Raw genomic sequence first — 144,179 nt, 5'->3', positions numbered from 1 at the left:
CCTTTGCCAGCCTGGTGTTTGTGTGATCGATTTCAGATCCTCCTTTGCCAGCCCGGTGTGTGTGATCGATTTCAGATTCCCCTTTGGCAGCCCGGTGTGTGTTATCGATTTATGATTCCCCTTTGCCAGCCCCGTGTGTGTGATCATTTTCAGATCCTCCTTTGCCAGCCTGGTGTGTGTTTGTTCGATTTCAGATCCTCCTTTTCCAGCCTGGTGTGTGTTATCGATTTCAGATTCCCCTTTGATAGCCTGGTGTGTGTGATCGATTTCAGATTCCCCTTTGCCAGCCCAGTGTGTGTGATCGATTTCAGATTCCCCTTTGCCAGCCCGGTGTGTGTGTGATCGATTTCAGATCCTCCTTTGACAGCCCGGTGTGTGTGATCGATTTCAGATTCCCCTTTGCCAGCCCGGTGTGTGTGATCGATTTCAGATTCCCTTTGCCAGCCCGGTGTGTGTGATCGATTTCAGATTCCCCTTTGCCAGCCCGGTGTGTGTGTGATCGATTTCAGATTCCCCTTTGCCAGCCTGGTGTGTGTGATCGCCTGATCTGTAGCATCATCCCAGAATTTCACACTGAGTGAATCAGCCAGGAACTGCTGCCTGGGGACACAGCGACGGGTATCACTGTCAAAGTAACCTGTTTGTATTCCGTTGACCATCGCAACAACAGTGACTTCAGGGAAATCTTGTTCTCCTGAGACAATTGTATATTTAATAGTTCGTGTGTTAGTCTCTGTAATATAAACAGTTCGAGGAGCTGGTTATCAAACTGCAGAACAAGCACTGGAAGGGAAACTGGGAGGGAGAGGAACTAGCAAACAAGACAGAATGTGGCTGGGGTAGGGGGAGGAAGAGAGACTTGGGGGATGAAGAGAGCCAGACTGAGAGGGACAGAGATTCGGGAGGGACAGCGATTGGGGAGGAAAAGGGCTTGGGGAGGGACAGAGATTGGGGAGGGGCAGAGACTGGAGAGGGACAGAGACTTTGGAGGGACAGAGACAGGGGAGGACAGAGATTGGGGAGGGACAGAGACTGGGGATGGACAGAGACTGGGGGAGGACAGAGAATGGGGAGGGACAGAGACTGGGGTGGGACAGAGATTGGGGTGGGACAGAGATTGGGAATGGACAGAGACTGGGTAGGGACAGAGATTGGGGAGGGACAGGGATTGGGGAGGGACAGAGACTGGGGAGGGACAGAGACTGGGGAGGGACAGAGATTGGGGAGGGACAGAGACTGGGGAGGGACAGAGACTGGGGAGGGACAGAGATTGGAGAGGGACAGTGACTGGGGAGGAACAGAGACTGGGGAGGGGCAGAGATTGGGGAGGGACAGAGATTGGGGAGGGAAAGGGACTGGGGAGGGACAGAGATTGGAGAGGAACAGAGACTGGGGAGGGACAGAGATTGGGAGGGGGCAGAGGCTGGGAAGTGACAGGGGCTTGGAATGGAAGATAAATACTGGGGATGGGGGAAGAGAGAGACATTGGGGAGGAACTGGGAAGTGAGGGAGACTGGAGAGCATGCAGGAGGGACACTGAGGTGTGGGGAGATATTGTGGAGGGTTTGGAAATGAAATAAGGAAAGTCAGAGGTGAAGAGGATGTGGACAAGAGACTGGGATCTGGAGGAATAGAATGGGAGAGGTTACACATCGGGAAGGAGGAGAGACGGGCGTAAAAGGCAAAGGTATTGCAGAGGAGGGAAAGGGATTGGGAGGAGCAAAGGGAGTGATGAGGGGGATAAAGACTGTGAAGGAGGGGGTGAGAGAGAGAGATTACACAGGACAGAAAGAAACTGGGATGGGGAGTGGGGTGGAGGGGTTGAGACCAGGGAGGGAAATGAGACTCTGGGGAAGGTTGGAGGGGATGGGAAAGAGGCTGAGGGTGAGGGGGGGATAAGAGCTAGGAGGAGATGGAGAGACTCAGGAGGAACAGAAAGGGAGAGAGAGAGGGAGAGGTAAGAGAGAGAGAGCAGTGGGAAGGAACAGAGAGAGATTATCCGGAAAAAGAGAGAGATTTGGAAGTTTGTTCAATAATTCGGTTGGTATTTCGTAGTTCTGCCATTGGATGTTAAAAATGTCCAATTTCGCTTCATTTATCCCTGTCATTTAAACAGGAGCTGTGCCACATCATTTCATTTGGTATTTGAACTGGGGTTTGCTTCATTAATCCATACATTGTTTTAATTCTACTGGCCGATCACACAGCTCTGAAACACTCACATCAATCCCTCTTCTAACACTGCAGTATGTTCTACAGGAACACTTTATTGAGGAGAAGACAAACTGCCTACAGATGTGTGTCTCTCAGGGTAGAGGACACATGATCAGAGCGAGTAGGAAGGACATTTCTACATTGTTTAATCCAAACAAATGGGATGGGGTTTGGTAAAATATGTTCATGGTTAAAGGTCTGTTATTTCAATATGAATTTGATATTCTGTTTTCATTGTATGGGTGATACACTGGAAATAAAGCACCACTGCTCCCAGAGCCATCACAACAGTTAAAGGGTTTTTTAAAACAAAATGGGCAAAAATCACCAAATGTTCAGTCCCAGATTAATTGCGATCACAGTCCAGGTTTCTGTACTTACCAAGAATGACCAGTATTACTGTTCATTATGTTCTTGCTGCAGGTAAGCAATTAAACTAAAGCCAGGAAACTCTTCAAACTGAAGCTTGAAATCTCCTTGAATGCCTCCTCGCTATCTCTCTCTCCCTCTCTCTCACTATCTCTCTCACACACACGCACACACACAGTCACAGACACACCCACACAGACACACACACGCGCACACACAGACACATGCACAGACACACACAGACACACACAAACAGATACACACACACAGACACACACACACGCACACACAGACATAGCCGCACACACACACGCGCACACACAGACACACACATGCACACACAGACACATGCACAGACACACACGCGCACACACAGACACAGACACACACGCACACACACACACAGACACACACAGACACACACACACAGACACACACGCACACACACACACAGACACACACGCACACACACACACAGACACACCCACACAGACACACACACGCGCACACACAGACACACACACACAGACACACACGCACACACACACAGACACACACACACAGACACACACGCGCGCACACACAGACACACACACACAGACACACACGCACACACACACACAGACACACACGCACACACACACACAGACACACACAGACACACACACACAGACACACAAAATGGGCAAAAATCACCAAATGTTCAGTCCCAGATTAATTGCGATCACAGTCCAGGTTTCTGTACTTACCAAGAATGACCAGTATTACTGTTCATTATGTTCTTGCTGCAGGTAAGCAATTAAACTAAAGCCAGGAAACTCTTCAAACTGAAGCTTGAAATCTCCTTGAATGCCTCCTCGCTATCTCTCTCTCCCTCTCTCTCACTATCTCTCTCACACACACGCACACACACAGTCACAGACACACCCACACAGACACACACACACACACAGACACACACACATGCACACACAGACACAGACACACACACACAGACACACATACACACACAGACACACACACAGATACACAAGCACATGTGCACACACACACAGACACACACACATAAACAGGAAAGAAGCACACAGGCAGAGTGAAAATAGTTCAGTAATATTTTGCTCACAAGATCTATTGGGTTCGTTTTTGCTGAACTGAAGCTTTCCCCTTAAACATCCCTTTCTCAAATGCAGCTACTGGTTTACATATGAGAGCTCTCGGACATATTCAATGAAAGACCACAACTTGCACATTTTGCTGAAGGAAATATAAGGTGGTTTTCTTCGGGTTTCAAGTGGCTTACTGCAGAGAACTGAGAGACAGAGGCAGCTGCAGACCTGCTGGCCTCTCTTGTTCTCTGAACTGGCTTCACTCTGGAATCCAGGTGTGACCTTCACAGAGCCATGAAGACAGCCAAGGACCAAAACTGATCCAAACTCGAGACCCAGACAGACACCCGGCAACTATGGCAAAGGCTGAATGATATCACATGTCCTAAAAAGATAAAAATCACACAACACCAGGTTATAGTCCAACAGGTTTAATTGGAAGCACACTAGCTTTCGGAGCGACGCTCCTTCATCAGGTGATCTCTGAATCAGTTCTAAAAAGAGACAGTTTAAGTTAGTAGACATTGACACATCCCTCCCAGATTGTCTCAACACCATCTATGCTCGCTTTGAGCAGAATTTCGGGGGCAAGGTAATACCTACCTGACAAGTCCTCACCAACCTATCCTAACAGTCAAGGTATCAGAGGTCAGATCAGTTTTCCTTCATGTGAATCAAATGAAAGCGATAGGACCAGACGGAGTACCAGGCTGTGCATTCAGAGCATGCGCAGATCAACTGACAGAGGTCTTCTTGGACATCTTCAACCTCTCCCTGGAGCAGGCCACTGCCCCTGCCTGTTTCAGGAGGGCCAACATCATCCCTGTGCCTAAGAACACTCATGCTGCATGTCTCAGTGATTACCGCCCAGTGGCCCTAACTTCGGTGATCATGAAGTGCTTTGAAGGTTTGGTCAATGCATTAATCAACTCCAGCCTCCCCACAATTCTTGACCCACTCCAATTTGCCTATCGAACCAACAGATCCACATCAGATGCCATATCACTTGCCCTTCACTCGTCCCAAGAACATCTTGACACCAAGACCAGCTATGTAAGAATCCTACTCATTGACTACAGTTCAGGCTTCAACACTATTATCCCCTCGAGACTGATGACTAAACTTAGTGATCTCGGACTAAGTCTCACTCTCTGCAACTGGATCCTCAGTTTTCTGACCCACAGGCCACAAACAGTGAAGATTGGGGACAATATTTTATCTTCACCAACACTCAGCACTGGAACCAATACCCCACACCCCCACACCTCCCCCCACAACACACACACACACCCTAACCTCAGGGGTGCGTACTCAGGCCGCTACACTACTCACTGTATACCCATGACTGTGTCGCCAAATACCAGACTAATGTCATTTACATGTTCGCTGATGACATCCACCATAGTCGGTCAACTCTCAGATGGCAATGATACATTGGAAGATGGGAGGTGGAAGGTGGAAGACCTGGAAAAACGGTGCACTGAGAACAACCTAACTCTCAATGCCGGCAAAACCAAGGAACTCATTATTGACTTTCGGTGGGATGTTACTCATGCCCCCCCTACACATTAACAGCACAGAGCTGGAACGAGTGGAGAGTGTCAAGCTCCTGGGAGTGGTCATCCACAACAAGCTTTCTTGGACTCTTCATGTGGACACACTGGTGACAAAGGCCCAGCAATGCCTCTTCTTCCTCAGGCAGCTGAGGGAATTTGGCATGACGCTCTGCCAACATTTATAGGTGCGCCATCGAGAGCATTCCGTCTGGATGTATCACTACCTGGTATGGCAACTGTACCATTCAAGATCGGGGACGGTTACAGAGAGTGGTGAACTCAGCCCGGACAATCACAAAGGTCAACTTCCCATCTATAGAATCCATCTACCAGGCCCACTGTCAAGGAAAGGCCGCCAGCATTCTCAAAGATCCATCCCACCCTGGCAATGTTTTTGTATACCCTCTACCATCAGGGAGAAGGTACAGAAGCCTGAACTCATTCACCAGCTGGTTTTGAAACCATTTCGACCCGACTGTTGCTAGAATGCTGAATGGACTCACAAACTCATAGCATTCGCCTGTACCTGTGTTTTTGCTTTTGCTGCTGTTTACCTATTATTTACTTACCTGTGCTACTTAACTCTGTGATCTGCCTGTATTGCTCACAAGACAAAGCTTTTCACTGTGCCTCGGTACACGTAACAATAAATTCAATACAATTTTGCTGTCAGCCCTGAGCTGTTCAGTTCCCTGACAACCAATCACCTTGCTGTTAGCGGGCAGAGGAGCCCTGTCATTACAACCGGCTATGAGGCCACAAACCAATCAGCTTCACCTTAAACCACCCCTCAGCCCCAGTTTACTGGTGTACTGATCCGTATGATATCACTCAGGTTTACCTCATCGAATATGAGTTCCCTGATTGTGGCTTTTAACCTCATCCAATCAGGAAGCCCCAGCTGACAGATATAAACAGGAGGGTCAGGGGTTCTGTCCACTCGAGGAGCTGGCTCCGTGCTAGCTGAGTCACTGTCATGTGCTATGTACCTGTAAATAAAGGGTGACTCCTGTTTGGGGGGAGAAAGTGGAGTCCCACACCAATGTTCTAGAATTAAACATAGGAATTTACATAGGCACGAGGACAGGTTTGGCCCATGTATAGATTGGGGGGGGAAGGCTAAAAGGTAAGACAACGGATGAGCAGTGGCAGTTGGTTTATGAGCCACTCAATTCCTCACAACTAAAATATATCCCAGTGAATAAGAAAGGTGGTAAGGGAGGTGTGGGGGAGGGGGGGTGGGGGAGTCAAAAACATCCATGGCTAAAAAAGGTCAAGGACAATATAAAGTCAAAAATGAAGGTCTACCATATTGCAAAGGCCAGTGGCAGGCTGGAAGCTTGGGAAACTATCAAACATAAGTAAAGGGATACTAAATAATTCATAAAATGAGCTAAGGTAAATGATGAAAGAAAATTGGCACAAAAAAACAAAAAGGATAGCAAAAGCTTCTATAAGTATACAAAAGGGAAGAGAGTCGCTGATGTGAATGTCGGTCCCTTGGAAGGTGAAACTGGAGAGTTAATTGTGGGGACAACTGAAATGGCAGAGATGCCAAAGCAATGCTTTGCCCCAGTTTTCACAGTGAAGGACCATTCTTATTGGTTCGAGTCAGAGGCAATAGAAAGGGGAGAACGTAAAACAATCAGCATTGATCAGGAAAAGGTACTCAGCAAACTATTAGGATTGAGGGCAGACAATTCTCCTGAGCCAGATGGCCGAGAGCCGAGGGTATTAAAGGAAGTGACGGTGGAGATAATGGATCCATTCATTACAATATTCCCTCGACACGGGAAAAAGCTCCCATGGATTGGAAAAATACTAATCTTGTTCAAACATTACAGACCAGTTAGTTTAATATCTGTTGTTGGGAAAGTGTTAGAATCAATTATTAAGGAAGCAATATCAGGACAGGTGGCAAGTCAGAATGTGGTCCATCAGAGTCAGCATGGGTTTATGAAGGGCAAATCATGTTTGACTAATTTGCTGGGTGGCTTTGAAGATGTGAGGAGCAAAGTAGATACTGGGGATCCTTTAGGTGTAATGTATCTGGACTTTTGGCAGGTATTTGATGAGGTGCCGCACAAAAGGATAATTCATAAAGTTGGATCGTATGGGATTATGGGTAATTTATTATCTTGGGCAGATGACTGGCTGATGGACAGAAGACAGAGAGTCGGGATAAATAGGGTTTTTTTCCGGATGGCAAAAGGTTACGAGTGGAGTGCCACAGGGTTTGGTCCTTGGGCCCCAGTTTTTGACAATCTACATTCATGACTTGGATATAGGGAAGGTTGCCAAAAATAGGCAGGACGGTAAATTGCAATGAGGAAACAGGAACCTTACAACAGATAGGGTAGGGGAGTCAGCCAAAATGTGGCAGATGGAGTTTAACCCGGATACGTGTGAGGTCATGCATTGGGGTCGAGCAATGGGAAGGTGACCTTTTATGTACATGGGCAGAAACTTGTGATGCTGAGGTACAGAGGGAGGTGGGTGTCCTCATTCATGAGGTACAGAAAGCTGCATGCAGGTCCAGCAGATAGTAAAGCAAGTGAATAAAATATCAAGGGAAGGCCATAATTTTGCAGCTATACAAGGCATTGGTGAGACCGCACCTGGAGTATTGTGCACAGCTTTGATCCCCTTATTTGAGGAAAGATGTAATGGCATTGGAGGCAGTTCCCAAGAGGGTTCGTGAGATTGATCCCAGCGATGAGGGGTTTGTCACATGAAGAGAGATTGACCAGTGTAGGCCGATACTGTCTGGAGTTTCAAAGAATGTGGGGAGATCAAATTGAGGTTGTCAGGATGATAAAAGGCATGGATAAAATAGATGGGGAATGGATGCTTCCCCTTGTGGGGCATCCTCGGACGGGAGGTTGTAGGATGAGAGGGAGCAAATTTCAAACAGAGTTGGGGAGAAGCGACTTCTCCCAAAGGGTTGTGAATCGGTGGGATTCATTCCCCCAAAGTGCGGTGGATGCTGGGACAGTGAGTAAATTTAAGGAGGAGTTAGACAGATGTTTAATTGGTAATGGGATGAGGGGATATGGGGAGAAGGCAGGAAAATGGGGGTGAGGAGCAGAACAGCCATGATGGAATGGCAGAGCAGACTTGATGGGCCGAATGGCCTAATTCTACTCCTAGATCTTATGAATATGTGACTTGGTGACAGGATACCAGCCTTGGTGGAGATATTTCAGCTGAAACAAACAGGGTTCACAAAAGATATCGAATTCCTTACTTCCAAAACATGCAGCCATCCTTGTAAATCCCTGCTGGAAATCAGGGCTTTCCCATTTCAGTCCACAATATTAAAAATCACAATAAAAATACGCTGTTTTTACACATTTCAAACTGAGTGCCATCCACACCACAGCTCACATTTTATTATTGACAGAGACAAAGAAACTGCAGGTGCTGGGAATCCAAACCAGAGAGGCAGGAGGCTGGGAGAACACAGCAAGCCAGGCAGCATCAGGAGGTGGAGAACTTGTCGTTTTGGGGATAACCCTTCTTCAGGACTGGGGTTGGTTTTGGGGGGAGCTGCAGATAAAGGGAGTGGCCCCTCTTGTCCTCACCTACCATCCCACCAGTCTCCACATCCAGCTCATCACCCTTAAACACTTCTGCCAACTCCAACTTGACCCCGCCACCAAGAACATCTCCCCCTCCCCAAAGAACATCTTCCCCTCCCCACCCCTCACTGTTTTCCACAAGGACCATTCCCTCTGCCAGACCTTGCTTTGCACCACTCACCCCACCGAACCCCCCCCCCCCCCCCCGCCCCCCGAATCCTCAGGTACCTACCCCTGCAACCGGACAGGATGCAAAACCTGCTCAACACACCCCTCACCTCCATCCAGGGCCACAAACCCTCCTTACAGATGAGATAGAGATTCACCTGTCTCGCTTCTAACCCAGTTTACTGCATCAGGTGCTCCTGGTGTAGTCTTCTCTACATCAGGGAGGCCAAATGTAAACTGAGAGAACAGTTCACCGAGTATCACAGCCAGGTCTGTAGAGGCCGATCGAACCTCCCAGTCACTGCCCATTTCAATTTCCCCAACCACTCCCTTTCCAACATGACCATCCTCCCAGTCACCGCCCATTTCAATTCCCCCAACCAGTCCCTTTCCAACATGACCATCCTCCCAGTCACCGCCCATTTCAATTCCCCCAACCACACCCTCTCCAACATGACCATCCTCCCAGTCACCGTCCATTTCAATTCCCCCAACCAGTCCCTTTCCAACATGACCATCCTCCCAGTCACCGCCCATTTCAATTCCCCCAACCAGTCCCTTTCCAACATGACCATCCTCCCAGTCACCGCCCATTTCAATTCCCCCAACCAGTCCCTTTCCAACATGACCATCCTCCCAGTCACCGCCCATTTCAATTCTCCCAACCACACCCTCTCCAACATGACCATCCTCCCAGTCACCGCCCATTTCAATTCCTCCAACCACTCCCTCTCCAACATGACCATCCTTGGCCTCCTTCATTGCCAAAACAAACAACAGCTCCTATTGGAGGAACAACACCTCATCTTCCGCCTGGCACCCTACAGCCCAGAGGACTCAACATTGTATTCTCCAATTTCAAATAACCTCCCTCCCCATCCCCCGACCCCCTTCCCAACCCCTCCCCCTCCCTTCCACTGCTCCCTGCCACCAACCGGATAGATTTCTCCCATTGACCAACCAGGTCTTTACCTATCCCCACTGCATCACCCTGCCCCCGCCACCCCTTTTATTTACAGGTCCACCCACACCCACCCCAAGTCCTGAAGAAGGGTTATACTTGAAACATCAACTTCTGCACTTCCTGAAGCTGCCTGGCTTGCTGTGTTCTTGCAGCCTCCTGCCATCTACTTTGGATTCCAGCATCTGCAGTCTTTTTTGTCTCTAACCAATGTTTTAGCCAGACATGGCTCATCCACTACTCAGCTGCAGTTGCAATAAAGGTTAATGTGCCGTAAGTCTTTGTATGTAACTACTGCACCTGCATGTTATCCTTCAGGAATTTATTTGTTAGGTTCCCAAAATATCTTTGCGCATTAGCACTTCCAAAATTCTAATCATTAAAGAAATATGTTGTACCCCTGGTCTTCCTACCAAAGTGCAGTATCTCTCATTGTTCAGTGTCTAGTTTTGTTCAATCTGTAGAATACCACAATGGTATGGGAGCAAACTAAACCTAACCTGAACCCAATCTGTAACCCTCATCAAAACACTGACCTTAGCCTTAACCCTAACCCGAACTAATTCTCAGCCATTTACAATTTGAGTATTTATGTCATCTGCCTTGTTGTGAACGTTTCGTGCATTCAGGCAGGGTGCCCTTAACTTTGCCATTTTGATGTCATTCTGCTATTTAGATTAGTGAATGACTGGGTTATGTTCCCTGCCTTCTAATTTGCCTTCCAAACTTTCTCCTTCCCTTTCACATCTTCTGTCCTTCCAGTGTGAGCTACTTTTCAGTTCACAATCTATTGATAAATTACTATAAAACCAGCACAACACCAGTAGAAAATCCCCCTGAGGATGTCAGTCAGGGTTTTGGAAGGTGTAATCTGGCCAACCTTTGTAACTGTTACCCCATCCCATAATATGTCCCAATGTTTTAGAAATCTGATGTCATATCACATGCACCTTTCCTTCAGCTATGTTCAATCGATCACCTCCTTCACCTATGTTTATGAACATAGAGAATTGGGATTAATCCTGATTTTGCTTCTCTTGAGGTCCTATCTTTTAATGTCCTCCCTTATGATGTTCCATGAAATCCTGAGAAAATCTGTACACAGTACACCATTTGCAGACTTAGCTAAGTGCTTATCGTCCATTGTTATGCGCCACACCTTGCAAGGACAGGACTGCATTTGATGCTCCTTCCAAATTACTTGCTATAACAGGAGTTAACATTTTTGTTTCATCTTCAGGGAGACCAAAATAAAAGCTGCTTTACATAGTTTAACCTTAAAAATGGCCAAGTGTATTCAAAGAATGATTGTGGATAAAAACAATACTCATGAAAAAATATTAGTTTAATTAAATACACCGGCTTGTAATTATTAAATCAAAATTATATTTCACAAATTTCATAAATTTCTTGAAGAGCTGATGCATTTGAAGCTACTCAATTTAACCATGGAGCGGAAATGAAGAACAACTATCCTTGGCTGAGGGAACTGCACAGGCTAACACTTCATTCTCAATGAATCCCAGTCGGTATTTATGGGGTCATATATCTTTTTAACCTGATTTTTTATCATGTTAAAATTAGCTGTATATAAAAGGCGAGGTATGAGATTCTGGACAAACATATCAGTTTAACTCAGGATACTCCAAACACTGAGAGTACACATTCTGGATTAATGGTGCTGGAAGAGCACAGCAGTTCAGGCAGCATCCGAGGGGCAGTAAAATTGACGTTTCGGGCAAAAGCCTTTCATCAGGAATCTGGTTTCCAGCATCTGCAGTCATTGTTTTTACCCACTGAGAGTACACAGTATATTTTTACAGCGTGTTTTGTGTGTGGAATGAACTTCCTGAGGAAGCGATGGGTTGTGCGTACTATTACAGTATTTAAAAGAGGCTTGAATAAGGCCATGAATAGGAAAGGCAGGGATATGGGCCAGGGCCAGGCAGGTGGGACTAGTTTAGATTTCGATTATGGTCAAAATGGCCTGGTTGAACCGAAGAGTCTGTTTCGATGCTGCATGACTCAATGACTCTGTGACTTCCAGAGGTTTTTCTCATCCCAGGACAAAGCTTGAAGTGGAATTCCCAAGAATTCAATGTTCTAAATGTTTTTTACTTCTGATGACTGAAACTTTGGGTACATGGATCAACTTAAATGTTTGAAGATGTTATAAAAATCTAAAACACAAGGAACTGTGAGGAGAATTGTGTATGAATCTTTAACATGATTAAAATAATTTGAGGACCGGCGAGAAGACTTATTGCTCGAGAGGACAGAAAAGGACAGTTTAACATAAAGGATAGATCAATAAGCAATGCTAGGCAGCATTCCCATGATGCTGATGGGAGGGTATGCTGAAATTAAAGCCCCATTATTCTGCAAGTGGTCAGAAATATGCACATAACCACATAATCTCTCATAGTTTAATGTGCTAGCAGTTGGTTATCATCTCAGTATGAGAAACTCACAAACATTTCACCAGCAAAAATAATCAATATTATTTATATTCACAAATTTATCAATTAACAAGTGGCAAAATGGTGTTTACTGATTAATATGTAAATTCACAGTGTATTAGGAATCCAAAACCCAAGTATAAGACAAAGTGCATGTCTCTTAGTTCTCAGGGGAAGAAATCTCCTTTGTTTTGATTATAGCAGTTCTTCAATTCTCTGTTTGGTCAAACAGGTGTCGATCTTTGCTTGACTTTGAAGAACTTTCCCCCTTCCCTTCAATGTCTTTTAGTGCTGGTTTAGAGGGAGGGAGAAAAACAGAGACCGATTTTGGTTTGGGGTTTCTTGTGCTGCAGAGGGAATGTCCCGAACTGAACTGAAGTTCAACTTGCTCTGGTAGGTCTGTAGTAATACCTTTGAACAAGTTGATGAAAAATAGCTATTGTTTTTTTCTAAAAAGTAAAATAAAAAGTTTGCATTGTCAGAGACAATATACGAGTTTGTTTCAATTGAAGCATTCAAATGGGAATGACATCAGGTATTTGATAAAATGGAAAAATGCAACATCATGGGGAGTAGGCCCAGGAATGTCACTAAGTGAAATGGCAATTTGCACAGATGGTGCAGTAACGAGGGGACAAATCTCCTGTTTCTCCATTGCAACAGGCTTGTGATTCTGTCGGAATGAGCAGAGATGTGCTGAATGAAAGTTCATGCAGGGAGGATGAAGCTTTTTTTGTGGGTAGAACACAGACAGATGTAACTTTACACACCAAAAGAGGGGGGCAAAGAAGGGATCTGGTTGACTACTCTGTATAAATAGTTAAAGATGCCAACGTGGGCTGAGAAAGCAGTCAATACCATGTGCAAAATCTATCCTAAGAGTTTGAAGAAGACAGGAAACCAAGTTGTTTAAACATTGGATACAGCTCTGACTCAGACTTAATTGCATATTTTATGTAGTTCTGCTGCTCCAGTCCAAGCAGAATTTCAAGGCTGGCATTAAGAATTGTTTCAGGGACGAGGAGCTTCAGGAACAGTTTGGCTTGTTTATGCTGGAGAAGGGAATGTTAACAAAATATTAGTGAGTCACATTTGACATCATGAGGAAATATGAACAGAGTCAAAAGGGAGCAAATCTTCCCATTGCTGGAGCGATGAAGAACCGATGGCACTCTGATGGAATGGAATTGGCAAAACTAGCTGTGGGGAAATTCGAGAAAAAAACAATTTATGCAGCAATTGGGAATATTGAATCAAACATGCAAGATAAATTTAGATTAATATTTGCAAGCTTATAACAGGTAGAATTAATTGGAGAAGGTGGGGGAATTTCCCTAGTGAGACCCAGCCCAAACATGACTGAGAGAATGGGCACTTCCTGTGCCATAGCCATTCTGTAGTTATTTGATTTCACAGATCTGAAGCAATTTAGCTCAGTGGGAACAGCTTGGTTTCATTTCTGAGTTGATGGGAGGTGAACAAGTCGAGCGATAGGAGTTGGAGGAGTGAGCAAGTCTCTTCATTCAATGTGGTGGGGGCTGAGATATAGGAGAAAGTGAGGACTGCAGATTCTGGAGATCAGAATCCACAGAGTGCTGCTGGAAAAGCACAGCAGGTCAGGCAGCATCCGAGGAGCAGGAGAATTGACATTTTGGACATAAGCCCTTCATCAGGATTCCGCCCATTCCTGATGAAGGACTTTTGCCTGAAACGTCGATTCTCCTGCTCGTCGAATGCTGCCCAACCTACTGTGCTTTTCCAGCACCAGACTCTCGGGCTGAGATATAGGTCCTGCATCTGTTGTTTCTGGACTTGCAAATGTTGCCTTTTGCCCTACAGCACAGAAGTTTGGTTTGTTGGATTCTTCTTGCTTGTGTAACTCGTGCTCCAGATACATTTCTGTCATTCACAGCTCTTTTGGGTTTTGTACACATGTACACAATTTCCTTCTTCTTCCTCAGCGGCCACCTCTTGTCTCATAGGCAAAAGTGTGGACTGCAGATGCTGGAGATCAGAGTCTAGATTAGAGTGGTGTTGTAAAAGCACAGCCAGTCAGGCAGTATCCGAGGAGCAGAAAAATTGATGTTTCGGGCAAAAGCCATTCATCAGGAATGAATCTTGCCTCTTACTTAGTTATCATATTCTCCAATCTCAGCTCATCAATTCTTTCTGGTCTTTAACTTGTGAGATCTTGCTCCTCATACATTGGATCATAGGATGCTCTAAGATTTCTGATAATTAATTAAACGAGTGATATATTTAATTGGATATTTCATTGCAGTCTTGAATTGATGTCTGAACTTGGACTGAGTCACCACATAAATAAACGTGTTCGTGCAGCAGCTCAGGTTCCGCAGCATATATCCACATTGCTCAAAGATATAAAAAGAATTGTAATCAAAGTGATGTGTAATATTAAAGAAATACAAAACGTTTACAAACCACAGAAATATGAAGCTGCCAGATATGGTGAAGAGTAACACAATTGATTTCCTTCTACTTTCTATCTCTGGATCACCGCGATTCTGCCCATTAGTCTGACTCCTCAGTGCCACACGGGCTTGATTGGCCAATAAAATATACCTGACTGTCAAAACGTTGAGCAACAAAATTAAAGTGAATGGGATCAATGGGGTTAAAAGTTTATCGATCATCTTAAAACCAATCCATCCAGGGTCACTAAAATAGTTTCGCTTATTCGAACAGAACCATGGCACGTTGTTGATGAACATTTTAGCTTCAAATCTAAAGTAAAAGGGAACATTTTTGGAACAAAGCAGAATGCAGGTTGTCGCTAGTACTGTAAATGAAGTTTTCTGGTTGCAATACTTGATTGTAAACTTTCTACAACAAATAGCTACAAATCGGTCAAAGGAGAATGTGACAGTGAACCAGACAGAACAATCAATGGCTGCACAATGCAGGACATAGAGAACACTGCACAGAGGAGTAATGTCAAGGAAATGCAGGATTAAACCACCGTTCCTGTAATAATAATAACGAAATCGCCTCAGTATAATCTCGGTCAGAATGACCATGAGATCCGCTGTCGCCATGGCCACCAGATAGCAAGTTGTACAGTTCGAGAGGCCACACTTTCTTCGGGACAGGATGCCTATCGCCATTAAATTAACTGTAAGACAGAAATGTCAGCATAAGCTTAAAAATACTGATCACATTTTCTCAGTGTCCATACACAGCCGTTGGAGCTGTTTATTTACTACTCAAAAATTATTGGTTGGAATGATTTCTGAGTTTGCATAATCACAACCACAATATTCATCCATGTCTATTCTGTTCCTTTCCAATGTTAACAAATGGGAGAGCAGGGAAGTTAGGTTATTAATATTGAAACAATGCTGAGAGATTTGGATGAAACACTGAATGCTAGTAAAGACCAATTGGATTCTTAGACATGGTGCAATAATATGCAAGAATAATGACCAATCTGCAACAGGATAATGGATTGTCTAGTCACAAAATTGTAATATTATACAGTACATAAATGGCTGTTCAGCCTATCGATTCTGGACCTTAAAAAATTTCTAAACCTGTACCAGTAACCAGAGCCACAAATTTTATGTGTTGCCTGTGAACCACCAAGTTTGAACTATCTGCACCGTGCTAAGTCTCAGCCATAGCTCTGCCAAGGATTGAACACTCCCACACCATCTAGATTCTGCACAATGTCCAGGGGAGGCAATGGCCTAGTGGTGTAATCGCTGGACTATTCATTCAGAGACACAGGTGGTTTGAATCCCACCATGACAGATGGTGAAATTGGAATTCAACAAAAACCTGGAATTCAGATGATCATGAATCCATTATCGATGGTTGGAAAAACCTATCTGGTTCACTAATATCCTTCAAGGAAGGGAACTGCCATCCTTGTCTGGCCTGCATATGACTTTAGACCCACTGCAATGTGGTTGACACTTAACTACCCTGTGGGAAATAAATGCTGGCCTAGCCAGTGACGTCCTCATGCCCTGAATAAAAAAAAGTCACTTTCCTTTTGCAATCTTCTTGTCCCTCACGTTGCTTTTAAATCTTTCCCTTCTCGCCTTAAACCACTGCCTTTGTGTTTTGGACTCCCCAACCACGGGGAAGAGACCTTGGCTGTTCGCCTTATCTATGCCCCTCATGATTTTATAAACTATCATAAGGTCACCTCAGCCTCCTACGCTCCAGAGATGAAAAAAACGTCCCTGCGTATCCAGCCTTCCCTATAACTCATACCTTCCAGTCCCGGTAACATCTTTGTAATTTGTTTTGCACCCTTTCCAATTTAAATACATCCTTCCCAGAAAAGGGTGCCCAGATTTGTACACAGTACCCCAAACGTGGCCTCACCAATGCCTTGTACAGCTGTCTTGTACAGCTTTAAAGTTGGACTGTACTGTCTGAGAACACAGCTGTGGATGGTAAAAGTAAAACGCTGTACTGATCCGCAAGGGAATCCAATTTAAAAAAAAATGAACATACAGAGAATTAACAAATCACTCAACAGCTTGGGTAAATTTTTACAACAGAAAAAAGTATCTGATAATAATGACAGGAAATGTTAGTAAAGGCAGTTTCAAGCTAATCATACAATCAGAGAAACAAATAGAGGGGAAGGAAAGAACGGCGGTGATTGAAAAGCCCAACCCTAACACTAACTCAATAACAAAACAAGAAGAAGGAAAACTATAATGGGAAAGTCGACATTGTCCTACCAGGCTGTACTCTCACTCGAGACAGAACCGATGGTGGTTTAACCTGAGGGTCACCACACCTCAGACATGGATAGAGGTTCCAAAGGAGAGTCCTTCATGGGAACTCAGCTGGTGTGAGAATAGAATTCAGGTCGTTGGAAGTACTCTGCTTTTCAAAAAACTGAATATGACTGTGAAATAAATAAAAAATGAAGTTGTAAATGCTGACCCAAGAGCAGGTTGGGGAATTCTGGGAAGCCATGGATGCCCTGGCCAAAAGGAGAATGCTGCTGTATGACAGAGAATGTTGGGTCGACCCCAAATGGTCTTGGTCGGCCTGTCAGTTGTGCTGCAACTGGGGCTTCACCCTTCCAAATCCAGCCTGTGCCAACCCCACTGGCAATCATCCTGTCTGACCTCACCCAGATTCACTGAAACACGCCATCGAATGAATTCGGAGCAATGGTTGTAAACTGAAGCTTTTATTCTCGTGCTGTGTCCAGCAAATATCTGATGACAAATGGATAGTTATTCTTTATTGGGTTTAAAGGTTACATAGTTTCAGAGGCTGAGGAGATGGAGGATGTATTTAAACTTACAAGGAAAATGCAACAAAAGTAAAGGCTGATAATTGCAATTAAAGGAAGGGTTCAGCAAAACAAAAATCATACTATCCTCAGAATACAACAAAGTGAATTGTGGGTATTCAATATGCTCACGAAATATGAAGAAATGAACCAAATTACTGTTTATCTGAAAGGACTGTTTCAGCCTCTGAAAGTGGACAGAAATATGGGATCAGGGGTGTCTTGTACTTCCTTTCATGTATTGGACTGAATTTGGAGAGTGAGAGAATAAACCAGGATGTTGCATCTTGATGTGGACAGAAGGCAAGGTGTGGGCTGGTGCCTTTAGCTGAAAGTGGTGTATTGCATGAGGAAGCGACTGGAGTGAGTTCAATAGAATCAATGACATCAAGTTGGCAATGGAGGAGATTGATTGAGAGGACAGGCACCTGGAAACTGGCATGCTGGGTAACCAAGCAACTATACTCCCTGGGAATAATCGGTGACAGTTAAAAAAGAAACACTCAGCTATATGTCAGAAAGTAACAAAATATGTGAATGGCAACGTGCTTCTTGATCAGAAACGTAAAACTAAATTGAATTAGGAACACGATTAGAATACTGTTTAAAATTAATCAAAACACAGCAAGCTAAGATTGACTTTCCTACAGCCACCTGACATATATGAGAAAGGATATCAAGATAATGGAGAAGGCTGTCATTTGATTTTTGTTTGCAGTAATTAAACCAGAATTGCGAGATTATAACGATCAGTTATAAAATGGAATATTGTTGCCCACGAAGAACCCAGATATCTAATGAAATGTTAAGGCGACTTTCCAAGAAAGTGAGACTGAAAACAAAATTTCCCATTGGGTGGAAATGAGAATATTTATCTAAAGTACCTGACCCTTGTTACTTGATAACTACGTAATTGATTAACATAGAAATCTCCACAGAAAAGTCGTGTAAATTGTCTTGTGAGAGGCAAAACTCGTTCAGAAATGCAATGATCTCCTCACAGTTGAAAAGGGATGACTCTGCCACACTGTTAGTTAGCTGCAGATGCCTTAAGGGAGAGACAAGGTTTCAAAATCTCCCATGCTGCCCTGGGTCTCGTTATGTCATGGGGTCATACAACATGGAATCAAACCCTTCAGTTCAACCAGTCTGCCTGCTCCTGGTCCAAACTCACGTATTTATCCAAGTGCCTTTTAAATGTTGTAATTGTACCAACATCCACCAATTTCTCAGGAAGTTTATTCTACAATAGAACCAACCATTGTGTGAAACATTGGTCCCTCATGTGTTTACGAAATCTCTCTCCTCTCACCTTAACATTTCAGTTAGTTCCAAAAACTGAGAACAGCAGTTCCTGCCAATTCTGCTTCTGTACCATTGAAAACACCCTACAGCAAACATTTGCAATAATATGCAGTCAATAGATATTTTTGAATCATACAGTCCGTAGCTGTTATTACACATCTCTGGCACATGCGAGTTTTGAATTTGGCTCTCCTGTCTCAGAGGGAGGGACATTAGCACTGCACACCAAGGCTGTTGGGTTTTCAGAATTGATTCACTAGTTCACAGCTGATCATCCGTGAGTCACTAATGGCCGAGATCTGCCTGCCATGCAGTGTGCCATTATCATAACGCCATCGTTATGGTTTAATCAGCTGTTCGGAAGAATGTACCTGCATATGTAACAAATGTATCTAAAAATCAAGTTGAAAGCTCATGCTGTTTGAGAATTGACAGTGCACTACAACAGCCCATGCTAACAATCTGTGCATTCGACTTGAGTGAATGTTTAACTGGACCAGTTTTTGAGCACAAGAATTGGTCAAGACTGGGAATTCAGCAGATATTCATTTGTCTCCGACTCCACAACACTTCCCACCATGACTACAGCACAAGTCACGATTGTAAGGACTGGACACCATTTGCCTCTATAGGTTTGTTCCAAATCACACGACGTTTCCCCAGGGCAAAGTAACCATTTGTGTGCACTGCATGAAATTCATTCGGGCCCCGAGATGTTCACGTTGTCAGTAGTTGCCACAATCTATAGCATAAATTGTAACAGCACACCAAGTATCCTTAGAAAAATATCCTGCCCCACCCACAACCTGTACAATCGCAACAGAAATATGGGACATTGGATGTTACAGGCCAAACCAATGAAACTCTTGGTCTTAATTTACATGTTGGTCATTTTACTTTCCCACTTCGGATCCAGAAAGCTCAAACTGCAGCCCAAAAAATGACCTACCTATGTTGACCGTGGACTGCAACATTCCAAAAATGTCCTTCAGCATGAACTTTGAAAGTTCAAGTAGCGAATGAGAGATGTTAATGTTTCATTAATGCCTGACAAACAGTGAGTAGATACAAACAGTAAAATTGGGTCAGTTGTGTTGGGTGGCTTGCTTCAGTTCATAAGCTCCACTCAGTAGAACTTATAATGACAGGTACAATCAGTAACAGTTGGGCACAGGGTAAATGTTTCAATGCTGGATTTTTAGCGTAAGAAATGCTCAACTTACTCCAATACTTGTATGAAGTTGTTTGAAGCTTTCTTAACATTATACGACGACCCATCAAAGATGATTGGCTCTAATCCAGGGTATTATTAAACTGAGATATGATAAAGCATCAGCGATAACGCTGGACAGTTGCTTTCAGAAAATGATATCGGCCTCTGTATAACCGTCACTGCTGTTTCATTGTGATATATCATCAGCCCCAGATCCAATCCAGATGCAGATAAAATTACACAATCCTATGGTGAAAGGCACTTACCAGGGACACCAATGGCAGCTAGAGCCGTATAGTATGTCTTCCTGATGCTGTTAAATGGTTCAAGCATTTCCACTGTGAAGTGATTTGCTTATTCATGCTGAAGAGATCTCTCGAGTACAACTCCGAGACAGTTTATTATCAGAACTCTTTAATTTATTCTCGACAGGATCTCCACTGGGACACTGATGTTACCACATTGTTCGCACTTATTTTTAAAGGAGAGCATGCAAATGACGACACCAAATTGAGTCCAAATTCTGACAGAATATATTTTAGCTTTTTGAGACTGAATTGCAATACTTTAATCGCTGATACTTTGGAAAGTACTGAATATATATATAGATGTTAAAAATACATTTTATTCCCTAAAGAAAAGATCGTTAAATATGCACAATAACCACGTAACATAAGGCCCAATTTTGTTTTGTTGATGTTCTTACCACAATTACAACCATTGAAAACATCGAATGTCACAATGCCTCTCTGATGTTTTCGGAATCAGGCTGCACATTACAGAGTAAAATGTTTCTCTTTCCCTCTTATGTCTCTCTTTCTCTTCCTCTTTCACCTCACATTTCCCTTGCTCCATGGGGATCCATTCTCTCACCTGTGTTGCCCAAAGGTTTGCACCACCCCCAAATTGTGCTTCCCGCAGTTTTACATCCCAGGTTTTTACCCCCTAATTTTGTCCCACCCCATCACAGTTGCCTGTCTGATGCTCCCTGACCGGCCTCCATTGATACACAATCCATGGGGACACCCAGTCCACAATGCACTGCCCTATCATATACTTTGGATTCTCATGCTCTCATAGTGACCTTGACAAACTCTCCCTTGTCTCCCTCTAGCCCTGAGGTACACTTCCTGTTCAAACCCTCTTTCCCCTCTCTCTCTCTTCCTGTCCGACTTACATCCACACTCTGACCAACTCTCTCCCCTTTCTCTGTCCCTTCCTAAATGAACCCAATCTCATCACAGTCAGACAAAATATGATTCCAGTCTCATCAGATTCTCACTCAGTATCATATTCCACTCCTCAGACTCACATTAACAAAGATCCCAGTCTCAACAGAAACTGAGTGATTACTATCTAGTTAGATTCACACTCGGCGATTCCCTTCTAGTCAGATTGAGATAAAGAATGATTGCAGTCGAGCCGGGCTCACAGTCAGAATCATTTTGTGCTCATCAGATAGACTTTCAGAATATTTTTGGTCCAGTCAGATTTCCACTCAGAATGATGCTGGTCTAATCGGATTCAAATTCAGAATGCTCAGCGTGTACTCACATTCACACTCACTAGGATTCACACTGTCTCGTGTACTCACATTCGGAATAATTCCTGAACTAGACAGATTCAGACACAGATTGATTCTGGTCCACTCAGATTCACATTCAGGATGACTGCAGTTTTCCAATCAGAGTCAAATTCAGAATGATTCCAGTGTAGTCAGATTCATACTCGGAATAATCCCGGTCAAGTCGTATTCTCCCTGGCACATTCCAGAAGGAGGTGTGTGACAGTCTCGTCCCCCCTGCAGCCGCTTCGAGGGCAGCGTGCGGTGCGGCTGAGAGTCCGGGTGTGCATAAAGGATCTCACAGGCAGAGCCCTTCTCACCACCAGCCAAGCCATGTCTTGGTGCTTGTTGGAAAGTTCTGGCGATGAGGCATTCTGCCAAATGGCTTTGACAGTCTGCTCAGGGAACCGCTCGATAGGATCCGCCCTCTCCTTTTCCCGAAGGGTCTCAAGGACACTACGTGCTGATCACTTCCTGATGGACTTGTGGTCAAAGGTGTTTTTCTTCATAAATTTCTCCACGAAGGACAGGTGATACGGAACGGTCCAACTGCTCAGAGCATTCCATGGCAGCGAGGCCAGGCCCATCCTTCGCAACACCGGGGACAGGGAGAACCTCAGTACGTAGTGACACTTGGTGTTTGCGTATCGGGGATCCACGCACTGCTTGATGCAGCCACACACAAAGGTGGCCATCAGGGTGAGGGTGGCATTGGGTGTGTTTTTTCCCCCGTTACCCAGATCTTTGTACTGCGAGTCCCTTCGGACCCGGTCCATCTTTGACCTCCATATAAACTGGAAGATGGCCCGGGTGACTGCAGCGGCACAGGTTCTGGGAATAGGCCAGACCTGTGCCACGTATACAGCAATGACAGTGCCTCACACCTGATGACCAGGTTTTTTCCCGCGATGGAGAGCGACCGTAGCTTCCATCTGCCCAGTTTGTGCCTCACTTTGCTGATACGCTCCTCCCAAGACTTGGCGCACGCTCCGCCCCCCCGAACCAAATACCCAGCACCTTCAGGTGGTCGGTCCTGACGGGGAAGGGGATCGAGGATTGGTCGGCCCAGTTCCCGAAGAGCATGGCCTCGCTCTTGCCTCGGTTTACCTTGGCCCCCGAGGCCCGTTCGAACTGGTCATATATGCACATGAGTCTGCGCACGGACAGCGGATCCGAGTAGAAAATGGCGACGTCATCCATGTACAGGGAGGCCTTAACTTTCAGGCCCCCGCTGCCAGGAATAGTCACCCCTCTCAGGCTCGCATCCTTCCTGATGGACTCGGCAAATGGCTCTATGCAGCACACAAACAAGGCAGGAGAGAGAGGGCAGCCCTGCCTGACTCCAGATCTGACTGGGAAGCTATCTGATTCCCACCCATTGATTGAGACTGCACTGACAATGTTGGTGTAGAGCAGTCTGATCCAATTGCAGATTCCCTCCCCAAAGCCCATTTTGGAGAGAACATCTCTCATATACCTGTGTGATATCCTGTCAAAGGCTTTCTCCTGGTCCAGGCTGATCAGGCAGGTGTCCAACCCTCTGTCCTGCACGTAGGCGATCGTATCCCTGAGGAGTGCGAGACTCTCAGCGATCTTCCTGCCCGGCACAGCACAGGTTTGGTCAGGCTGAATCACCGACCCTAGAGCAGACCTGACCCGGTTGGCGATTACCTTTGACAGGATTTTGTAATCCGCATTCAACAGTGAGATTGGTCTCCAATTTTTGAGTTCCTCCCTCTCCCCCTTCCGCTTGTAGACGAGGGTGATGATGCCTTTCCTCATGGATTCACTCATGGTACCTGCCCGAAGCTGACTGACATACACCTCCAGCAGGTCCTGGCCAATCAAGTCCCACAGAGCGGAATAGAGCTCGACCGGTAAGCCGTTGCTTCCGGGAGTTTTATTCTTTTCGAAGGACTCGAGGGCCTTGGTCACCTCGTCCAGAGATAGTGGCTGGTCCAGCCTCTCCCGTGTTCTGTCGTCTGAGACCTCCGTGATAGAGGACAGGAACGACTGGGAGGCCGCGTTGTCAATCGGCTTCATGTCATACAGACTGGCGTAGAAGGATTTACTGATCCTCATGACGTCAGCCTGAGATGACGTTACCGAGCCATCTTCTTCCTTCAGGCTGCTGAGCACAGAGCTCTCTTTGTGCACCTTCTGGAAGAAGAAACGTGAGCACGTCTCGTCCTGCTCCACCGAGCAGACCCTGGACCGGAAGATTATCTTGGAGGCCTCCGAAGCAAAGAGCAAGGCTTGCTGGTCCTTCACCTCCTTGAGGTCCTCCATGCCATCCACCCCCCTCATCTGCAACAGGAGCAGGTTCTGCATACTTTCCTGGAGCTGGGACAGTTTTCCCCGCCTCTCTCTCGCCTCCTGAACACCTTTGAGGATGAAGAACCTCTTGATGTTCCCTTTTACTGTTTCCTACCAGTCCACTGGGGACTCAAAGAGGGGCTTCACGGTTCTCCAACCTGCGTAGTCCCTCTTGAGCTCCTCAATGTTTCCTGGGGTCAACAGCTTGGTGTTCAACTTCCACATTCCCTTACCAGCCCGCTGCTCGTCCTGTAGGTGACAGTCGGCCAGCAGGAGGCCTGGTCAGAGAAAAACACCGGCTTGACGTCGGTGGATCTGACCGAGAGCGTTCAGGACACAAACAGGTAATCTATCCTTGAGCGGATAGACCCTTCTGCCCGTGACAAGGTGTTTCACACTTAGGATGATTCTAGTTTCCTAATGTTCCCATTTCAAATGCCAATCGCCTGGTCAGACTCACACTCAGAATGATCCCGGTTGAATCAGATTCAAACACGGCCTCAGACTGTCCTGGTCGGATCACGTTCAGAATTATTCCAGTGTAGACAGATTTGTACTAATCACGGCTGGTCACATTCACACTCAGAACGATTGTGCTCTGGTCTGATTCACACTCAATCATTCGGCACTAGTCAGACTCACTATCAGAGTGATTCTAGAGGAGTCACATTCACACTCAGAATGGGAACCATCTCATCAGATTCACACTCAAACTTCATCCAGTTTTATCAGACTGAGCCGAAGAGTGATTCCAATCTATCAGAGTGCCATTCAGCATCATTCTGTGATCCTCAGATCGACTCTCAGGATGCTGCAGGCCTGTCAGATTGACACACAGATTGGTTTTCTGTTCAGGTCATAGTTAATCCAGTGAATCAGATTCACATTTGGAATGATTCCCGTCTACTCCGATTCACACTCAGCTTGATTCGGACCAAGTCAGACTCACACTCGGAATTATTTTGCCCAAGTTATATTCTCACTGTGAATGTTTCTGGTGGAATCATGGTCTCACTGAGCATGATTCTGGATGAGTCAGAGTGAAACTGGGAATGTTTCCGATCCAAAAAAACCAAGTTGGAAACCTGAGACAAAACCAGAAATTGCTGGAAGATCTCAGCAAGTGCTTCAGCATCTGTGGAGAGAAATCAGAGTTAATATTTTGGGTCCAGTTACTCTTCTTCCGAACTGACAGTAGTTGGGAAACAGACCCTTCCTTTCAACTCATCATGCCAACCAGACACCCTGAACTGATCTAATCCCATTTACCAGCATTTGACCTGTATGCCTCTAAACCTTCCTGCCCATGTGCTGGTCCAGATGCCTTGTAAATGTTCTATTTTCATACATCTCCATCACTTCCTCTGGCTGTTCATTCTATCCACCGAACACACACTGAGTGAAAATGTTGCTGTTCAGGTCCCTTTTCAAGCTTCCCCCTCCTCCCTTAAACCTATGCACCTCGAGTTATGAACTGCACCAGCTTGGGGAAAAATTACTTTGGTTATTCATCCTATCCAAGTCTCTCATGATTATATGAGCCTCCATAAAGTCAATCCTCAGCCTCTGATTCTCCAGTGAAAAAAGCCTCAGCATATTCCGCCTCTCCCTGTATCTCAAAGCCGCCTCAATCCTGGCAACATTCTTGTAAATCTTTTGTGAACCCTTTGATGTTTGATAACATCCTTCCTGCAGCAGGGAGACCAGAATTGAATGTAATATTGTAAAAGTGGCCAAGCCAATGTCTTGTAGTGCCACAACATGACCTCCCAACTCCTGTACTCAATGCTCTGACCAATAAAGGAAAGCATACCAAATGCCTTCTTCACTATCCTATCTACCTGCGTCTCCACTTTCAAGGAGCTATGAACCTGCACTGACAGCATCCTTCCTATAGCAGGGAGAATTGAATGTAATATTGTAAAAGTGGCATAACCAATGTCCTGTACAGCCAGAAAATGATATCCTAACTCCGAAACTCAATGCACTGATCAATGACGGCGGGGTCTCCCAATGCCTTTTACACCACCCTGTCTCCCAGTGACTCCACTTTTAAGGAACTGAACTTCCAGCCCTCAGTCTCTTTGGTCAGCAACACACCCCAGGGCCCTAACGTTATCTGGATAAGTCCTCTGCTGATTTGCCTAAGAAAAATGCAACACCTCACATTTACCTCAAAACGACCTTGTCATTTGTGAGGACAGCGTGGAACAGGCGGATACACTTGAACAGGTTGATGTAAAGACTGAGGATATGCTGGAAAGTTTGAAAAACATGAGGCTAGATAAGTCCTCTGGGCCAGACGGAATATACCCAAGGTTACTAGGAGAAGCAAGGCAAGAGCTTGCTGTTCCTTTGGCGATGATCTTTGTACCCTCACTATCCACTGGAGTAGTGACAGATGATTGAAGGATGGCACAAATTATTCCCTTGTCCAAGGAAGGGAATAGGGATAACCCTGGGAATCAAAGAGCAGTCAGTCTTATATCAGTGATGTGGAAAGTATTGGAGAGCATCCTGAGAAACAGGATTTATCATTATTTGGAAAAGCACAGCTTGGTTAAGGATGGTTAGCTTGGTTTTGTGAGAGGCAGGTCATGCCTCACAAGAATAATTGAATTCTTTGAGGATGTGACAAGAATGAACCAGGCCAGGTGTTAGATTTGGAAGTAGGTGGCCACTTTGGTGATAGTGACAACAATTTATTTACATTTACGTTAGCAATGGAAAGGGATAGATATATAGCGCAAGCATTATAGTTGGGGGAAAAGCAATTATGAGGAGTTTAGGCAAGATTTAGGATGTATAGGATGGGGAAGGAAACTGCAGGGCATGGGCACAATTGAAATGTGGAGCTTATTCAAGGAACAGCTACTGCATATCCTTGATAAGCATGTACCTGTCAGGCAGGGAGGAAATGGTCGAGCGAGGGAACTGTGGTTTACAAAAGAAGTTGAATCTCTTGTCAAGTGGGAGAAGGAGGCTTCTGCTAAGATGAGGTGTGAAGCTCAGCTCGGGTACTTGGGGGAGAGACACGTTAGCCAGGAAGGAGCTAAAGAGGGAGTTAAGAGGAGCCAGGAGGGGACAGGAGAAGTCATTGGCAGGAAAACCCTCAAGCTTTTTATAGGTATGTCAGGAAGAAAGTAATGACTAGAGTTAGATTAGGGCCAGGTGAAAATGAGGACAGCAGATACTGGAGAATTGAGTCGAGGGTATAGTGCTGGAAAAGCACAGCAGGTCAGGCAACATCCAAGGATCAGGAAAATCGGCAAAAGCAATTAATCAGGAATGAGGCTGGGAGCCTCGGGGCTGGAGAAATAAATGGGAAGCAGGGTGGGGCTCAGGGAATGGTAGCTGACAGTGCAATTGGTGGATGGAGGTGGGGGTAATGGTGACAGGTCGGAGCAGAGGGTCGAGCAGATAGGTGCGAAAGAAGATGGACTGGTGGGACAGATCATAGGGTGGTGCTGAGCTGGAAGGTTGGAACTGGAATAATGTGGGGGCAGGGGAAAGGAGGAAATTGGTGAAATCCACCAAGGCGGAAGATGAAGCGTTCTTCCTCCAGGCATCGGGTGGTCAGGGAGTGGCAATGGAGGAGGCCCAGGAGCTGCATGTCCTTGGTGGAGTGGGAGGAGGAATTGAAGTGTTTGGCTGCGGGACAGTGGGGTTGGTTGGTGTGGGTGTCCCGGAGATGCTTTCTGAAGCGTTCTGTGACTTGGCGTCCTGTCTCCCTAATGTAGAGGAAAGCACATTGGGAGCAACAGATACAGTGAATGACATGTGTGGAGGTGCAGGTAAAACGCTGATGGATGTGAGGCCTTGGACAGGGGTGAGGGGGGAGGTGTGGGTGCAGGTTTTGTAATTCCTGTAGTGGCAGGGGAAGGTGCCAGGATGGGAAGGGTGGGTTGTTGGCGGGCGTGGAACTGGCCAGGTAGTCGCCAGGGTTTTTACAAATCCATTAAGGACAAAAGGGAAACTGGGGAGAGAATAGGGCCCCTCAAAGATCAGCAAGGTGGCCTTTGTGTGGAGCTGCAGGAGACGGGGGAGATACTAAATGAGTATTTTGCATCAGTGTTTATTGTGGAAAATGACATGGAAGACATAGAACGTAGGGAAATAATTGGTGACATCTTGAAAAATGTCCATATTACAGAGGAGGAAGTGCTGGATGTTTTACATCACATAATAATGACCCGATTAGGTGTGTCCTAGAGCTCTGTGGGAAGCTAGGGAAGTGATTGCTGGGCCTCCTGCTGAGATATTTGTATCATCGATAGTCACAGGTGAGATGCTGGAAGACTGGAGGTTGGCAAACGTGGTGCCACTGTTTAATCAGGGTGGTAAGGACAAGCCAGGGAACTACAGACCAGTGAACTTGCCGTTGGTGGTGGGAATGTTGAGGGAATGTTGAGGGACAGGATGTACATGTATTTGGAAAGGAAAGGACTGGTTGGGGATAGTCACATGGCTTTGTGCGTGGGAAATCATGTCTCACAAACTTGATTGAGTTTTTGTGAAGAAGTAACAAAGAGGATTGGTGAGGTCAGAGCAGTGAGCGTGATCTATATGGACTTCAGTGAGGCATTCAACAAGGTTCCCCATGGGAGACTGATTAGCAAGGTTAGATCTCATGGGGTACATGGAGAACCAGCCATTTGGATACAGAACTGGTTCAAAGGTAGACGGCAGAGGGTGGTGGTGGAGGGATGTTTTTCAAACTGGAGACCTGTGACCAGTGGAGTGCCACAAGGATCGGTGCTGGGTCCACTGCTTTTCATCATTTACATAGATCAGTTGCAGATAGGGGTGAAGAATGGTAGATGGAGTTCAATCGAGGTCAGTGTGAGATGATGCGTTTTGGGAGATCAGATGTTAAGCAAAAGAATACAGTTAATTGCAGGACTCTGAACAGAAGGATCATGGGGTTCAAGTCCATAGCTCCCTGAAAGTGACCACCCAAGTAGAGAGGGTGGTAAAGAAGGCGTATGGCATACTGGCCTTTACAGTCGGGGAATGGAGTAAAAGAGTCAGGATGTCATATTGCAGCTTTGTAAGATTGCTGCACTTAGGCCACACTTAGAATGTTGCATTCAATTCTGGTCGTCACATTACCAGGCCCCTCTCCCTGTTCAGGCCTTTCCTGCACCATTACATCAAACAGGGTGTCCGTTAACTGAACTTCAACTCCTTCATCTTTCTCTTTAGTTTTTCCTTCGTGCTATGAATTATGATGGTGGGACCTTGTTACTACACAGTCTGGGAAGTTTCCAGGGTATTTTTCTTGTAACTCCTCAGTTCCCTGGTCTTCCTTTGGTTTCTCCACAACAAGGGGTGTCACTCCCACCTTGGATCCTGCTGGATCGTTCCCAAGAACAATCTATATTCCTGGAACTGACACTCTGTCAATCACTCCCACTGTTACTTCCCCAGTCTTGATTTGGCTCTCCAACCTGATCTTACACTGGAGAACACGAAATGTCCATCTATTCCACAAATTACCACTGTCTCAGGTCACATGTCAGGAAGAGCGTAAATACAGTCATCTCTTTCTATTAGAGTCTGATTGAATTCCTTATCTTTCAAAATTTTTAAGTCTTTGCCTTCTCCCCCCCCCTTCTTTCTGAATAAACTTTACCCATGGAGGTGATGTCTTTATAGAGATCAGGCACTAACTCAGTCCCCAGCCCGTGCCTAGGCCGTGCACTCTCCTGCAGATCCTCGACTTCTCTTGGGGTTTCCTTCACTACTTTCACTAATGCCACTGGCTTCTCCTCCTTTACCACATTTTTTCCCACAGTGCCTTCCTTCAACAAACAGCACTGTGACTTTCCATGTCCCACCTTCCCATGTCCCGCCTTTCACCTCCTTTCCACCCTTTTGGGCTTCTTTTTTCACCTGTGGTAAACTATTCCCAGTGTGCTCTACTCTTTGTTGTGTAGTGTCGGATCTCCCCTTCTCCCAGTTTCTATCCCTCACAGGATGAAATGCTTGCTGGAAGCTGAAATTTGTGTATGTACCAACGTACATTCATCTGCCATCTCTGCTGCTCTTCTCACTTTTTGCACTCTCTGTTCATCCACATAAATTCTTATCATCTCTGGACATGAGCTTTTAAACTCCTCCAGCAAAATAATCTCTCTTACAGCCTCACAGGTCTTATCTAGTTTTAAGGCCTGCACCCATCTATCAAAATGACCATATTTAATTCTTTTGAACACAGTGTAAGTCTGACCTGGTTCCTTCTTTCTGTTTCTGAACCACTGTCTATATGTTTCTGGTACCAGTCCATGAGCTCTCAAAGTAACCTGTTTGCCATCTGCATGATCTCTTGACCCATCATCTGACAGCGTTGCCTATATCTCACTCGAACTGCCTACCAGCTCAGTCTGAACTAGCATTACCCACAAGTTCTCTGACCACTCCATCCACCACACCATTTTTTTTAAATGAAATAAAGACGGCTTCAACATCTTTCTCACCAAAATGTAGCAATGTTTAAACACTTTTTAAAAATCCATTTGCAGGATTTGGGTGTTGCTGGCTGGGTCAGCATTGATAGCCCATCCCTATTTACCCTGGAGAAGGTAGTGGGGAGCTGCCTTCTTGAATCGCTGCAGTCCACGTGCTGTGGGTTAACGCACAATGTCGGTAGGGAGGGAATTCCAGGATTTTGACCCAGTGACTGTGAAGGAACGGCGGTATTTTCCAAGTCAGGATGGTGAGTGGCTTGGAGGGGAACTTGCAGGTGGTGGTGTTCCCAAGTACCTGCTGCCCTTGTCCTTCTCGATGGAAGTGGTCGTGGGTTTGGAAGGTGCTGTCTAAGGATCTTTGGTGAATTTCTGCAGCGCATCTTGTAGATAGTACACACGCTGCTACTGAGCACTGGTGGTGGAGGGATTGAAGGTTTGTAGATGTGGTGCCAAACAAGTGGGCTACTTTGTCCTGGATGGTGTCAAGCTTCTTGAGTGTTGTGGAGCTGCCCCCATCCAGGCAAGTGGGAGGATCCCATCACACCCCTGTCTTGTGCCTGTAGATGGTGGATCGACTTTGGGGTGTCAGGAAGTGAGTTACCTGCTGCTGTGTCACTTGTCTCTGACCTGCTCTTGTAGCCACTGTGTTTATGTGGTGAGCTCAGTTGTGTTTCTGGTCAATAGTAACCCCAAGGATGTTGACAGTAGGGGATTCAGTGATGGTAATACCATTGAATGCCAAGGGGCAGTGGTTAGAGTGTCTCTTATTGGTGATGGTCATTGTCTGGTATATTTATATGATTTTGGTTACTTGTGGTTGGTTAAATTAAAAATGAGGGAAATGGCTCTTAAGAATTGCAGAAGAGGTGTGTCCTTCCACTATCTTTCTAAATGGTGCGAATGTTACTTGTCACTTGTCAGCCCAGCCTGAATATTGTCCAGGTCGTGTTGCATTTGAGCACAGACTCTTTCAGTACTTGAGGAGACGCGAATGGGGCTGAACACTGTGCAACCATCGGCGAACATCCCCCCTTCTGACCTGATGACAGAGGGAAGGTCATTGATGAAGCAGCTGAAGATGGTTGGGCCTAGGACACTACCCTGAGGGACTCCTGCAGAGATGTCCTGGAGCTGAAATGACTGACTCTCCACAACCACAACTCCATTTGTATGTATCACTACCTTTTCTCTGCATCTCCATCCCTTTAATTTGATTTTCCTGACTAATTCGCAACTTCTGAAGTTCAAATTCTCTCTCCTTTCTCTTCCTCTTTGTTCAGCTTTTTCTTTCTTTTTCCTCTCTCTCTCTCTCTCTCTCTCTCTTTCTTCTCTCATGGCTCTTCTTCTCTTCCTTTATCATCTAACTCCATTTGTCTCAATTGCAATTTAAGTTTTTCTAACTCTACTGCACTGGTCTGTTTCTCTGAGACACCAAAGTGCTTGACCAACTCCATGACAATTTCAGCTTTACTTTTGTCCCTGGTTAAACCCAATTCTAACCTACTTGCTAATTTTTAAAATATGTCCTTCCACTATCTTTCTAAATGTTTTTGCCAAATTTGGGAAACAAGTTTTCTTCAAACCCCAGAACCTCCTCTGCAATTCTTAAGAGCCATTTCCCTCACTTTTAATTGAACCAACCACAAGTGACCAAAATCATATAAATTGCCTCACCTACCATTTATTTAAAAATCCAGGAGACTAATCAGCAAGTGGTTAAATCTGCTGGGATCTTTCAAACCCCAAATCTGTTCAAATCTGTCCTAATCTCAGACTGGATCTGTCTAAACCTGTCCAAATCACAGACCCAAGCCCCCAGACTGTTAGGACATTGGGTAAACTCTTCTGCTAATTAAACCAAACACACAGTAAAGCTCATCTCACCTTGTAATTTGTTAAAATATGAGTGACAGAGAACACACAAATTTCACTATTTAAAGAAAATAACGTCAGTTTATTTTTTTAATTCTAATAGTGAATATTAACCAACAACTGTTCACAACTCTGAGCCCCCCTTTCTCATATCTGTTTATTACCTGCCTCCAACTGTATAACAATATACTGTTCCAGTAAGACACTTATTAAAATTACATCAACTTAATTTCAAAACCACACAACAGCTGTCGTCATCGGTGTCTTTCTTCTTCTGGATGAAGATCTCCCTGGGTCATCATCTTTCTTTATCCTTTGATCATGCTTCATATGAAAAGGTACCTTTGATAGATAGTGTTTCCTAATTTCTTGGATCTGTGTTGATGGCAGTTGCTCTGTCTGATTTTCAAAATGCCTGCCTGTTTTATATTCCCAACATTGGATTGTCTCATTGGGTCAACGTTCGCAAGAAAATAAATTGAAACTTGATTATGTTTTAGTATCCTGGGGCATAATTTAAACTGATTGGTTAAATTCAAATTGCTGTCAAAACAGCAATCGCACAGCTAATTGATGCATGTTTCAATTTCAGAATTGCCTATAATATGCATCTGCTTATTAACTCAGTCTCTGTGTTAAACGTTAAGCTTAGATAAGCACTTTACCTCTTAAAGGGACCATGCACTCTTTCCTCTTATCATTTTAACAAACAAATTCCATTTCACTTCAGGAGTACTCTACACAACTTCATAACAATATATTTGTAATTATGTCTGATACCGGCACTTGGAATTCAGACGATCTGCCTAATTTTGTCCAAAGGCCTGAAGGCACAGAACCAGAACTAGATCATCCAGCTCATTAGTTCCTGCTCCATGATTTGATTAAATCGTGGCTGATCTGATAATCTTACAGCTGCATTTTCCTTCCTGACCCTGACTGATTAAAATCTGTCTGTCTCAGCCTTGAAAATACTTAATAAACAAGCCTTGAAAGCCCAATGTGATACAGAATTCCAGAGATTCATCCCCCTAAAAAACACTCCTTAAATAGCTAACCCCTTACTCTGGGTTTAAGCTTCTTCTCTTCAACTCTTCTACAAAGAGAAATAATCTTTTCCCATCTCCCAGTCTAATTTCTAAAAACATTCTGGTGATCTGAATACTGACTGATGCCAGTGCCATTCCTGAAGGACATTCTTCATTTGGCCAAGCACTGTCAGTCTGGAGATTTCCTGACTGCTTTCTGAGATCTTCCCCGGCCATGGCATACAGGGGACATTTTGTGTCCCACTTTGTGGACAGGTACCTGGAGGCCCTACTGAGCAGGGTGATGCAGAGGAGGGGTGTCCTCTTTCCTCAGGACCACAGAGAATGCTATGGGAATAGATCCTGCCAGTCTGCCCTGACATTGCCAGTCAGGTCAGTGCAGTGTCGGCTGATTGGAGGAATGTCCAGCAGTGTAGGAAGGGGGTCAGTGACAATGTCCACTCAGACAGTGTGGGGGTCACCATTTCACTCCAACACCTCATGTTCACTCTATCTCTGCAACTGGACCCAGCTCCCACCAAGGCTAAATTCCACCCACCCTCACTTTTGCATGCAACATCTTCCCCCAGTCGTTCCCACCGACCCCAACATCAAAAACCCTGAATGCTCCCTCTGTGCTGCCTGCTCAGTGCTTGGGACAACTGCCCACTTGCCCCCACCTGCACCAGCACCAAGAGCTGTACAACCCCCTTCTATCTCCTTTAATAACTCCCTTTCTCCCATCCCCAGGGTAAAACACCCACTGTCGGGCAGGAAGAACCGAGACAGGCAGTGGCCTGTCTGACATTCAGTTCCTCACCCTTCATGAGGAAAGTATCTGACGGACTGAGTATACTTCACAGGGAAATCAGGAAGGCAGAAAGGGGACATGAGGAAGCTTTGGCAAACGGGGGTTAATGACAATCTAAAGGGGTTCTGGAAATACATTAAGGAGGAAAGGAGAGAACAGAGTCCCTCAAAGATCAGCAAGGACACCTATGTGTGGAACCACATGAGATGGGGGAGATACTAAATGACTTGTATCAGTGTTTATTGTGAGGAAGGATATGGAAGATAGGGGCCATGAGGAAACAAGTAGTGACAACTTGAAAAATGTTCATATTACATCCTTCCGACAGCAGGGAGACCAGAATTGCACACAGAATTTCATAAGTAGGCTCACCAATGTCCTGTCCAGCCACAATAGGTCCTCCCAGCTCATGTACTCAATACACTGACCAACACGGCGAACATACCAAATGCCTTCTTCACTATCCTATAAACTTGCAACCCCACATTTGAGGAACTATGAACCAGGACTCCAAGGTCTCTTTGTTCAGAATCACTCCTCAGATCATACCATGAAGTGTATAAGTCCTGCCCTTTCCAAAATCAGCACCTCGCATTTATGTAAATCAAGCTCCATCTGCCAGTCCTCACCCCACTGGCCCATCTGATCAAGACCCCATTGTACTCTGAGGTCACCTTCTTCACTGTCCACTCCACCAGAACTGTTGGGGTCATCTGCAAACTTACTAACCACACCCTGCGATGTTCTCTTACCATTTTGGGAATACTTGACACACCCCTTTTTCCTGACAAAGTGGGTAACCTCCCATTTTCCACATCCCATTCCTTTTCCTCCTGATTTTCCTCAGATATTCCATTCCCAGTCATGGTTGCCATCATTGTTTCCGTCATTTAGGTCATTCCAAAGCCTTCAGTTGAGCCTTCCGTTGTTTACCTCATTGTGAGTGTTACACACATCCAAGTGGGGACACCTGAACTTGCTCTTTTTGACACCATTCCATTTCCCAAGCAGACTGGATGCTCCACTTTCTTCCCTCGGCCTTCTAGACGTCCTCATGGCTTTTTAACTCACTGTCACCAACTTTACTTCCATCAGTTTGGTTCCCATCCATCGGAACTCATCTCATCAGCATCAGCAAATCTCCACATAGGCATTTCACTTCCAGTCCCAATAGGGTGTAACCAAGTGGTAGTGTCCCTACGCTAGACCGCGAGGCCTAGTTCCAGTCCTACCTGCTCCAGAGGTGTGGAACAACATTCATTAGGAAAATGGGTAAAATAAAACAAAAGTTCCCCTTGACAAGTCTCACCTGCCCCAGGATTAGATTGAATTCCTCGGAAGTCTCATGCCATCCCTCAGCATTGCTTCTCTCACCATGGATTGAAACAACTGATCCTCCTGTTCTTATACTCACTTCTTACTTTGGATTGTTTCATGTCCTATTCTTTAATCAGCCGAAACCTCATGCTACAACGATCACCGTCCTTTAAACGTTCCCAGCTAACTTGGTGCCTCCCTCATTCCTGAGAACAAAGTCTCACAGTGTCTCCTCTCTGACTGAACTGGAAGCATGTCAGAGAGTCATGGACTCACAGAGATGTAAAGCGTGGAAACAGACCCTTCGGTCCAATCCGTCCATACTGACCAGATATCCCAACCCAATCTAGGCCCACCTGCCAGCACCCGGCCCATATCCCTCCAAACCCTTCCTAAACATATACCTGTCCAAATGCCTTTTACATGTTGTAATTGTACCTGTCTCCACCACTTCCTCTGGCAGCTCATTCCATACACATACCACCCTCTGCGTGAAAAAGTTTACCCTTAGGTCTTTCCCCTTTCGCCCTAAACCTATGCCCTCTAGTTCTGGACTCCCCCACCCCAGGGAAAAGACCTTGGGTATGTACCCTATCCATGCCCCTTATGATTTTGTAAACCTCTATAAGGTCACCCCTCAGCCTCCAACACTCCCTGGAAACATCCTTTTAAATCTTTTCTGAACCCTTTCAAGTTTCACAACATCCTTCCGATAGGAAGGAGACCAGAATTGCAGACAATATTCCAAGAGTGGCCTAACCAATGTCCTGTACAGCCGCAATATGACCTCCCAACTCCTGTACTCAATACTCTGACCAATAAAGGCAAGCATTCTAAACACCTTATTCACTATCCTATCTACCTGTGACTGTACTTTCAAGGAGCTATGAACCTGCACTCCAAGGTCTCTTTGTTCAGCAACACTCCCTAGGACCTTACCATTAAGTGTATAAATCCTGCTAAGGTTTGCTTTCCCAAAATGCAGCACCTCGCATTTATCTGAATTAAACTCCATCTGCCACTGCTCAGCCCATTGGCCCGTCTGGTCAAGATCCCATTGTAATTCGGGGTAACCCTCTTCGCTGTCCACTACACCTCCAATTTTGGTGTCATCTGCAAACTTACTAACTGTACCTCTTAAGCTCACATCAAAATCATTTATGTAAATCATTTATATGAAACGTAGTGGGCCCAATCCTTGTGGCACTCCACTGGTCACAGGCCTCCAGTCTGAAAAACTACCCTCCAACACCACCCTCTGTCTTCTACCTTTGAGCCAGTTCTGTATCCAAATGGCTAGTTCTCCCTGTATTCCATGAGATCTAACCTCGCTAATCAGTCTCCCGCGGGGAACCTTGTCGAATGCCTTACTGAAGTCCACATAGATCACGTCTACATCTCTGCCCTCATCAATCCTCTTTGTTACTTCTTCAAAAAACTCAATCAAGTTTGTGAGACATGATTCCCCACGCACAAAACCATGTTGACTATCCCTAATCAGTCCTTGCCTTTCCAAATATATGTACATCCTGTCCCTCAGGATTCCCTCCAACAACTTGTCCACCACCGACGTCAGGCTCACTGGCCTACAGTTCCCTGGCTTGTCTTTACCACCCTTCTTAAACAGTGGCACCACATTTGCCAACCTCCAGTCTTCCGGCACCTCACCTGTGACTATCGATGATACAAATATCTCAGCAAGAGGCCCAGCAATCACTTCCCTAGCTTCCCACAGAGTTCTAAGGTACACCTGATCAGGTCCTGGGGAGTTATCCACTTTTATGCGTTTCAAGACATCCAGCACTTCCTCCTCTGCAATATGGACACTTTTCAAGATGTCACCATCTCTTTCCCTACATTCTGTATCTTCCATGTCCTTTACCACAGTGAATACTGATGCAAAATACTCATTTAGTGTCTCCCCCATCTCCTGCAGCTCCACACATGGGAGAAAATCTCCTTCAGCACACTCTCACACTCTTGGGCTTTACTATTCTGTATACTCCTGATATTCCCCTTTGGCTTAGTTCCTAATTTTGTTTGTTTAAATACCTTCCCCCCACCACCCCCCCCCCCCCCCCCCCCGTCCCACACTTCATATCATGGAAAACGAGAGACGCTTTATGGCTGATTTCTTTACCCAGCCGTCTATACGGTGGGGACTATCCCCTCCCAAGGTCACAGGGGAGTGGTGCACGGACACACTGACAGACAATGTTTGGAGCATGCCCAGTGCGAGCAGTCTACACACATAAGCACATCTTGTTCCCTGTCTGATCTTTCTTTGTGTGATCGGCCCAGACCAGGTCTAATATTGATCATTAAACCCATCACACACACTCTCATCCTCACTGACTGAATACTGATGGGATGGGAGAGATCTCCAGAATCTCCATAAGGTATAAGGATGGAGGGGAGTGTGGGAATGAGGATTTCTGACACAGTCTCCATCCCCTCATACTTGTTGTGTTCTCACTCTCTGAGAATGGATCATTCCCCATCCTCATGGACATTTATTTTGTTTCTGCAGTTTCCCCAAGTGGGCCCTACACAACAGCCCCCAGTGAGTGACTGAGGGGACAGAGTGTTGGGAATGGTGGGAGAGGGATTGGAATGTGGAGAATTAAACTCCCTGGGAATTACTCAGTCGTGGAATCCTCAACATCCAGATCCTCAGCCTGCAGTTGTTCCTTCTTTCGTCCTTGCTCTTCAATCTCTCTTCCTCAATCATTTTTCATCCACTTGCTCACTGTCCAGGTCTCTCAGCATCCTCCCCTCAGCCGCAGCCCTCCCCACCCTCTCCCTCACCATGTTCTGGTGTATGTGAGGTGTGACAGTGCTGTGCCTTTCAGGGATGTGTTTTGTCCTGTTTCTCTTGCAGAGGGGTGTTGTCACACTGGGACCTAAATGTCTCATTCAGACAAGCAGGTGGTGAACAGCTTTGAATCATGAGTGGGTGGGGTCGGGCTGCGTGGGGTGGGTTTGGTGAAGTCTTTGCTGGCTGCTGGAGCTGAAAACCTGAGTTCTCTGCTGCTGGAGTGAAACCTTCGACAGAGAGGCTTCCTTTCAGGAATCAACATGGGCAAATGTTTATTTGGGTGTTTCCTACAATTGAGCTGGAGAGAGATAGCATGTGAGAATAATAACTTCTGCTGAATTTCATTTGTCAAGAGTTTAAGGGATGCTTTTAAGTATATCAATAGGATTAAAGTTATGTCTTTCTTTTGTATTTTAACTGCACTGTAAAAATAAAGTGTGTTTTGTTTAAAGTCTAGCGATGGGCCAATCAAATCACATCTGGAACACAGCACCTTGACTTGCCTTTCAATAAATATAAAAGTTCGGGTCGAGGCAATTTCCATCATATACTTAGTGAGGGATCTGGTGTGATCTGTAATAAATCGGGACGTCTGGTCTGGGATCAGAACCTCCAACTCCAGGTTGGGTTCAGGAGGATTGTCCTCAAAGGCAGCAAATGGGGAGGGTTGGTATTCTCTATTGGTGTGTTGCAATCAGTTGGTTTGAATAGGGGTGTGTTGTATAATAATGGCTGTTCTCAGAGGTTAAACGTTTCTGGGCTGCGGGGTAAGTCGTCACTTGGGGTGGATTGCAGATGGTGAATAATGGAAAGCTTTTGGAGTTGGCAGATGAGCTCCAGTTACCTGCAGATGTGAGGAAAGTGGGAGATAACAGCAGTGAGAGCTCTGCATTTCTGGCAAATGTAGGTGCTCTCAGAATCGTTGGAAATGGCTAAACTTCAATTGCACATGAAGGATCTAATAATAGAGGCAACAGTAAAGGAGAGAGAGAATTGCAGTAGAACAAAGAGCAAAAGAATTAGAATAGTTTGAATATGAAAAGGAAATGAAACAGTTTGCTTTACAATTGCAAGCAGAACAAAGAGAGAAAAAGAATATTATCTTTTATAACTGATGACTGAAAATGTAAAATACTATGATCAACATATTTAAACTCTATTGTCTTTACTAATGCTGACTGGCTTATATAGTAATAGAGTCATAGAGATGTACAGCACGGAAACAGACCCTTCGGTCCAACCCGTCCATGCTGACCAGATATCCCAACCCAATCTAGTCCCACCTGCCAGCACCCAGCCCATGTCCCTCCAAACCCTTCCTATTCATGTACCCATCCAAATGTTTCTTAAATGTTGTAATTGTACCAGCCTCCACCACTTCCTCTGGCAGCTCATTCCAGGCTTGATGTGAATTTGTATTATTTTCTCTCGTTATTTGGAGATAGAATACAGTTGTGTTGTTTAATCATTGTGTATGAATGCCAAAAGGAAATCAATAGCTAACTGTTGAAATAAATAGAAACTGTACCAGTCTTCTGTGTAATACAGACAGGTAAAACAAAATTTGAACATTTGTACAGGGCTATTCAAACAGATTTATTAGCATTTTACAGGTCTTATGTTTTCTCCAAATTAGCTTGCAGATTATAAATGATGTCACGAGTGACCAATAAGTGGACAATATGTGACCTGTGACAACGTTATCTTGTTAACCTCGGAAATCATTATGCAAAACAATTTGACAGCAATTATTCAAAATTCCAATTCCAGTCAACAAATCCTAAATGGCTGCAATTAGTTAAACCTTCTATAAGATTTACAGTCAATTTTCTATGTCCTCTTACTGAAACGGAATGAATTTTATTCAGTTGACAATAAAATAGCTTATTTCATTCAGTTTATTTTGATCTTTGCAAACAATTGAATTCCTGAATAAAGCAGTGCAGAGTCAGGCTTGTGGTTTTGGGTGAGTCAAACATGATCAAGTAACAACTATAATAACTTTTTTTTATTCAGACTGTTTAATTGGCCAGTTTAATTTTTTACTAAATATAGCAATTGGTTTCCTCTGTGGGCAGTATCTACATAGACAGAAAATCTGATCGTTGAAATGATGTTTAAAAATATTTAATGAACCAACTTTGATTCTACAGGTATTGAACAAGAATCTTACCAAAGGTCCTCACTAAATATAATGTTCTCCACCAAAATGTGCTGAGGGGCTAGCGTGAGGATTGAAAACATTGGAGGGCAGAGGAGGTGGAAGCCATAGCATTTGCAAGGGAGTGAAGGAGTGCAGGCTTAGAAAATCAGCAGATACAATCAATAAAGTTGAAAGTTAGGAATATGAGGATAAGGAAAGGAGATGAAGGAGCAGCGGTCGAAAGCTGGTGCTTCCAAATATACATGTTGGACGATAACCTGGTGTTGTGCAATCTTTTCGAATGGGTTGCAGGTTTCAGAGGGTCCCAGACTATGGGCCACAAAATCTTCTTGATGGAGCAACACCACCACCTGCTGCCTAACAACGGGACTTCATGTGTTTGTTCATCTCCTGCACTACCGGCGGTGGACAGTTGGTGGTGGTATTGTCCATCTTCCACCATCCAAACCCACACAATGGAGTTAATGTACTTCTTTCAAGCCACCGCGCTGCCATCGTTGATTACGATGCATCTCTCGAAACACAATTTGTCAAATAAAAAACTTTTCTGTTCTACAGACATGATCCTGAACTTCCAGTCACATTGTTTTAATGAAGGACTGGGCCTGTCGTTCCAGGACAGTGGGAATGTGAGCGCTGGAAGTTTGACCCGGATCAGAGAGCCCGTTCCTTATCTGCTCCAGGTTGAGGGGTGAGGCAGCAGCTGGAGAAAGGGGCAGTGCTGCCTGAGTGTGGGCCCCTCTGACAGCACAGGCCCTGGGGATTAGCACCGTGTGTAACCCCCCTCTCCCTGGGCCTGATACAGGATCCCCATTCACCTTTGATCATATTGTTTCGCAGTTTCAGTTAAGAATTAATTATTGATCATTGATTTTTATTGGGTTAGTGACAGGAGTTCACATCTTTCAATGGTTTATTACTGTTGAGGTCAGTGATGGTGGCTCTGTGAAGGGATCGATGAGATTTGGAGCCAATGGAAAGGATTATATCAGTTTAGACCCAGACAGAATGAGATGGATCGTAACCAATCACTTTGCAGTGAAGACAAAAGAGGAATGGGATTCCGATGAATCCTGGAACAATTACTGGGAAACACAGCTGCATGGACAGTTTGTTGAGCATTTAAAGAGGTATCTGGAAGCTGGAAAGGATTATTTCACAATGTTTCTGTCTTGTCCAGGATTCTAGCACCAGATCTTTCACAGCCCCAGAAATGGGATCTTCAGGAATGACACTGAAGAGTGAAGTCAGGTGTGAGTCAAACCAACATTTCAACCAATTCCATCAATTCCCGGTGGGCAAGGCCAGTTAAAATTGTCCCCAAATAACACAGACCTGGGAATGGATTTGGGAACAGAGACAATCTTGATGTTATTCCAATATTTTTCAGAAATCCCAAAAAACAATGTGGGACATTTCCATCTCTTACCTGTGCTTGTATTAGACACTGCAATGGCTGCAATATTTGGAATAATCATCTGGAAAAGGCCGTGGAGAGGTAAGAAACAAGGAGTGGAAAATGTCAAACTGAGGGGTCAGGGTGGTTGTGGGGAATATCCAGGATACAAAACAAAGTGAATGAGTTGAGTTTGTAGCGCAGGTTGAAATCAGTAGGTATATGGTTCTGGGCATCACAGAGACATAGTTACAAGGAGATCGGGGTTGGAATGAAATATCCCAGAAACAAGTCCTCCCAATAAGATAGACAGGTGGGCAGAGGAGGCAGGATTGCCTTGTTAATAAGAAATGAAATTCAATTTACAGCAAAAAGCAACATATGGACAGAAGGCGTTGAATCTGTCTGTATACAGGTCAGGAACCACAACGACATAATAACCCTGATGGGAGTTGTGTACCATTCCCAGCAGGAATCAGGGTGTGGGGCAGAAAATAAATCTAGGGATAGAAAAGGTCTGTAAGAAAAGGCACTATTACAATAATCATGAGGGACTTCAATAAGAAGGTGGTCTGGGAAAATCAGCTCGGCAGTGGAGCCTCAGAAATGAGCTTGTGTGGAATGTCTATGAGATGTCTTTTGCAGCAGCTGGTGGTGGAGCCCCCAGGGAACAGGCCGTTCTGGGTTTGATGATGTGTAACGAGGCAGACCTGAGGTGAAGGGGAAGGAACCCTGAGTCGTCAGTGATGATAATATGAAAAGTTTCACCTTGCAGTTTGAGAGGGAGAAGCTTGAATCAGATGTTACAGTATTACCATTGAGTAAAAGGTAACCACAAAGACATGAGGGAGGAGCTGGCCTGAGTGAATCGGAAGGGGAGCCCAGCAGCAATAAGAGGGGTTTCTGGGGGGGGGGGGGGTGATCCAGGAGATACACCTAAAACTCATCCCAGGGAAGAAGAAACATACTAAAGGGAGGATGAGGTAACCACGGCTGACAAGTGAAGTCAGGACAGAATAAAAGTCAAATAGTAAAGGATAGAGTGTGGTGAAAATTGGGATAACTTTAAAACCCAGCAGAGGACAATTGAAGAAGCAATAAGGGGGAGAAGCTGAAATATAAGTGAGGCTAACTAGTAATATGAAAGAAGGTTGCAAGAGATTTTTTGATGACTAAGAATGTGAGAGACAAGAGTGGCCTTTGGATCACTGGACGCTGAGGCTGGAGAAACAGTAATGAGGCACAAGGAAATGGTGGGGGAACTGAATAGATACTTTGCATCAGGCTTCCCAACGAGAGGCTCGACCCTCTCCACCTCAGCTCTGTTAATGTAGATAAGGGCATGTCCTCCTCCCTGCTTCAGGAAGTCAATGATCAGCTCATTAGTTTTGCCAACATTGAGAGAGGGAATGTTATCATTGCACCATGGCACTGAGCACTCTAACTCCTTCCTGTGTTCGGACTCCCCACTGTTTGATACCCATCCTACCACGGTGGTGTCATCAGCAAATGTGCAGATGGCGTTTGTTGGGAATTTGGTAACACAGCTATGGGGGTACAGGGAGTATGGTAGAGGACTGAGTACGCATCATTGTGGGGTGTCAGTGTTAAGGATTATCATGGAGGAGGTGCTGTTATCTATCTTCACTGATTGTGGTCTGTAGGTCAGGAAGCTGAGGGTGGGGAGAGACCTAGGTCTTGGTGTTTTGAGATCGGACTGGAGCGGGTTATGGTGTTTAAGGAGGAGCTGTAGTCATAGGTGTCCTTACTGTCCAGATGTTCCAGGGATGGGTGTCGGGATACGGAAATGCATCCGCTGTGGACCTGTTTTGCTGGTAGGCAAATTGGAGGGGATCAAGGGGGAGACTAGAGTTGGTGTGAGTCATGACCAGCCTCTCGAGCACTTCATGATGATGGAGGTCAGAGCCACTGGGCAGTCCACATTAAGGCACATTGTGTGGGTTTTCCTTGGCACGAGGATGATGGTGGTCTTCTTGAAGCAGTAACATGGATTGGGAAATGGTTAACATAACACCCCTGTTCAAAAGCAAAAGAAAGAAATACTTGGCCCTTTAGCCTGCCCTTGGTCATTGGTGAGAGTTTAGAGTCTATAATGAAGGATGAGAATGTGGAGTATTGGATGTGAAGGTAAAGTAAGGCTGAGCCAGCATGTCTGACAGATCTGTTAGAATTCTTCGAGGAGGTAATGAGCAAGTTTGACAAGGAGAGGCAGTGAATCTATTTGGATTTCTAGAAGACCTTTGACAAGGTGCCACACAGACGGCTGCTCAAGACAACAAGAGCCCACCCTGTTAGGGGCAAGATACTGGCACGGTTACAGGATTGGCTGACTGGCAGAAGGCAGAGAGTAGGGATAAAGGGATCTTTTTAAGGATGGTAGAATTCTGTAGGACTCAGTGTTGGGACCACAACTGTTCACGTTGTACAATAAAAGGATCTGGATAAAGGTAAACAATCAGTGGAGATATAGCCCAAAGAGAGAGAAAACCAGTTGTACAGACAAAGGATTGGATAACAGAGCCTGGGAGAATGGGTCACTGCTAATGGGGATTATTAATGGCTGACAAGGGTTGTGGCCAATAGAGTGTGTGTGTTGTGTGTGTGTTGTGTGTGTGTGTCTGTGTGTGTGTCTGTGTGTGTGTGTGTAACATGGGGAAAGGTACACAAGCCTGAAATTGTTAAACTCTGTATTGAGTCCACACGGCTGCAGGGTTCCCAAGCAGAAAATGAAGAGCTGTCCTTCAAGCTTGTGCTGAGCTTCACTGGTGCACTGCAGCAAGCCTGAGACAGAGCTGTTGGCCAGGGAACAGGGTGATGTGTTGAAGTGATAGGAACTGAAATCTCCAGGTCGTTTCTGCGACACGAGCATGGGGTTGTGTGGAGCAGTCCCGCAGTGTACGCTTTGTTTCCCCAATGGAGAGGGGACCACAGTCTCAGCAGTGAATACAGTCGCCGGGATTGAGTGGAATGCTTCACCTGGAAGGTGTGTTTTGATTCTGGGATACGGAGGACAGTGGAAGTAAATGGGTAGGTGACACATCTTCTGCCATTGCAGGGAAAGGTGCTATGGGGCTGTGGGGGGGGGGGGAACGCGGAGGTCAGTGGGGGGATTGGGGAGGGGGTTGGGAGTGAAGAAGGAATGGACCAGTGTTTCCCAGAGGGAATGGTCCTTGTAGAAGGTCAGGAAGGGTCAGGCAGTGGAATGTGGGTTTGGTGCTGGCATCCTGCTGGAGGTGGAAATGGCAGCTGATGATCCTCCGGATGTAGATGGTGGTGGGACGGTGGGTGAAGACAAGGGAGACCCTATCACTGTTGTGGGAAGGGGGGGGGGGGGCAAAGTGTGGGAGATGGGTCAGACCCGGCCAACTGCCCTGTCAACCACGGTGTTGGGAATTCCTCGGCTGAGGAAGAAGATGGACATTTCTGAGGCCATCTTATCGAAGCTGGCATCATTCAAACAGATGCAGCGGAGACAAAGTCGCTCAGAGAATAGAACAGTCTTTACAGGAAGCAGGATGTGAGGATGTCCAGTCAAGGTACCTGTGGGACTCGGTCGGTTTGTAGTGGGTATTGTCACCAGGCTCTCCCAGAAATGGAAACAGGTGTTAAGGAAGGGAAGGGAGGAGTCAGAGATGGACCAAGTGAGGGTGTAAACTGAAAGGGAAATTGATAAACTTGATAAACCAATTCTGGATAAGGGAGGGAAGCAGCATTGGTGATATCATTGACCTACCGGAGAAACAGTTGTGAGTGGGGGCCAGAATAAGAGTGGGACAAGGAATGTTCCAAGAGGCAGGCAAGTGGATATGTCTGGTATGCATACCTTTGACCAGAAGAAAGAATTGAGAGAAGTTTTAAGGATGGGCTTGGCCAGGAGGAAGTTGGTGATGAATGGAGATGGTTCAGACCATTTTACCGGGAAGACTGAGAGAGCCCTGAGACCATCCTGACTGGGGATAGATGTGTAAAAGGGGGTGATACATCCAAGGTGTAGAGGAGGTGGCAGAGCCCATGAACTGGAAATTCTAAACTGACATAAAGCAGAGGAATGGCAGGTGTAAGGGGGAAGGGACTGGATAAGGGCAGACCACAAAACAAAGTTGAGGAAGGATAAGATGGTTCCTGTGCAGCTGGAGCAGTGAGTCTGCCCAGGCAGCCCAGTGTGGGGATTTTGGGAAGGAGGTAGAAGTGAGATGTGCGGAGTTAGGAGACTATGAGCTTGGATACACTGAGGGTGAGATTCTTGGATGAGATGAGGTTGGTGACCAAAGTGGACACAATGCACTGTTGTGCCAATGGTAGGGTCATGGGTCAGGGGGAGATAGGAGGAGGGACCAGAGAGTTGGTGCTCATCCTGTGCAATGTAGCGATCAGTACATCAGGCAACAACCACAGGTCTGAGCCAGCATGAGGCGCTGTTGTTGGACAGAGGTTGGGAATGTGCATATGACAATGTATGACACTGAGTGTGGATCTCAGGAAATGATGAGAACAGCTGTCAGGCACCCGTTGAACAGCACAGAGATCCCTGTGATACTGGATGGATTCAACACAAAGGATGGAACTGGAGTTGGAATCCACGTGGGGGGAGTCTGAGCCAGAGGCAGTCTCTGAGAAATATGATGTGATTGTGGATAGGGGTTTTCACAAATACCTTGTCAAACACCAGGAGTGACAGCAACATTAACGGTGGTGAACAAGAAATAAGAAAGATTGGAATGGAAATCCTGTCAGAGAGAGGAGCAGCACTTCTTCAAATTGGCCATAACGAGAAGAGACGTGGCAGTGAGTTAAACAGTTAACAAAAACCTGAATTAACTGTGTGCGGATGCTGGAAATCCAACAAAAACAGAAATTGCTGGGAAAACTCAGCAGGTCTGACAGCATCTTTTGGGATAAATGTTGTGGGGGATAGGGATGGGTAAACAATAGGTGGAAATAATCTAAAGAGAGAGATAAACAGTTAGACAAACAAAGGAGTGGATAATGGTTAGTCTGGGAACATTAATAGCTGCTACTAGGACTATTTGCATCTGACAAAGGATTATGTACAATAGCAGCTGATGTGATAACAAGGCCTGGTATGTGGGGGTGGGGAAAAGTGACATTTAGCTTGGATCCATTTATGTATCTGAGACATTTTCACTCTCTCAGAACCCTGTTTCACCCTCCCAGACTCTTAAACCTGTCAAAATAATTCCCCCCCACCCCGAAGTGATTGCCTCGTGTCTGTCCAGGCTGGTTGATGTATTTTTTTTTGTCTTTATTGCACATTGACAGAATGCATACTGGCTGCAAGTTATGTGATAGTCCTTTAGTGACTGTCCATTGCTTATGTAGAGTCATGCCGTTTATTGTATTTTTCAACTTCACCAAAACTAATTTTGACCTCAGGTTTTCATAATTTGCCTTATGTGAAAATTAACACCCTTGCTAGAATGCTCCCATGATTTTAAAGATTATATAACATTCTGTCGTTTTAAGATCACTCATTCTTGAAGTTTAAAAAAAATAATAACAAGGTTATTAATTAATCATTTCTTCTTACAAAATACTAGATCTCGAATAACACATCCTGTCATTGGCCCTCCAACATTGTGTTTGAGAAAACCACCCGATAAAGACTCCACAATCTCGTTCTTCACAGCTTCGGCGTTGAACTGTGTTGTGTTTTCTCATTATATATGCGGATAGAAGTCACCCTTGGCAACTTAGATGTCCATGTGACATAACACTCTCATGTCCTGATGAAAATCGTGCCACACACCCCCACCGCTATTTGGTGGCCTCTAAATGAATCTAACTAACGTCTGCTGCCCCCCTGCTATCTTTTAGCCACGTCTGAACAGATTCCACACACCACTCCTGATCCGAGCTGTTCCCTTGGTAATCCATTCATCGCATCCCGTAATACTGTTCTAACACAACCTCCCTTTACAACTTGTCATTTGTTCCAAATCTTCGAATTTCCTTGACTATTCAGTTCCCAGTTCTGCTAAACATGTGACCTTTGTTTGTGTAAGAGCAATTAGCTCATAGTGAGATCGATTCGAGCCTTTTGCTTGATTACCTTGCTGGGAATGTTCCATCCAATCAGGGGGAGTGCTGTTAACTTTACCTTTTTGACACCATTTCACTTTCAGACCATGCTCGATGTTCAGCTCTCTGTCCTGCCTTCTCGTCTTCCTTGCCTTTGTTCTGCTTCTTGTTATCAAAATTACTTCCTTCCAATTAGGTTTGTATCCTCTAATGAGCTGGTTTAAACCCACACCAACAACTCTCGGAAATCTCGCTTTCGGGATATCAGATCCGGCACTGTTAAAGGTGTAATCCGCCCAGCAGCTGCTCGCGGAACATTTACACTTCATTGTTCTTTACACTACCACTATTCAAATATAATTTGGTTCCAAATTTTATTAATTAAAAACCACCATCTCCCTGCCCACACTCCATATCCAACGAAGAGAAGTAACACAGCAATGGCTGGTCTACCTACCCAGAAATCCCCGCGGTTGAGAACTTCCCCTATACAGGCCACAACAGGGAAGGACGCAGACGCAGTAACGCCCTCACTCTGGAGCATGCGCATTGTGACAGAGGGCTGGGTGATGCTGGTGGTGAGGATGTGGGAACGAGAAGGTGAACCTTGGAGCCGGAGGGTGGATGGGGAAATGGTTCAAAACATTTATTAAAGGCTGCAAACCTCGATTAAAGTCCTGCCTCCGACCGAAGGAAGGGCAGGAAAAAGGAGTAGACCCTGAATGGTCACTGTCAGGGGAGCACGGGAGCTCAGTGGTTAGCGCTGCTGCATTACAGCTCCAGGGACGGAGGTTCGATTCCACACTCGGGACCATTGTCTGTGTAGAGTTTCTCTGTGGGTTTCCGACCACAGACCAAAGATGTGCAGATTAGCTGAATTGGCCATACTTTAAATTACCCACAGTGTTCAGGCCGTGGGGAATCGGTCTGGGTGGGATGCTCTTTGAAGGATCAGTGTGGACTAAATGGAATCCTATGAGTTTGAAAAGCCAGCAAAAGCTGACAGTCTCTGGGAATATTCAAGTTTCCAAAGAATCAAGTTGTTCCAGTTAAAACTGTAAAAGTTTATTTAGGCCATAGGCCAGCCATGTTTTATTGAGTGATGGAACAGCCTCGAGGGGCTGAATGGCCTCTCCCTGTCCTCAGTTTATATGAGCTGCAGATTTGGAAATATTGCATTTGATCCTTGCCTCCAAATCACTGATGTATATTGTGAAGAGCTGGAACTAAATACAGATCTTTGTGTTATCCCGTGAAGCACAACCTGCCAACATGAGAATGACCTGTATCTCTGATTCTGTCTGTTTGCCAATCATTAATCTGTGCCAGTCCTATCCAATATATTTAATCTTTCTAACTAGCCTGCGCAGAGGACTTCATCAAACATATTCTAAAAATTAAGTTTATTACATCATTGGCTCTCTTAAAATTCTGTTTTAAGGAAACTCCAACGATTTTGTCCAACACAATTTCTCTTTTGCAAATCCACACTGACTATGCCCAAACCGATCTTCAACACCTAGGTGTGTATTATCCCATCCTCCACAATAGATTTATATGGTGTGGAGGTGCCGGTGTTGGACTGGGGTGAACAAAGTCAGTAATTAGACAACACCAGCTGATAGTCCAACAGGTTTATTTGAAATCACAAGCTTTCAAAGTGTAGCCCCTTTGTCAGGTGAAGTGAGTGAGAAAAACAGAACACAGTTTATTGGCAGAGAAATCAAGGGCAGAGAAATCAGATCATAAAAATGGTGTGAGTCAAGTGTTACACAAAAAGCCTCTGCAGGTGACTAAGAGTAGTATACAGTGGGAGTAAAGCGTACACAGCTGAATAACAGCTGAAAGGATAACCTCTAATCAGTTTTAAATGAGGCACAGAGATAATTACAAAAACAAGAAAATAAAGTGGTGCTGGACACAGCCCAATTGACTGGAGTAACAGGGAACACAAACGGAAGCTCCTGGAAAAGCACAGCAGGCCCAGCAGTATCTGGGAAGAAATCCCAGAGGAAGGATCACCGGACCCAAAATGTTAACTCTGAATCTTTTTCTCAGATGCCGCTAGACCCACTAAGCAAACCCCCTCCTCATTTACAGTATCCGTAATTCTTTTGGTTTTGTTTGACTGGAATAATATGATCGGTGTAAGAATCGCATGTTACAGGTCTCACAAAAGTAATAAATCTAAAACTATATGATGTAATTAAGGGAGAGAGATCATAATTTATCAAGGTGATTGTGTCAAAACAGGACAGAAAGGAAGGTTTTACAGATACAGAACTGTGTGATGGACTCACATGTAAATGACATGAACCCAAGATCATGGTTGAGGTCATCTTGAGGTCATATTGAACTTGACTATCAGTTTTTGCTCATTGATTCTGTAGATTTGTAGCATTTTTTCCTGTTACTGATGTAGGCCTAACATGTTTTTAATTCCTTATTTTCTCTCTGGCTCCCTTCTTAAGTAATAGTGACATTCACTAATTTCCAATCAGCAAGAACAGATAATAAAAATCCATCAATTATCCCTATAGCCATCTCCTTCAATATGAGATTTATCCATTTCCAGCTGAATTAATATCTCCAGTATAACCATATCATCTCTCAAATTTCTGGAGATCTCTGGTATCTTGCTTATTGAAAATATATATAAAGCTTCTCTGCCATTTCTATATTCACCAATATAAATTTTCTGTCATATATTCAACTTTATTTCAGTCGTGTTTTCTGTTTACATCTCTATGTAAGCTTGTACAGACTATTTACATATTTCAGTTGCTAAATTATGTTAAAGTTCTATTAGTTTATCAGACTCTCGGGTCTCTGTCATTGTATTCTATGAACCTTGCAAACATGAGAATTGCTGCTATTTCTGGGAACTTTACAGATCATTCCTTTTAGTGCAAGGCAACTCTGAACTTTGTTTGTTAACCTCCGTTGACTGGCTTTTTTTTCCAGTTTTTGCAGCATGAACAAATGGATAGTTGCTGTAAGTCATGTGACCAAGCTTTTCAAACAAACCCATCCATTACTTTGTACAGTCATGCCTTATAAAGTCTTTTTCCAATTCACCTGAACCATTTGTTACTCTTGCCTCCTTCATTTCCTTAATTAGAATGAACTTCTTCACTTTTAAACATAACGTAACAGTGTCTGAGTGACAACTCACTCCATTTGGATCTTGAAGAATAAGATGACTTATTAGCATTTTTGCGTTACAAAATACTAGATCAAAAATGACACATGATCTAGTTGGTTAACCAAGATATTGCTGGAAAACCCCATCCCAAATACATTCCGTTGAGGTGAGGATTAGCGCACCAAGTAACTTCTAACTTCCCAAAACCTAGCCACTATCTGCAAGGCACAAGTCAGGAGGGTGATGGAATACTCTACACTTGTCAGGATGAGAAAAGCTCAAAGAACACACAAGGAGCTTGAAGCCATCTCTCATAAAGCAACCAGCTTGATTAGTACCTAATCCTCAAATATCCACACTCTCCACCACCCACTCAGGTGCATCACTGTATACTAGCGATAAGATTCACTACAGAAATTTGCCAAAGATCCTGAGACAGCACCTTCTGAACCCATTACCACTTCCTTCCAAAAGGAGAAGAGCAACAGATACATTCCAAGCAACAGATACTTAGCATCACCACCACCTACAGTTTCCCTCTAAGCCATTCACCATTCTGTGTTGGAACTATATCACCGTTACTTTATTGTTGCTGAATCAAAATCCTGTAATTCCCTCTTCAATGGCATAATGGCTGTAACTAGAGCAGATGGACTGCTGATGTTCAAGAAGGCAGCTCACAGCTATCTTTTCAAGGGTAGCTAAGGACAGGCAGTAAATTCTAGCCCAGCCAGTCTCACTCTCATCCATGAGTGAATTGAAATAAAATATTGTCCTTCCCTGCATTATGCATAATTAGTTTACCCAGTGCATATGCAGATTGAAGTCACCCAGCTGTATTGCCCATGTTAGAACATAATTTCATCTCCTGATTAATACCGCAACCCACACCATTACTACTGTTGGTGGCAAATAAACAAATCCAGCTGATATTGCTGCCCCTTCCTGTTTCTTAGCTCCACCCAGACAGCTTACAAACATTTACTCTGCTGATCTGAAATCCTCCCTCATTACTGTATGATCCCATCTATTATTATCAGCACAACACCACTTCCTTTTCCTTATATCCATCTTTAAACACTGCATTCCCAGTCCTGGTTACCATGCAGCCATTGTTTCAGCAGCAACATTAGATCATACCCATGATCTTTATTTGTGCCTTTAGATTGATTATATTACTGTGAAAGCAGTGTGCTTTTAGGTCAAGTGCCTTTAACTTTGGATTTTTGACATCATTCTATTTTGAAACCTTAATCAGTGCCTCTACTTTGTCTCCTACCTGCTATTCTCCCAAGAATCTTTTTGCTATCCTTTTACTAACTTCACTGCTTTCTAATTTGGGTTACCCCTCAAGTTTCCTTTCCCTGACAAGGTGGTTTAAACCCACCCCTATCAGCAGGAACAAATCTCTGAGAGAATATTGGGTCAGGTCCCATGAAGCTTTCACCCATCCAGCTTGACCAGGTTCCATGTGCCACAGAACCAGACTGAATTCCTCAGAAATCTGAAACAAAGACTGAAATATCAACCCTGGCTGATACTTTTGCATCATTGTTAGCCATGGGTGAGGTGCTGGAAGATTGGAGGGTCGGTATTCACTAGTGTTGACATAACCTCCAAAGCTGAAAACTTAGACTTTTGTTCACCATCAATATTCCATTCCATTTCTGTTGAAAGGTAATCAACACCATTAGTAAATGTTGTTTTTCATGCTCCACAGATCCTGTTGACTTCAGCTGAACATATCCAATATTTTCTATATTTGTTTCAGATTTCTAGTGTCGGGGTGGAATGACCAAATGATTCACTCTGCACCCAGGAGTTCACTGCCAGCACCAAAGAGTTTATTCCATTGGGGAAGAAAAACAGCTGAAAATCCAAAGAAGTCTTCACTAACAAGGACAATGTACATTTTTATACATTTGTTTCATCCGGCCTTTAACGCTTACAAACTAATCGTTAATTAATTACATATATTTTCAATTAAGGTAATTGTCTGTCTAAACAGCTACAGATGGACATGCTTGTGGTCAGCCCCCAGTCCTCCATGGTCTCATGATGTTTCCCAGACTCTCCTCACTCCCTTCTTGGGACTTTTCACAATGGGCACTGTATTCAAGTACATTCCCGCCCAAATAACTGAAATTAATTGGATATTCACCTTAAGGACTTTTTAAGTTCCTCATTAACCTCATTACATGAAATGCAAAAAACAATCTTTACTAGTTGTTATAATATCAGTTCCAATGAAGTTATATGGTTTCCACCTAATGTTAGAATTCTTTAGCTACTGAGTTACACCTAATGTTAGAATTCTTTAGCTACTGAGTTGTGAGCAGTTTCTTTCTCACCGTGTTTATGAGACACCCTGATCTTTACCCTTGGGTGTCTTACAATATGGTCATTTAACCTGCATTCTAGTTTCTGTACCTGTTCTCCCTGTAATGATATCGAGGCTGCTTTTACTCTCTGACACTGGTTTTCCCTCATGATTTTATTTGGATCTTTCCCCTTAATGTTTTCAGTGTTTTTTTTGGTATATAGATGAATATATAACTGCCTCAGAATCCATACCGATGATTATTTGATGGATCTTAATGAAAACCTACTGTTAGTATTGTAACAGATTGATTAAATAATTCAAGACAGATTCACTAATTAAATGTAGTGTTAAAATTTCTTATCTATGTCTTATGGTTAAACAACTGCAGCTGCATATTCTATCTCAGTTCTGGTACCTTGGGTCCACAGAGCGACGAGGTTGTGCAGGCTACATTCAGCAAATATTTTTCCAAGCTCTAAGACAACTGTCAGCCATGTTCTGCTGTTTCACTCAGGTGCAGTCATTGGCCGTTTTGTGCTGCTCGTCATGGTTACCCGAAGAATCCCCCTTTTGATAAGAGCCACCATCGAAAGGCTCTTAAACCCAATTTAGTGAACAATTTATCACTTGGTATTACTCGCCTCATTTGTGCTCACCGCTCATGTGATTTGAAGAATCCAGGTCACTTAAATCAAATCAAATTGCCTGGGTGTAGATGTCTTCCACGGTTTTTGTTGTTCCTTTACTAAGTTGGAAGCATTTTCTTCAGCTAAACATGCCAAGTGAATGATCTTGGCACTGGATACCATCGCAGTTTTATGCCCAGACAATATTCCAGCAACAGCAGTGAAGACTAAGCCTCCAGAATGAGCCATGCACCTAGCCAAGCTGATCCAGTGCAGCTACAACATTAGTATTTACCAAGAATGTGGAAAATCATCCAGGTAGGTCCTGTACACAAACTCCACCCTGTTTCCACCCTGTAATTCTACTCTCAATCATCAGCAAAACTATAAAACGTGTCATTGACAATGCCATCAAGTGGCACTTTCTCCACAATAACCTTCTCACTCAGTTTGGGTTGCACTTGGCCCATTCACCTCCTACTGTCATTACAGCCTTGGTACAAAATGGACAAAAGAAAATTCAAGAGGGAAAGTAAGGATGACTGCCAATGATTTCAGTGTTTTATTTGACCGAGTGTAACCTTAATGAGTCCTGTAAAACTAGTCAATCGGAATCGGGGAAAACTCCCTACTGGTTGGAGACACATCCCGCACAATAAATAATGACTGTAATTGTTAAGAATCACTCACCATATCCAGAAGACATCACTGTATGAGTTCTTCAGGGTGATGTACTTCGCCCAACCATCTCCAGCTGTTTTGTCAATGATCTCCACATCCCCCCCCCCCCCCCCCATCATAAGGACAGAGGTGGGGGTGCACAATATTCAGCACAATTCATGACCTTTCAGATACTGAGCAGTCAAAATGCAGCAAAGCCTGGACATGATCCCAACATCTACTATTAAGTAGCAAGTATCATCCAGCTGACACGTGTTAGACAATGACCATGCAGCTCGTCACCCCAGCTCCAAGCCTGCTGACTGCTGTCCCACCTCACTCTGGGCCGGTAGCCAGTGGGCCCAGAACAGGGGCAACTAGTGGGCCCACAGTGGGGAAGCCAGCAGCCCAGAGTGAAGTGGGGACAGTAGCCAGTGGGCCCAGGGCAGGGGCAACCAGCATCTCTAGAGTGGGGGGGCCAGTAGTCTGGAGCAACGATGGATACTGGTTGGTAACCAGTGGAAAGCCCTTGTGGAAAGGCTAATGTCTATCTTATTAGCTTTGTTTTGTATTTTCCTGATTTATATTATGTACATCTCTAATGTAGCATAACATTTTTTTATTTTCTCTTTTTTGTACTAAGATTTGTACCTAAGCTGGCGCAGTGTGTTGGTGACATTGTACACTTTACACTGAACCCCTGGTCTTTTGTAACTTGAACACACAGGACAATAAACCTAATTCTAGTCCGATTGAAAAGACACAATGTAAAATCCTTAAGGAACAGTAAGATTGACTTTTCAAAATCTCAGTCTAAAACCTGAAACTGTACTTTCCCTATTCAAATGCTGACTAGCCTATCATGTATTTGTACTATTTTCAATTTGTATCTGTTTTATTTTAGCTTCAGAGAAGAAATTTATTTAATAATTCCATAACAATTTTCTTATTCTTGAGTTATCTGTCCATACTGCACACAGCGATGATCAGTGCCATGGATAGGGCAAGGAGGAAGGTCATGAATGTATCTAAAGAAAATCAGGAACTAACTTCAGAAACAAATAGTAACGATCACACATTCCTAAAATATCAGTTTCGGGAGGTTAAACACTACATTAACATTTCTACTCAGTTATTCCTATCGTTACATGTTATGATTTTACTCTTTCAAAAATGTTTCTGGCAATGTTGTCCTTTTGTAGGATTTTATAATCTACGATAAATAAATTGTTTAGAATGTTAATTTCATGGTGAACAAAGGCTTGAATTCTGTTTGAAAGTGTTTGAACATAATTGGATTTCCCATAAAGTCTGAACAAATGGTCCTCACTTCCATTAGTTAAGTAAACCTTATCAAGCAATCGGGTTTGAAACTGTACAAAATGTAATCAGCAATTAATCACTTTACAAAAAAAAAAGATTTAATCCAACTTCATGTAACCTTTAATAACAACTAAATTCTTGGTTAAATCTCTGCAAAGAGTAACTGGAGGGTGGGTGTCTCACTTTACCAAGGAATGTTTCACAATACTATTTGAATATTATGTGTTTTAGTATGTTTCAAACTCATGCTTCATGCCAAACATCACTTCATTAGTGAACATCTTATTTCCCCGAAAAGACCACTCCCTCTGTGACTCCCTCGTCAAGTCCACACCCCCCACCAATCCAACCTCCACTTCCGGCACCTTCCCCTGCAACCGCAAGAAATGCAAAACTTGCGCCCACACCTCCCCCCTTACTTCCTTCCAAGGTCCAAAGGGATCCTTCCATATCCACCACAAATTCACCTGCACCTCCACACACATCATTTATTGCATCCGCTGAACCCGATGTGGCCTCCTCTATATTGGGGAGACAGGCCGCCTACTTGCGGAACATTTTAGAGAACACATCTGGGACACCTGGACCAACCAACCCAACCACCCCATGGCTCAACACTTCAACTCCCCCTCCCACTCCACCAAGGACATGCAGGTCCTTGGACTCCTCCATCGCCAGACCATAGCAACACGACAGTTGGAGGAAGAGCGCCTCATCTTCCGCCTAGGAACCCTCCTAGCACAAGGGATGAACTCCGATTTCTCCAGTTTCCTCATTTCCCCTCCCCCCACCTTGTCTCAGTCAAATCCCTCGAACTCAGCACCGCCTTCCTAACCTGCAATCTTCTTCCTGACCTCTCCGCCCCCACCCCCACTCTGGCCTATCACCCTCACCTTGACCTCCTTCCACCTATCGCATTTCCAACGCCCCTCCCCCAAGTCCCTCCTCCCTACCTTTTATCTTAGCCTGCTGGACACACTTTCCTCATTCATGAAGAAGGGCTCATGCCCGAAACGTCGATTCTCCTGCTCCTTGGATGCTGCCTGACCTGCTGCGCTTTTCTAGCAACACATTTTCAGATCTTATTTCCCCACTCCACCTTGGTGACTGGTCCATGATAGCTCCCAGTTAAACAATGCCTTGATTTTGAAAATTTTCATACATGTTTTAAAATCCCTCCATGCTCTCACTTCTCTCTGTCTCCATAACATCCTCAAGCCCACAACCCTTCAGGGTCTCTGTACTCCTCCAACTCTGGCTTCTTCAAGTTGCCTCTGTCTTAGTTCCTCCACCAACAATGTGTGTCTCTCCAACTCACTGGACCCTGAAGTAGGGAATGCCCTTCCTGAACATCTCTATCTCATTCAATCTTGTTTTAAGATGCTCTAAAACCACCTCTTTGACCAAGCGTGCAGTCACCTGACCTTTTTTTTAAAAAGCTTCATTCACAGGATGAGGGCATCAACAGCCAGGCCAGCATTTATTGGCCATTCCTAATTGGAATAATTCAGAAGCATTCATCAAAAATGGTTTCATGGACATCACCTAATAGCTGCTTAAGTGATTTGGTCTTAAATTGTGTTTGCTAATTATTCTTCTGAAGTGTCTACTTCATCAAAGATACTATATAAATGCAAGATATTGTTGTTGCTTAGATATATTTTCGAGGGTGTGATGTGCTTATCATTGCTGAGACAAACAACAGCTGGATTGTAAATCAGACGCTCTGCCCCTAAGCTAATGTGAAAGGTGATGTTTCGATGTTAGGTATGCAATTTGCGTCACCCTATTAGTCTCCAATAATACGGAGGATGTGTACTGTGTATATTGTAAAATATAACCGACAATTATAAATGTAGTGAGGCAGCTCAGAGAGCCACAGACTGCACTGAAAGGATGTGACCGACTTTGTACTTTGTGTCATGCAAATTGGATCCAATGTGGAAATTTGTTTTACAATTTTTAGACAGTAAATATGCAAATAGGAAAACAATCTTTTCCTATTTATATCATTAAGCTGACTATAAATGCTGATAATTGTGGTTAATCATCAATAAATAATTGTTCGTTGTTGATTGAATTCATTGCGAATAATTTCACGAGATTTTCACTCAGCAGCTTGTGGGTCCTCGTATCAGCAGTTGTTGAGGGTCAGTTCAATGCGACCTGGGAGAGTTAAGGCTATTCATGGGTCACAGGTCAGTATCAGTCACTGCTAACCCTCGGCTCGCTGGGAATCCCATGGACCCCAGTGTTCTTCCTGGTACTGAGTCTAATTCAGGACACAGTCACAGGGGAGACACTCAGACCCTGGGGGAGGGAGGGGAGTGCAGAGAGAGAAACAAAGAGTGTGGTGTGGGGGCTTCATGGAGTGGTTTAATGACAGAGAGTGGTGTGGGATGTTTAGTTCCAGAGGCTCCAGTATGGGAGTTGATGGTGAGAGTCTGGTACAGAGAATCCAGCATGGAGATTCAGCTGGTTCCCTGCAGTCATGGGAGAGCCCATCTCCCCAGTGATCCTCATGGAGCATTCCATGTGCTGGAGGCAGACCCACAATGTCATTAGGGAGGGAGGGAATTCCAAGATTTGGAGCCAGTGACAGTGAAGGAATGGATGGTCTGGATGGTGAGTGGCTTTGAGGGAACTTGCAGATGATGGTGTTCCTCGGTGAAGCTACAGAACAGGCCGAGGTGTGCAGAAACAACAGGAGCAGCAGAGACAGAGCTCAGTGATTCCACAACCAACAGATCAGATCTGCTGTCCTACCACATCCAGTCATGATCATTCAACAACTCAATGTAGGAGGAGGAGGCTCCACTTGGGTTGTTGGATTCCTGCTCCAGGGACAATCCCGATGTACCGTCACCTCCCCCAGTTGGAAGGACTGAGCCATATGTTTACTGTGAGAGGGGGATCCCAGGGTCCTAGTGCTGTCCTGATGCACCGAGCTGGTGGGAGAGGCCTCTTCTCAGCCCCAGCCTTACTGGCTCACAGCCTGAACCTCAGCCTGGCTGTGCTGGAGCTTCCCCGTCACTGGGACCGGGTCATCACTTAGCACTTGTTCCATTTTTCTGCTTCTGCAGCTTCACATCAAACAATGGATCAAATTTCTCAACAAATAGGGTGCAGTCTCCAAAGATTGTTGTATTACTGGTTTTTCCAGTTTGTAAACAGAAGCTGTTTCCCCTCAGTGTTTAATTCCCAGTCCCTGATTGGAATAGGGACAGTGTATTCCCAGAATGTTGCTGATCCTTTCCTTTACCTCCCTGTGTTTTCCCTGAGTCCCTCCCGATGAGTACAGAATTCAGCTTTCCATTCTGTCTCTCAGTTCTGCAGCTCAGGATGAGGACAGGAACTTTCCTGGGATTTTACGTGAGGGGGTTAACAGTGTTTCATGAGGGAACTGGTCTCTCACCAGTCTGGGCCTCTCACCAGTGTAACATTCCCTGAGAGACTGGGAGCTCAGGTTGATAATTGCCCCTGGAAGGCAGGGAGATGAGCAGATTCTTCATCATCTCCGGACTGCTATTGAAAGCAACCAGGAAGATGGTAAAAGGAAATAGGCTCCCAGTAATGGACTCCCAGTGGGAGCAGGGTGCCAGATGAAAGGGTGATGAGTGATTGTGTTGATAAGCAGTATTCCCAATCAGGGGCAGGGGCAGGGTGCATTTATATAGCAGCCAAGGACTACACTGTGCTCATTGCTGTCTGGCCTGTGTTATACAATGTTCACTGACACTGATCCTGAGAGTGAATGAAGCTCGAGTCTATAAAAAGAGAGGTTAAACAATCACAACTACAGCCAGTACGTCTGGTCAAGCAACATGGCCAGCATCACTGGCATCACAATTAGCATTGCTGGCTGCATGACTGGTATTGTTGGTACCATGTATTACTGTCACCACAGATATTGTGACTGATCATGACCAGTTACACAGATACCTTGGGCCGTATTTCCAGTGTTACATCCTTTATTACTAATATACTGGTACCCATGACCACGTCCATCTCAAAGGGCAAGGGTAATAGATCGATGGTAACACTACCATCTGCAAGTTCCCCTCCAGGCTACTCATCATCCTGACTTGGAAATGTATCCAGAATGAGGAGGAACCAGTGTGGCGCGGGGATGGACAAAGTTAAAAATCACACAACACCAAGTTATAGTCCCAAGTTATAGTTTATTTGGAAGCACTAGTTTTCAGAGCGCTGCTCCTTCATCAGGAAACATATCGCCGTACCTTCCCTGTCACTGGGTCAAAATCCTGGAATTCCCTCCCAAGAGTATTGTGGGTCTACCTATAGCACATAAAACAAAGAACATAGAACAGTACAGCACAGTACAGGCCCTTCGGCCCATGATGTTGTACTGAACATTTATCTTAATCGAAGATCAACCTTAAAAATCACACAACACCAGGTTAGAGTCCAACAGGTTTATTTGGAAGCACTAGCTTTCGGAGCGCTGCTCCTTCAAATGGTGGTTGTGGAGCAGGACCAGAAGACACAGAATTTATAGCAAAAGGGTTACGGAGTTGTACTGACATATTAAACAAACTTAGATTAAGTCTTGCATCTTTCAGATTGGGACATATTGGTTTCAACTCTTTAATATGCAAATTCGAAAACTTTGAAGGTACATTCTCAAGGTAGCTTCAGTTTATCTCACAATAGACGTTATCCCAGCTCAGACAATGTATTAAAGGTGTGAACTTAAAGTCTGTCCCAGTGTTGAGTCAGTTTTATTTTTAAAGTGGGACTCTTAGATTCTGACATGGATTTATGCAGTTTTTGAGCAAAAAAAATGTAATTCTGCAACTGCAGATCCACTCCATAAATGTATATGTGCGCATGTGCAGGAGAGAGAGTGGGTGTGTGTATGTGAATGTGTGCATGTGGGTGTGAGTGTATGTGAAAGAATGTATGTATATGTGTGTGTAGGTTTGGTCAAGTGTGTGTCTGAGTGTGAGAGGGTGTGTGCATGGGGGTTTGTTTGGAGGAAAAGGTAGATTTTCACACACACACACCCCCCACCCCCCCAGCAGTCTGGGCCAGGCATTAAGTGAAAGTGTGATATCTACGGGGTGTGGGTACATTTTATTTTGTTCCAAAACTGCAGACTTACAGACATTGTCAACCATCCAATTCTTAACACACATTGAATAAGCCTCACTTTGAGCTTCCTGGTTAGTTTGGGGAAGGCTTGTTGGGGAGTTGGATGGTCTTAACTCCCCCAGTTCACATTGAATTGAAGCTCCACATCTGTTGATTCCAAGAGCCACAAATTGCTGAGTGAATGAATTAAACCTTTCTTGTGAAATTCATTAATGAAAAAAGTGGACAAATCAACCACTGACAATTATTTATTAATGACACACTACAATTGACAATGAAGGTTCCTCTCCATCTGTCCCAGCCCAGAAGCTTGTGTGCTCAGCCCTAGGTGAAACATTCAGTTGGTGAGCCTGCCCTTTCCTCCCTCCAATAGCTGCTGGGTCACCAGTCAGTGAAGTATTCCTGATTCCCAGCAGCTGCCTGGCCCCCTCTTCACACTCATTCAGATCCTTCTGAAAGAAAAGCCCCCACCCCAGGAATGAACACTCCCAGACATTATCAACCATCCAACTCTGAAACACACATCTTAAATAAACATCATTTTGTGCTTCCTGAACAAAAACAGAGATTGCTGGAAAAGCTCAGCAGGTCTGGCAGCATCTGTCAAGAGAAATCAAAGAAATCAGAACAGTTCTGAGGAAAGGTCACCAGACCTGAAACGGTAACTCTGATTTCTCTGCACAGATGCTGCCAGACCTGCTGAGCTTTTCCAGCCATTTCCATTGTTGTTTCTGATTTACAGCATGTACAGTTCTGTCGGTGTTCACTGTGTACATCCTGCTTGGTTTGGGGAAGGCTTCCTGGGGAGTTGCATGGTCATAACCCCCTCCCAGTTCACACTGAACTGAAGCTCAAACACTGCTGATTCCAACATCCACAATCTGCAGAGTGAATGAATTAACCCTTTCCTGTGAAATCATTAATGAAGAATTCCGACAAATCAATGATCAACAATAATTTATTGATTGGCAACTGCAATGATCAGTTAATTGCTGAAGATAAAAAGTGACAGATTTGAGAAAGTGTGAGGGAGGAACCATCCGTGAAGATCCCTCTGACGGTGACACTGCTCACATTTCTGAGACGGGATGGAAACACGACTTGAGAAGGTCTCACTTGAAGAATCAGGATCCTGACCTGCTGGATCTGGGATCCACTGTTCAATCCGTGGAAGCACATTGCCAGGAGAAGTCAATCTCAATCCTGAAAGAACTGGGTGTGAGCAATGAGCTGTAATTCAGTGTATCTGCTGTGATATGGAAGGATGGACGGTGTTTCCATGTTCACACAGGAACACGAGAATCCCGCTATTCCTCAATGAGTCTCCTGGAATGTCCTGGAGTGGATCCCAGGAAACCCACGAGGTCAGGAATGGACAGAAACAAGATAATCGCTTCAGGGAGGGAAGAGGAGGGGAATTAGACTAGCAGGTATTAACAGTGTCCGGGAAGGTGAGGCAGGGCCAGGAGGAGACTGAAATCAGTCTGACAGCATTTAACAGTGTCTGGGAGGGTGGGACAAAGTCTAGAGGGGATTGAAATTGGACTGTCAATTGGACTGCTACAGCTGTAACAGTATCTGTGAGGGTGAGACAGGGCAAGGAGAGGGTTGAAATTAGTCAGGCAGGTTTTAAAGGTGTGTGGGAGGGTGGGACAGGGCCAGGAGGGGAGGGGGATTAGTCTGACAGGGTTTAACAGTGTCTGGGAGGGTGGGACAGGGTCAGGAGGGGAGGGGAATTAGTCTGACAGGGTTTGACAGTGTCTGGGAGGGTGGGACAGGGTCAGGAGGGGAGGAGAATTAATCTGACAGGGTTTAACAGTGTCTGAGAGGGTGGGACAGAGTCAGGACGGGAGGGGGATTAGTCTGACAGGGTTTGACAGTGTCTGGGAGGGTGGGACAGGGTCAGAAGGGGAGGGGAATTAGTCTGACAGGGTTTAACAGTGACTGGGAGGGTGAGACAGGGTCAGGAGGGGAGAGGAATTAGTCTGACATGGTTTAACATTGTCTGGGAGGGTGGGACAGGGTCAGGAGGGGAGGGGGATTAGTCTGACAGGGTTTGACAGTGTCTGGGAGGGTGGGACAGGGTCAGGAGGGGAGGGGAATTAGTCTGACAGGGTTTAACAGTGACTGGGAGGGTGGGACAGGGTCAGGAAGGGAGGGGAATTAGTCTGACAGGGTTTAACAGTGTCTGGGAGGGTGGGACAGGGTCAGGAGGGGAGGGGAATTAGTCTGACAGGGTTTAACAGTGACTGAGAGGGTGGGACAGGGTCAGGAGGGGAGGGGAATCAGTCTGACATGGTTTAACAGTGTCTGGAAGGGTGGGACAGGGTCAGGAGGGGAGGGGAATTAGTCTGACAGGGTTTAACAGTCTCTGGGAGGGTGGGACAGGGTCAGGAGGGGAGGGGAATTAGTCTGACAGGGTTTAACAGTCTCTGGGAGGGTGGGACAGGGTCAGGAGGGGAGTGAAGAAGTTCCAAATAAGTCTACAGAGAGAAATTGACATATCATTTACTAAATTATGAAGAAGCTGGAACAGAGATGTCCAAGGCTGAGAAAATAACAAAAGAATGTTTGAAATGGAAATAAATATAAAATGACACACTCTGAAACATTCACTCACTCATTGGACCCAGGATTCAATCACCCTCAGCATTAATGAACCACATTCACACAGCACAGTGCAGAGGGAGTCAAGGGTGAAGGAGTCATAGAGTCATAGAGTCATCGTGATGTACAGCATGGAAGCAGACCCTTCGGTCCAACCCGTCCATGCCAACCAGATATCCCAACCCAATCTATTCCCACCTGCCAGCACCCGGCCCATATCCCTCCAAACCCTTCCTATTCATATACCCATCCAAATGCCTCTTAAATGTTGTCATTGTACCAGCCTCTACCACTTCCTGAGACAGCTCATTCCATACCCGTACCACCCTCTGTGTGAAAAAGTTGCCCCTTAGGTCTCTTTTATATCTTTCCCCTCTCACTCTAAACCTATGCCCTCTAGTTCTGGACTCCCTGACCCCAGAGAAAAGACGTTGCCTATATACCCTATCCATGCCCCTCATAATTTTGTAAACCTCTGTAAACCTCTTTACTCAGAGAGTAGTAAGAGTATGGAATGCTTTGCCTGCAACTGTAGTAGATTTGCCAACTTTAAGTACATTTAAGTCGTCATTGGACAAGCATATGGAATAGTGTAGGTTAGATGGGCTTCAGATTGGTATGATAGGTCGGTGCAACATCGAGGGCTGAAGGGCCTGTACTGCGCTGTAATGTTCTACGTTCTATGTTCTATAAGGTCACCCCACAGCCTCCGACGCTCCAGCGAACACAACCCCAGCCTGTTCAGCCTCTCCCTCTAGCTAAAATCCTCCAACCCTGGCAACATCCTTGTAAATCTTTTCTAAAACCTTTCAAGTTTCACAACATCTTTCCGTTAGGAAGGAGACCAGAATTGCATGCAATATTCCAACAGTGGCCTAACCAATGTCCTGTACAACCACAACATGACTTCCCAACTCCTGTAGTCATGCTCTGACCAACAAAAGAAAGTTATCCTATTATATTTATCTGCGTGCAACTCCACTTTCAAGGAGCTATGAACCTGCACTCCAAGGTCTCTTCAGTAACACTCCCTAGGACCTTACCATTGAGTGCATAAGTCCTGCTAAGATTTGCTTTCCCAAAATGCAGCACCTTGCATTTAGCTGAATTCAACTCCATCTGCCACTTCTCAGCCCATTGGCCCATCTGGTCAAGATCCTGTTGTAATCTGAGGGAACCTTCTTCGCTGTCCACTTCACCTCCAATTTTGGTGTCATCTGCAAACTTGCTTACTGTACCTCTTATGCTCACATCTAAATCATTTATGTAAATGACAAAGTAGAGGACCCAGCACCGATCCTTGTGGCACTCCACTGGTCACAGGCCTCCAGTCTGAAAAACAACTCTCAACCACCACCCCCTGTCATCTACCTTTGGGCCAGTTCTGTATCCAAATGCTAGTTCTCCCTGTATTCGGTGAGATCTAACCCTGCTCACCAGTCTCCCATAAGGAACCTTGTTGAATGCCTTACTGATTACATCTACTGCTCTGCCCTCATCAATCCTCTTTGTTACTTCCTCAAAAAACTCAATCATGTTTGTGAGACATAATTTCCCACGCACAAAATCATGTTGACTATCCCTAATCAGTCCTTGCCTTTCCAAATGCATGTACATCCTGTCCCTCTGGATTCTCGTTATCTTATTTCTGAAGGCTTCCCATTTTCCAGCCGTCCCTTTACCTGCGAACATCTGCCCTCAGTCAGCTTTTGAAAGTTCTTGCCTAATACCATCAAAATTGGCCTTTCTCCAATTTAGAACTTCAACTTTTAGATCTGGTCTATCCTTTTCCATCACTATTTTAAAACGAATAGAATTATGGTTGCTGGCCCCAAAGTGCTCCCCCACTGACACCCCAGTCACCTGCCCAGCCTTATTTCCCAAGAGTAAGTCAAGTTTTGCACCTTCTCTGGTAGGTACATCCACATACTGAATCAGAAAATTGTCTTGTACCCACTGAATAAAATCCTCTCCATCGAAACCCTTCACACTATGGCAGTCCCAGTCTATGTTTGGAAAGTTAAATCCCCTATCATAACTACCCTATTATTCTTACAGATAGCTGAGATCTCCTCACAAGTTTGTTTCTCAATTTCTCTCTGACTCTTAGGGGGTCTGTAATACAATCCCAAAAACATTATCATCCCGTTCTTATTTCTCAATTCCACCCAAATAACTTCCCTGGATGTAATTCCAGGAATATTCTTCCTCAGCACAGCTGTAATCCTGTCCCTTGTCAAAAATGCCACTCCCCTCCTCCCTTGCCTCCCTTTCTATCCTTCCTGTAGCATTTATATTCTGGAACATTAAGCTGCCAGTCCTGCCCATCCCGGAGCCATGTTTCTGTAATTACTATGATATCCCAGTCCCATGTTCCTAACCATGCCCTGAGTTCATCTGCCTTCCCTGTTCGGCCCCTTGCATTGAAATAAATGCAGTTTAATTTATTAGTCCTACCTTGTCTTTGTCGGCCCTGACTGTTTGACTCGCTTCTGTTCTCAACAGTACCAGTCTCAGATTGATCTCTTTCCTCACTATCTCCCTGGGTCCCACCACCCCCCTCCCCCAATCGTACTTGTTTAAATCCTCTTGAGCAGCTCCAGCAAATTTCCCTGCCAGTATATTGGTCCTTTTCCAATTCAGGTGCAATCTGTCCTTCTTGTACAAGTCACTTCTACCCCAAAAGAGATTCCAATGATCCAAAAATGTGAATCCGTCCCCCATACACCAGCTGCTCAGCCATGCATTCATCTGCTGTATCCTCCTATTCTTGCCCTCACTAGCTCATAGCACTGGGAGCATTCCAGATATAACTACTCTCGAGGACCTCCTTTTTAAATTTCTGCCTAATTCTCTGTAATCTCCCTACAGAATTGCATCCATTTCCCTTCCTATCTTATTGGTTCCAATGTGGACAATGATCTCTTACTGGACCTCTGTCCCCCATGAGAACATTCTGCACCCTCTCTGAGACATCCTTAATCCTGGCACCAGGGAAGCAATACACCATTCTGATTTTTCTCTGCTGGCCACAGAAACGTCTGCCTGAACCTCAGACTACAGAATCCCCTAAAACAATTGATCTCTTGGAAGCTGACGTGCCCCTTCTTGCATTAGAGCCAGTCTCAATACCAGAAACTTGGCTGTTTGTGCTATGTTCCCCTGAGAATCCTTCACCCCCTACATTTTCCTACAGCTTACCTGTTTGAAATGGGTATATCCATAAAATACTCCTGCACTAGGTGCCTACCTCTCTTACCTTTCCTGGAGTTAGCCTATCTATGTGATTGTATCTGAGACGTTCCCTCCTTCCTATAACTGCCATCCATCACATACTGTTGCTGTTCCAAATTCCTTATTGCTTCTAATTGTCTCTCCAAATGATCCATTCGATCTGATAAGATTCGCAGCCATATTTATGGCAGATATACTCCACAGTAACCCTTAAACTCTCTTTATACTCCCACAAGAAGTACTTATCACTCTATTAAAGGCCATTTTTGCTCCTTCACAATCTACAGACACAGAAATTAACACTTATTCCTCTACAAACACTGCACGGGTTAAATTAATAGTTATGGCTTATATTTTAAGTTTAATCAAGAGACATATCTCCAAAAACATATAATCAAGAAAGAACCCACTCTACTCACTACTGCAGATTCTCTGTCGGCCACAATTAAAACAACGATTAACTTATCTGATTCTGTGCTGTAAACTTCGCTCAACAGTTCCTCCACGATTAGTTGTGAATCTCACTGTTTGATCATTTTCCCAGATGCAATTCGATGTCCAGCGATACACAAATTCAAACATCAAAGGCAGTAACTGTGCAGGTTCTCTCTCTCTCTCTCTCTCCTGCAATGTCCTCACCATGTGCTTCCTTTGTATGTTCTTCTACCTTTTAAGTTCAAGTCTTAGATAGATAGTGTTGTGATTTGCTAGGGAGTCAAAAGTTATGAGGAAATGGCAGATTAATCATCATCCTGTTGAATGGAGACAAGGCCAATGGGCCCAACAAGTCCATCCCTACCCTCTAAACAGTAGCCTACACAGTCCCATCCTATTACTGACTAACACACCTACACATCCCTGAACACAAGGGGTCAGTTTTACATGACCAATTCACCTAACCTGCACATCTTTGGACTGTGGGAGGAAACCGGAGGAAACCCACGCAGACACGGGGAGAATGTGCAGACTCCACACAGACAGTCGCCCGAGGCTGGGATTGAACTCAGGTCCCTGGCACTATGAGGCAGCTGTGCTCGCCATTGAGCCACCCACATCAACATCAGCCCACATTAGGGGCTCTACCTTCAGTTAGCTGGGCTTTCACCAACTCCCTCCCTACACCTTTCCATCTGTCTCTCATAAGCTCTTTCTGAAAAAGGGTCATTGGACACATAACCTAAACATTGTTCTCTCTCCAAAGATGCTGCCAGACCTGCCGAGTTTCTCCAGCAATTTCACCTTTTGTTGATCCCACTCTTGTAACCTGCCCAAACATGTTGTTTCTCAGCCCATCAATCTTCCCAATCCGCCTGATGGCAGTCTGTGAGAGAGGGGAATCCTTCACAGTGAGGACATCCTGCAGAAGGCAATGTCAGAGCACTGCAGCCTTTTCCCCGGGAGTAACCAGGGACGCTGTTCATCCTGTGGCTACCCCTCAGCAACACGGAGGGTGGAAAATGAGAAAATGTGGCTTGGTAGCATCCTCTGTTCGGTCAAATACTCCTTGAAGAGACAGGAGATGTTTAGCACTGCCTGAAGGGGACAGTATCGATGTGTGTAGTTGCTACTGACTGTAACCTGACTGAGAGACATCTTCCCAGAAACTGTTGACGAGTGACTGCTTATCTCTTTAATTGGATGTTCCTCTGAGACTAACCAGATCTCTGCTTCTGCAATCAGGAAATGATCGAGGAGCAACATGAAATGCTGCATCGCGAAAGTTGTCTTTGATGATTTCCGGTTTATTAACAGCTGTTGAGCTATTTCTCCTCGGAGTAATCAATTCCCTGTTTAGGAAACAGGGTCACTATATTCCCAGAATGTTGCTGATCCTTCTGTCCATCTCCCTGTGTTTTTCCCGGGTCTCTCTCGGTAAGTACAGAATTCAGCTTTCCATTCTCTCTCTCTCTCTCTCTCTCTGTGTCTGGGGTGAATGTGAATCTCTTGGTGGGAGTTTGAAATGGGAGATGTTTGATCAGCCGCCTGTTACACAGCCAGCCTGATCTTTCAGACCACCAGGAGGCTGGAAGAACACAGCAAGCCAGGCAGCATCAGGAGGGACACAAGTGGACGTTTCGGGTGTAATCTCTCTTCAGGAATGGAGATAGAGATGGGAGGAGCTGCAGTTACAGGAGGGAGGGTTATGGGTGGGGAGAGGGGCAGAATGGTGAGGTGAATACAGGTGGTGGGTATGACCTGGTTGGTCGATGGGAGGGATGAATCTGGTTCGTAACTGGAAGGAAGGCTGAGGTTGTTGAGTCCTCCTTGGCTGTGGGCTGCCCCAATGGAAGTGTCGTTCCTCCAGTTTGTGGTCTGATTCACTGTGGCAATGGAGGAGGCCAAGGGTAGACATGTTGGAGAGGGAGTGGGAGGGGGAACTGAAATGGGCAGTGACTGGGAGGTCAGTTCGGCCTTTACAGGCCTGGCTGAGATGCTCCACCACCAAGAATATCTTCCCCTCCCCACCCCTCTCTGTCTTCCGTAAGGACCATTCCCTCTGTCACTCTTTGGTTTGTGTAACTTCTCTCCCCACCAACTCCCTAACCTCACCGCCCCATACCTTCCCCTGCAATCGTACAAGATGCAAAACCTGCCAGTACACTACTTCTCTCACCTCCATCCAGTCCTTCGGGGTGAGACAGAGATTCACCTACCTCTCCTCCAACCGAGTTTACTGTAAGGAGTGCTCCTGCTGTGATCTTCTATACATTGGCAAGACCAAACGTAAACTAACAGCACAATTCACCGAGCATCTCAGCTGGGCCCATAAGGACCAGCCTGACCTCCAGGTCATTGCCCATTTCAATTCCCCTTCCCACTCCCTGTCCGACATGTGCATCCAGAGGGAAAAATGGTGGCCTGGAGTTCTGACGCTGTGAGGTACGAGGCCAAGAAAGAGAAGAGGAGGAAAGAAAGGCTAAAGGTGAGAAAAAGGAAAATGAACAGATGAAGCTCTGGCTGAGGTATCCTACTCTGCCACCATCTTGTTTAGAATGTTGTGGATGTAGTGCCAATCAAGCAGCTGCTTTGGATGGGGTTATGGACCAGACCAAATCCCCCCAAAATATTTTAAGAAGGTATCCTAGACCCCAGCCTTTTCTTATTTTAAATGGAAATATAACATGTTGTGTTCCAGATTAAACTTGATTGATCAATCTACTCAATGTTAAGCAAAAGGCTTTGGTTAAAATATGACAAAAGAAAGATGAATTTTGAGTAACAACTCTATTGGAAAACTTCACAGAATAATAGATACACTATCTATTACTAATTAACTGTTCCAATGTAGTAGCATCCCATACACACACCCCTTGGCAAAAAGGCAAATTATCTGTCTCCCAGGTAACTCAGCAGCAGAGAGAAACCCCAGCTTTCAGCTGAAACTGAGAGACAGAAAAGATATCTGCTACTTCTTCAAAACTCCAGCAGCCTCTGTCAAATCTAAAAGCTAAAAATAACTAGCAATTTTGGTCTGTGACAGCTAGCCACACCCAGCCAGGCTGCTTCTATTGTTCCAACTTTTAAAAAACCCAAGGCCCCCCAAGTTGTATAGTTTATGGATCTTCACTAGCCAGCTTGGTACCTGTGCCCTAAAGCCTCTCTTTAAAAAAAAAGCAAAATAACCTCTTAAAGCCACAATGTCATCATAATGGTGTCAAGCTTCTTGAGTGTTCTTGGAACTGGACTCATCCAAACAAGTGGGGAGTATTCCATCATACTCATGGCTTGTGTCTTGTAGATGATGGACAGGCTTAGGGGAGTCAGGTGGTGAGTTACTCACCAAAGTATACCTTGCCTCTGACCTGAACTTGTAGCCACTGTGTTTATATGGCTGTGGTCAATGGTAAGCCCCACGATGTTGATGTGGATGATTCAGGTGAGGGTAACACCATTGAATCTCAAAGGATCGTGTTTAGATTTGTATCTTATTGGAGATGGCATTTGTGTGGTGTGACTGTTACTTGCCACTTGTCAGCTCAAGCCTGGATATTGTCTAAATCTTGTGGCACTTGAACACTGACTGATGAACAAAAGCGTAATCAGCTGCGAACATCCCACTTCTGACCTTATGATGGAGGGAAGGCCATTGATGAAGCAGCTGAAGATGGTTGCCCCTGGGACACAACCCTGAGGAACTCCTGCAGAGATGTCCTGGATTTGAGATGACTGACCATCAACAACCATATCAATATTCCTGTGTGCCAGGTCTGACCCAAACCACTGATACACATTGATTCCAGTTTTGCTAGGGCTCCTTGATCCCACACTTGGTTTAGTGCAGCCTTGAGTTCAAGGGCTGTCACTCTCACCTTCCCTCTGGAATTCAGCTCTTTAGTCCATGTTTGATCCAAGGCTGTAATGAGGTCAGGAGCTGAGTGACCCTGGCAGAGCCCAAACTGGGTGTCACTGAGCAGGTTATTGCTGAGTAGGTCCTGCTTGATAGCACTGTTAATGACCCCTTCCATCACTTTACTGATGATCGAGAGGAGGCTGATGGAACGGTTATTGGCCAGGTTGGATTTTTGTTCACTCTGATTTTTGGGTGTCGGACATACCTGGGCAGTTTTTCACATTGTCGATAGGTGCCTGTATTGTTGCTGTACTGGAACAATTTGGCTAGGGGAGCACACGTCTCCAGTACTATTGCTGGCATGTTGTCATAGCCTTTGCAGTATCCAGTGCCTCCAACCATTTCTTATTATCGCATGAAGTAAATCAAACTGGTTGAAGTCTGCGATGCTGGGGACGACTGGAGGTGGCGAGATGGAACAGCCACTTGGTATTTATTGCTGAAGATTGCTGTGAGAGCTTCAGCCTTACCTTTCGCACTGATCTTCTGGGCTCTTCCATCATTGAGGATGGGGCTATTTGTGCAGCGTCCTCCTCCGGTGAGTTGTTTAATTGTCCACCATCATTCACAACTGGATGTGGTATGAATGCATTATGGCTGTTGATTGTGGGTCACTTAGCTCTGCTGATCACTTGCTGCTCATGCTATTTGGCGCAAGGAGACCTGTTTGGTAACTCCACTATAATTGGCATGCAAGGAGACCTGTTTGGTAGCTTCACCAGGTTGACACCTTTATTTTTAGAAATGTCTGGTGCTGTTCCTGGCATACCCTCCTGCACTCTCCATTGAACTAGGGTTGATGCCCTAACTTAATGGTGGTGTGACAGACCAAAGAGGCTGCAAATTCTGAGTAGGTGTGGAATACGATTCTGCTGCTGTTGATGGCTCACAGTGTCTCCAGGATGCCCAGTTTGAACTCTGTCCCATTTAGCGTGGGGATATTGCCACACAACATGATGGAGGTTATTCTCAACATGAAGTCTCCACAAAGACTGTGCAGTGGTCACTCTTACCAATACTGTCAAGGACAGATACATATATGGCTGGCAGATCAGTAAGGATGAGGTCAAGTATGTTTTTCCCTCTTGTTGGTTTCCTCATCACCTGCCTAATAGCTATCTCCTTTGGGACCTGAACCAGCTCAATCAGTGGTGCTGCTGCCAAGCCACACTTGGAGGTGGACATTGAAATCCCCCGCCCAGAGGAAATTATGTACCCTTGCCACCTTCAGTACTTCCTCCAAGTATTGTTCAACGTGGAATGGGGTTCTCAGACGAGCTGAGTTTCTGGGTTAACAGACTAGCAATATTACCACTTGCATCGCCTTCCCTTCGATGTTCACTAGGTGTGCCCCAGGTCACTATTCCAGGCTGCTGACAGGCTATGTTCCAGTTAGTAATAGACCCGGTGTGTCCCAGGTTACTGTTCCAGGTTAGTAATAGAGTCATAGAGTCATAGAGATGGGTAGCATGGAAACAGACCCTTCGGTCCAACCTGTCCATGCCGACCAGATATCCCAACCCAATCTAGTCCCACCTGCCAGCACCTGGCCCATATCCCTCCAAACCCTTTGCATTCATATATCCATCCAAATGCCTCTTAAATGTTGCAATTGTACAAGCCTCCACCACATCCTCTGGCAGCTCATTCCATACACGTACCACCCTCTGCGTGAAAAGGTTGCCCCTTAGGACTCTTTTATGTCTTTCCCCTCTCACCCCAAACCTATGCCCTCTAGTTCTGCACTCCCAAACCCCAGGGAAAAGACTTTTCCTATTTACCCTATCCATGCCCCTCATAATTTTGTAAACCTCTATAAGGTCACCCCTCAGCCTCCAACGCTCCAGGGAAAACAGCCCCAGCCTGTTCAGCCTCTCCCTGTAGCTCAGATCCTCCAACCCTGGGCAACAACCTTGTAAATCTTTTCTGAACCCTTTCAAGTTTCACAACAGTTTTCCAATAGGAAGGAAACCAGAATTGCATGCAATATTCCAACAGTGGCCTAACCAATGTCATGTACAGCCACAACATGACCACCCAACTCCTGTACTCAATACTCTGACCAATAAAGGAAAGCATACCAAACCTGTTCCAGGTCAGTGATATACCCGGTGTGTTCCAGGTTACTGTTCCAGGTCAGTGATATACCCGGTGTGTCCCAGGTTACTGTTCCAGGTCAGTGATATAATCGGTGTGTCCCAGGTTACTGTTCTAGGTCCGTGATATACCCGGTGTGTCCCAGGTTACTGTTCCAGGTCAGTGATGTACTCGGTGTGTCCCAGGTTCCTGTTCCAGGTCAGTGACATACGCGGTGTGCCCCAGGTTACTGTTCCAGGTCAGGGATACACTCGGTGTGTCCCAGGTTACTGTTCTAGGTCAGTGACATACTCAGTGTGTCCCAGGTTACTGTTCCAGGTCAGTGATATACTCGGTGTGTTCCAGGTTACTGTTCCAGGTCAGTGATATACCCGGTGTGTCCCAGGTTACTGTTCTAGGTCAGTGACATATTCGGTGTGTCCCAGGTTACTGTTCCAGGTCACGGATATACTCGGTGTGTCCCAGGTTACTGTTCCAGGTCAGTGATATACTCGGTGTGTCCCAGGTTACTGTTCCAGGTCAGTGACATACTCGGTGTGTCCCGGGTTACTGTTCCAGGTCAGTGATATACCCGGTGTGTCCCAGGTTACTGTTCCAGGTCAGTGACATACTCGGTGTGTCCCGGGTTACTGTTCCAGGTCAGTGATATACCCGGTGTGTCCCAGTTTACTGTTCTAGGTCAGTGATATAGACGGTGTGTCCCAGGTTACTGTTCCAGGTCAGTGATATACTCGGAGTGTCCCAGGCTCCTGTTCTAGGTTGGTGACATACTCGGTGTGTTCCAGGTTACTGTTCCAGGTCAGTGATATACCCGGTGTGTCCCAGGTTCTTTTTCCAGGTCAGTGATATAATCGGTGTGTCCCAGGTTACTGTTCCAGGTCAGTGATATACCCGGTGTGTCCCAGGTCAGTGATGTACTCGGTGTGTCCCAGGTTACAATTCTAGGTCAGTGACATACTCGGTGTGTCCCAGGTTCCTGTTCCAGGTCAGTGATATACTCGGTGTGTCCCAGGTTACTATTCTAGGTAAGTGATATACCCGGTGTGTCCGAGGTTCCTTTTCCAGGTCAGTGATATAATCGGTGTGTCCCAGGTTACTGTTCCAGGTCAGTGACATACTCGGTGTGTCCCAGGTTCCTGTTCCAGGTCAGTGACATACTCGGTGTGTCCCAGGTTACTGTTCCAGGTCAGTGATATACTCGGTGTGTCCCAGGTTACTGTTCCAGGTCAGTGACATACTCGGTGTGTCCCAGGTGACTGTTCCAGGTCAGTGATATACCCGGTGTGTCCCAGGTTACTGTTCCAGGTCAGTGATATACTCGGTGTGTACAGGTTACTGTTCCAGGTCAGTGATATACTCGGTGTGTCCCAGGTTACGGTTCTAGGATAGAGACATACTTGGTGTGTCCCAGGTTACTGTTCCAGGTCAGTGATATACTCGGTGTGTTCCAGGTTACCGTTCCAGGTCAGTGACATACTCGGTGTGTCCCAGGTTACTGTTCCAGGTCAGTGATAAACTCGGTGTGTCCCAGGTTACTGTTCCAGGTCAGTGACATACTCGGTGTGTTCCAGGTTACTGATCCAGGTTGGTGACATACCCGGTGTATCCCAGGTCACTGGTCCAGGTCAGTGATACACTCGGTATGTCCCAGGTTACTGTTCCAGGTCAGTGACATACTCGGTGTGTCCCAGGTTACTGTTCCAGGTCAGTGATATGCCCGGTGTGTTCCAGGTTACTGTTCCAGGTCAGTGACATACTCGGTGTGTCCCAGGTTACTGTTCCAATTCAGTGATATAGCCGGTGTGTCCCAGGTTACTGTTCCAGGTCAGTGACATACTCGTTGTGTCCCAGATTACTGTTCCAGGACAGTGATATACCCAGTGTGTCCCAGTTGACTGTTCTAGGTCAGTGATATAGACGGTGTGTCCCAGGTTACTGTTCCAGGTCAGTGATATACTCGGAGTGTCCCAGGCTCCTGTTCTAGGTGGGTGACATACCCGGTGTATCCCAGGTCACTGGTCCAGGTCATTGATACACTTGGTGTGTCCCAGGTTACTGTTCCAGGTCAGAGACATACTCGGTGTGTCCCAGGTTACTGTTCCAGGTCAGTGATATGCCCGGTGTGTTCCAGGTTACTGTTCCAGGTCAGTGACATACTCGGTGTGTCCCAGGTTACTGTTCCAGGTCAGTGATAAACTCGGTGTGTCCCAGGTTACTGTTCCAGGTCAGTGACATACTTGGAGTGTCCCGGGTTACTGTTCCAGGTCAGTGATATACTCGGTGTGTCCCAGGTTACTGTTCCAGGTCAGTGATATACTCGGTGTGTCCCAGGTTACTGTTCCAGGTCAGTGACATACTCGGTGTGTCCCAGGTTACTGTTCCAGGTCAGTGACATACTCGTTGTGTCCCAGAATACTGTTCCAGGACAGTGATATACCCAGTGTGTCCCAGTTGACTGTTCTAGTTCAGTGATATAGACGGTGTGTCCCAGGTTACTGTTCCAGGTCAGTGATATACTCGGAGTGTCCCAGGCTCCTGTTCTAGGTTGTTGACATACTCGGTGTGTCCCAGTTTACTGTTCTAGGTCAGTGATATAGACGGTGTGTCCCAGGTTACTGTTCCAGGTCAGTGATATACTCGGAGTGTCCCAGGCTCCTGTTCTAGGTTGTTGACATACTCGGTGTGTCCCAGGTTACTGTTCCAGGTCAGTGATAAACTCGGTGTGTCCCAGGTTACTGTTCCAGGTCAGTGACATACTCGGTGTGTTCCAGGTTACTGATCCAGGTTGGTAACATACCCGGTGTATCCCAGGTCACTGGTCCAGGTCAGTGATACACTCGGTGTGTCCCAGGTTACTGTTCCAGGTCAGTGACATACTCGGTGTGTCCCAGGTTACTGTTCCAGGTCAGTGATATGCCCGGTGTGTTCCAGGTTACTGTTCCAGGTCAGTGACATACTCGGTGTGTCCCAGGTTACTGTTCCAGGTCAGTGATAAACTCGGTGTGTCCCAGGTTACTGTTCCAGGTCAGTGACATACTCGGTTTGTCCCAGGTTACTGTTCCAGGTCAGTGACATACTCGGTGTGTCCCAGGTTACTGTTCCAGGTCAGTGATATACCCGGTGTGTCCCAGGTTATGTTCCAATTCAGTGATATAGCCGGTGTGTCCCAGGTTACTGTTCCAGGTCAGTGACATACTCGTTGTGTCCCAGATTACTGTTCCAGGACAGTGATATACCCAGTGTGTCCCAGTTTACTGTTCTAGGTCAGTGATATAGACGGTGTGTCCCAGGTTTCTGTTCCAGGTCAGTGATATACTCGGAGTGTCCCAGGCTCCTGTTCTAGGTTGGTGACATACTCGGTGTGTTCCAGGTTACTGTTCCAGGTCAGTGATATACCCGGTGTGTCCCAGGTTCCTTTTCCAGGTCAGTGATATAATCGGTGTGTCCCAGGTGACTGTTCCAGGTCAGTGATATACCCGGTGTGTCCCAGGTCAGTGATGTGCTCGGTGTGTCCCAGGTTACTATTCTAGGTCAGTGACATACTCGGTGTGTCCCAGGTTCCTGTTCCAGGTCAGTGATATACTCGGTGTGTCCCAGGTTACTATTCTATGTCAGTGATATACACGGTGTGTCCCAGGTTCCTTTTCCAGGTCAGTGATATAATCGGTGTGTCCCAGGTTACTGTTCCAGGTCAGTGACATACTCGGTGTGTCCCAGGTTCCTGTTCCAGGTCAGTGACATACTCGGTGTGTCCCAGGTTACTGTTCCAGGTCAGTGATATACTCGGTGTGTCCCAGGTTACTGTTCCAGGTCAGTGACATACTCGGTGTGTCCCAGGTTACTGTTCCAGGTCAGTGATATACCCGGTGTGTCCCAGGTTACTGTTCCAGGTCAGTGATATACTCGGTGTGTACAGGTTACTGTTCCAGGTCAGTGATATACTCGGTGTGTCCCAGGTTACGGTTCTAGGACAGAGACATACTTGGTGTGTCCCAGGTTACTGGTCCAGGTCAGTGACATACTCGGTGTGTCCCAGGTTACTGTTCCAGGTCAGTGATAAACTCGGTGTGTCCCAGGTTACTGTTCCAGGTCAGTGACATACTCGGTGTGTTCCAGGTTACTGATCCAGGTTGGTGACATACCCGGTGTATCCCAGGTCACTGGTCCAGGTCAGTGATACACTCGGTGTGTCCCAGGTTACAGTTCCAGGTCAATGATATAATCGGTGTGTCCCAGGTTACTGTTCCAGGTCAGTGATATACCCGGTGTGTCCCAGGTCAGTGATGTGCTCGGTGTGTCCCAGGTTACTATTCTAGGTCAGTGACATACTCGGTGTGTCCCAGGTTCCTGTTCCAGGTCAGTGATATACTCGGTGTGTCCCAGGTTACTATTCTATGTCAGTGATATACACGGTGTGTCCCAGGTTCCTTTTCCAGGTCAGTGATATAATCGGTGTGTCCCAGGTTACTGTTCCAGGTCAGTGACATACTCGGTGTGTCCCAGGTTCCTGTTCCAGGTCAGTGACATACTCGGTGTGTCCCAGGTTACTGTTCCAGGTCAGTGATATACTCGGTGTGTCCCAGGTTACTGTTCCAGGTCAGTGACATACTCGGTGTGTCCCAGGTTACTGTTCCAGGTCAGTGATATACCCGGTGTGTCCCAGGTTACTGTTCCAGGTCAGTGATATACTCGGTGTGTACAGGTTACTGTTCCAGGTCAGTGATATACTCGGTGTGTCCCAGGTTACGGTTCTAGGACAGAGACATACTTGGTGTGTCCCAGGTTACTGGTCCAGGTCAGTGACATACTCGGTGTGTCCCAGGTTACTGTTCCAGGTCAGTGATAAACTCGGTGTGTCCCAGGTTACTGTTCCAGGTCAGTGACATACTCGGTGTGTTCCAGGTTACTGATCCAGGTTGGTGACATACCCGGTGTATCCCAGGTCACTGGTCCAGGTCAGTGATACACTCGGTGTGTCCCAGGTTACAGTTCCAGGTCAGTGACATACTCGGTGTGTCGCAGGTTACTGTTCCAGGTCAGTGATAAACTCGGTGTGTCCCAGGTTACTGTTCCAGGTCAGTGATATAGCCGGTGTGTCCCAGGTTACTGTTCCAGGTCAGTGATATACTCGGTGTGTCCCTGTTTACTGTTCTAGGTCAGTGATATACTCGGTGTGTCCCAGGTTACTGTTCCAGGTCAGTGACATACTCGGTGTGTCCCGGGTTACTGTTCCAGGTCAGTAATATACTCGGTGTGTCCCAGGTTACTGTTCCAGGTCAGTGATATACTCGGTGTGTCCCGGGTTACTGTTCCAATTCAGTGATATACTCGGTGTGTCCCAGTTTACTGTTCTAGGTCAGTGATATAGACGGTGTGTCCCAGGTTACTATTCCAGGTCAGTGATATACTCGGAGTGTCCCAGGCTCCTGTTCTAGGTTGGTGACATACTCGGTGTGTTCCAGGTTACTGTTCCAGGTCAGTGATATACCCGGTGTGTCCCAGGTTCCTTTTCCAGGTCAGTGATATAATCGGTGTGTCCCAGGTTACTGTTCCAGGTCAGTGATATACCCGGTGTGTCCGAGGTCAGTGATGTACTCGGTATGTCCCAGGTTACTACTCTAGGTCAGTGACATACTCGGTGTGTCCCAGGTTCCTGTTCCAGGTCAGTGATATACTCGGTGTGTCCCAGGTTACTGTTCTAGGTCAGTGACATACTCGGTGTGTCCTAGGTTCCTGTTCCAGGTCAGTGACATACTCGGTGTGTCCAAGGCTACTGTTCCAGGTCAGTGATATACTCGGTGTGTTCCAGGTTACTGTTCCAGGTCAGTGACATACTCGGTGTGTCCCACGTTACTGTTCCAGGTCAGTGATATACCCGGTGTGTCCCAGGTTACTGTTCCAGGTCAGTGATATACTCGGTGTGTCCCAGGTTACGGTTCTAGGACAGTGACATACCCGGTGTATCCCAGGTCACTGGTCCAGGTCAGTGATATACCCGGTGTGTTCCAGGTTACCGTTCCAGGTCAGTGACATAATCGGTGTGTCCCAGGTTACTGTTCCAGGTCAGTGATAAACTCGGTGTGTCCCAGGTTACTGTTCCAGGACAGTGACATACTTGGTGTGTCCCGGGTTACTGTTCCAGGTCAGTGACATACTCGGTGTGTCCCGGGTTACTGTTCCAGGTCAGTGATATACCCGGTGTGTCCCAGGTTACAGTTCCAAGTCAGTGATAGAGCCGGTGTGTCCCAGGTTACTGTTCCAGGTCAGTGACATACTCGTTGTGTCCCAGGTTACTGTTCCAGGTCAGTGATATAGACGGTGTGTCCCAGGTTACTGTTCCAGGTCAGTGATATACTCGGAGTGTCCCAGGCTCCTGTTCTAGGTTGGTGACATACTCGGTGTGTTCCAGGTTACTGTTCCAGGTCAGTGATATACCCGGTGTGTCCCAGGTTCCTTTTCCAGGTCAGTGATATAATCGGTGTGTCCCAGGTTACTGTTCCAGGTCAGTGATATACACGGTGTGTCCCAGGTCAGTGATGTACTCGGTGTGTCCCAGGTTCCTGTTCCAGGTCAGTGATATGCTCGGTGTGTCCCAGGTTACTGTTCTAGGTCAGTGACATACTCGGTGTGTCCCAGGTTCCTGTTCCAGGTCAGTGACATACTTGGTATGTCCCAGGTTACTGTTCCAGTTCAGTGATATACTCGGTGTGTTCCAGGTTACTGTTCCAGGTCAGTGACATACTCGGTGTGTCACAGGTTACTGTTCCAGGTCAGTGATATACCCGGTGTGTCCCAGGTTACTGTTCCAGGTCAGTGATATACTCTGTGTGGACAGGTTACTGTTCCAGGTCAGTGATATACTCGGTGTGTCCCAGGTTACGGTTCTAGGACAGTGACATACTTGGTGTGTCCCAGGTTACTGTTCCAGGTTAGTGACTTATCCGGTGCATCCCAGGTCACTGGTCCAGGTCAGTGATACACTCGGTGTGTCCCAGGTGACTGTTCCAGGTCAGTGATATACCCGGTGTGTTCCAGGTTACTGTTCCTGGTCAGTGACATACTCGGTGTGTCCCAGGTTACTGTTCCAGGTCAGTGATAAACTCGGTGTGTCCCAGGTTACTGTTCCAGGTCAGTGATATACCCGGTGTGTTCCAGGTTAATGTTCCAGGTCAGTGATATACTTGGTGTGTCCCAGGTTACTGTTCCAGGTCAGTGATATACCCGGTGTGTTCCAGGTTACTGTTCCTGGTCAGTGACATACTCGGTGTGTCCCAGGTTACTGTTCCAGGTCAGTGATAAACTCGGTGTGTCCCAGGTTACTGTTCCAGGTCAGTGATATACCCGGTGTGTTCCAGGTTAATGTTCCAGGTCAGTGATATACTTGGTGTGTCCCAGGTTACTGTTCCAGGTCAGTGATATACCCGGTGTGTTCCAGGTTACTGTTCTAGGTCAGTGATATACTCGGTGTGTCCCAGGTTACTGTTCCAGGTCAGTGATACACTCGGTGTGTCCCAGGTTACTGTTGCAGGTCACTCATATACTTGGTATGTCCCAGGTTCCTGTTCCAGATCAGTGACATTCTTGGTGTGTCCCAGGTTCCTGTTCCAGGTCAGTGATATACTCGGTGTGTCCCATGTTACTGTTCCAGGTCAGTGACATACCCGGTGTATCCCACGTCACTGGTCCAGGTCAGTGACATACTCGGTGTGTCCCAGGTTACTGTTCCAGGTCAGTGATATACTTGGTGTGTCCCAGGTTACTGTTCCAGGTCAGTGATATACCCGGTGTGTTCCAGGTTACTGTTCTAGGTCAGTGATATACTTTGTGTGTCCCAGGTTCCTGTTCCAGGTCAGTGACATACTCGTTGTGTCCCAGGTTCCTGTTCTAGGTCAGTGACATACTTGGTGTGTCCCAGGTTACTGTTCCAGGTCAGTGATATACTCGGTGTGTCCCAGGTTCCTGTTCTAGGTCAGTGACATACTTGGTGTGTCCCAGGTTACTGTTCCAGGTCAGTGATATACTCGGTGTGTTCCAGGTTACTGTTCTTGGTCAGTGATATACCCGCTGTGTCCCAGGTTACTGTTCCAGGTCAGTGATATACCCAGTGTGTCCCAGGTTACTATTCCAGGTCAATGACATACCCGGTGAGTCCCAGGTTCCTGTTGTAGGTCAGAGATATACTCGGTGTGTCCCAGGTTCCTGTTCTAGGTCAGTGACATACTCGGTGTGTCCCAGGTTACTGTGCCAGGTCAGTGATATACTCGGTGTGTCCCAGGTTACTGTTCCAGGTCAGTGATATACTCGGTGTGTCCCATGTTACTGTGCCAGGTCAGTGACATACTCGGTGTGTCCCAGGTTACTGTTCCAGGTCAGAGATATACTCGGTGTGTTCCAGGTTACTGTTTCAGGTTAGTGACATACCCGGTGTTTCCCAGGTAACTGTTCCAGGTTAGTGATATACCCGGTGTGTCCCAGGTCACTGTTCCAGGTCAGTGATACACTCGGTGTGTCCCAGGTTACTGTTGCAGGTCACTCATATACTCGGTATGTCCCAGGTTCCTGTTCCAGATCAGTGACATTCTTGGTGTGTCCCAGGTTCCTGTTCCAGGTCAGTGATATACTCGGTGTGTCCCATGTTACTGTTCCAGGTCAGTGACATACCCGGTGTATCCCACGTCACTGGTCCAGGTCAGTGACATACTCGGTGTGTCCCAGGTTACTGTTCCAGGTCAGTGATATACTTGGTGTGTCCCAGGTTACTGTTCCAGGTCAGTGATATACCCGGTGTGTTCCAGGTTACTGTTCTAGGTCAGTGATATACTTTGTGTGTCCCAGGTTCCTGTTCCAGGTCAGTGACATACCCGGTGTATCCCACGTCACTGGTCCAGGTCAGTGACATCCTCGGTGTGTCCCAGGTTACTGTTCCAGGTCAGTGATATACTTGGTGTGTCCCAGGTTACTGTTCCAGGTCAGTGATATACCCGGTGTGTTCCAGGTTACTGTTCTAGGTCAGTGATATACTTTGTGTGTCCCAGGTTCCTGTTCCAGGTCAGTGACATACTCGTTGTGTCCCAGGTTACTGTTCCAGGTCAGTGATATACTCGGTGTGTCCCAGGTTCCTGTTCTAGGTCAGTGACATACTTGGTGTGTCCCAGGTTACTGTTCCAGGTCAGTGATATACTCGGTGTGCCCCAGGTTCCTGTTCTGGGTCAGTGACATACTCGGTGTGTCCCAGGTTACTGTTCCAGGTTAGTGATATACTCGGTGTGTTCCAGGTTACTGTTCTAGGTCAGTGATATACCCGCTGTGTCCCAGGTTACTGTTCCAGGTCAGTGATATACCCAGTGTGTCCCAGGTTACTATTCCAGGTCAATGACATACCCGGTGAGTCCCAGGTTCCTGTTGTAGGTCAGAGATATACTCGGTGTGTCCCAGGTTCCTGTTCTAGGTTAGTGACATACTCGGTGTGTCCCAGGTTACTGTGCCAGGTAGGTGACATACTCGGTGTGTCCCAGGTTACAGTTCAAGGTCAGTGATATACTCGGTGTGTCCCAGGTTCCTGTTCTAGGTCAGTGACATACTCGGTGTGTCCCAGGTTACTGTTCCAGGTTAGTGATATACTCGGTGTGTTCCAGGTTACTGTTCTAGGTCAGTGACATACTCGGTGTGTCCCAGGTTACTGTGCCAGGTCGGTGACATACTCGGTGTGTCCCAGGTTACAGTTCAAGGTCAGTGATATACTCGGTGTGTCCCAGGTTCCTGTTCAAGGTCAGTGACATACTCGGTGTGTCCCAGGTTACTGTTCCAGGTCAGTGATATACTCGGTGTGTTCCAGGTTACTGTTTCAGGTTAGTGACATACCCGGTGTGTCCCAGGTAACTGTTCCAGGTTAGTGACATACCCGGTGTGTCCCAGGTCACTGTTCCAGGTCAGTGATACACTCGGTGTGTCCCAGGTTACTGTTGCAGGTCACTCATATACTCGGTATGTCCCAGGTTCCTGTTCCAGGTCAGTGACATTCTCGGTGTGTCACAGGTTCCTGTTCCAGGTCAGTGATATACTCGGTGTGTCCCATGTTACTGTTCCAGGTCAGTGATATACCCGGTGTATCCCACGTCACTGGTCCAGGTCAGTGACATACTCGGTGTGTCCCAGGTTACTGTTCCAGGTCAGTGATATACTTGGTGTGTCCCAGGTTACTGTTCCAGGTCAGTGATGTACCCGGTGTGTTCCAGGTTACTGTTCTAGGTCAGTGATATACTTTGTGTGTCCCAGGTTCCTGTTCCAGGTCAGTGACATACTCGTTGTGTCCCAGGTTACTGTTCCAGGTCAGTGATATACTCGGTGTGTCCCAGGTTCCTGTTCTAGGTCAGTGACATACTTGGTGTGTCCCAGGTTACTGTTCCAGGTCATTGATATACTCGGTGTGTCCCAGGTTCCTGTTCTGGGTCAGTGACATACTCGGTGTGTCCCACGTTTCTGTTCCAGGTTAGTGACATACTTGGTGTGTCCCGGGTTACTGTTCCAGGTCAGTGACATACTCGGTGTGTCCCGGGTTACTGTTCCAGGTCAGTGATGTACCCGGTGTGTTCCAGGTTACTGTTCTAGGTCAGTGATATACTTTGTGTGTCCCAGGTTACTGTTCCAGGTCAGTGATATACTCGGTGTGTCCCAGGTTCCTGTTCTAGGTCAGTGACATACTTTGTGTGTCCCAGGTTCCTGTTCCAGGTCAGTGACATACTCGTTGTGTCCCAGGTTCCTGTTCTAGGTCAGTGACATACTTGGTGTGTCCCAGGTTACTGTTCCAGGTCAGTGATATACTCGGTGTGTCCCAGGTTCCTGTTCTAGGTCAGTGACATACTTGGTGTGTCCCAGGTTACTGTTCCAGGTCAGTGATATACTCGGTGTGTTCCAGGTTACTGTTCTTGGTCAGTGATATACCCGCTGTGTCCCAGGTTACTGTTCCAGGTCAGTGATATACCCAGTGTGTCCCAGGTTACTATTCCAGGTCAATGACATACCCGGTGAGTCCCAGGTTCCTGTTGTAGGTCAGAGATATACTCGGTGTGTCCCAGGTTCCTGTTCTAGGTCAGTGACATACTCGGTGTGTCCCAGGTTACTGTGCCAGGTCGGTGACATACTCGGTGTGTCCCAGGTTACAGTTCAAGGTCAGTGATATACTCGGTGTGTCCCAGGTTACTGTTCCAGGTCAGTGATATACTCGGTGTGTCCCAGGTTACTGTTCCAGGTCAGTGATATACCCGGTGTGTCCCAGGTTACTGTTCCAGGTCAGTGATATACTCGGTGTGTACAGGTTACTGTTCCAGGTCAGTGATATACTCGGTGTGTCCCAGGTTACGGTTCTAGGACAGAGACATACTTGGTGTGTCCCAGGTTACTGTTCCAGGTCAGTGACATACTCGGTGTGTCCCAGGTTACTGTTCCAGGTCAGTGATAAACTCGGTGTGTCCCAGGTTACTGTTCCAGGTCAGTGACATACTCGGTGTGTTCCAGGTTACTGATCCAGGTTGGTGACATACCCGGTGTATCCCAGGTCACTGGTCCAGGTCAGTGATACACTCGGTGTGTCCCAGGTTACAGTTCCAGGTCAGTGACATACTCGGTGTGTCGCAGGTTACTGTTCCAGGTCAGTGATAAACTCGGTGTGTCCCAGGTTACTGTTCCAGGTCAGTGATATAGCCGGTGTGTCCCAGGTTACTGTTCCAGGTCAGTGATATACTTTGTGTGTCCCAGGTCACTGTTCCAGGTCAGTGACATACTCGTTGTGTCCCAGGTTACTGTTCCAGGTCAGTGATATACTCGGTGTGTCCCAGGTTCCTGTTCTAGGTCAGTGACATACTTGGTGTGTCCCAGGTTACTGTTCCAGGTCATTGATATACTCGGTGTGTCCCAGGTTCCTGTTCTGGGTCAGTGACATACTCGGTGTGTCCCACGTTTCTGTTCCAGGTTAGTGACATACTCGGTGTGTTCCAGGTTACTGTTCTAGGTCAGTGATATACCCGCTGTGTCCCAGGTTACTGTTCCAGGTCAGTGATATACCCAGTGTGTCCCAGGTTACTATTCCAGGTCAATGACATACCCGGTGAGTCCCAGGTTCCTGTTGTAGGTCAGAGATATACTCGGTGTGTCCCAGGTTCCTGTTCTAGGTCAGTGACATACTCGGTGTGTCCCAGGTTACTGTGCCAGGTCGGTGACATACTCGGTGTGTCCCAGGTTACAGTTCAAGGTCAGTGATATACTCGGTGTGTCCCAGGTTCCTGTTCTAGGTCAGTGACATACTCGGTGTGTCCCAGGTTACTGTTCCAGGTCAGTGATATACCCGGTGTGTCCCAGGTTCCTTTTCCAGGTCAGTGATATAATCGGTGTGTCCCAGGTTACTGTTCCAGGTCAGTGATATACCCGGTGTGTCCCAGGTCAGTGATGTGCTCGGTGTGTCCCAGGTTACTATTCTAGGTCAGTGACATACTCGGTGTGTCCCAGGTTCCTGTTCCAGGTCAGTGATATACTCGGTGTGTCCCAGGTTACTATTCTATGTCAGTGATATACACGGTGTGTCCCAGGTTCCTTTTCCAGGTCAGTGATATAATCGGTGTGTCCCAGGTTACTGTTCCAGGTCAGTGACATACTCGGTGTGTCCCAGGTTCCTGTTCCAGGTCAGTGACATACTCGGTGTGTCCCAGGTTACTGTTCCAGGTCAGTGATATACTCGGTGTGTCCCAGGTTACTGTTCCAGGTCAGTGACATACTCGGTGTGTCCCAGGTTACTGTTCCAGGTCAGTGATTTCCCCGGTGTGTCCCAGGTTACTGTTCCAGGTCAGTGATATACTCGGTGTGTACAGGTTACTGTTCCAGGTCAGTGATATACTCGGTGTGTCCCAGGTTACGGTTCTAGGACAGAGACATACTTGGTGTGTCCCAGGTTACTGTTCCAGGTCAGTGACATACTCGGTGTGTCCCAGGTTCCTGTTCCAGGTCAGTGACATACTCGGTGTGTCCCAGGTTACTGTTCCAGGTCAGTGATAAACTCGGTGTGTCCCAGGTTACTGTTCCAGGTCAGTGACATACTCGGTGTGTCCCAGGTTACTGTTCCAGGTCAGTGACATACTCGGTGTGTCCCAGGTTACTGTTCCAGGTCAGTGATAAACTCGGTGTGTCCCAGGTTACTGTTCCAGGTCAGTGACATACTCGGTGTGTTCCAGGTTACTGATCCAGGTTGGTGACATACCCGGTGTATCCCAGGTCACTGGTCCAGGTCAGTGATACACTCGGTGTGTCCCAGGTTACAGTTCCAGGTCAGTGACATACTCGGTGTGTCGCAGGTTACTGTTCCAGGTCAGTGATAAACTCGGTGTGTCCCAGGTTACTGTTCCAGGTCAGTGATATAGCCGGTGTGTCCCAGGTTACTGTTCCAGGTCAGTGATATACTCGGTGTGTCCCAGTTTACTGTTCTAGGTCAGTGATATACTCGGTGTGTCCCAGGTTACTGTTCCAGGTCAGTGACATACTCGGTGTGTCCCGGGTTACTGTTCCAGGTCAGTAATATACCCGGTGTGTCCCAGGTTACTGTTCCAGGTCAGTGATATACTCGGTGTGTACAGGTTACTGTTCCAGGTCAGTGATATACTCGGTGTGTCCCAGGTTACGGTTCTAGGACAGAGACATACTTGGTGTGTCCCAGGTTACTGTTCCAGGTCAGTGACATACTCGGTGTGTCCCAGGTTACTGTTCCAGGTCAGTGATAAACTCGGTGTGTCCCAGGTTACTGTTCCAGGTCAGTGACATACTCGGTGTGTTCCAGGTTACTGATCCAGGTTGGTGACATACCCGGTGTATCCCAGGTCACTGGTCCAGGTCAGTGATACACTCGGTGTGTCCCAGGTTACAGTTCCAGGTCAGTGACATACTCGGTGTGTCGCAGGTTACTGTTCCAGGTCAGTGATAAACTCGGTGTGTCCCAGGTTACTGTTCCAGGTCAGTGATATAGCCGGTGTGTCCCAGGTTACTGTTCCAGGTCAGTGATATACTCGGTGTGTCCCAGTTTACTGTTCTAGGTCAGTGATATACTCGGTGTGTCCCAGGTTACTGTTCCAGGTCAGTGACATACTCGGTGTGTCCCGGGTTACTGTTCCAGGTCAGAAATATACTCGGTGTGTCCCAGGTAACTGTTCCAGGTCAGTGATATACTCGGTGTGTCCCAGGTTACGGTTCTAGGACAGTGACATACTTGGTGTGTCCCAGGTTACTGTTCCAGGTTAGTGACATATCCGGTGCATCCCAGGTCACTGTTCCAGGTCAGTGATATACCCGGTGTGTTCCAGGTTACTGTTCCTGGTCAGTGACATACTCGGTGTGTCCCAGGTTACTGTTCCAGGTCAGTGATAAACTCGGTGTGTCCCAGGTTACTGTTCCAGGTCAGTGATATACCCGGTGTGTTCCAGGTTAAGGTTCCAGGTCAGTGATATACTTGGTGTGTCCCAGGTTACTGTTCCAGGTCAGTGATATACCCGGTGTGTTCCAGGTTACTGTTCTAGGTCAGTGATATACTTTGTGTGTCCCAGGTTCCTGTTCCAGGTCAGTGACATACTCGTTGTGTCCCAGGTTCCTGTTCTAGGTCAGTGACATACTTGGTGTGTCCCAGGTTACTGTTCCAGGTCAGTGATATACTCGGTGTGTCCCAGGTTCCTGTTCTAGGTCAGTGACATACTTGGTGTGTCCCAGGTTACTGTTCCAGGTCAGTGATATACTCGGTGTGTCCCAGGTTCCTGTTCTGGGTCAGTGACATACTCGGTGTGTTCCAGGTTACTGTTCTTGGTCAGTGATATACCCGCTGTGTCCCAGGTTACTGTTCCAGGTCAGTGATATACCCAGTGTGTCCCAGGTTACTATTCCAGGTCAATGACATACCCGGTGAGTCCCAGGTTCCTGTTGTAGGTCAGAGATATACTCGGTGTGTCCCAGGTTCCTGTTCTAGGTCAGTGACATACTCGGTGTGTCCCAGGTTACTGTGCCAGGTCAGTGATATACTCGGTGTGTCCCAGGTTACTGTTCCAGGTCAGTGATATACTCGGTGTGTCCCATGTTACTGTGCCAGGTCAGTGACATACTCGGTGTGTCCCAGGTTACTGTTCCAGGTCAGAGATATACTCGGTGTGTTCCAGGTTACTGTTTCAGGTTAGTGATATACCCGGTGTGTCCCAGGTCACTGTTCCAGGTTAGTGATATACCCGGTGTGTCCCAGGTCACTGTTCCAGGTCAGTGATACACTCGGTGTGTCCCAGGTTACTGTTGCAGGTCACTCATATACTCGGTATGTCCCAGGTTCCTGTTCCAGATCAGTGACATTCTTGGTGTGTCCCAGGTTCCTGTTCCAGGTCAGTGATATACTCGGTGTGTCCCATGTTACTGTTCCAGGTCAGTGACATACCCGGTGTATCCCACGTCACTGGTCCAGGTCAGTGACATACTCGGTGTGTCCCAGGTTACTGTTCCAGGTCAGTGATATACTTGGTGTGTCCCAGGTTACTGTTCCAGGTCAGTGATATACCCGGTGTGTTCCAGGTTACTGTTCTAGGTCAGTGATATACTTTGTGTGTCCCAGGTTCCTGTTCCAGGTCAGTGACATACCCGGTGTATCCCACGTCACTGGTCCAGGTCAGTGACATACTCGGTGTGTCCCAGGTTACTGTTCCAGGTCAGTGATATACTTGGTGTGTCCCAGGTTACTGTTCCAGGTCAGTGATATACCCGGTGTGTTCCAGGTTACTGTTCTAGGTCAGTGATATACTTTGTGTGTCCCAGGTTCCTGTTCCAGGTCAGTGACATACTCGTTGTGTCCCAGGTTACTGTTCCAGGTCAGTGATATACTCGGTGTGTCCCAGGTTCCTGTTCTAGGTCAGTGACATACTTGGTGTGTCCCAGGTTACTGTTCCAGGTCAGTGATATACTCGGTGTGTCCCAGGTTCCTGTTCTGGGTCAGTGACATACTCGGTGTGTCCCAGGTTACTGTTCCAGGTTAGTGATATACTCGGTGTGTTCCAGGTTACTGTTCTAGGTCAGTGATATACCCGCTGTGTCCCAGGTTACTGTTCCAGGTCAGTGATATACCCAGTGTGTCCCAGGTTACTATTCCAGGTCAATGACATACCCGGTGAGTCCCAGGTTCCTGTTGTAGGTCAGAGATATACTCGGTGTGTCCCAGGTTCCTGTTCTAGGTCAGTGACATACTCGGTGTGTCCCAGGTTACTGTGCCAGGTCGGTGACATACTCGGTGTGTCCCAGGTTACAGTTCAAGGTCAGTGATATACTCGGTGTGTCCCAGGTTCCTGTTCTAGGTCAGTGACATACTCGGTGTGTCCCAGGTTACTGTTCCAGGTTAGTGATATACTCGGTGTGTTCCAGGTTACTGTTCTAGGTCAGTGACATACTCGGTGTGTCCCAGGTTACTGTGCCAGGTCGGTGACATACTCGGTGTGTCCCAGGTTACAGTTCAAGGTCAGTGATATACTCGGTGTGTCCCAGGTTCCTGTTCAAGGTCAGTGACATACTCGGTGTGTCCCAGGTTACTGTTCCAGGTCAGTGATATACTCGGTGTGTTCCAGGTTACTGTTTCAGGTTAGTGACATACCTGGTGTGTCCCAGGTAACTGTTCCAGGTTAGTGACATACCCGGTGTGTCCCAGGTCACTGTTCCAGGTCAGTGATACACTCGGTGTGTCCCAGGTTACTGTTGCAGGTCACTCATATACTGGGTATGTCCCAGGTTCCTGTTCCAGGTCAGTGACATTCTCTGTGTGTCACAGGTTCCTGTTCCAGGTCAGTGATATACTCGGTGTGTCCCATGTTACTGTTCCAGGTCAGTGATATACCCGGTGTATCCCACGTCACTGGTCCAGGTCAGTGACATACTCGGTGTGTCCCAGGTTACTGTTCCAGGTCAGTGATATACTTGGTGTGTCCCAGGTTACTGTTCCAGGTCAGTGATGTACCCGGTGTGTTCCAGGTTACTGTTCTAGGTCAGTGATATACTTTGTGTGTCCCAGGTTCCTGTTCCAGGTCAGTGACATACTCGTTGTGTCCCAGGTTACTGTTCCAGGTCAGTGATATACTCGGTGTGTCCCAGGTTCCTGTTCTAGGTCAGTGACATACTTGGTGTGTCCCAGGTTACTGTTCCAGGTCATTGATATACTCGGTGTGTCCCAGGTTCCTGTTCTGGGTCAGTGACATACTCGGTGTGTCCCACGTTTCTGTTCCAGGTTAGTGACATACTCGGTGTGTTCCAGGTTACTGTTCTAGGTCAGTGATATACCCGCTGTGTCCCAGGTTACTGTTCCAGGTCAGTGATATACCCAGTGTGTCCCAGGTTACTATTCCAGGTCAATGACATACCCGGTGAGTCCCAGGTTCCTGTTGTAGGTCAGAGATATACTCGGTGTGTCCCAGGTTCCTGTTCTAGGTCAGTGACATACTCGGTGTGTCCCAGGTTACTGTGCCAGGTCGGTGACATACTCGGTGTGTCCCAGGTTACAGTTCAAGGTCAGTGATATACTCGGTGTGTCCCAGGTTCCTGTTCTAGGTCAGTGACATACTCGGTGTGTCCCAGGTTACTGTTCCAGGTCAGTGATATACTCGGTGTGTTCCAGGTTACTGTTTCAGGTTAGTGACATACCCGGTGTGTCCCAGGTAACTTTTCCAGGTTAGTGACATACACGGTGTGTCCCAGGTCACTGTTCCAGGTCAGTGATACACTCGGTGTGTCCCAGGTTACTGTTGCAGGTCACTCATATACTCGGTGTGTCCCAGGTTACTGTTCCAGGTCAGCGACATACTCGTTGTGTCCCAGAATACTGTTCCAGGACAGTGATATACCCAGTGTGTCCCAGTTGACTGTTCTAGGTCAGTGATATAGACGGTGTGTCCCAGGTTACTGTTCCAGGTCAGTGATATACTCGGAGTGTCCCAGGCTCCTGTTCTAGGTTGTTGACATACTCGGTGTGTCCCAGTTTACTGTTCTAGGTCAGTGATATAGACGGTGTGTCCCAGGTTACTGTTCCAGGTCAGTGATATACTCGGAGTGTTCCAGGCTCCTGTTCTAGGTTGTTGACATACTCGGTGTGTCCCAGGTTACTGTTCCAGGTCAGTGATAAACTCGGTGTGTCCCAGGTTACTGTTCCAGGTCAGTGACATACTCGGTGTGTTCCAGGTTACTGATCCAGGTTGGTGACATACCCGGTGTATCCCAGGTCACTGGTCCAGGTCAGTGATACACTCGGTGTGTCCCAGGTTACTGTTCCAGGTCAGTGACATACTCGGTGTGTCCCAGGTTACTGTTCCAGGTCAGTGATATGCCCGGTGTGTTCCAGGTTACTGTTCCAGGTCAGTGACATACTCGGTGTGTCCCAGGTTACTGTTCCAGGTCAGTGATAAACTCGGTGTGTCCCAGGTTACTGTTCCAGGTCAGTGATATACTCGGTGTGTCCCAGGTTACTGTTCCAGGTCAGTGACATACTCGGTGTGTCCCAGGTTACTGTTCCAGGTCAGTGATATACTCGGTGTGTCCCAGGTTACTGTTCCAATTCAGTGATATAGCCGGTGTGTCCCAGGTTACTGTTCTAGGTCAGTGACATACTCGGTGTGTCCCAGGTTCCTGTTCCAGGTCAGTGACATACTTGGTGTGTCCCAGGTTACTGTTCCAGTTCAGTGATATACTCGGTGTGTTCCAGGTTACTGTTCCAGGTCAGTGACATACTCGGTGTGTCCCAGGTTACTGTTCCAGGTCAGTGATATACCCGGTGTGTCCCAGGTTACTGTTCCAGGTCAGTGATATACTCTGTGTGGACAGGTTACTGTTCCAGGTCAGTGATATACTCGGTGTGTCCCAGGTTACGGTTCTAGGACAGTGACATACTTGGTGTGTCCCAGGTTACTGTTCCAGGTTAGTGACATATCCGGTGCATCCCAGGTCACTGGTCCAGGTCAGTGATACACCTGGTGTGTCCCAGGTGACTGTTCCAGGTCAGTGATATACCCGGTGTGTTCCAGGTTACTGTTCCTGGTCAGTGACATACTCGGTGTGTCCCAGGTTACTGTTCCAGGTCAGTGATAAACTCGGTGTGTCCCAGGTTACTGTTCCAGGTCAGTGATATACCCGGTGTGTTCCAGGTTAATGTTCCAGGTCAGTGATATACTTGGTGTGTCCCAGGTTACTGTTCCAGGTCAGTGATATACCCGGTGTGTTCCAGGTTACTGTTCTAGGTCAGTGATATACTTTGTGTGTCCCAGGTTCCTGTTCCAGGTCAGTGACATACTCGTTGTGTCCCAGGTTCCTGTTCTAGGTCAGTGACATACTTGGTGTGTCCCAGGTTACTGTTCCAGGTCAGTGATATACTCGGTGTGTCCCAGGTTCCTGTTCTAGGTCAGTGACATACTTGGTGTGTCCCAGGTTACTGTTCCAGGTCAGTGATATACTCGGTGTGTCCCAGGTTCCTGTTCTGGGTCAGTGACATACTCGGTGTGTTCCAGGTTACTGTTCTTGGTCAGTGATATACCCGCTGTGTCCCAGGTTACTGTTCCAGGTCAGTGATATACCCAGTGTGTCCCAGGTTACTATTCCAGGTCAATGACATACCCGGTGAGTCCCAGGTTCCTGTTGTAGGTCAGAGATATACTCGGTGTGTCCCAGGTTCCTGTTCTAGGTCAGTGACATACTCGGTGTGTCCCAGGTTACTGTGCCAGGTCAGTGATATACTCGGTGTGTCCCAGGTTACTGTTCCAGGTCAGTGATATACTCGGTGTGTCCCATGTTACTGTGCCAGGTCAGTGACATACTCGGTGTGTCCCAGGTTACTGTTCCAGGTCAGAGATATACTCGGTGTGTTCCAGGTTACTGTTTCAGGTTAGTGACATACCCGGTGTTTCCCAGGTAACTGTTCCAGGTTAGTGATATACCCGGTGTGTCCCAGGTCACTGTTCCAGGTCAGTGATACACTCGGTGTGTCCCAGGTTACTGTTGCAGGTCACTCATATACTCGGTATGTCCCAGGTTCCTGTTCCAGATCAGTGACATTCTTGGTGTGTCCCAGGTTCCTGTTCCAGGTCAGTGATATACTCGGTGTGTCCCATGTTACTGTTCCAGGTCAGTGACATACCCGGTGTATCCCACGTCACTGGTCCAGGTCAGTGACATACTCGGTGTGTCCCAGGTTACTGTTCCAGGTCAGTGACATACTCGGTGTGTCCCAGGTTCCTGTTCCAGGTCAGTGACATACTCGGTGTGTCCCATGTTACTGTTCCAGGTCAGTGATATACCCGGTGTGTCCCAGGTTACTGTTCCAATTCAGTGATATAGCCGGTGTGTCCCAGGTTACTGTTCTAGGTCAGTGACATACTCGGTGTGTCCCAGGTTCCTGTTCCAGGTCAGTGACATACTTGGTGTGTCCCAGGTTACTGTTCCAGTTCAGTGATATACTCGGTGTGTCCCAGGTTACTGTTCCAGGTCAGTGATATACCCGGTGTGTCCCAGGTTACTGTTCCAGGTCAGTGATATACTCTGTGTGGACAGGTTACTGTTCCAGGTCAGTGATATACTCGGTGTGTCCCAGGTTACGGTTCTAGGACAGTGACATACTTGGTGTGTCCCAGGTTACTGTTCCAGGTTAGTGACATATCCGGTGCATCCCAGGTCACTGGTCCAGGTCAGTGATACACCTGGTGTGTCCCAGGTGACTGTTCCAGGTCAGTGATATACCCGGTGTGTTCCAGGTTACTGTTCCTGGTCAGTGACATACTCGGTGTGTCCCAGGTTACTGTTCCAGGTCAGTGATAAACTCGGTGTGTCCCAGGTTACTGTTCCAGGTCAGTGATATACCCGGTGTGTTCCAGGTTAATGTTCCAGGTCAGTGATATACTTGGTGTGTCCCAGGTTACTGTTCCAGGTCAGTGATATACCCGGTGTGTTCCAGGTTACTGTTCCTGGTCAGTGACATACTCGGTGTGTCCCAGGTTACTGTTCCAGGTCAGTGATAAACTCGGTGTGTCCCAGGTTACTGTTCCAGGTCAGTGATATACCCGGTGTGTTCCAGGTTAATGTTCCAGGTCAGTGATATACTTGGTGTGTCCCAGGTTACTGTTCCAGGTCAGTGATATACCCGGTGTGTTCCAGGTTACTGTTCTAGGTCAGTGATATACTTTGTGTGTCCCAGGTTCCTGTTCCAGGTCAGTGACATACTCGTTGTGTCCCAGGTTCCTGTTCTAGGTCAGTGACATACTTGGTGTGTCCCAGGTTACTGTTCCAGGTCAGTGATATACTCGGTGTGTCCCAGGTTCCTGTTCTAGGTCAGTGACATACTTGGTGTGTCCCAGGTTACTGTTCCAGGTCAGTGATATACTCGGTGTGTCCCAGGTTCCTGTTCTGGGTCAGTGACATACTCGGTGTGTTCCAGGTTACTGTTCTTGGTCAGTGATATACCCGCTGTGTCCCAGGTTACTGTTCCAGGTCAGTGATATACCCAGTGTGTCCCAGGTTACTATTCCAGGTCAATGACATACCCGGTGAGTCCCAGGTTCCTGTTGTAGGTCAGAGATATACTCGGTGTGTCCCAGGTTCCTGTTCTAGGTCAGTGACATACTCGGTGTGTCCCAGGTTACTGTGCCAGGTCAGTGATATACTCGGTGTGTCCCAGGTTACTGTTCCAGGTCAGTGATATACTCGGTGTGTCCCATGTTACTGTGCCAGGTCAGTGACATACTCGGTGTGTCCCAGGTTACTGTTCCAGGTCAGAGATATACTCGGTGTGTTCCAGGTTACTGTTTCAGGTTAGTGACATACCCGGTGTTTCCCAGGTAACTGTTCCAGGTTAGTGATATACCCGGTGTGTCCCAGGTCACTGTTCCAGGTCAGTGATACACTCGGTGTGTCCCAGGTTACTGTTGCAGGTCACTCATATACTCGGTATGTCCCAGGTTCCTGTTCCAGATCAGTGACATTCTTGGTGTGTCCCAGGTTCCTGTTCCAGGTCAGTGATATACTCGGTGTGTCCCATGTTACTGTTCCAGGTCAGTGACATACCCGGTGTATCCCACGTCACTGGTCCAGGTCAGTGACATACTCGGTGTGTCCCAGGTTACTGTTCCAGGTCAGTGATATACTTGGTGTGTCCCAGGTTACTGTTCCAGGTCAGTGATATACCCGGTGTGTTCCAGGTTACTGTTCTAGGTCAGTGATATACTTTGTGTGTCCCAGGTTCCTGTTCCAGGTCAGTGACATACTCGTTGTGTCCCAGGTTACTGTTCCAGGTCAGTGATATACTCGGTGTGTCCCAGGTTCCTGTTCTAGGTCAGTGACATACTTGGTGTGTCCCAGGTTACTGTTCCAGGTCAGTGATATACTCGGTGTGTCCCAGGTTCCTGTTCTGGGTCAGTGACATACTCGGTGTGTCCCAGGTTACTGTTCCAGGTTAGTGATATACTCGGTGTGTTCCAGGTTACTGTTCTAGGTCAGTGATATACCCGCTGTGTCCCAGGTTACTGTTCCAGGTCAGTGATATACCCAGTGTGTCCCAGGTTACTATTCCAGGTCAATGACATACCCGGTGAGTCCCAGGTTCCTGTTGTAGGTCAGAGATATACTCGGTGTGTCCCAGGTTCCTGTTCTAGGTCAGTGACATACTCGGTGTGTCCCAGGTTACTGTGCCAGGTCGGTGACATACTCGGTGTGTCCCAGGTTACAGTTCAAGGTCAGTGATATACTCGGTGTGTCCCAGGTTCCTGTTCTAGGTCAGTGACATACTCGGTGTGTCCCAGGTTACTGTTCCAGGTTAGTGATATACTCGGTGTGTTCCAGGTTACTGTTCTAGGTCAGTGACATACTCGGTGTGTCCCAGGTTACTGTGCCAGGTCGGTGACATACTCGGTGTGTCCCAGGTTACAGTTCAAGGTCAGTGATATACTCGGTGTGTCCCAGGTTCCTGTTCAAGGTCAGTGACATACTCGGTGTGTCCCAGGTTACTGTTCCAGGTCAGTGATATACTCGGTGTGTTCCAGGTTACTGTTTCAGGTTAGTGACATACCTGGTGTGTCCCAGGTAACTGTTCCAGGTTAGTGACATACCCGGTGTGTCCCAGGTCACTGTTCCAGGTCAGTGATACACTCGGTGTGTCCCAGGTTACTGTTGCAGGTCACTCATATACTCGGTATGTCCCAGGTTCCTGTTCCAGGTCAGTGACATTCTCTGTGTGTCACAGGTTCCTGTTCCAGGTCAGTGATATACTCGGTGTGTCCCATGTTACTGTTCCAGGTCAGTGATATACCCGGTGTATCCCACGTCACTGGTCCAGGTCAGTGACATACTCGGTGTGTCCCAGGTTACTGTTCCAGGTCAGTGATATACTTGGTGTGTCCCAGGTTACTGTTCCAGGTCAGTGATGTACCCGGTGTGTTCCAGGTTACTGTTCTAGGTCAGTGATATACTTTGTGTGTCCCAGGTTCCTGTTCCAGGTCAGTGACATACTCGTTGTGTCCCAGGTTACTGTTCCAGGTCAGTGATATACTCGGTGTGTCCCAGGTTCCTGTTCTAGGTCAGTGACATACTTGGTGTGTCCCAGGTTACTGTTCCAGGTCATTGATATACTCGGTGTGTCCCAGGTTCCTGTTCTGGGTCAGTGACATACTCGGTGTGTCCCACGTTTCTGTTCCAGGTTAGTGACATACTCGGTGTGTTCCAGGTTACTGTTCTAGGTCAGTGATATACCCGCTGTGTCCCAGGTTACTGTTCCAGGTCAGTGATATACCCAGTGTGTCCCAGGTTACTATTCCAGGTCAATGACATACCCGGTGAGTCCCAGGTTCCTGTTGTAGGTCAGAGATATACTCGGTGTGTCCCAGGTTCCTGTTCTAGGTCAGTGACATACTCGGTGTGTCCCAGGTTACTGTGCCAGGTAGGTGACATACTCGGTGTGTCCCAGGTTACAGTTCAAGGTCAGTGATATACTCGGTGTGTCCCAGGTTCCTGTTCTAGGTCAGTGACATACTCGGTGTGTCCCAGGTTACTGTTCCAGGTCAGTGATATACTCGGTGTGTTCCAGGTTACTGTTTCAGGTTAGTGACATACCCGGTGTGTCCCAGGTAACTTTTCCAGGTTAGTGACATACACGGTGTGTCCCAGGTCACTGTTCCAGGTCAGTGATACACTCGGTGTGTCCCAGGTTACTGTTGCAGGTCACTCATATACTCGGTGTGTCCCAGGTTACTGTTCCAGGTCAGCGACATACTCGTTGTGTCCCAGAATACTGTTCCAGGACAGTGATATACCCAGTGTGTCCCAGTTGACTGTTCTAGGTCAGTGATATAGAAGGTGTGTCCCAGGTTACTGTTCCAGGTCAGTGATATACTCGGAGTGTTCCAGGCTCCTGTTCTAGGTTGTTGACATACTCGGTGTGTCCCAGGTTACTGTTCCAGGTCAGTGATAAACTCGGTGTGTCCCAGGTTACTGTTCCAGGTCAGTGACATACTCGGTGTGTTCCAGGTTACTGATCCAGGTTGGTGACATACCCGGTGTATCCCAGGTCACTGGTCCAGGTCAGTGATACACTCGGTGTGTCCCAGGTTACTGTTCCAGGTCAGTGACATACTCGGTGTGTCCCAGGTTACTGTTCCAGGTCAGTGATATGCCCGGTGTGTTCCAGGTTACTGTTCCAGGTCAGTGACATACTCGGTGTGTCCCAGGTTACTGTTCCAGGTCAGTGATAAACTCGGTGTGTCCCAGGTTACTGTTCCAGGTCAGTGATATACTCGGTGTGTCCCAGGTTACTGTTCCAGGTCAGTGACATACTCGGTGTGTCCCAGGTTACTGTTCCAGGTCAGTGATATACCCGGTGTGTCCCAGGTTACTGTTCCAATTCAGTGATATAGCCGGTGTGTCCCAGGTTACTGTTCCAGGTCAGTGACATACTCGTTGTGTCCCAGATTACTGTTCCAGGACAGTGATATACCCAGTGTGTCCCAGTTTACTGTTCTAGGTCAGTGATATAGACGGTGTGTCCCAGGTTACTGTTCCAGGTCAGTGATATACTCGGAGTGTCCCAGGCTCCTGTTCTAGGTTGATGACATACTCGGTGTGTTCCAGGTTACTGTTCCAGGTCAGTGATATACCCGGTGTGTCCCAGGTTCCTTTTCCAGGTCAGTGATATAATCGGTGTGTCCCAGGTTACTGTTCCAGGTCAGTGATATACCCGGTGTGTCCCAGGTCAGTGATGTACTCGGTGTGTCCCAGGTTACTATTCTAGGTCAGTGACATACTCGGTGTGACCCAGGTTCCCTGTTCCAGGTCAGTGATATACTCGGTGTGTCCCAGGTTACTATTCTAGGTCAGTGATATACACGGTGTGTCCCAGGTTCCTTTTCCAGGTCAGTGATATAATCGGTGTGTCCCAGGTTACTGTTCCAGGTCAGTGACATACTCGGTGTGTCCCAGGTTCCTGTTCCAGGTCAGTGACATACTCGGTGTGTCCCAGGTTACTGTTCCAGGTCAGTGATATACTCGGTGTGTCCCAGGTTACTGTTCCAGGTCAGTGACATACTCGGTGTGTCCCAGGTTAATGTTCCAGGTCAGTGATATACCCGGTGTGTCCCAGGTTACTGTTCCAGGTCAGTGATATACTCGGTGTGTACAGGTTACTGTTCCAGGTCAGTGATATACTCTGTGTGTCCCAGGTTACGGTTCTAGGACAGAGACATACTTGGTGTGTCCCAGGTTACTGTTCCAGGTCAGTGACATACTCGGTGTGTCCCAGGTTACTGTTCCAGGTCAGTGATAAACTCGGTGTGTCCCAGGTTACTGTTCCAGGTCAGTGACATACTCGGTGTGTTCCAGGTTACTGATCCAGGTTGGTGACATACCCGGTGTATCCCAGGTCACTGGTCCAGGTCAGTGATACACTCGGTGTGTCCCAGGTTACAGTTCCAGGTCAGTGACATACTCGGTGTGTCCCAGGTTACTGTTCCAGGTCAGTGATAAACTCGGTGTGTCCCAGGTTACTGTTCCAGGTCAGTGATATAGCCGGTGTGTCCCAGGTTACAGTTCCAGGTCAGTGATATACTCGGTGTGTCCCAGTTTACTGTTCTAGGTCAGTGATATACTCGGTGTGTCCCAGGTTACTGTTCCAGGTCAGTGACATACTTGCTGTGTCCCGGGTTACTGTTCCAGGTCAGTGATATACTCGGTGTGTCCCAGGTTACTGTTCCAGGTCAGTGACATACTCGGTGTGTCCCGGGTTACTGTTCCAGGTCAGTGATATACTCGGTGTGTCCCGGGTAACTGTTCCAATTCAGTGGTATAGCCGGTGTGTCCCAGGTTACTGTTCCAGTTCAGTGATATACTCGGTGTGTCCCAGTTTACTGTTCTAGGTCAGTGATAAAGACGGTGTGTCCCAGGTTACTGTTCCAGGTCAGTGATATACTCGGAGTGTCCCAGGCTCCTGTTCTAGGTTGGTGACATACTCGGTGTGTTCCAGGTTACTGTGCCAGGTCAGTGATATACCCGGTGTGTCCCAGGTTCCTTTTCCAGGTCAGTGATATAATCGGTGTGTCCCAGGTTACTGTTCCAGGTCAGTGATATACCCGGTGTGTCCGAGGTCAGTGATGTACTCGGTGTGTCCCAGGTTACTATTCTAGGTCAGTGACATACTCGGTGTGTCCCAGGTTCCTGTTCCAGGTCAGTGATATACTCGGTGTGTCCCAGGTTACTGTTCTAGGTCAGTGACATACTCGGTGTGTCCTAGGTTCCTGTTCCAGGTCAGTGACATACTCGGTGTGTCCAAGGTTACTGTTCCAGGTCAGTGATATACTCGGTGTGTTCCAGGTTACTGTTCCAGGTCAGTGACATACTCGGTGTGTCCCACGTTACTGTTCCAGGTCAGTAATATACCCGGTGTGTCCCAGGTTACTGTTCCAGGTCAGTGATATACTCGGTGTGTCCCAGGTTACGGTTCTAGGACAGTGACATACCCGGTGTATCCCAGGTCACTGGTCCAGGTCAGTGATATACCCGGTGTGTTCCAGGTTACCGTTCCAGGTCAGTGACATAATCGGTGTGTCCCAGGTTACTGTTCCAGGTCAGTGATAAACTCGGTGTGTCCCAGGTTACTGTTCCAGGTCAGTGACATACTTGGTGTGTCCCGGGTTACTGTTCCAGGTCAGTGACATACTCGGTGTGTCCCAGGTTACTGTTCCAGGTCAGTGATATACCCGGTGTGTCCCAGGTTACAGTTCCAAGTCAGTGATAGAGCCGGTGTGTCCCAGGTTACTGTTCCAGGTCAGTGACATACTCGTTGTGTCCCAGGTTACTGTTCCAGGTCAGTGATATAGACGGTGTGTCCCAGGTTACTGTTCCAGGTCAGTGATATACTCGGAGTGTCCCAGGCTCCTGTTCAAGGTTGGTGACATACTCGGTGTGTTCCAGGTTACTGTTCCAGGTCAGTGATATACCCGGTGTGTCCCAGGTTCCTTTTCCAGGTCAGTGATATAATCGGTGTGTCCCAGGTTACTGTTCCAGGTCAGTGATATACACGGTGTGTCCCAGGTCAGTGATGTACTCGGTGTGTCCCAGGTTCCTGTTCCAGGTCAGTGATATGCTCGGTGTGTCCCAGGTTACTGTTCTAGGTCAGTGACATACTCGGTGTGTCCCAGGTTACTGTTCCAGTTCAGTGATATACTCGGTGTGTTCCAGGTTACTGTTCCAGGTCAGTGACATACTCGGTGTGTCCCAGGTTACTGTTCCAGGTCAGTGATATACCCGGTGTGTCCCAGGTTACTGTTCCAGGTCAGTGATATACTCTGTGTGGACAGGTTACTGTTCCAGGTCAGTGATATACTCGGTGTGTCCCAGGTTACGGTTCTAGGACAGTGACATACTTGGAGTGTCCCAGGTTACTGTTCCAGGTTAGTGACATACCCGGTGCATCCCAGGTCACTGGTCCAGGTCAGTGATACACTCGGTGTGTCCCAGGATACTGTTCCAGGTCAGTGATATACCCGGTGTGTTCCAGGTGACTGTTCCTGGTCAGTGACATACTCGGTGTGTCCCAGGTTACTGTTCCAGGTCAGTGATAAACTCGGTGTGTCCCAGGTTACTGTTCCAGGTCAGTGACATACTCGGTGTGTCCCAGGTTACTGTTCCAGGTCAGTGATATACCCGGTGTGTTCCAGGTTAATGTTCCAGGTCAGTGATATACTTGGTGTGTCCCAGGTTACTGTTCCAGGTCAGTGATATACCCGGTGTGTTCCAGGTTACTGTTCTAGGTCAGTGATATACTTTGTGTGTCCCAGGTTCCTGTTCCAGGTCAGTGACATACTCGTTGTGTCCCAGGTTCCTGTTCTAGGTCAGTGACATACTTGGTGTGTCCCAGGTTACTGTTCCAGGTCGATTATATACTCGGTGTGTCCCAGGTTCCTGTTCTGGGTCAGTGACATACTCGGTGTGTTCCAGGTTACTGTTCCAGGTCAGTGATATACCCAGTGTGTCCCAGGTTACTATTCCAGGTCAATGACATACCCGGTGAGTCCCAGGTTCCTGTTGTAGGTCAGAGATATACTCGGTGTCCCAGGTTCCTGTTCTAGGTCAGTGACATACTCGGTGTGTCCCAGGTTACTGTGCCAGGTCAGTGATATACTCGGTGTGTCCCAGGTTACTGTTCCAGGTCAGTGATATACTCGGTGTGTCCCATGTTACTGTGCCAGGTCAGTGACATACTCGGTGTGTCCCAGGTTACTGTTCCAGGTCAGAGATATACTCGGTGTGTTCCAGGTTACTGTTATACCCGGTGTTTCCCAGGTAACTGTTCCAGGTTAGTGACATACCCGGTGTGTCCCAGGTCACTGTTCCAGGTCAGTGATACACTCGGTGTGTCCCAGGTTACTGTTGCAGGTCACTCATATACTCGGTATGTCCCAGGTTCCTGTTCCAGATCAGTGACATTCTTGGTGTGTCCCAGGTTCCTGTTCCAGGTCAGTGATATACTCGGTGTGTCCCATGTTACTGTTCCAGGTCAGTGACATACCCGGTGTATCCCACGTCACTGGTCCAGGTCAGTGACATACTCGGTGTGTCCCAGGTTACTGTTCCAGGTCAGTGATATACTTGGTGTGTCCCAGGTTACTGTTCCAGGTCAGTGATATACCCGGTGTGTTCCAGGTTACTGTTCTAGGTCAGTGATATACTTTGTGTGTCCCAGGTTCCTGTTCCAGGTCAGTGACATACTCGTTGTGTCCCAGGTTACTGTTCCAGGTCAGTGATATACTCGGTGTGTCCCAGGTTCCTGTTCTAGGTCAGTGACATACTTGGTGTGTCCCAGGTTACTGTTCCAGGTCAGTGATATACTCGGTGTGTCCCAGGTTCCTGTTCTGGGTCAGTGACATACTCGGTGTGTCCCAGGTTACTGTTCCAGGTTAGTGACATACTCGGTGTGTTCCAGGTTACTGTTCTAGGTCAGTGATATACCCGCTGTGTCCCAGGTTACTGTTCCAGGTCAGTGATATACCCAGTGTGTCCCAGGTTACTATTCCAGGTCAATGACATACCCGGTGAGTCCCAGTTCCTGTTGTAGGTCAGAGGTATACTCGGTGTGTCCCAGGTTCCTGTTCTAGGTCAGTGACATACTCGGTGTGTCCCAGGTTACTGTGCCAGGTCGCTGACATACTCGGTGTGTCCCAGGTTACAGTTCAAGGTCAGTGATATACTCGGTGTGTCCCAGGTTCCTGTTCTAGGTCAGTGACATACTCGGTGTGTCCCAGGTTACTGTTCCAGGTTAGTGATATACTCGGTGTGTTCCAGGTTACTGTTCTAGGTCAGTGACATACTCGGTGTGTCCCAGGTTACTGTGCCAGGTCGGTGACATACTCGGTGTGTCCCAGGTTACAGTTCAAGGTCAGTGATATACTCGGTGTGTCCCAGGTTCCTGTTCTAGGTCAGTGACATACTCGGTCTGTCCCAGGTTACTGTTCCAGGTCAGTGATATACTCGGTGTGTTCCAGGTTACTGTTTCAGGTTAGTGACATACCCGGTGTGTCCCAGGTAACTGTTCCAGGTTAGTGACATACCCGGTGTGTCCCAGGTTACTGTTCCAGGTCAGTGATACACTCGGTGTGTCCCAGGTTACTGTTGCAGGTCACTCATATATTCGGTATGTCCCAGGTTCCTGTTCCAGGTCAGTGACATTCTCGGTGTGTCACAGGTTGCTGTTCCAGGTCAGTGATATACTCGGTGTGTCCCATGTTACTGTTCCAGGTCAGTGATATACCCGGTGTATCCCACGTCACTGGTCCAGGTCAGTGACATACTCGGTGTGTCCCAGGTTACTGTTCCAGGTCAGTGATATACTTGGTGTGTCCCAGGTTACTGTTCCAGGTCAGTGATATACCCGGTGTGTTCCAGGTTACTGTTCTAGGTCAGTGATATACTTTGTGTGTCCCAGGTCACTGTTCCAGGTCAGTGACATACTCGTTGTGTCCCAGGTTACTGTTCCAGGTCAGTGATATACTCGGTGTGTCCCAGGTTCCTGTTCTAGGTCAGTGACATACTTGGTGTGTCCCAGGTTACTGTTCCAGGTCATTGATATACTCGGTGTGTCCCAGGTTCCTGTTCTGGGTCAGTGACATACTCGGTGTGTCCCACGTTTCTGTTCCAGGTTAGTGACATACTCCGTGTGTTCCAGGTTACTGTTCTAGGTCAGTGATATACCCGCTGTGTCCCAGGTTACTGTTCCAGGTCAGTGATATACCTAGTGTGTCCCCGGTTACTATTCCAGGTCAATGACATACCCGGTGAGTCCCAGGTTCCTGTTGTAGGTCAGAGATATACTCGGTGTGTCCCAGGTTCCTGTTCTAGGTCAGTGACATACTCCGTGTGTCCCAGGTTACTGTGCCAGGTCAGTGACATACTCGGTGTGTCCCAGGTTACAGTTCAAGGTCAGTGATATACTCGGTGTGTTCCAGGTTCCTGTTCTAGGTCAGTGACATACTCGGTGTGTCCCAGGTTACTGTTCCAGGTCAGTGATATACTCGGTGTGTTCCAGGTTACTGTTTCAGGTTAGTGACATACCCGGTGTGTCCCAGGTAACTTTTCCAGGTTAGTGACATACACGGTGTGTCCCAGGTCACTGTTCCAGGTCAGTGATACACTCGGTGTGTCCCAGGTTACTGTTGCAGGTCACTCATATACTCGGTATGTCCCAGGTTCCTGTTCCAGGTCAGTGACATTCTCGGTGTGTCCCAGGTTCCTGTTCCAGGTCAGTGATATACTCGGTGTGTCCCATGTTACTGTTCCAGGTCAGTGATATACTCGGTGTGTCCCATGTTACTGTTCCAGGTCAGTGACATACTCAGTGTGTCCCAGGTTACTGTTGCAGGTCACTGATATACTCGGTATGTCCCAGGTTCCTGTTCCAGGTCAGTGACATACTCAGTGTGTCCCAGGTTCCTGTTCCAGGTCAGTGACATACTCGGTGTGTCCCAGGTTCCTGTTCCAGGTCAGTGATATACTCGGTGTGTCCCAGGTTACTGTTCCAGGTCAGTGACATACTCGGAATGTCCCAGGTTACTGTTCCAGGTCAGTGACATACCCGGGCAGTCCCAGGTTACTGTTCCAGGTCAGTGATATACTCGGTGTGTTCCAGGTTACTGTTCCAGGTCAGTGATATACCCGGTGTGTCCGAGGTTACTGTTCCAGGTCAATGACATACGCGGAGTTTCCCAGGTTACTGTTCCAGGTCAGTGATATACTCGGTGTGTCCCAGGTTCCTGTTCTAGGTCAGTGACATACTCAGTGTGTCCCAGGTTACTGTTCCAGGTCAGTGATATACCCGGTGTGTCCCAGTTTACTGTTCTAGGTCAGTGATATAGACGGTGTGTCCCAGGTTACTGTTCCAGGTCAGTGCCATACTCGTTGAGTCCCCGGTTACTGTTCCAGGTCAGTGACATACCCGGTGTGTACCGGTTACTGTTCCAGGTCAGTGACATACTCGGTGTGTCCCAGGTTCCTGTTCCAGGTCAGTGATATACTCGGTGTGTCCCATGGTACTGTTCCAGGTCAGTGATATACTCGGTGTGTCCCACGTTACTGTTCCAGGTCAGTGACATACTCAGTGTGTCCCAGGTTACTGTTGGAGGTCACTGATATACTCGGTATGTCCCAGGTTCCTGTTCCAGGTCAGTGACATACTCAGTGTGTCCCAGGTTCCTGTTCCGGGTCAGTGATATACTCGGTGTGTCCCAGGTTACTGTGCCAGGATAGTGATATACCCGGTGTGTCCCAGGTTACTGTTCCAGGTCAGTGACATACTCAGTGTGTCCCAGGTTACTGTTGCAGGTCACTGATATACTCGGTATGTCCCAGGTTCCTGTTCCAGGTCAGTGACATACTCAGTGTGTCCCAGGTTCCTGTTCCAGGTCAGTGACATACTCGGTGTGTCCCAGGTTCCTGTTCCAGGTCAGTGATATACTCGGTGTGTCCCAGGTTACTGTTCCAGGTCAGTGACATACTCGGAATGTCCCAGGTTACTGTTCCAGGTCAGTGACATACCCGGGCAGTCCCAGGTTACTGTTCCAGGTCAGTGATATACTCGGTGTGTTCCAGGTTACTGTTCCAGGTCAGTGATATACCCGGTGTGTCCGAGGTTACTGTTCCAGGTCAATGACATACGCGGAGTTTCCCAGGTTACTGTTCCAGGTCAGTGATATACTCGGTGTGTCCCAGGTTCCTGTTCTAGGTCAGTGACATACTCAGTGTGTCCCAGGTTACTGTTCCAGGTCAGTGATATACCCGGTGTGTCCCAGTTTACTGTTCTAGGTCAGTGATATAGACGGTGTGTCCCAGGTTACTGTTCCAGGTCAGTGCCATACTCGTTGAGTCCCCGGTTACTGTTCCAGGTCAGTGACATACCCGGTGTGTACCGGTTACTGTTCCAGGTCAGTGACATACTCGGTGTGTCCCAGGTTCCTGTTCCAGGTCAGTGATATACTCGGTGTGTCCCATGGTACTGTTCCAGGTCAGTGATATACTCGGTGTGTCCCACGTTACTGTTCCAGGTCAGTGACATACTCAGTGTGTCCCAGGTTACTGTTGGAGGTCACTGATATACTCGGTATGTCCCAGGTTCCTGTTCCAGGTCAGTGACATACTCAGTGTGTCCCAGGTTCCTGTTCCGGGTCAGTGATATACTCGGTGTGTCCCAGGTTACTGTGCCAGGATAGTGATATACCCGGTGTGTCCCAGGTTACTGTTCCAGGTCAGTGACATACTCGTTGAGTCCCCGGTTACTGTTCCAGGTCAGTGACATACCCGGTGTGTACAGGTTACTGTTCCAGGTTAGTGACATACTCGGTGTGTTCCAGGTTACTGTTTCAGGTTAGTGACATACCCGGTGTGTCCCAGGTAACTGTTCCTGGTTAGTGACATACACGGTGTGTCCCAGGTCACTGTTCCAGGTCAGTGATACACTCGGTGTGTCCCAGGTTACTGTTGCAGGTCACTCATATACTCGGTATGTCCCAGGTTCCTGTTCCAGGTCAGTGACATTCTCGGTGTGTCCCAGGTTCCTGTTCCAGGTCAGTGATATACTCGGTGTGTCCCATGTTACTGTTCCAGGTCAGTGATATACTTGGTGAGTCCCATGTTACTGTTCCGGGTCAGTGATATACTCGGTGTGTCCCAGGTTACTGTTCCAGGTCAGTGACATACTCGTTGAGTCGCCGGTTACTGTTCCAGGTCAGTGACATACCCGGTGTGTACAGGTTACTGTTCCAGGTTAGTGACATACTCGGTGTGTTCCAGGTTACTGTTTCAGGTTAGTGACATACCCGGTGTGTCCCAGGTAACTGTTCCTGGTTAGTGACATACACGGTGTGTCCCAGGTCACTGTTCCAGGTCAGTGATACACTCGGTGTGTCCCAGGTTACTGTTGCAGGTCACTCATATACTCGGTATGTCCCAGGTTCCTGTTCCAGGTCAGTGACATTCTCGGTGTGTCCCAGGTTCCTGTTCCAGGTCAGTGATATACTCGGTGTGTCCCATGTTACTGTTCCAGGTCAGTGATATACTTGGTGAGTCCCATGTTACTGTTCCAGGTCAGTGACATACTCAGTGTGTCCCAGGTTACTGTTGCAGGTCACTGATATACTCGGTGTGTCCCAGGTTACTGTTCTAGGTCAGTGACATAGTCGGTGTGTCCCAGGTTATTGTGCCAGGATAGTGATATACCCGGTGTGTCCCAGGTTACTGTTCCAGGTCAGTGACATACTCGGAATGTCCCAGGTTACTGTTCCAGGTCAGTGATATACCCGGTGTGTCCCAGGTTCCTGTTCTAGGTCAGTGATATACTCGGTGTGTCCAAGGTTACTGTTCCAGGTCAGTGACATACTCGGAATGTCCCAGGTTACTGTTCCAGGTCAGTGACATACCCGGCCAGTCCCAGGTTACTGTTCCAGGTCAGTGATATACTCGGTGTGTTCCAGATTACTGTTCGAGGTCAGTGATATACCCGGTGTGTCCGAGGTTACTGTTCTAGGTCAATGACATACGCGGAGTTTCCCAGGTTACTGTTCCAGGTCAGTGATATACTCGGTGTGTCCCAGGTTACTGTTCTAGGTCAGTGACATACTCAGTGTGTCCCAGGTTACTGTTCCAGGTCAGTGATATACCCGGTGTGTCCCAGTTTACTGTTCTAGGTCAGTGATATAGACGGCGTGTCCCAGGTTACTGTTCCAGGTCAGTGACATACTCGTTGAGTCCCCGGTTACTGTTCCAGGTCAGTGACATACTCGGTGTGTCCCAGGTTCCTGTTCCAGGTCAGTGATATACTCGGTGTGTCCCATGTTACTGTTCCAGGTCAGTGATATACTCGGTGTGTCCCACGTTACTGTTCCAGGTCAGTGACATACTCAGTGTGTCCCAGGTTACTGTTGGAGGTCACTGATATACTCGGTATGTCCCAGGTTCCTGTTCCAGGTCAGTGACATACTCAGTGTGTCCCAGGTTCCTGTTCCGGGTCAGTGATATACTCGGTGTGTCCCAGGTTACTGTTCTAGGTCAGTGACATACTCGGTGTGTCCCAGGTTACTGTGCCAGGATAGTGATATACCCGGTGTGTCCCAGGTTACTGTTCCAGGTCAGTGACATACTCGGAATGTCCCAGGTTACTGTTCCAGGTCAGTGATATACCCGGTGTGTCCCAGGTTCCTGTTCTAGGTCAGTGATATACTCGGTGTGTCCCAGGTTACTGTTCCAGGTCAGTGACATACTCGGATTGTCCCAGGTTACTGTTCCAGGTCAGTGACATACCCGGTAAGTCCCAGGTTACTGTTCGAGGTCAGTGATATACTCGGTGTGTTCCAGGTTACTGTTCCAGGTCAGTGATATACCCGGTGTGTCCTAGGTTACTGTTCTAGGTCAATGACATACGCGGAGTTTCCCAGGTTACTGTTCCAGGTCAGTGATATACTCGGTGTGTCCCAGGTTACTGTTCCAGGTCAGTGACATACTCAGTGTGTCCCAGGTTCCTGTTCCGGGTCAGTGATATACTCGGTGTGTCCCAGGTTACTGTGCCAGGATAGTGATATACCCGGTGTGTCCCAGGTTACTGTTCCAGGTCAGTGACATACTCGGAATGTCCCAGGTTACTGTTCCAGGTCAGTGATATACCCGGTGTGTCCCAGGTTCCTGTTCTAGGTCAGTGATATACTCGGTGTGTCCCAGGTTACTGTTCCAGGTCAGTGACATACTCGGAATGTCCCAGGTTACTGTTCCAGGTCAGTGACATACCCGGGCAGTCCCAGGTTACTGTTCCAGGTCAGTGATATACTCGGTGTGTTCCAGGTTACTGTTCCAGGTCAGTGATATACCCGGTGTGTCCGAGGTTACTGTTCCAGGTCAATGACATACGCGGAGTTTCCCAGGTTACTGTTCCAGGTCAGTGATATACTCGGTGTGTCCCAGGTTCCTGTTCTAGGTCAGTGACATACTCAGTGTGTCCCAGGTTACTGTTCCAGGTCAGTGATATACCCGGTGTGTCCCAGTTTACTGTTCTAGGTCAGTGATATAGACGGTGTGTCCCAGGTTACTGTTCCAGGTCAGTGCCATACTCGTTGAGTCCCCGGTTACTGTTCCAGGTCAGTGACATACCCGGTGTGTACCGGTTACTGTTCCAGGTCAGTGACATACTCGGTGTGTCCCAGGTTCCTGTTCCAGGTCAGTGATATACTCGGTGTGTCCCACGTTACTGTTCCAGGTCAGTGACATACTCGCTGTGTCCCAGGTTCCTGTTCCAGGTCAGTGATATACTCGGTATGTCCCAGGTTCCTGTTCCAGGTCAGTGACGTACTCAGTGTGTCCCAGGTTCCTGTTCCGGGTCAGTGATATACTCGGTGTGTCCCAGGTTACTGTGCCAGGATAGTGATATACCCGGTGTGTCCCAGGTTACTGTTCCAGGTCAGTGACATACTCGGAATGTCCCAGGTTACTGTTCCAGGTCAGTGATATACCCGGTGTGTCCCAGGTTCCTGTTCTAGGTCAGTGATATACTCGGTGTGTCCCAGGTTACTGTTCCAGGTCAGTGACATACTCGGATTGTCCCAGGTTACTGTTCCAGGTCAGTGACATACCCGGTAAGTCCCAGGTTACTGTTCGAGGTCAGTGATATACTCGGTGTGTTCCAGGTTACTGTTCCAGGTCAGTGATATACCCGGTGTGTCCTAGGTTACTGTTCTAGGTCAATGACATACGCGGAGTTTCCCAGGTTACTGTTCCAGGTCAGTGATATACTCGGTGTGTCCCAGGTTACTGTTCCAGGTCAGTGACATACTCAGTGTGTCCCAGGTTCCTGTTCCGGGTCAGTGATATACTCGGTGTGTCCCAGGTTACTGTGCCAGGATAGTGATATACCCGGTGTGTCCCAGGTTACTGTTCCAGGTCAGTGACATACTCGGAATGTCCCAGGTTACTGTTCCAGGTCAGTGATATACCCGGTGTGTCCCAGGTTCCTGTTCTAGGTCAGTGATATACTCGGTGTGTCCCAGGTTACTGTTCCAGGTCAGTGACATACTCGGAATGTCCCAGGTTACTGTTCCAGGTCAGTGACATACCCGGGCAGTCCCAGGTTACTGTTCCAGGTCAGTGATATACTCGGTGTGTTCCAGGTTACTGTTCCAGGTCAGTGATATACCCGGTGTGTCCGAGGTTACTGTTCCAGGTCAATGACATACGCGGAGTTTCCCAGGTTACTGTTCCAGGTCAGTGATATACTCGGTGTGTCCCAGGTTCCTGTTCTAGGTCAGTGACATACTCAGTGTGTCCCAGGTTACTGTTCCAGGTCAGTGATATACCCGGTGTGTCCCAGTTTACTGTTCTAGGTCAGTGATATAGACGGTGTGTCCCAGGTTACTGTTCCAGGTCAGTGCCATACTCGTTGAGTCCCCGGTTACTGTTCCAGGTCAGTGACATACCCGGTGTGTACCGGTTACTGTTCCAGGTCAGTGACATACTCGGTGTGTCCCAGGTTCCTGTTCCAGGTCAGTGATATACTCGGTGTGTCCCACGTTACTGTTCCAGGTCAGTGACATACTCGGTGTGTCCCAGGTTCCTGTTCCAGGTCAGTGATATACTCGGTATGTCCCAGGTTCCTGTTCCAGGTCAGTGACGTACTCAGTGTGTCCCAGGTTCCTGTTCCGGGTCAGTGATATACTCGGTGTGTCCCAGGTTACTGTGCCAGGATAGTGATATACCCGGTGTGTCCCAGGTTACTGTTCCAGGTCAGTGACATACTCGTTGAGTCCCCGGTTACTGTTCCAGGTCAGTGATATACCCGGTGTGTCCCAGGTTACTGTTCCAGGTTAGTGACATACTCGGTGTGTTCCAGGTTACTGTTTCAGGTTAGTGACATACCCGGTGTGTCCCAGGTAACTGTTCCTGGTTAGTGACATACACGGTGTGTCCCAGGTCACTGTTCCAGGTCAGTGATACACTCGGTGTGTCCCAGGTTACTGTTGCAGGTCACTCATATACTCGGTATGTCCCAGGTTCCTGTTCCAGGTCAGTGACATTCTCGGTGTGTCCCAGGTTCCTGTTCCAGGTCAGTGATATACTCGGTGTGTCCCATGTTACTGTTCCAGGTCAGTGATATACTTGGTGAGTCCCATGTTACTGTTCCAGGTCAGTGACATACTCAGTGTGTCCCAGGTTACTGTTGCAGGTCACTGATATACTCGGTATGTCCCAGGTTCCTGTTCCAGGTCAGTGACATACTCAGTGTGTCCCAGGTTCCTGTTCCAGGTCAGTGATATACTCGGTGTGTCCCAGGTTACTGTTCTAGGTCAGTGACATAGTCGGTGTGTCCCAGGTTATTGTGCCAGGATAGTGATATACCCGGTGTGTCCCAGGTTACTGTTCCAGGTCAGTGACATACTCGGAATGTCCCAGGTTACTGTTCCAGGTCAGTGATATACCCGGTGTGTCCCAGGTTCCTGTTCTAGGTCAGTGATATACTCGGTGTGTCCAAGGTTACTGTTCCAGGTCAGTGACATACTCGGAATGTCCCAGGTTACTGTTCCAGGTCAGTGACATACCCGGCCAGTCCCAGGTTACTGTTCCAGGTCAGTGATATACTCGGTGTGTTCCAGATTACTGTTCGAGGTCAGTGATATACCCGGTGTGTCCGAGGTTACTGTTCTAGGTCAATGACATACGCGGAGTTTCCCAGGTTACTGTTCCAGGTCAGTGATATACTCGGTGTGTCCCAGGTTACTGTTCTAGGTCAGTGACATACTCAGTGTGTCCCAGGTTACTGTTCCAGGTCAGTGATATACCCGGTGTGTCCCAGTTTACTGTTCTAGGTCAGTGATATAGACGGCGTGTCCCAGGTTACTGTTCCAGGTCAGTGACATACTCGGTGTGTCCCAGGTTCCTGTTCCAGGTCAGTGATATACTCGGTGTGTCCCATGTTACTGTTCCAGGTCAGTGATATACTCGGTGTGTCCCACGTTACTGTTCCAGGTCAGTGACATACTCAGTGTGTCCCAGGTTACTGTTGGAGGTCACTGATATACTCGGTATGTCCCAGGTTCCTGTTCCAGGTCAGTGACATACTCAGTGTGTCCCAGGTTCCTGTTCTGGGTCAGTGATATACTCGGTGTGTCCCAGGTTACTGTTCTAGGTCAGTGACATACTCGGTGTGTCCCAGGTTACTGTGCCAGGATAGTGATATACCCGGTGTGTCCCAGGTTACTGTTCCAGGTCAGTGACATACTCGGAATGTCCCAGGTTACTGTTCCAGGTCAGTGATATACCCGGTGTGTCCCAGGTTCCTGTTCTAGGTCAGTGATATACTCGGTGTGTCCCAGGTTACTGTTCCAGGTCAGTGACATACTCGGATTGTCCCAGGTTACTGTTCCAGGTCAGTGACATACCCGGTAAGTCCCAGGTTACTGTTCGAGGTCAGTGATATACTCGGTGTGTTCCAGGTTACTGTTCCAGGTCAGTGATATACCCGGTGTGTCCTAGGTTACTGTTCTAGGTCAATGACATACGCGGAGTTTCCCAGGTTACTGTTCCAGGTCAGTGATATACTCGGTGTGTCCCAGGTTACTGTTCCAGGTCAGTGACATACTCGGTGTGTCCCTGGTTACTGTTCCAGGTCAGTGATATACCCGGTGTGTCCCAGTTTACATTTCTAGGTCAGTGATATAGACGGTGTATCCCAGGTTACTGTTCCAGGTCAGTGACATACTCGTTGTGCCCCCGGTTACTGTTCCAGGTCAGTGACATACTCGGTGTGTCCCAGGTTACTGTTCCAGGTCAGTGATATACTCGGTGTGTCCCAGGTTACTGTTCCAGGTCAGTGACATACTCGGTGTGTCCCAGGTTACTGTTCCAGGTCAGTGATATACCCGGTGTGTCCCAGTTTACTGTTCTAGGTCAGTGATATAGACGGTGTGTCCCAGGTTACTGTTCCAGGTCAGTGACATACTCGTTGTGTCCCCGGTTACTGTTCCAGGTCAGTGACATACCCGGTGTGTACAGGTTACTGTTCCAGGTCAGTGACATACTCGGTGTGTCCCAGGTTCCTGTTCCAGGTCAGTGATATACTCGGTGTGTCCCAGGTTACTGTTCCAGATCAGTGATATACTCGGTGTGTTCCACGTTACTGTTCGAGGTCAGTGACATACTCAGTGTGTCCCAGGTTCCTGTTCTGGGTCAGTGATATACTCGGTGTGTCCCAGGTTACTGTTCTAGGTCAGTGACATACTCGGTGTGTCCCAGGTTACTGTGCCAGGATAGTGATATACCCGGTGTGTCCCAGGTTACTGTTCCAGGTCAGTGACATACTCGGAATGTCCCAGGTTACTGTTCCAGGTCAGTGATATACCCGGTGTGTCCCAGGTTCCTGTTCTAGGTCAGTGATATACTCGGTGTGTCCCAGGTTACTGTTCCAGGTCAGTGACATACTCGGATTGTCCCAGGTTACTGTTCCAGGTCAGTGACATACCCGGTAAGTCCCAGGTTACTGTTCGAGGTCAGTGATATACTCGGTGTGTTCCAGGTTACTGTTCCAGGTCAGTGATATACCCGGTGTGTCCTAGGTTACTGTTCTAGGTCAATGACATACGCGGAGTTTCCCAGGTTACTGTTCCAGGTCAGTGATATACTCGGTGTGTCCCAGGTTACTGTTCCAGGTCAGTGACATACTCGGTGTGTCCCTGGTTACTGTTCCAGGTCAGTGATATACCCGGTGTGTCCCAGTTTACATTTCTAGGTCAGTGATATAGACGGTGTATCCCAGGTTACTGTTCCAGGTCAGTGACATACTCGTTGTGCCCCCGGTTACTGTTCCAGGTCAGTGACATACTCGGTGTGTCCCAGGTTACTGTTCCAGGTCAGTGATATACTCGGTGTGTCCCAGGTTACTGTTCCAGGTCAGTGACATACTCGGTGTGTCCCAGGTTACTGTTCCAGGTCAGTGATATACCCGGTGTGTCCCAGTTTACTGTTCTAGGTCAGTGATATAGACGGTGTGTCCCAGGTTACTGTTCCAGGTCAGTGACATACTCGTTGTGTCCCCGGTTACTGTTCCAGGTCAGTGACATACCCGGTGTGTACAGGTTACTGTTCCAGGTCAGTGACATACTCGGTGTGTCCCAGGTTCCTGTTCCAGGTCAGTGATATACTCGGTGTGTCCCATGTTACTGTTCCAGATCAGTGATATACTCGGTGTGTTCCACGTTACTGTTCCAGGTCAGTGACATACTCAGTGTGTCCCAGGTTACTGTTGGAGGTCACTGATATACTCGGTATGTCCCAGGTTCCTGTTCCAGGTCAGTGACATACTCAGTGTGTCCCAGGTTACTGTTGGAGGTCACTGATATACTCGGTATATCCCAGGTTCCTGTTCCGGGTCAGTGATGTACTCGGTGTGTCCCAGGATACTGTTCTAGGTCAGTGACATACTCAGTGTGTCCCAGGTTACTGTGCCAGGATAGTGATATACCCGGTGTGTCCCAGGTTACTGTTCCAGGTCAGTGACATACTCGGAATGTCCCAGGTTACTGTTCCAGGTCAGTGATACACTCGGCGTGTCCCAGGTTACTGTTCCAGGTCAGTGATATACTCGGAATGTCCCAGGTTACTGTTCCAGGTCAGTGATATACTCGGTGTGTCCCAGGTTACTGTTCCAGGTCAGTGATATACTCGGTGTGTCCCAGGTTACTGTTCCAGGTCAGTGATATACCCGGTGTGTCCCAGGTTCCTGTTCTCGGTCAGTGATATACTCGGTGTGTCCCAGGTTACTGTTCCAGGTCAGTGACATACTCGGAATGTCCCAGGTTACTGTTCCAGGTCAGTGACATACCCGGTGAGTCCCAGGTTACTGTTCCAGGTCAGTGATATACTCGGTGTGTTCCAGGTTACTGTTCCAGGTCAGTGATATACCCGGTGTGTCCTAGGTTACTGTTCTAGGTCAATGACATACGCGGAGTTTCCCAGGTTACTGTTCCAGGTCAGTGATATACTCGGTGTGTCCCAGGTTACTGTTCCAGGTCAGTGATATACCCGGTGTGTCCCAGTTTACTGTTCTAGGTCAGTGATATAGACGGTGTGTCCCAGGTTACTGTTCCAGGTCAGTGACATACTCGTTGTGCCCCCGGTTACTGTTCCAGGTCAGTGACATACTCGGTGTGTCCCAGGTTACTGTTCCAGGTCAGTGATATACTCAGTCTGTCCCAGGTTACTGTTCCAGGTTAGTGACATACTCGGTGTGTTCCAGGTTACTGTTCCAGGTCAGTGACATACTCGGTGTGTTCCAGGTTACTGTTCTAGGTCAGTGATATACCCAGTGTGTCCCAGGTTACTGTTTCAGGTCAGTGATATAATCGGTGTGTCCCAGGTTACTGTTCCTGGTCAGTGATATACCCGGTGTGTCCCAGGTTACTATTCCAGGTCAATGATATTCCCGGCGTGTCCCAGGTTACTGTTCCAGGTCTGTGATATACTCGGTGTGTCCCATGTACCTGTTCTAGGTCAGTGACATACTTGGTGTGTCCAAGGTTACTGTTCCAGGTCAGTGACATACTCGGTGTGTCCCAGGTTACTGTTCTAGGTCAGTGATATACTCGGTGTGTCCCAGGCTACTGTTCCAGGTCAGTGACATACTCGGTGTGTCCCAGGTTACTGTGCCAGGTCAGTGACATACTCGGTGTGTTCCAGGTTCCTGTTCTAGGTCAGTGACATACTCGGTGTGTCCCAGGTTACTGTGCCAGGTCAGTGACATACTCGGTGTGTTCCAGGTTACTGTTCCAGGTCAGTGATATACTTGGTGTGTTCCAGGTTACTGTTTCAGGTTAGTGACATACCCGGTGTGTCCCAGGTCACTGTTCCAGGTCAGTGATACACTCGGTGTGTCCCAGGTTACTGTTGCAGGTCACTCATGTACTCGGTATGTCCCAGGTTCCTGTTCCAGGTCAGTGACATTCTCGGTGTGTCCCAGGTTCCTGTTCCAGGTCAGTGATATACTCGGTGTGTCCCATGTTACTGTTCCAGGTCAGTGATATACTCGGTGTGTTCCAGGTTACTGTTCCAGGTCAGTGATATACCCGGTGTGTCCTAGGTTACTGTTCTAGGTCAATGACATACGCGGAGTTTCCCAGGTTACTGTTCCAGGTCAGTGATATACTCGGTGTGTCCCAGGTTACTGTTCCAGGTCAGTGACATACTCGGTGTGTCCCTGGTTACTGTTCCAGGTCAGTGATATACCCGGTGTGTCCCAGTTTACATTTCTAGGTCAGTGATATAGACAGTGTATCCCAGGTTACTGTTCCAGGTCAGTGACATACTCGTTGTGCCCCCGGTTACTGTTCCAGGTCAGTGACATACTCGGTGTGTCCCAGGTTACTGTTCCAGGTCAGTGATATACTCGGTGTGTCCCAGGTTACTGTTCCAGGTCAGTGACATACTCGGTGTGTCCCAGGTTACTGTTCCAGGTCAGTGATATACCCGGTGTGTCCCAGTTTACTGTTCTAGGTCAGTGATATAGACGGTGTGTCCCAGGTTACTGTTCCAGGTCAGTGACATACTCGTTGTGTCCCCGGTTACTGTTCCAGGTCAGTGACATACCCGGTGTGTACAGGTTACTGTTCCAGGTCAGTGACATACTCGGTGTGTCCCAGGTTCCTGTTCCAGGTCAGTGATATACTCGGTGTGTCCCATGTTACTGTTCCAGATCAGTGATATACTCGGTGTGTTCCACGTTACTGTTCCAGGTCAGTGACATACTCAGTGTGTCCCAGGTTACTGTTGGAGGTCACTGATATACTCGGTATGTCCCAGGTTCCTGTTCCAGGTCAGTGACATACTCAGTGTGTCCCAGGTTACTGTTGGAGGTCACTGATATACTCGGTATGTCCCAGGTTCCTGTTCCAGGTCAGTGACATACTCAGTGTGTCCCAGGTTCCTGTTCTGGGTCAGTGATATACTCGGTGTGTCCCAGGTTACTGTTCCAGGTCAGTGACATACTCGGAATGTCCCAGGTTACTGTTCCAGGTCAGTGACATACTCTGTGTGTCCCAGGTTCCTGTTCCGGGTCAGTGATGTACTCGGTGTGTCCCAGGTTACTGTTCTAGGTCAGTGACATACTCAGTGTGTCCCAGGTTACTGTGCCAGGATAGTGATATACCCGGTGTGTCCCAGGTTACTGTTCCAGGTCAGTGACATACTCGGAATGTCCCAGGTTACTGTTCCAGGTCAGTGATACACTCGGCGTGTCCCAGGTTACTGTTCCAGGTCAGTGATATACTCGGAATGTCCCAGGTTACTGTTCCAGGTCAGTGATATACTCGGTGTGTCCCAGGTTACTGTTCCAGGTCAGTGATATACTCGGTGTGTCCCAGGTTACTGTTCCAGGTCAGTGATATACCCGGTGTGTCCCAGGTTCCTGTTCTCGGTCAGTGATATACTCGGTGTGTCCCAGGTTACTGTTCCAGGTCAGTGACATACTCGGAATGTCCCAGGTTACTGTTCCAGGTCAGTGACATACCCGGTGAGTCCCAGGTTACTGTTCCAGGTCAGTGATATACTCGGTGTGTCCCAGGTTACTGTTCCAGGTCAGTGACATACTCGGAATGTCCCAGGTTACTGTTCCAGGTCAGTGACATACCCGGTGAGTCCCAGGTTACTGTTCCAGGTCAGTGATATACTCAGTGTGTCCCAGGTTCCTGTTCCAGGTCAGTGATATACTCGGTGTGTCCCATGTTACTGTTCCAAGTCAGTGATATACTCGTTGTGTCCCCGGTTACTGTTCCAGGTCAGTGATATACTCGGAATGTCCCAGGTTACTGTTCCAGGTCAGTGACATACCCGGTGAGTCCCAGGTTACTGTTCCAGGTCAGTGATATACTCGGTGTGTCCCAGGTTACTGTTCCAGGTCAGTGACATACTCGGAATGTCCCAGGTTACTGTTCCAGGTCAGTGATATACCCGGTGTGTCCCAGGTTCCTGTTCTAGGTCAGTGATATACTCGGTGTGTCCCAGGTTACTGTTCCAGGTCAGTGACATACTCGGAATGTCCCAGGTTACTGTTCCAGGTCAGTGACATACCCGGTGAGTCCCAGGTTACTGTTCCAGGTCAGTGATATACTCGGTGTGTTCCAGGTTACTGTTCCAGTTCAGTGATATACCCGGTGTGTCCTGGGTTACTGTTCTAGGTCAATGACATACGCGGAGTTTCCAGGTTACTGTTCCAGGTCAGTGATATACTCGGTGTATCCCAGGTTACTGTTCCAGGTCAGTGAAATACTCGGTGTGTCCCAGGTTACTGTTCCAGGTCAGTGATATACCCGGTGTGTCCCAGTTTACTGTTCTAGGTCAGTGATATAGACGGTGTGTCCCAGGTTACTGTTCCAGGTCAGTGACATACCCGTTGTGCCCCCGGTTACTGTTCCAGGTCAGTGACATACTCGGTGTGTCCCAGGTTACTGTTCCAGGTCAGTGATATACTCGGTGTGTCCCAGGTTACTGTTCCAGGTTAGTGACATACTCGGTGTGTTCCAGGTTACTGTTCTAGGTCAGTGATATACTCAGTGTGTCCCAGGTTACTGTTTCAGGTCAGTGATATAATCGGTGTGTCGCAGGTTACTGTTCCTGGTCAGTGATATACCCGGTGTGTCCCAGGTTACTGTTCCAGGTCAGTGATATACACGGTGTGTCCCATGTACCTGTTCTAGGTCAGTGACATACTTGGTGTGTCCCAGGTTACTGTTCTAGGTCAGTGATATATCTGGTGTGTCCCAGGTTACTGTTCCCTGTCAGTGATATACTCGGTGTGTCCCAGGTTACTGTTCCAGGTCAGTGATATACTCGGTGTGTCCCAGGTTACTGTTCCAGGTCAGTGACATACTCGGTGTGTCCCAGGTTACTGTTCCAGGTCAGTGACATACTCGGTGTGTCCCAGGTTACTGTTCCAGGTCAGGGACATACTCGGTGTGTCCCAGGTTACTGTTCCAGGTCAGTGATATACCCGGTGTGTCCCAGGTTACTGTTCCAGGTTAGTGACATACCCGGTGTGTCCCAGGACACTGTTCCAGGTCAGTGATACACTCAATGTGTTCCAGGTTACTGTTCCAGGTCAGTGATATATTCGGTGTGTCCCAGGTTACTGTTCCAGGTTAGTGACATACTCGGTGTGTCTCAGGTTACTGTTCTAGGTCAGTGATAAACCCGGTGTGTCCCAGGTTACTGTTTCAGGTCAGTGGTATAATCGGTGTGTCCCAGGTTACTGTTCCAGGTCAGTGATATACTCGGTGTGTCCCAGGTTACTGTTCCAGGTCAGTGATATATCCGGTGTGTCCCAGGTTACTGTTCCAGGTCAGTGATATGCTCGGTGTGCCCCAGGTTACTGTTCCAGGTCAGTGATACACTCGGTGTGTCCCAGCTTCCTGTTCCAGGTCCGTGATATACTTGTGTGTCCCAGGTTACTGTTCCAGGTCAGTGATATACCCGGTGTGCCCCAGGTTACTGTTCCAGGTCAGTGATATGCTCGGTGTGTCCCAGGTTACTGTTCCTGGTCAGTGATATACCCGGTGTGTCCCAGGTTACTGTTTTAGGTCAGTGACATACTCGGTGTGTCCCAGGTTACTGTTCCAGGTCAGTGATATACTCGGTGTGTCCCAGGTTCCTGTTCCAGGTCAGTGATATACTCGGTGTGTCCCAGGTTACTGTTTCAGGTCAGTGATGTACTCGTTGTGTCCCAGGTTACTGTTCCAGGTTAGTGATATACCTGGTGTGTCCCAGCTTCCTGTTCCAGGTCAGTGATATACTTGTGTGTCCCAGGTTACTGTTCCAGGTCAGTGATATACTCGGTGTGTCCCAGGTTACTGTTCCAGGTCAGTGATATACTCGGTGTGTCCCAGGTTTCTGTTCCAGGTCAGTGACATACTCGGTGTGTCCAGGTTACTGTTCCAGGTCAGTGACCTTTTCGGTGTGTCCCAGGTTACTGTTCCAGGTTAGTGACATACTCGGTGTGTCCCAGGTTACTGTTCCAGGTTAGTGACATACTCGGTGTGTCCCAGGTTACTGTTCCAGGTTCGTGACATACTCGGCGTGTCCCAGGTTACTATTCCAGGTTCGTGATCTTCTGTTGAACAATCCAATCCCTGGATTGTATCCCAGCCTCTCCCCTGTGTCTACACTGACTCCATCAAGTATCTGAGTGAGTCTGATTCTGTGTTTACTCCCTGTTCTGAGAGGCTACAGCAGCTAATTCTGTCCCAGTTGTATCTGATTCTGTTTATTATATCAGACAGAATTCTGATAGTGTGATAAAGTACTGAATTATTGAAGATTGTCGCTATTTGGATGCGGCCTCCCTTTTCCCTAATGTTTATTTGCCTGTTCCTGAAGTGTGCCTTCCAGACATTAACATGTTTAAAGTGGTTTTCATGATAGTCTCTGACATCAGTGATTTTCCTGAGTTTTGTGGTGGTGTTATTATGGTCAGTGCAGGCTGTTGTTGTGATGTTGTTTCTGACGGTGATTAGTAATCAGCTCCTTTCTTTGATTTACAGCTACTAACGACCTTACTGTGATTTACACAATTGTTTCTGGAATTAATGATTTTCCTGAAGCTACAAGCACTGCAATGGTCAATGGAGTTACAATAAGTTATCGTGACAGCAAAACCCATCGATGCATCCCCAGGCAGCAGTTCATCAAAAAATATTTTGACATGAAATCCTGGGATTACATCACAGACCTTGTGATCGAGCATACAGAAATGGCAAACAAAACTCTGAATGTGATAACGAAGAGGACAAACCAGACATCAGGTAAGAACAGGCGTGTCAGAAATTCCCTGTTTGTTGTCCCTTTTCATCACAAACCCTAATCCATTCCCCAGCACTGACTGCTGGGCTCCAGGGCTGGGTAAGATATGTCTTTGTTCTTCTCCTGTTTCCTTGAACCTTTTTTCCATCACCTGCTCAGCCCTGACATTTACCCCACTCCTCACATCCTTGGGTATTGAAGAATGGGAGCCATTGGGAGCTTACGGAAGCACCAAACTGTTTTACGTACTTTCAGCAAAATTTCTTGGCCTTTGTGCTCCGTTCCTGTATTTAAAACACTCATTGAAAGCTTAGGTTTCAGTTTGACTCACTTTATCACCACAGCCGACTCAGACAGTGACACAACTTCATAGAAACATTGAAGGTAGGTGCAGGGATAGGCCATTTGTCCCTTTGAGCCTACAGCACCATTCAATATGATCATAGATCATCATGCAATCTCAGTGTCCCATTCCTGTTATTTATCCTGCATTGTGTGATAAATATTTTCTCATTTTGATTTAAACAAATCAGATTTACTAATGCCACAGGGACATGTAATAGGACAGCAAATTATTGCACATACTGGAAACCTGAAATATAAATTCAAAATTCTGGAAATCCCCAGCAGGTCAGGCAGTATCTGTAATGAGAAAAAGAGAGTCAAAGCTTCAGGTTCAAGATCTGCACCAATCCTGAAGAAGGGTCTTGCTTCTCCCTGCACAGATACTGAGAGACTTGCTGAGCATTGTCAACACTTGCCATTTTCTCCTGGAGCAAAAAAACCTCTTTGTCCATCCTGCAAAAAGCCATCAGAGCTCCTCATTCTCCAACAGCAAGAAACCCAGAGGCAGCTGCTTGGGGTCTCGTTTAGCACAACTTTAAATTTTAATTTTATATCATGTTAATGTATGAAGTAAACATTCACAACTTTCTCAGCAATCAAACTAGACAAAGCAATACATTGATAGCTTTTTAAAAATTAAGTAATTGATAAAAATAACCAATGAAATGTGTGAAGGTGCAGAGCGAACTAAAAATCTTTCTAGTCTTTTTGCTTAAGAAGCAGAGCTGGAAGGGGACAGCCTGAGGCTCAGATCTGGGTCATCAGGGAGGGGGGAGGAGATTCAATAAGGAGTTGGGTTTAAGTAACACTGAGTTTACATTCTCCTCTGGTGGTGCACTCTCTGAGCTGCTGTAAATGGAATTCATACAAAAGAAGGTGTAGGAAGTGGGTTTCCCTCCCAACTGGGTTTTCTTCCCCTCCTGGTCCAGGGTTCACACAGTGGGTCACACACCAACAGTCCCCTACTCCCACATTATACCATTGTGAAGGAGAAGGTTGATTTGGGAGATGGTTGACTCAGACCCTCACACCAGCCAGAAACAGTCAATTTTTAATTTTCATGAAATAGTTTGTACGTGGTCAGGTCAAGTGCAAATGAAAAAAATAGTTTTGGTAATTTATTGGAAATGTATTTAATAAGAGCACTCTAAGTGTATCACAGAAATATAATACTTCTCACCACTGGTGACATGGTGGCTCAGTAGTTAGCATTGATGCCTCACAGCACCAGGGTCCCAGGTTCGATTCCTGTCTGTGTGGAGTTTGCACGTTCTGCCCGTGTCTGTGTGGGTTTCCTCCAGGTGCTCCCGGTTTCCTCCCACAGTCTAAAGATGTGCAAGTTAGGTGAATTGGCCATGCTAAATTGCCCATAGTGCCAGGTGCATTAGTCAGAGGGAAATGGGTCTGGGTGGGTTACTCTTTGGAGGGTCAGTGTGGACTTGTTGGGCCAAAGGGCCTGTTTCAACACTGTAGGGAATCTAATCTAATCAAAACACAGAAAGTGAGGAATGAAGAAATATAAAGAGCTCATAAAGAAACTAATTGGATAAGGATCATTCCTATTATTCATGAACTACATACTATTGGTAGTTCAGATATTTCCCAATCAGTAATCATATAACCGTGAATTGAGAACAGGAGGGACATAAAAGAGAAAGATTTGAATGGTCACAGTCCATTTGTGGAGGCTGACAGTGTGGTAACAGACAGATATTGACTGCATTCCCCCAGAATGCAGCCTGTGATTGAAATAAATGACAACACGGACTAGAACAATCACTCCAGGACAGTGGGAATGTGAACGCTGGAAGTTTGACCCGGATCAGAGAGCCCGTTCCTTATCTGCTCCAGGTTGAGGGGTGAGGCAGCCACTGGAGAAAGGGGCAGTGCTGCCTGAGTCTGGGACCCTCTGACAGCACAGGCCCTGGGGATTAGCACCGTGTGTAACCCCCCTCACCCTGGGCCTGATACGAGATCCCCAATCTGCTTTGATCAGACTGCATTTCTCAGTTTCAGTTCACAATTAATCACTGATGATTGATCCCTGTTTGGTCACTGACAGGAATTCACACTCTCCAATGGATGCATTCTGTTGAGGTCAGTGATGGTGGCTCTGTGAAGAGATCAATGAGATTTGGATTCAATGGAAAGGATTATATCAGTTTAGACCCAGACAGAATGAGATGGATCGCAACCAATCACTTTGCAGTGATGACGAAAGAGGAATGGGATTCCGATGAATCCTGGAACAATTACTGGGAAACACAGCTGCATGGAATCTTTGTTGAGCATTTAAAGAGATATCTGGAAGCTGGAAAGGAATATTTCAGAAGGAAAGGTATGTATTTCAGTTTTGCTCCATGTTCTGATCTAACCTCACTGATCTATGAAACCGTTCTCCCATTCCATTCAGTGTCTGTCTGTTGTTTGTGGTTTCACCCTTTCCCATCACAGTTCAGCCTGAAGTGTTCATCTCCAGGAGGGAGCCCAATCGTCAGGACAAGCCGCTCACTCTCTCCTGCCTGGTCACTGGGTTTTATCCTGTAGACATCGAGGTGACCTGGCTAAGGAATGGAGAGGTCATGTCTGAGACCCAATCCTCGGGGGTTCGACCGAACCACGATGGGACCCATCAGATCCAGAAAGAGATTGAGATCAATGCTGGGGATGAGGATCAATACTCCTGTCAAATTGAACACAGCAGCCTGGCAGAGGCCCAGCTCTATCAGTGGGGTAAGGGACTGGAATGTGTCTGTGTGTGTCTGTGTGTGTGTCTGTGTGTGTGTCTGTGTGTGTGTCTGTGTGTGTGTGTGTGTCTGTGTGTGTGTGTGTGTGTGTGTGTGTGTGTGTGTGTGTGTGTGTCTCCTGTCTGTTCCACCATTCATTGAGGTTGCTCTGATCTGTCCCTCACTCCCTTTACCCATTCCTGCTCCATGTCTTTTGCTGCTCTTCCCCAACAAAACCCTCCTGATCTCAGGCTGGAAATATTCAATTGATCCTCAGCACTTACAGCAATTTGGTTAGAAAACTCCAGATTTCCATTAGCATCAATAGGAGGCCTCTGATTGGGCCGTTAACCTGATCTAATGAGGGAGTCCTGACTGACATTAAAAAAAGTATGAGTGTCAGAGGTATTGAGGGTCTGGCAGCTGAATCTGAATTAGGTACTACTAAAGTCTAGGACTGTTCTTGTGTAAATAAAGGGTGACTTGGTGAGTGAATGCTAGCTTCTGTAGGGTTATTTCAGTGGCAATGGGAGTAAAGCATGATCATGAAGAAACTTGCTCTCAACAGGCACCTTTCAGTGAGGGAAGCATTTGGTACATCATGCCTTTGTTTGGGAAACTTGACTCGTTCGATCCTGCCATCGAGGACTGGGCCCAGTGTGTGAAAATAATGTGGCATATTTTCTGGGCAAATGGCATTGTGGCAGGTGAAAAGCAATGAGTAATTCTCCTGACAGCGTGTGGAGCTGCAGCTTTTTCTGTTATTAGGATTCTCGCTTTCCCAATGGCACCAGGTACTAAAACCTTTCAAGCATTGATAGGAATAATTAAGGAATATTATGAGCAAAAGCCTCCTCTAATTCTGAGATGCTATCATTTTTATTTGGCAATTCAAGAACCAGGGAAATCCACACTGGGATATCTGACTAGGTTAAAAAGACTGGCAAAAGTATGTGAAATTGGTTTAACCCTTAATGAGATGCTAAGAGAATGGTATGTGAAATTACTGATGTAACTATGATGTAATACTGATATAACTATGATGTAATTAATGATGTAACTATGCAAAAACACCTACTGGCTGAATCCCAACTGCACTTCAAGCAGGTACTACAACTGGCTTTATCATTGGAAAATGCAGCAAGTGGAGCTTATGAGTTACAGGGTATTCCAATGGAATTGGACACCCTCGACAGTCCGACTGAACTGAGAGGACACCACCTGGGTGTATGCAATTGCATAGCCTCACTCAGGACATATCGATCAGAGATACTTGAGGTTGGCTCATAGTAAAACTCTAAACCAAGCCTCAACAAACAGTTAAAATGTTGATCAGGATCCTGGCCATTAAGGCATTGCAGTTTCTGTCGGTGAGCAAAATAAATTATAGCCCCATATCCAGGTTGGTATCCTGAAAAATCCACCTATATCTGGTTTGGAACAGTTAAATTGCATCGCAACATCAAAATCAGAACCAACCAATTTAAATGTCTGGTTAACTGGTCATTCTCTTCTGCTGGAGGGCGATCTGAGTGCAGCTGGATCAGTGATCACAGAACCAATCTTTAACAAGATTCACTCTGAATTCCAACCCTTAACTTTGCACAAGATCTTGGCCAGACTGAGAACGTAAACTGAGGAAGCTTCAGAGAATAGGGGTACAACTTCAGTTCCGCTCTTTCACGGAAGGCAGCTGGTTCAGTGACCAGTGATTGTGCTAAAAGCTTCAAATCCAAGCTGAATGGGGAGAAATCAGTTGTGAGAGATTCACCCCGAATGGCTCAATATGTTTCAATTAGAAAATGGCTGCTTGAGTGAAATTCAATTTAATTACCTGGAGGTCATCCAGGAAGATCTAGGGGTTATCAGAGGAGCCAGGCCACCTGGCATGTTGACCAGGAATCAATCCCATGATGCTGTAAGGCCTGCCCAGTGCCATTGGCCTTACAGGCAAAAGTCAAGGCAGAAATTAAAAGGCTGGAAAGTGAAGGAATTATCAAACCAGTCCAGTTTGTGGAATAGGCAGCAGTGATTGGAATGGTTCTGAAGCCCAGTGGGTCGGTTTGCCTTTGTGGGGATTTTAAACAAAGTGTAAACTGCTTTTGACAGCAGAATAGATAACCAGCCCCTCAGGATTTGTGCACAACGTTGGTGCAGGATGGGAGTTCTCCTTCACAAAGCTGGACATGAGCCACACTTACTTGCAATTGTGATTAGACCAGGTTCCCAGACATATGCTCCAATTAATATCCATCAGGGATTGTACCAAGATACAAGACTGCCATTTGAGGTATTGTCAACCTGTTTGATCTTTCAGTGGACAATAGAGAACATCTTGCATGGTCTACCCCAGGTCGCCATTTACTTAGATAGTAAATTAGCCAATAACAGCGAAAACTAATAAGGAGCAGTCAGAGAACTGGATATAGTCCGAAGGTGGTTTTCCAAGGCAGGCATTGGAAGGGAAAAAAGGCATAAAAAGGGAAAAATGGGTATGCCAAATGATCTACTTGGGATACAGATTTGACAACTCTGGGCTACACCTGTTGGAAGATAAAGTGAGGGAGATCAAAGGTGCTCTGGTTCCTACGTCTGTCCAGGAACTTACGTCATACCTTGGGCTGGTAAATTATTTTGGAAAGTTTGTACATAACCTGGCCTCCGTCCTGGCAATGTAACATCAACTCGTGACAGAAAGGATCAGCCTGGGAAATGGTTGCAAACATAAGACCGAGCTTTCAATGAAGGAATGATACAACTGTCATCCTCGAAGGATTGGCACTCTATGATCCCAAGAAAGATCTAGTATTGACATGTGATGTTTTCCCGCACAGCATTGGAGTTGTATTAGCTCATGGTGACTCAGTGGAGAGGAACATCCAAGAGCATATACATCCAGGACTTTGGCCAATGCAGCACGTAAATACACCCAGATACAGAAGGAAGGATTGATGGTCATATTTGGAGTCAGGACATTCCACCAATACCTTTATGAATTAAAATTTGTGATAATCATGGACTACTTGGTGTGCTTAAAGAAGACAAGGCAGGGCCACCCTGTAATTTTGGGCCACCATCAGTGGTGGGTTCTAATACTAAGTGCTTACAATCGCAAGCCAGAACACCGCCTGGGAGGCTGAGTAGCGAATGTGGATGCATTGAACTGCCTACCATTAGCAAATACACCACTGGGTAGCACCCCCAATGGAAAAGTCTATAATGGTATTAAACTTTCTGGACAAGCTCCTAATCAGAGCTGACTATCAGGCTTTGGACACAGAAAGATCCAATCCCTTCAAAACGGAAATAACTTGTACTTATGAGGGAAACCAAAAAGCAGTTGATATCCTTTGAATTGAAAGATTTTTGGACCCAGAGATACCAGCTCACGGCAGAGGATGGAATATTGTTAGAACTTGTTAGAGAAAGTGTGATTATCCTGAGTAAAGGCCGCTGCCAAACTCTAGCTGAACTCCACCAGGGATCTCTAAAATGAAATGCGCGGGGAGACATCGCATGTCAACACTAGATCTTTCTTGGGCTCACAGAGTGCCAATCCTTAGACAATGACAGTTGTTTCATTACTTCATTGAAATCTCGGGCTTATGTTTGCAAGCAAGTTAAAGTGTTCAGCCATAGTGCATGTTTAGAGCATTTCAGAGAACATCTCTGACACACACACACACACACACACACACACCACCCTGTGGCTGAACACTTTAACTCCCCCTCTCACTCTGCCAAGGTCATGCAAGTCCCTGGGCCTCCTCCACTGCCAAACCCTAACCACCCGATGCCTGGAGGAAGAACGCCTCATCTTCCACCTTGGGTCCCTCCAACCACACAGGATCTTTGTGGATTTCACCAGTTTCCTCATTTTCCCTCCCCATATCTTAATCTCAGAAGCAACCTTCCAACTCAGCACCGCCCTCTTGAACTGTCCCACCTATCCATATTTCTTCCCACATATCCACTCCGCCCTCCTCTTCAATCTATCATCTTTGCCCCCACCTTCATCTACCTATTGCATTCCCAGCTTCCTTCCCCTCACCCAACCCCCCCTCCCATTTATCTTGGGCCACAAGCCTCATTCCTGATGAAGAGCTTACTCTCAAAAAGTTTATTCTCCTGCACCTCAGATGCTGCCTGACTGGCTGTACTTTTTCAGTGCCACACTCTTCGACCCTGACCAATGAAGGCAAGATGCCATACGCCTTCTTTACCACCCTCTCTACTTGGGTGGTCACTTTCAGGGAGCTATAGACTTGAACCCCAAGATCCTTCTGTCTATCAATGCTGTTCAGAGTCCTGCCATTAACTGTATCCTTTTCCTTAACGTTGATCTCCCAAAGCACAGCACCTCACAATTACCTGGATTAAACTCCATCTACCATTTTCCCGCCCATATCTGCAACTGATTTATATAAATGATGAAAAGCAATGGAGCCAGCACCGATCCTTGTGGCACACCACTGGTCACAGGCTTCCGGTCCAAAAAGCAACCCTCTTAGACCAACCTTTGTTTCCCACCTTGAAGCCAAGTTTTATATTCAGTTAGCTAGCTTCCTCTGGGTCCTATGTGATCTAACCTGACTAACCAGTCTACATGCAGAACTTGGTCAAACACTTTGCTGAAGTCCATATGGACATCATCCACCCCTCTACCTTCACCAATCTTCTTTGTTATTTCTTCAAAAAACTCAGTCAGGTTACAGAGACACAATTTCCCATGCACAAAGCCATGTTGACTATCCCTAATCAGTCCTTGCTTTCCTAATGCATATAAGTCCTATTCCTCAGAATCTCCTCCAACTATGTACCCACCACTGACGTATGGCTCATTGGTCTATAGTTCCCTAGCTTTTCATAACAGCCTTTCTTAAATAGTGGCACCATATTAGCCACTCTGCAGTCTTCTGGCACCTCTCCCTTGGTTATTGATGATCCAAACATCTGAGCGAGGTACGCAGCAATCTCTTCCCTAGCTTCCCACAGAATTCTGGGTAACACCTGATCAGGTCCTGGGGATTTATCTATCATTATACATTTTAATCTTCAGTACCTCTTCTGTAATGTGCACTGTTTTCAAGACATTACTATTTATTTTCCCAAGTTCCCTTGCTTCCATGCCCCCCTTCATGATACGCACTGACACAAAATATGTGATTAGTATCTGACTCATCTCTTATGATTCCACACATAGACAGCCACATTGATCTTTAAGGTGCCCTATTCTCTAACTATTTACTCTTTTGCCAAAACGTACTTTTAGAGTCTCTTTGGATTCTCCTTAACTGCATTTGCTAAAGCTGTCTCATGTCCCCTTTTTGTCCTCCTGATTTCCCTCTTAAGGATACTCCAACTGCCCTTATACATTTCTTGGGATTTACCCAATCCCTGCTGTCTATACCTGTCTATGCCTCTTTCTTTTTCTTGACCAGAACCTCAATTTCTCAAGTCTTCCAGCATTCCCTACATCTACCAGCCTTGTCCTTCTATTATCATGCCGTGGTCAAACCCCTCTGTTACGTAAAAAGAATAACAATTTATTTTCCTAACTCTAATAGTGAACATTAAACCAAAAAAAATTCACATATCCAAACCCCCCTCCCCGCTTCTCTTAATTTCTTCCGATCTGACCCCAACTCTACAAAAAAAAGCTATTCCAATAACACACTTATTAAACATTACATTAACTTAATCTCAAGACCACTTACTCTCTATCTTCTTCGGTGTCTTCAGTCTTCCCTCTGCTGATCTCCCTGGGGTTGTCTTCTTTCTTTGTTACTGCGAGGATGTTTCACATGCAAAGGTATCGTTGATAGACACTGTTTCTAATTTCTTTGAGAGCAGGATGTCAGATGGGCAGTTGCTCCGCGGATTGATGGCAGTTGCTTTCTGATAAATTTTCAAAACTCCCATGTTTTATAGCTTCCATGACACACTAAATTCTTATAATTTGATTGGTTTCCAGGTGTCAAAACAATAAACTCAAACTCAATTGGGTTTTTAGTATCCTCGGCACAATTTAAACTGATCAGTTAAATTCGAGTTGTTGTCAAAACAGCAAGCAAAGCTCAGGGTAGACAGGCAGGAGGCTGGAAGAACACAGCAGGCCAGGCAGCATCAGGAGGTGGAGAAACCAACATTTCAGGTGTAACCCTTCTTCAGGTCAGGGGCTGGGTGTAAGGGGAGCTGCAGGTAACTATTTAACAGCCAGTTGCTGCATGTATCTATTTTGGAACAGCTCGTCTCCCAGTCTTTCCATTCAGGCAGCTGAGCCTGCTCTTGAAGTTTACTTCAAACTTCAGAAAACACTTTCTATTTTAAAGTGAACAGACAGGCTTTTGACTTTGTAACACTTCACACTAACAGGAACATACTGTCTCTGGACCCTCATTATCTTATTCTTAAAGGCCTCCCACTTCCCATTCATCCCTTTACCTGCAAATAGCCTCCCTCCAATCACCTTTTGCAAGTTCCTGTCTGATACTGTCCAAATTAGCCTTACTCCAATTTAGAACTTTAACTTTTTGATCAGTTCTATCCTTTTCCATCACTACTTTAAAACTAATAGAATTATGATCACTTGCACCACAATGCTCCCCCTGGACACCTCATTCACTTGCCCTACAATTTTTCCCAACAGAAGTTCAAGTATTACTCCTTCTCCAGTTGGTACATCCGCATATTGAAGAAGAACATTTTCTTGGACATACTTAACAACTTCCTTCCAATCCAAGCCTTTAACACAATGACAGCCCTAGTCTAGTTTGGAAATTAAAGTCTACTGTTACCATCCGAATATTCTTACAGATATGAGATCTCCTTACACATTTGGTTTTCAATTTCCTGCTGCCTACTGGGGGCTATAATACAATCTCAACCAGGTGATCATCTCCTCCTTATTTCTCAGTTCCACCCATATAACTTCACTGGTCAATCTCCCAATATATGCCTCCCTAAGTACAGCTGTAATGTTATCCTGAACCAAAATCTTGTCCTCCTCTCTTGCCCTCCCCCCCTTTCTAACCTTCCTGCAGCATCTATACCTTGGAACATTGAGATACCAGTCCAGTCCATCTCTGAGCTATGTCTCTGTAATAGCGGTGATACCCTAGTCCCATGTTCCCAACCATGCCCTAAGTTCATCTGCCTTACCTGACAGACCTCTTACATTGAAGTAAATGCAGTTTATCATTCTGACCTTGGTCACTGCCAAGCTCTTGCCTGTTTTGACTATTTGAGCTGTTCCCCTTACCTGCTGTACCAGCCTCAGCCCTTTCTCTTTACTCACTGTTACTTTGATTTGAGCCATCCCCTTACTAGTTTAAAGCCTCTGCAGTCGCACGATAAAGCCTCCCAGGTAGCACAAGTAACAGACCACAATTTACAAACCAGAAATTTTGTCATGTTTTTAAAATGGGATGAGATTCTTCAGGTAAGGACAGCTTCATACCACCCAACGTTGAATGGCCTGGCAGAAAAAGCAGTCCAAACTTTAAAGGCTGGCTTGAAAAACAGACTACCCTCTTGATAGTTACCAAGGTGTCATGGTTCTTATTTGATTATGGGATTACCCCACATGCAACAGCAGAGTTGGGACCAGCAGAGTTGCTAATGGGTAGAAGACTATCCACCAGGTTGAATCTGATCTTCCCAGACCTGTGGGAGTCGGGTGTAATGGCCTCAGGAACACCAATGCTGGACACAAGTCTCCATCAAACAAGAGAAACTGTTTGATGCAGGGAATTAAGGATCAGACCAAACCCCTGCAAAATATTTTAAGAAGGCAGCCTGGAACCTAACTTTATCTTATTTTAAAGGCAAATGTAAAGTGCTGTGTTCCAGATGCAATTCGATTGGTCACACTACTCAGCTTTAGGCAAAACACACTTTATCGATCACTTGAGCTAAAATATAGCTAAAGAAAGTGGAATTTAGAATCCCATAAATCTCAGAAAAATTACCAAATCAATAGACACAGTACCGATTACTAATTAATGATTCAATGTAGTAACATCCCATAAACAGACCCCTTGGCAAAGTTCAGAAAATAGATTTGTCTCACAGGTAACTGCAGCAAGCCAGAAGGAAAAGCTTCAAGAGAAAGCTCAGAGAGAGGAGCAGCAAGGGGACATTTACTGTCATTCCAAGCCTGTTGAGACTCCAAAAGTAACTGATGCTGAATCGCAAAGCTAAAAAACTACAAATTAGAAATCTAGGTCCGAGAGCTGGCCACACCCATCCAGGCTGCTTCTATTGTTCCGGCTTTAAAAAACCCAAGGCCTCATAAGCCAGTCACTTCACTGGCTTTCCAACCAGACAACTCGATACCTCTGCCTTACAACCTCTCTTTAAAAAGAAACAGGACAAATTAACCTCTCAAAGTCGCAGTATCATCACAGTAAGGGGAGGAGGTTTGGTGTAAGAATGATGGAAATGGCCCTATATGGGAAAGAGGCATGCTCCATGTGAGATCAGGACCAGTGATGTCGAAAGGTCAGGCAGGTGCGATGGTCCTGAACCAGCGCAAGGTCCATTTGAAAGTTGTAAATTTGTAAACAATGCAGGAGCAAAACGTACACAGACCCTTTGAGCAGTCAGAAAGGCTGCCAGAACCCATGGGTTCCCTATCTCTGTCAAGCATTGTTGAGAGTTTAGAATCTGAGATGGACATGATGGAAGGAGCCAACTCAATGCCTTTGCCACTGGAAGAAGAAAATAAAATCCTGCCAAGGCACTCCTGGCACAAGAGGCAAGCTCCTATGCATTCGATGCTGGCGTTATTATCTGCTGAACACGGAAGAAGCTGTCCCAGTGTTAAAACGCCCCAGGATGCTCTCCAAGGAAAATGGCTGGCCTATGTTCTCGGACTCAGAGGGGGAGGGAAGTTGTGATGTAACAAGGCTAGCCAGCAGGACCTCAGAGAACATGAGTTGCCTGATTGATCCAGCCCCAATCAAGGAGCCCTGGCTGACAAATAAAAAGGGAAGTGTCAGAGATGATGACACTCTGCTTGCTACCTGACTCTGAAAGAGTCAATCCTAAAGTCAAGGACTGTTCATATCCAAATAAAAGGTGACTTGGTGAAGGATACCATCCTCTGTGCAGTTATGACATCGATCCCATCAATGAGATCTGGAGTGCAAAATGTATTGAACCAAGTCCATCAATTCCCAATGGGTGGGTTAAACTAAACTGTCCCCAATCAACACAGACCAATCAACACAGACCAGGAACAGAGATAATCCTGATATTATTCCAATGTGTTTCAGAAATCCCAGAAAACAGTGTGGTACGTTCCCATCTTCTACTTTTGATTGGATTAATCGCTGCAATGGCTACAATATTTGGAATAATCATCTGGAAAAGGCCCTGGAGAGGTAAGAATCAGAGAGTGGGGAATGTAGAACTGAGGGGACTGGGTGAGTGTGGGGGAGTCTCCAGTACTGGGAGTACAGGGCACTGTGGGGAATGGAACTGATTGAATTCCCACACACAGATACACACGTACAAACACAACTTGTTCCCTGTTTGATCGTCCTTTGTGTGATTGGACCCGACCAGACACTTCACAAACACTTACATCCTCACTGACTGAATGTCAATGGGATGGGAGAGATCTCCAGAATCTCCATAAGGTGTAAGGATGGAGGGGAGTGTGGGAATGAGGATTTCTGACACAATCTCCATTCCCTCACACTTGTTGTGTTCTCATTCTCTGAGAATGGATTATTCCCCATCCTAATGGACATTTATTTTGTTTCTGCAGGTTCACTGAGTGGGACCTACACAACAGCTCCCAGTAAGTGACTGAGGGGACAGAGTGTTGGGAATGATGGGAGAGGGATTGGAAGGTGTAGTGTTACATTCTCCTGGATGGGACAGTTCTTCATGACTCTCTTATCCTTCATGACCCTCTCATCCCTCTCTTCCCCAACTCCATACCCCCACAACCTCTCCTTCCAATCCTCACCCCTATTTTCTCATTCCCTACTCCCTCTCCCTCCACTCCTTCACCCATAATTCCTTCTGCACTGTGCTGTGTGAATGTGGTTAGTCAGTGCTGAGGGTGATTGAATCCTGGGTCCAGTGAGTGAGAGAATATTTCAGAGTGTGTAACTTTATATTTCATTCCATTTCAAACATTCTTTTTTATTTTCTCAGCTTTGAACGTATCTATTCCAGCTTCTTCATAATTTCGTCAATGATATGTCAATTTCTCTCTGTAGACTTATTTGGAAATTCTTCACTCTCCTCCTGACCCTGTCCCACCCTCCCAGACACTGTTAAACCCTGTCAGACTAATTCCCCTCCCCTCCTCACCCTGTCCCACCCTCCCAGACACTGTTAAACCCTGTCAGACTCATTTCACTCCCATCCTGACCCTGTCCCACCCTCCCAGACACTGTTAAACCCTATCAGACTCATTTCACTCCCATCCTGACCCTGTCCTACCCTCCCAGACACTGTTAAACCCTGTCAGACTCATTTCACTCCCATCCTGACCCTGTCCCACCCTCCCAGTCAATTTTAAACCCTGTCAGACTCATTTCACTCCCATCCTGACCCTGTCCCACCCTCCCAGACACTGTTAAACCCTGTCAGACTCATTTCACTCCCATCCTGACGCTGTCCTACCCTCCCAGACACTGTTAAACCCTATCAGACTCATTTCACTCCCATCCTGACCCTGTCCCACCCTCCCAGACACTGTTAAACCCTGTCAGACTCATTTCACTCCCATCCTGACCCTGTCCCACCCTCCCAGACACTGTTAAACCCTGTCAGACTCATTTCACTCCCACCCTGACCCTGTCCTACCCTCCCAGTCACTGTTAAACCCTGTCAGACTCATTTCACTCCCATCCTGACCCTGTCCCACCCTCCCAGACACTGTTAAACCCTGTCAGACTCATTTCACTCCCACCCTGACCCTGTCCTACCCTCCCAGTCACTGTTAAACCCTATCAGACTCATTTCACTCCCATCCTGACCCTGTCCTCTCCTCCCAGACACTGTTAAACCCTGTCAGACTCATTTCACTCCCATCCTGACCCTGTCCCACCCTCCCAGACACTGTTAAACCCTGTCAGACTCATTTCACTCCCATCCTGACCCTGTCCCACCCTCCCAGTCAATTTTAAACCCTGTCAGACTCATTTCACTCCCATCCTGACCCTGTCCCACCCTCCCAGACACTGTGAAACCCTGTCAGACTCATTTCACTCCCATCCTGACCCTGTCCCACCCTCCCAGTCAATGTTAAACTCTGTCAGACTCATTTCACTCCCATCCTGACCCTGTCCTACCCTCCCAGACACTGTTAAACCCTGTCAGACTCATTTCACTCCCATCCTGAGCCTGTCCTACCCTCCCAGACACTGTCAAACCCTGTCAGACTCATTTCACTCCCATCCTGACCCTGTCCTACCCTCCCAGTCAGTGTTAAACCCTGTCAGACTCATTTCACTCCCATCCTGACCCTGTCTCACTGACCTTTAAAACCTTTTCAGACTAATTTCAACCCTCTCCTGGCCCTGTCTCACTCTCCCAGATACCGTTACAACCTGCCAGTCCAATTTCACTCCCCTCCTGACTCACCCTCCCAGACACTGTTAAACCCTGTCAGACTCATTTCACTCCCACCCTGACCCTGTCCTACCCTCCCAGTCACTGTTAAACCCTGTCAGACTCATTTCACTCCCATCCTTACCCTGTCTCACCATCCCAGTCACTGTTAAACCCTGTCAGACTAATTCCCCTCCCCTCCTGACCCTGTCCTACCCTCCAGTCACTGTTAAACCCTGTCAGTCTCATTTCACTCCCATCCTGACCCTGTCTCACTGACCTTTAAAACTTTGTCAGACTAATTTCAACCCTCTCCTGGCCCTGTCTCACTCTCCCAGATGCTGCTACAACCTGCCAGTCCAATTTCACTCCCCTCCTGACTCACCCTCCCAGACACTGTTAAACCCTGTCAGACTAATTCCCCTCCCCTCCTGACCCTGTCCCACCCTCCCAGACACTGTTAAACCCTGTCAGACTAATTCCCCTCCCCTCCTGACCCTGTCCCACCCTCCCAGACACTGTTAAACCCTGTCAGATTAATTTCACTCCCCTCCCCATCCTGAAGAGATTGCCTTGTGTCTGCCCATTTCTGACCTTGTGGGTTTCCTGAGCTCCACTACAGGTCATTCCCGGAGCTTCATTTAGGAATAATGGGATCCTCCTGTTCCAGTGTGAACATGGACATCCTTCCATATCACAGCAGACACACAGAATTACAGCTCATTGCTCACACCCAGTTGATTCAGGATTGAGATTGACTTTTCCTGAAAATGTGTTTCCACAGATTGAGCAGTGGATTCCAGATCCCCAGGTTTGGATCCTGATTCTGCAAGTGAGACCTTCTCAAGTCGTGTTTCCATCCTGTCTCAGAAATGTGAGCAGTGTCACCGTCAGAGGGATCTTCATGGATGGTTCCTCCCTCACACTTTCTCATCTTCCCTGTCTTCAGTGGGTCAGTGATTGACCTGAAATGTAGCAATGTCCTGAACTCCCTCTGAGCGAGTTTTTGTATTGTCGGACGTGAATCATTTCTGCACTTTATGCAACGAAATTTTAACTTTTATGTTAAAGTCTCTATGAATTTTGTAACTGTCTTATTGTTATATTGATATCTCTCTCACTATTTAACTTCTACTCTTCCATTTTTATTCTCATCTATTTTATGCTGAACTGATCTATTTTGCACTTTACGGAAACAGCGTGATCAAATGTGAACTTTTATGTAAACTTCCTTTATTTTATTTGTTCACAATCATGTATTTATGGCAGCAAACATCTGTCATTATTTATCATCAACAATTAACTGCAGAGACTGATCATTGCAGTTGCCAATCAATAAATTATTGTTGATCATTGATTTGTCTGAATTCATTAATGATTTCACAAGAAAGGGTTAATTCATTCACTCTGCAGATTGTGGATCTTGGAATCAGCAGTGTTTGAGCTTCAGTTCAGTGTGAACTGGGAGGGGGTTATGACCATGTAACTCCCCAGGAAGCCTTCCCCAAACCAAGCAGGATGTACACAGTAAAAACCGACAGAACTGTACATGCTGTAAATCAGAGCTGAAAATGTGTTGCTGGAAAAGCGCAGCAGGTCAGGCAGCATCCAAGGAGCAGGAGAATCGACGTTTCGGGCATGAGCCCTTCCTCCATGATGTAAATCAGACACAACAATGGAAATGGCTGGAAAAGCTCAGCAGGTCTGGCAGCATCTGTGCAGAGAAATCAGAGTTACTATTTTGGGTCTGGTGACCCTTCCTCAGAACTGTTCTGATTTACATAGAACATAGAAGAATACAGCGCAGTACAGGCCCTTTGGCCCTCGATGTTGCGCCGATCCAAGCCCACCTAACCTACATTAGCCCACTATCCTCCATATGCCTATCCAATGCCCGCTTAAATGCCCATAATGAGGGAGAGTCCACCACTGCTACTGGCAGGGCATTCCATGAACTCACAACTCGCTGAGTAAAGAACCTACCCCTAACATCTGTCCTATACCTACCCCCCCTTAATTTAAAGCTATGCCCCCTTGTAATAGCTGACTCCATACGTGGAAAAAGATTCTCACTGTCGACCCTATCTCAACCCCTAATCATCTTGTACACCTCTATCAAGTCACCCCTAAACCTTCTTTTCTCCAATGAAAACAACCTCAAGTGCCTCAGCCTTTCCTCATACGATCTTTCTACCATACCAGGCAACATCCTGGTAAACCTCCTCTGCACCCGTCCCAGTGCCTCCACCTCCTTCCTATAGTATGGCGACCAAAACTGCACACAATACTCCAGATGCGGCCGCACCAGAGTCTTATACAACTGCAACATGACCTCAGTACTCCGGATCTCAATTCCTCTACCAATAAAAGCCAGTACGCTATATGCCTTCTTCACCGCACTATTTACCTGGGTGGCAACTTTCAAAGATCTGTGTACATGGACACCAAGATCCCTCTGCTCATCCACACTACCAAGTATCCATCCATTAGCCCAGTACCCCATCTTTTTATTATTCTTACCAAAGTGAATCACCTCACACTTAGCTACATTGAACTCCATTTGCCACCTTTCTGCCCAGTTCTGCAGCTTATCTATATCCCGCTGTAACCTGCCACATCCTTCCTCACTGTCTACAACTCCTCCGACTTTCATATCATCCGCAAACTTGCTCACCCAACCTTCCAACCCCTCCTCCAGGTCATTTATAAACATGACAAACAGCAATGGTCCCAAAACAGATCCTTGCGGAACACCGCTGGTGACGGCACTCCAAGATGAACTTTTGCCATCGACGACTACCCTCTGTCTTCTTCCAGCCAGCCAGCTCCTAATCCAAACCTCCATCTCACCCTCAATGCCATACCTCCGTATTGTTTGCAGTAGTCTACCATGGGGAACCTTATCAAACGCCTTACTAAAATCCATATACACCACATCTACCGCTTTCCCCTCGTCCACCTCCTTCGTCATCTTCTCAAAGAATTCAATAAGGTTTGTGAGGCACGACCTGCCCTTCACAAAACCATGCTGACTATCCTTGATCACATTATTCCTATCCAGATGTTCATAAATCCTATCCCTTACAATTCTCTCTAAGATTTTGCCCACAACAGAAGTGAGACTCACCGGCCTATTGTTACTAGGGTTATCCCTACTCCCCTTCTTGAACAAGGGAACCACATTTGCTAGCCTCCAATCTTCTGGCACTGCTCCTGTAGACAATGAGGACATAAAAATCAAGGCCAATGGCTCTGCAATCTCCTCCTTTGCTTCCCAGAGAATCCTATGATAAATGCCATCAGGCCCAGGGGACTTATCTATTTTCACCCTTTCCAGAATTTCCAACACTTCTTCTCTACATACCTCAAAGCCATCCATTCTACTTAATTGTGACTCAGTACTCACATTGACAACAATGTCCTGTTCCTGATTGAATACTGACGAAAAGTATTCATTCAATGTCTCCCCAATCTCTTCAGCCTCCACACGCAACTTCCCACTACTATCCTTGACTGGACCTATTCCTACCCTAGTCATTCTTTTATTCCTGACATACCTCATTTCTTTGATTTCTCTTCACAGATGCAGCCAGACCTGCTGAGCTTTTCCAGCAATCTCTGTTTTTGTTCAGGATGTACAAAGTGATGTTTATTTAATATGTGTGTTTCAGAGTTGGATGGTTGATAATGTCTGGGAGTGTTCATTCCCCGGGGGTCACGAGTGTCCTTTTGGAAGGATCTGAATGAGTGTGAAGAGGGGGCCAGGCAGCTGCTGGGAGTCAGGAATACTTCACTGACTGGTGACCCAGCAGCTATTGGAGGGAGGAAAGGGCAGGCTCACCAGCTGAATGTTTCACCCGGGGCTGAGCACACAAGCTTCTGGGCTGGGACAGATGGAGAGGAACCTTCATTGTCAATGTTTCCTTCTGACAGGTGCTGCCTTTGGACACACCGGCTGGAGGGGGAGGGGGGGAGGGGGGAGTCAGTGACAGCAGCTGAGGCTCTGTCTCGCTCCCCTCTGTGACCCGGGTCTCAGTGCCACCTCCAGGTCCCCTGTCCACTCCTCAGCTGCTGTCACACCCACCACTCCCCCACTAGACACACACACACACATAGAGACACACACACATAGAGACACATACTCAGCAACACAGACACACACTCATACACCAAGAGACCATGTATCCAATGCTAACATCTGTCAGAAAAAAATATTGACAACAAATACTCCCACCTCAGTGAGTGTTGTTTGTGTCATGCAGTGGTTTTTGAGTTTTATTGGTGAAACTCTAAGAAAAACATAAGTGGTCGTGTGATGATGGCAAGTCAGTGTTTACAATATAAAATTTGCATTTCACAAATGATATCTCTTTTTATCTAAAATACGTTAAATGTGTCAACTATCATTTGCAGATAAAACTTAATTACTAGATACAGTTCACAAAAACAATTCATCAACAAAACTGTTCCTTGCAGTCTGTCCCACTTTCCCCTGAAACCTTCCCAACTGGTGTGGGCACAAGTTGGTGATCTTGGTTGTTTGAGCGAAAGCTGCTTCTTGTTCCTGCCCCAGTACCACTGGCCCTCCTCAGGAGTGAGCTTGTACATTGGTTCACAGTCTCATGACAAATTAGACAAGAACTTTCCTGTGTGGTTTATGTGACCAACACAACACTGCACACTTCTCACATCTGTTCATCCCCATGTCTTTGTTACAGCTCTCACCTTGTCAGGATCAGGGTGAAATCCTCTCACTAACGAACATTTCCTGTGCATTCGACTTCAGTTTTCTTCACCTTTTTCTTTTTCAGCTTCCACTTCATCTGTCAGGACCCCTCCGCAGTCACATTACATTTTAATCAGAGTCTGTGCAATGGCTTCTTTCACTGTCTTTCCACATCGAGATATGAGCAGCTAATCCACAATAATATCCACTGTCAGAAGATCCCTGATGTTCTCATGCTGTCTGCTTTGATGCTGTTCTGGAACAATCATTGAAACCCTTTGGATCTATGCAGCCTCTCAGATTTCCAGGTGTTTTTTCCCCATGGCTGCGATGCTGCAAATGCTTTCTGTAGGAGTTGTCCCTTTCTTGATAACTCCCCTTTTTCCCAGCTCGACTATCTTTCCTTTCAGGTTGGACAGGAGGGCAACTGGATCTCTCCTCAGCAAATGCTGCACTGGTCTCACACTCTCATCCTCTTTGAGATGATATGTGTTGCCAATCTAAGCTTTAGACTTGCTTCAGCTGGGATGAATGGATTGTTACTCAATGTCTACGATCTGGATCAGCTGGTCATTATTGTGACAATCACATTGGTTTCTCAGCTTCATTTGTCCTCTTGGGAAGACTGATGTTTCATGAGATGGTCTCAAATTTACCTTTGATGGATTCATTTTCAGGTCATAAATAGAGCCACTTGACACATGTCTGTGAAGGTTATGATGTTGCATGAATCACTGGCGCCTGTCTGACAGTTCACATTCACCTGATGCTCTCCTTCTGCAGTCATCATTCTAACAAGAACAAACCATTTGTTACCTTGAGACCCAGTGATGCTGACAGGTTATATGGTTTAGAATGACCCGTTTAGAATCACCATCTGACATGTCTCCAGCAATAATCAGTTTGGGCCTGCTTTTCCTCTTTTGAGCTGAAGACTTGTGTTTAAATTGAATCAGATTCTTGCGTGTAGACCACAAATTTCCCAACACTTGATGTCCTTCCTTTTCTTTGCTGTGTTGTCCTCTGCAACATTTACATCCTGTCCACTGGACTTGATGTTTCTGCTGGCCCTTCAGCAAATACTTCTTCTTGTTTTTCCCATTATGCTGTTCTTGTTTACCGGGACAGAGTCTCAGCATAATGCAAAACCTTGTCTTTGTCCGCTAATCCTCTCCAGCTTTGATTGACAACCTCAGAGCTTCTGCACATGGCAACAGATTTCTCGAGCAAGGTTTTCCTCTCTCAGAAGCTGCGCTGTCATGGTGGGACCTCTCAAAAGACATTCTTATCTCCAACAAGATTAGTTTTCAGTTATCCAGACTTTGAGATTCCAGCCAGCTACCTCAATGCCATCACCGTACTGATCCATATTCTTTGTCTCCTTCAGGGATCTGATGTCCAGCACAGCTCCGTTCTGTATAATCAGTCATGGAGTGCTCAAAGAATAGCTTCAAGGCTTTCAAATGTCTCCAGCCTGATATTTCTGTCCCCAGTGAGGTCTAGAATGTAGTCCAGCTTGTAGATGTAGCTTGGACCTGATGGGATGCATCCCAGCGTATTCAAGAAGTAGCCACAGAGATAGTGGATGCACAGAATCTTCTGGAAATTACTCAATTCTGGAAAAATCCCAGAGGATTAGAAAACTGCCACTTTTACTTAAAAAAGAAAGGAAACATAAAATGATATCTTTTGGCTGGTCAGTTTGATGCCTGTTATTGGGAAAATGAATCTAGAAATAAACAGCATGACCAAGCAGAATCAGCATGGCATTGTGAAGGGGAAATCCTGCCTGAAAAATAAATAGAAATCTTTGAGGAAGGAACAAGCAAGATAGATACAGCGGAAGCAGTGGGTGAAATGTCTGGATTTTTGATAATGGCCCACATGAGGCTACTTAATAAGATAAGAGCCCATGATGGTGGAGGTAGTATATTAGCATTGATAGAGGATTAGCGAATGAATTAAAGAGAGAGAGTTCCAATAAAGGCAGCGTTTTCACAATAGCAGCCTGTAACTACTGCCACAGGGATCAGTGTTGGGGCCATAACTATTTACAAAAGATACTAATGACATGGAAGAGAAAAGTGAATGTAATACAGTCTGGTTTGAGGATGATACAAAAAGATGTGGGATGGCAAGTGACGAAGATGACATGAAGTGTCTGCAGAGGGATATAAGAGATTGACTGAATGGGCCAACACTTGGCAGATGGAATGTAATGTGGAAAAATGTAGGTTTTGCACTTTGTCAGGACAAACTCAGGGACTGAATATCATTCAAATGGAGAAAGCCACAGGAAAGAGGGATTTCAGGGTCTTCACCCCAGAATCACAAAAAGCTGGTGTTCAGGTTCAGCCGGAAGGCAAATGGAATATTGGCCTTGACTTCAAAAGGATGGAGTGTAAAAGTAAGGAGGTTTTGTAAAAACTATAGATTGGGCACTGGTCAGACCCAGTGGGAAGACGGTGAACAGGCTTTGGCCCTTTATCAAAGGAAGGATATCCTGGTAGTGAGGGCAGTCTGAAGAAGGTTCACCTGGCTGGTCCTAGATATGGAGGTTCAGTCTGATGGGGAGAGCTTGAGTAGATTAGCCTGCACTCATTGGAACATAGAAACATGAGAGGTGGCCTTTCCCCAGTGGAGGGGAGTCCAAAACTAGAGGAGAGAGGTATAAGAGGGGAAAGATTTAAAGGGACCTGAGGGGCCAGTTTTTCACACAAGGGGTGGTGGGTATATGGAACCAGCTGCCAGAGGATGTGGTAGAGGTGAGTACAATTACAATATTCAAAAGACATTTGGACAGGTACATGGACAAGAAAGCTCGAGGGGAATACAGGACAAACACAGACAAATGGGATTAATCTAGTTTAGGAAACCTGGTGGTGGGCATGGATGAGTTAGGCTGAAGGGTCTGTTTCCATGCTGTATGTTTCTACAACTCTCTCTGATTCTAGGCCTTTTTAAAATTTTTTATTTCAAAAATATACTTTATTCATAAGATATTTTGATAATCTGTACAATTGGTTATGCCATACATACGTAAACATTTTCCCGAAGGGTCTCAAGGACACTACGTGCTGACCACTTCCTGATGGACTTGTGGTCAAAGGTGTTTTTCTTCATAAACTTCTCCACGAAGGACAGGTGATACGGAACGGTCCAACTACTTGGAGCGTTCCGCGGCAGCGAGGCCAGGCCCATCCTTCGCAACACCGGGGACAGGTAGAACCTCAGTACGTAGTGACACTTGGTGTTTGCGTACCGGGGATCCACGCACAGCTTGATGCAGCCACACACAAAGGTGGCCATCAGGGTGAGGGTGGCATTGGGTGTATTTTTTCCCCCGTTGCCCAGATCTTTATACAGTGAGTCCCTTCGGACCCGGTCCATCTTTGACCTCCATATCAACTGGAAGATGGCCCGGGTGACTGCA

General features: G+C 46.8%; 1 protein-coding gene across 3 annotated transcripts; it reads left to right on the top strand.

Annotated features, from left to right (window-relative positions):
* The first annotated feature begins 68,759 nt into the window (after positions 1–68,759).
* LOC122545406 (class I histocompatibility antigen, F10 alpha chain-like) lies at positions 68,760–137,377 on the top strand. Of its 3 annotated transcripts, XM_087979556.1 has the most exons (7): positions 68,760–68,937; positions 121,117–121,377; positions 123,783–124,058; positions 124,175–124,453; positions 133,725–133,832; positions 134,222–134,254; positions 136,805–137,377. In XM_087979556.1, exons 1-7 carry the CDS (start codon positions 68,796–68,798, stop codon positions 136,807–136,809), a joined length of 1,104 nt encoding a protein of 367 aa, XP_087835682.1. In that variant the 5' UTR covers positions 68,760–68,795; the 3' UTR covers positions 136,810–137,377. The 3 variants fall into 3 exon arrangements, with proteins under 3 accessions (XP_087835682.1, XP_087835683.1, XP_087835681.1); XM_087979557.1 differs by lacking the exon at positions 134,222–134,254; XM_087979555.1 differs by lacking the exon at positions 136,805–137,377 and having other exon boundaries at positions 134,222–134,262.
* The last annotated feature ends 6,802 nt before the right edge of the window (positions 137,378–144,179 follow it).

Source organism: Chiloscyllium plagiosum, unplaced genomic scaffold, assembly GCF_037043375.1.
Source record: "Chiloscyllium plagiosum isolate Xiang-an unplaced genomic scaffold, Cpla_swu_hap1 HiC_scaffold_35, whole genome shotgun sequence".
NCBI lineage: Eukaryota > Metazoa > Chordata > Chondrichthyes > Orectolobiformes > Hemiscylliidae > Chiloscyllium > Chiloscyllium plagiosum.
Note: the sequence above shows the minus strand (reverse complement) of the source record. Positions and strands in the feature narration are given on the sequence as shown.

Bases quoted from the DNA above. Each gene is read 5' to 3' on its own strand.
- LOC122545406 (XM_087979555.1), top strand. From the start codon at position 68,796: ATGATTTCCGGTTTATTAACAGCTGTTGAGCTATTTCTCCTCGGAGTA. The intron at 121,378-123,782 runs GTAAGAACAGGC...GGTCACTGACAG, and splicing joins GAGGACAAACCAGACATCAG to GAATTCACACTCTCCAATGG. The intron at 124,454-133,724 runs GTAAGGGACTGG...AATGTGTTTCAG, and splicing joins GGCCCAGCTCTATCAGTGGG to AAATCCCAGAAAACAGTGTG.